The 121,006-nt window shown below is 38.3% G+C and overlaps 1 protein-coding gene across 1 annotated transcript; it reads left to right on the plus strand.

Moving 5' to 3' along the window:
* The first annotated feature begins 288 nt into the window (after positions 1–288).
* Positions 289–120,267, plus strand: cacna1ab (calcium channel, voltage-dependent, P/Q type, alpha 1A subunit, b). Its single transcript, XM_079598129.1, has 51 exons — positions 289–683; positions 3,578–3,967; positions 23,678–23,944; positions 49,771–49,876; positions 50,397–50,536; positions 65,474–65,565; positions 65,646–65,798; positions 65,886–66,061; positions 66,153–66,256; positions 66,608–66,723; positions 66,923–66,964; positions 67,075–67,161; positions 67,279–67,485; positions 67,681–67,793; positions 67,984–68,096; positions 69,128–69,259; positions 69,397–69,469; positions 69,657–69,774; positions 69,875–69,942; positions 70,087–70,193; positions 71,788–71,838; positions 72,342–72,474; positions 73,177–73,697; positions 73,908–74,209; positions 75,074–75,209; positions 75,286–75,415; positions 75,854–75,913; positions 76,001–76,107; positions 82,846–82,945; positions 83,072–83,232; positions 83,693–83,830; positions 83,911–84,112; positions 85,648–85,812; positions 85,897–86,007; positions 86,345–86,428; positions 89,953–90,069; positions 90,536–90,601; positions 90,793–90,890; positions 91,790–91,940; positions 92,716–92,843; positions 95,332–95,428; positions 100,380–100,494; positions 100,787–100,894; positions 102,683–102,783; positions 104,841–104,947; positions 105,828–105,972; positions 108,136–108,255; positions 110,366–110,401; positions 112,218–112,440; positions 113,230–113,462; positions 114,818–120,267. The coding sequence occupies exons 2-51, from the start codon at positions 3,582–3,584 to the stop codon at positions 115,472–115,474; spliced, it is 7,503 nt and encodes a 2,500-aa protein (XP_079454255.1). The 5' UTR covers positions 289–683; positions 3,578–3,581; the 3' UTR covers positions 115,475–120,267.
* Positions 120,268–121,006: the final 739 nt, after the last annotated feature.

Below are 121,006 nucleotides of genomic sequence, written 5' to 3' on the forward strand. Positions count from 1 at the left end.
CATCTGACAATTCAGACCACCTTTCTCACGTCTGAGCGAGTTTATTGGCTAATTCATAATCTATAAAATGTTAAATCAACCCAATAATGATCATTTATTATGAATTATCATATGACATTTTATTGTTTGTGGATATTTATTTTTACGTAGCCTAACGACTGCTTAGTGAAATTCGCATTTAGGCTATATTTCCCGTATGAATAATAACGTGTACGTCTCATAATAAACCTGCGGAAGGAATGAAAAATTACACAACCACGCCGTCTCTCACCCATCGCGCAGCAGCAGCAATCAAAACGCGTGGTTTTAGTCCGCGCGACACTCAGTGCCATTACAGTCACGTATTCGTTACGCGCACAGAGCGCGAGACTCCTCGTACAAGTGCATGCGGGTCTCGCGCCACGTAGAGTCGTTTCTCGAGAGCCTTCGAGAGCTGTCACTCCTGACAGGAATACCAATATTACACTGAGAGAAAATACAAATTATCTGTTTTGTCCAAGAAAAATACTTAAAGACAGAATGCTCCTCGCTTGAAGATGGAAATGACCTCCTGTTCTGAGAAAACGGACCTCGGACCATTCAGTTTGTGGAGTTTTATTGTTAGTTTTGTCAGTTATAAACTACAGGTGATCCGGACGGGTCCAGATTCCAGGATCTTCTCAGAAAAAACACAAACCTTTTTGGTAAGTGTCGTGGAAAGTGTTTTGTCTCTTCTTTGTTCAAAATCGCTTATTTTTCTGTATATAGCCTACATATTTATTATGCATAATATTCTTCTCATACAAATAATTAAAATGTACAGCCTATATTTTCTTTAAAAAATATAAAATTAATATAATGTAACATATACAAGTAGCCTATCTATCTATCTATCTATCTATCTATCTATCTATCTATCTATCTATCTATCTATCTATCTATCTATCTATCTATCTATCTATAGATCTATCTATCTATCTATCTATCTATCTATCTATCTATCTATCTATCTATCTATCTATCTATCTATCTAAACCATAAACCTTTACCTGGAATATCTGGGGCATCACAGAAGAATATTAAATCTTTCTTTGGTTGAAACGTACCATGAAATACCATGGTATTGGTCATTTGCCATGGTAATACTCTTTGAACTACCTTGGACTATGATTTTACTGCCTTATATATTCAGTATACCATGGTTTCACAGCAGTGATTTTTTGGACTTGTTTAACACAGGACTTTTGTATTTGTTAGATGTTCTGCTCCAGCCTTTTGCTGGTGTGTGATGGCTTTCAGCCAGTGTTCACTCAGCAGGTAGCATATTGTTTATGCTCTGAAGGGTACTAAATGCAGCAAATAATTTTATTGTATGTTCAAACATTTTCCTTTGTCCTTCTATTAAACAATACACATGTCAGCAGCATAATTGGCTGAGACTGAATTTCATCAACCATTTCTGATAACAGTTCAATTAATTTTTCATTTGCAGCCATGTAAATTGCCTAATATACTGGAAATCTAGTTCAATCCAGTACAAGTATTCCAGAGTTTGATACTTGACATCTTTGAGTAGGGATTCTCATGGCCATTGTTTTTATGGGTAAGTTTTCGTGGTTTTGGAGAACTTTGTAAATGTCACCCTAATTGCATGTATTCATACACACCCACACAACGGTGAGGCTGTCTGTGGGCTGGTGCAATGGAGAACCAACCCACACCAACAGCCACTTGCTGTAACACACAATGATGAAAATGAAATCATCCAAAATTGGATATTACCACCTTTTGTGAATATGTTTATGCTTTACCTCGCCATTACAGTGAGATTTATGGTGTTGTCGCTTTAGCAAACAAAGCAAAGAATGATTCTTTTGTCTTGTCCAGGAAGCAGCCAATGCATCACACCCTTTAAATGAGGAGGAGATGTGTTCCTAACTAAAAATACAAAAACATGAATGTCACAATGCTGTCAGCCTCCAGGAAGGGACCTTAAAATGCGTGAAGGCCTTTCAGAATGTCTTCTGGTTCTCCTTCACCTCACTGAATATGTTCCCTGTTGGAGCTGGCATGCTAATTGCAATGGCTTTGCTCTCCATTGGCCAAAAATAAAGAGGCAGATTTAGTTAGTTCCATCTTTAGTGTCTGATCATTGAGACAAGCTGTGTCCCTCCTAATCACAGCCTGACAGCAAATCCCGCCTGTCAACAAAGAGCACAGCCTCAATAAGGACTGTAGTGTGAATGTATTCCATTCACAGTTTGGACTGTGCTTATCTTTTCCCGTGCTTTACTCCATCTGTGCCTTTCTTTTTATCTATGTACTTTGGGGAAGGTCACTACAGCATTTGACACCTTTTCAATGCTTTGCTTTCGGAAACAGAAGTGTAGAGGTGTTATTGGCCCGTGTTGCTGCATCTCAAAGAGCCCCAGAAATCCCAAAAGCATAAACTCCCGTCTATAGCTCTGCAATTGTTTTCTTATGCATGTGTGTGTTATTGAAAGTGTTGAGTGTGTATGTGTCACTTTAAATTACTTTATTCCACCTCCCGTGTCACAGTGGACATATTCTTCAAGCACCGTCAGCACATCGTAGTACTGGAGTGCATCATTTATTTTCACCTGACGTTGGGCTATTCCAATTTTTTTCGAAACATCTGTGCATCCTTTTTTTAATTAAACCTCCCTTGGTGCTTTTTTCTCCCCTCTGCTTCCCTTTCTCTTTTGATAACATGTCACCTATTTTCCCCTTCACTGTCCTTCTTCGTTTTTTGGTTGCTGTCAATATTATTACTATTTTTAACAGCAACATGAACACCATCACAACATAAGTATTTTTCAAAAAAAAAAAAAAAATGTTTTATCCTCATTTACATTTATGAATAAGTAGTTCTCCCGCTATAATTAGAGAATGTATAAAATACAAAAATGTTAATTTTCAGTTATTCTCCAGTATTTATTTATTTGAAGCATTATGAACAACATCGCAACATACGTATTTTCCAATAAAAAATAGAAAAATGCAATTTTACTGATATAATCAGTAAAATGATAGAAACCCATATTTTAAATTCAACATTATACTCACCATAAAAGATAAAATATATTTTTCTTTGAATTTCACTTGAATTTTTTCCATATTCCTCAAAAAATGATTTTTTAATTAATTTCTTAATTAAATGATGCCAAAATAATTTCTGCCAATACAGCCTGCGTCCGAAACTGCATACTCTCTTGAGTAGTCATTATTTTGAATAAGTAATTACTTTACGACCGCTAAAAAAGTATGTTCTATATAGTATGAGTGTGTGTAGTATGAATGTAATCTGGATGTTCTACATTCGCCATGTTGTCATTATCATGTGACCAGCGCCAGTTATGTTTACGTCGCTTCACTGCCATTCATAAATCCTCTCCCGCGGCCTCATGGGATAGTAAAGCGTCCATCGTATGCACTTCAGAATCTCGCCGGATGTAGTAGGTCATCCGGGTACTTTTGCCTCCTCTTTTATGAGTACTGTGAATTCAGACATACTATTTTCTGCGAAGAATGCGATTTCGGATGCAACACATTCACCTCTCAACTTTTCCCCCCATAGAGCCATGCTGTCTCCCATGTATGCAGACAGCTCAGTCATCATGGAGAGAGCGCCGTCCTTGCGGAAGGGTGGGAGGGTGCAGCCACAGGGCCACAAACTGCGCTGTCATCCTCCTACCAGCGGGAGCAGTGTTTGTGCCAACCCCACCTACTATCATACTGTGTATGACATGAGTGATGAAGCATGCCAGGTTGACTCCTTTGAATATAGCAAAACGAATGGAGGGGAAACCGTGATGATGGATGGGACACTTTACTCTTTGATGCCCAGTGATTCTCTGGTTCCTCCTGTCAGAAGGAGAGGGGGCCTAGTGGACCACCGTGATGTCATCAAAGCCCACCAGTCCCATAAATTGCAGAGCACTCCACAAGCCCGACGAAAACAATGGGAGTGAGTATTAAATAATATGCTACTTTTTTTAAATGTCTCTTGGGTTTGATGACTTTGTTTGTTAGTTTAAAGTGTACTAGAAAAAAGTCCATCAAAAAGCACCAATCTTGTGTTTTGGCGTGTTTAGTCATCTGATGACATTTAAGTTTACTGTAATTGTGCACAAGTAGTTTAATGTCAATGCTAGTCCTATGAATTGAAATTAGCTACAGTATAACCTTGTTTCATATGAAATGTCGACAATGGTCCACATTTCGATGGCGAAACACACCCACACCATTCATCTTTATTATTATTATTATTATTATTATTTATAAACCAGAGTTGGAACGTTTTGGTTAGACCTAGTTTGTTTCCATGCCTCCTCTAAAGCTTTCAGGGAGCATTTCTTCTCAGACTGTCACTCAAGAAATTCATCTCCTATCATATCTCTGAGAATAAAAGGCAGGTCATGAAGGTGTGTGTGTGTGGAGAGGATGTTTATGTTAGAGCCACAGTGATGGACACATTGATGGACATAGTGATGGTCCCTACTTCATTTGGACCCTGTGTGTGGTTGTGCCTGACAGCAGTTAGTGGATGTGGAAACCTTCAGCTCTATGGGGAACAGAAATCTGCAATGGAAAGAGAACAAACTCAGACCAAGATGGAATCATTAATAAGGCAAGACAGGTGTGGTGAAGGTATGTTTGGCAAAGATGTTTTTGTAGTAGTGAAGTGAAAGCCTGTTTATATTCTTTTGTTGTGATTAGTAGAAACTTTCTTGTCACAAACTTGTCAGTCTTATAATTGCAGCCAGACAGCCCGTCAAGATGATGTATTTCTGTGGCACTAGCACCAAACAGAATAGCAAAAATCATATATATATTTCCAGCTCATGGTCAGTGAATCAATGAATTGCTATAAATGACATATTTATAGTTGTTGCTGGGAATAGGGGGAAGTAATTTTACCTAAATATAGCTCATGTTAGAAAGAACATTTTCTTTTCTACCTTGACGTTGTTAGCACAAAAACTTGTGTCATCGGCTGCAGGTCTCTGGTGTGTAGAAGAGTATGTCTTTGTTTCTGTGTTTTGCGTCACGGTGGGACTGCTTAAAAATGAACACGGAGTGGCAGTGAAATCCAGTCACGATTTCTGTTGCGCTTTAGGGGTGTGGAGGCTTCCACTCTCATTGCTCACCCACTCATTCTGGCAGCCGTAGCAGCGGGGAGACGTGAGATAACAGGTTACTGACAGAAAATGCAATCTCACCTCATTTCACTCATTTCCCCTCACTCTCTTCTCTCTCTCACTTTCCTTTTCTTGTCTCAGGCTGTAATTAAATATGGGCCCAGGGAGTCTGTCACACAGCAGAGTGGTAGAGAAATGCACAAACAAACACTCACATGTAGAGGATACACCACTAAACTCATTCCAGCTATGCAACACGTATGTTGCAGACATTGAGGGTGCTTTCACATCTGTAGTTTGGTTCATTTGGTCCGGACCAGGGGCGAAAAATTATGCTTTGTAGCATTTTTCAGGCGTTTTGGTTCCTTTTCACACCACACTGATTGTTCTGGTCCGAATCAGTTGACGAGTTGATGAAACGAACCAAAATGCAGTCACGTGACAACATCCACATCACTCGTTGGCCAGATGTGTCTCGAACGTATTTCCATAACTGCACTTCGATTGGTCAGAATTAACGTGCGGGAAAATTCCAACAAAATCCATGAAACCCCCCTTCCCTGAGCTGTTTGCTAAACAAAGCAAAGATTTCGCTGTTCTTGTGAGTTTGTGAAAGTTGGGACCTAATATGGTCATCAGACCACATTTCTATGAAGCTCCGTCCGCACCTCCTCACAACTCCAAGTTCGTTCGCGAGCTGCCATGCTAAAAGTGCAAACTGTCAACAAACATTAGTCCTCATCCCATAATGCACAGCGCTGCTGACTACGGCAGCTGGTTTAGTCCAAAAATGCGCAGCTCTTTAGCAGTTGTTTAGCGGACGCTTGTTTGGTCCGCTTTTGTTAAGCACCCGAGTGCGATTGCTGCATTCCCACCAGCCCAAACGAACTCTAGTGCGATTCAACCGAACTAAATGAGGCAGGTGTGAAAGCACCCTGAAAATCTTCATATTCAAGTCTATTTGTGATATTGGCCATGTGAACTCTTTTGTGGAGATGGTCAGATGTTTGATGTTCTTGTGTCCGTTGAGTCACAAGCTCTTTGGATCATTTTCAAATTGTGCTGGAGAACATTATATCAACCTGGAAACAATTTTAGTGGTATAAAAATACAAATTGTATTAATTATACAATTAGTACAATAATATAAAAAGCAAGATACCATAATAGGATAGTTTCATGAACTGCTCTGATACACTCTCACTGGGACAGAAGGTTATTCTTACTGATGAAACCTGAAATTAGAAGCCTTTTCCTCATATTCTCTCAAGGCATATACACTATATTTCTTTCTCTCTTTCCCACTCTTTCTCTTTAGCCACTGCCTTGTGCTCAGTGTTTTCCATAAACACGGGGTATGTCTCTCACACGCTCTCAATTAGAGCAGTGCTATATTAAAACAGCCTCTTAAATAGAATAAAAAAAACACTTAGCTGTCGCTTAGCTGTGTATTGCATCTCTTCTCCATACCTTCATCTGTGTCCCACATACCTCCCCCTTATCTGTGCTGTAGATTGCTTCACTTCATATTTTAGTGGTCTAGGTTTAGAATAAGAGGCTCTGTAAATCAAAACACATGAGCCTCAGGCTTTGGAGTATTTTACATATAGACTGTACACACACACACACACACACACACACACACACACACACACACACACACACACACACACACACACACACACACACACACACACACACACAGAGAGAGAGAGAGAGACACTTGGCAGCAAGTATGGACAGATCAGCGGGCAGTGTGACAAGGGGGCAGCTTTCGTGCGGACGCTTCCACAGTTTCTGTTGGCAAGACAGACCTAAGCCACATAAATAGGGTAGCTGTGCTATTTTTAGCACCCATAAAATTGCCTTTTTAGCATTTCCAAGGCCGCAATGAATTAAAGCGTTGATTTAAGACAGAGAGACTGGGATGATTTGTGGAATATGATGCTACAGTTGTGAGGGTGCTTGATGATTCAATGTCGACTCGTCTAGAATGATCTGGGCAGCTGCAGTCCTTTTCCCAAAGACTGAGAGGATGCCAACAGATGCAAATGTAGAGACTTCCTGATTAGCCTCTGCAAATAGTTTCCATGTTGTTGATTTATATCAGTGGCGAGGCAATACAATTCCAATCGAGTGGACCTTGGTAAAACGTTATTGATTTTATGATCATTCTTTTCCTTAGCCTATATGAGAACATTTTTGAGATGTTTTTTTTATGTAATACATTAAGGCTCAAACGTTTGGGGTTAGTAATATAAAAAAAGAAGCCTCATATGCTCACCAAGGCTGCAAAAAAGTTGATTAAATAGACAGTAAAGAAACAGTAATATTATGAAACAGTATTTCAATTTTAAATTGTTTCCTATGTTTATATACTTTAAAATGTAATTTATTCCTGTGCTTACAAAGCTGAATTTTCAGCATCATTTCTCCACTCATCAGTGTCACATGATTCCTTTAGAAATCATTCTCATATGCTGATTTGGTGCTCAAGAAACATGAAATTAGTTTGTGTTGCTTAATATGTTAGAGGAATTGTTTTCAGAATTCTTTGATGAATAGAAAGCTCAAAGAAACTATTTGTCAAATAATCAATGTCTTTACTCTCACTTTTGAATTGCATCCTTGGTGAATAGAATGATTAATTTATTTGAAAAAAATTACAATGAATAATTGTACTGACCCCATATTTTTGAATGGCTGTTTTTCTTGTGCGACATGTTAATGTGGTGAGAGACCCGTTCAAATGTTTGAATGTCATTGCATTAGATGACAAAATATCAAACCAAGTTGCATCTGCAAACTGATTTTTTTTTACCAATCAATGTGATTTTTAGTGGATGCATTGCATACGTAGATGCAGTTCCCTTAAAATTTTGCTTTTTTTTGCTTTTGCATAGCACTTGTAGATTTGAGCTCAATGTTGAGAAAGAACAGAATAAATACATTTAAATTAAAGTAAATAATAGGAGAAGTTATTGTACAAAGATAAGATGAGATTAACAGCTGGATACCGGTCATAAGATGAAACATCAGAGATTTTTTATGGTTTATTCATGAGAAAACACTTTAGTGCTTGGCTGGGCAAAAATAGTTTTTTAGTGAAGTCGCATTTGAAGAGCCTTATATCATCTAGCCTATATCACAAAAAGTTTTAATTCGCAGAGGCAGCATAAACCTGTGCATGAATCACAGTTGTGGGGGAAAAAAATTATTGAAAGTTGATTGTTGATTTTCAGGCACAGTTGACAGAAAAGACGATATGCAGAGGAAGATTTAAGGCTTGTGATAGTAATCACGATATTATGTCTTTTTTTTTTTAAACAACTAAATGCATTAGTTTTAAGACCAGCTAGTAAGGGCATAACAAATGTATGTACAAGGAAGAGGTAGTACATGGTTTCTGGAAGAGTTAGACAAAGAGTATAGCAAATATCATCATCTTTATATAAAAACAATAGAAGTCAATAAAAAGTTTCCACCTTGATAAACAGTATGAGAAAGAAACAAAGAAACATTGCAGCCTATATTTAGTCCATGTGAGAGGATGGATGGATCAATAGATGAACATCACCTAAGGAAATTATGAAATGGAAAGTAAAAGAATGAAATATGAAGTAATCAGGAGGAGGAGTGAACCGGGAGACAGATTGAGCATTAAGACCGATGAGAACAAACGGCAAGACAGCTGAGTGTCCTCTTAAACACTGAGCTATTGTTTGTTTTTCTTAGGTTATTTCCCATTTCCCTTCTCTTGCACTCTAACTAAACCTTCATCTTGCCCTCCATCCCTTCTTTCTTTTTCCTTTGGTCCCCCTTTCCAACTTTCTTCTCTTATCTTCTTTTCATCTTGCATCAATCTGGCTGATTGCCAAGCGTGGCAGACCTGTTCCAGACAGAGGCGTCCCTTAGGACCCAGTTTCTCCAATGCCTGTGTGCGTGCGTGTATATTGATCGCTTTCTTGGTGTGGTTGCGAAATCGTAATTCCTTACGGGTCTCTTGTTGTTATTGAACTTTCAAATAGACCTCAGCAGTTTTCATGCAACTATGTCTCTGCATTAAATTCATTACTCTACATAATTACTTGGCTGGATCCAAATAGTGCGCAAATGCATTACTTCAATTTAGGCATCTGTGTCGTAAACCAGCTCACTGTCTGGTTTTCAGGCGCAATTTATTGAGCCTGGGATCCTGTCAAACCACAGTGTTCTCCCAGCCTGAGACTGCACCTCCTGCATCTCAATTATGCATTTGTGCCATCCTGTCTTCCTTTATGAGATCTCAGAGGTGAGCTAGTTGTGTGTGCTTGTGAGAGAGAAAGCAGAACAGTTTGACAGTGTGATCCTAGGGTTGATTTGGTTTGTCTGAGTCTGCTTACATTGAACTGAATTGATCAAATGACCATCATATCAGAGGTTCAGTTGTAAAGGATATAGTCACCCAAAAATTTTAATTCTGTCATTGTCCCTCATGTTGTTCTTTCTTTCTTCTGCAGAACACACAAAAAGAGAATTTATTTTTATTTTTTGTCCATACAATTCGGCCCGTCACAATTATTTATTAATTGTTTAATTGTTGGTTTTCGATCTAATCCCAATTGTTGTAGATAATTGTGCGGTTTAAATTTCAATCACATTTTGCCATCTAAATAAGGGAAATTTTGGTGCTTAAAGAAATGTCTTTAAATCATTTTCCGGTATGGTAGGCAGAAACAGGAGAGTCATAATGTGGTAGGGAGTAAAGAATAACAATATAAAAAACTGTTATAAAGTTCACAAAAATAGTCAAACGTCTTCCTTCATACAAATCGAATGTTTTGCGAGCAAAGGCAAAGTTTCTCGGGGAGCTCAAAACTTTTGCGATCGAACGCAAAAACATTGAAGTATATTTTTTCCTCCCATATCATATTTTTTTCCATCAACATGTCATTTTAGGGGCTGCGTACAAACCAGTTCAGAAACATTCTTCAAAATATATTCTTGTGTAGTTTATCTTTTGTAGTTCATGAAAGTGGACTCAGTTGTGAAAACAGATCAAATTCTGCCTATGTTTGTGTGTCTTTCTGTGTATCTCTTGTTATTCATGTCTGTAGGGCAGAGCTCACTTTATTTTATCTCTCTGTCCTCTGTCGTTTCTCTGAGCCATTTAGATGCTAATGCAGCCAGTGAGCTCATTCCATCTGCTTCTAGCCCAAAGGTCACAGCAGGGTCAGCTAAAATCTGCTCTGGGGGGGGGCTGGACTGTCTGACCCTTGTTGATACCCATTCAGACTTCCTTTTTTCCCTGAATAACAAATATGACACAATACACACATGGTTATGTTTTATGGGCTCTGTGAATCAGGCTGCTGAAGGTAAATGTGAGTGTTATTTACAGTGCATGTAGATGTTTTTTTTCACACGAAACTAATACCCAGTGTACCTTTTATTTCAAAAGCTTCCACGTCACTCTGAACTGTATTGCTTATTTTAGTTCAGGTGTCAAATAAACTGCAGATAGCCGTTGTCATATATTTATGTTAGCAAATAATACTACAGTATGTGTAGTAAAGGATGTTAAAGCCAAAAAATCTGGCTATTGTACAGTTCTTACTAACAAAAAAGTGCACTTTCATTTAGCAAGTCAGACAAAGAGAGAAAAGAAGTGCTGGGAGACTAACACGCTCACAGCAATTTTCTCAATGAATATAATGCCATAAAACATTCTTTATGACAGTGCTTTACTTCCCTCTCATATTCAGAGATTGATCTATTGCTTTCCATTGCCCTCCGTTCATATTTTGCTGTCACAATTTGTCTAGATTCTTGCAGATTGCACATCTGCTTTAATTTGATTTTATGCTTTAACTTCAAAACCATAAGTAATTAAAATATAATTATTTGGATATATTACAGTATGGATACATTTGTTAGATATATTTACATCACACACAGTTTCAGGAACAAGCTGTCATGCCTTTCTGTAATGTTAGAGTTACTGCCCTCTCCTGGGCAAAATATTCAACTGCACTGTAAACGATAAGTGTGTGTGTGTAAACGATGTGTGTGTGTGTGTGTGTGTGTGTGTGTGTGTGTGTGTGTGTGTGTGTGTGTGTGTGTGTGTGTGTGTGTGTGTGTGTGTGTGTGTGGACTTCAACCTGAATGCACAGACTCACGGGGACTCACTCGTGTCATGAGGAAACAAGCTTTTTTTGAAAATGCAGAATGTTTTCTGTGATGTTAGGATTATAGGGGTAAGGTTAGTGTAAGGGGATAGAATATACAATTTATACAGTATAAAAACCATTATGTCTATGAGAGTTCCCACAAAGACAGCGAACCAGATATGTTTGTATATATATATATATTATCATTGTTTTTTTGTTTTTGTGGTAAGTTTTCATATTCACCTGAGGCATTTTGCCATCTTAAAAGTAAAATTAGATGGACATTAAAAAAGTAACCAGACAAAGATTTTATTAGAGAAAAAATATATATATATGAAAATACAGCTTTGCCATCACAGGAATAAATTTCATTTTAGAAATATATGAAAATAGAAAACAGTTATTTTAAATTGTAATGATATTTTACAATATTACTGTTTTTGTTTATTTTGATCGACCCCAAAGTTTTGAACGGTTGTATATATATATATATATATATATATATATATATATATATATATATATATATATATATATATATATATATATATATATATATATATATATATATATATATATGTTGTAGATGATATATAAAATGTGTAGTGTATAAGTAGTGTTTGAATTTAGTGACTAGTGTAATTATCAACATACACAATGCTTTTTTCATTTGCTGTTAAAATGTACAGCAATGATGTTGTGAATTTAACATCAGCCATCCTGTACTTTTACCCTCATTGTATTTGCCTCGATTAAGTTATACATTTAATTGGCATTGTTAATGGCTGTTGACGAGACAAAACAATGTTTGAGGCCAACCTCAAAGCATTAAGCTAGACATTTCCTGAGTAAATGATTCAAATCCACAAACTTTCCTCCCATGAGCTGTACAGTAGGGGGAGCTGTGAAACCTGGTTACATGTTTAGCCTGCTCTTCCATTATCAGACACATGGTGGCACTGCAGACAGTGCTGTTAGATTTCTGCAGCCCCACCTACTGTTTTGTCACCCTGTAATCACCCACAGCTGAGGGGATCTCCCATCTTGATTCACTCAAGCACTCGCTCCTCTTCGTCTCTCGCCCACTCTCTTGCTCTAAGCCTCGACACATACCATAGTGATGATCATTACAGCAGTAGTGTTACAACTCATTTTGACAAGCTCTGTCTATCAGTTTGATTGAATGGATTTAATCAGTATGATTGCCATGTGCTGTGCCTGAATTCTCTCTGATCACTGTGCAGTTGCAGTGAAAGCTGTAAAAGGCTGCGAAAACCTGATCCACCATTAGAAAGGACTTCACTAACATTTCATGTCGCTCATGCTGCGAATAAGCGGCTCACCCTCATCATTTTAAACCTGTATAACTCATTTCCTTCACACAAAAGGAGACGTTTAGCATGATATCTGAGCTGCTGTTTTCCATTGAATGAAAGTGGATGGTGACCAAATGCTGTCAAGCTCCAAAATGACCAAAAGAAAAGCATCATAAATGTAGTTTTTAAGATTTATATATATGTTTTTAAGACATGTGCACTATATTCAAAGTCCTCTTTAACCATATACTGTACTAACTTTGACTTAAAGTTATTTACGGAAAACCTTGCATGGCAGCTGTGGTCACCATTCACTTTCATTGTAAGAAAGCATTTCGGACATTCTGTTGTAAATGACTCCTTTTGTAGGTCATATAGGTTTCAAAAGACATCAGGATGAGCAAACTGACAGAATGTTCATTTTCTTCGGCAGAATACAAAAGATTTTGAAGTATGTTGGGACCAACATTGGACCCTATTGACTTTCATTTTTATTGGCACAAAATAAAACGCTTTGCTTTTCACAAAAGTAGTTTTGGAACAACATGACGGTGCATACATTTAGATTTTTTTGGGGGGGGGGGGGGGGGGGGGGGGGTGAACCACACCCCTTTAAGGGTTCTTGTGGAATACCACAGTTGTTTATATCTGTCATTTTTCAGAAGCACTATTTGGTCATTTTCGCCTTTTCCATTTCTCTTAATTTTAGACTATTATCTCATCAACTGAATTAAGTAATCAAAAAAAAACTGCAGCTCTTAGGTTTATGGTTGATGAAATGCATCAGTGTTTATATACAGTACGTGCTGTATTCCCAGCAGCCACCATGTCACCAGTGTTCAGTTCTAACTAGCGTCACCGTTAAGTGCTCCAGCTTGTCTGAGTAGCCATGCGTCCCATTGCTCACATGTCTTCTCAGGGTCACTCTCCCTGATTGGCTGGCTGCCAGTTTGAGCTCGGCTCTTTTCTCAATGAAACGTTCAGAGAGAGTGATTTACGCTGTCCTAACAGCATGAGTGGAAATGAGATTCAGCAGAGTGCGGATGGCAAATGCAAACACAAAAACGAAAAACGATATCAAAGCAATAGATACAAAGAAAATGTTAATAGAAAGGTTCACCCCAAATCTTTCATGCTTTCAAACCCATATGGTTTCCTTTCTTCAATGGGACACATAGAATAGGTGAGTCAGTAGTAGTGCAATTTATTATGAAAGGCATCAAATCTGATTTATGGGTGTGTGGTTAAAGAAACTTAACTAGTCGTTTCATCATCAGTCGAGTTTCGTAGTCTTCTGCACAAGACAAGCTCATGCTCATATAACAAGCAAACACACTCTATCCCTGGCACACACACCCTTTCTGTCCCCCCCCCCCCCCCCCCCCCCCCTCCCTCCCTCTGAAATAAAATGGTATGCAAACACAAGACTGTACTTAATACAGTGTCTTGCTAAACACATCCATCTGTGCTACGTACTTGCATATTTGCAGCAGACTGTAGTACAATGAGGGTGCTCTGTTATTTTATCCCCACCTTGCTTCATGTTCTTGCTTTCTCTGAACAAGGACACTGAAAATAGGTCGTATCTTATTATGAATCCTCTCCCTCTGTCACACTCATTTTATCTTTTGTGCTGTCTGTCTTTCTTTCTTTCTTTCTTTCTTTCTTTCTTTCTTTCTTTCTTTCTCTTAGATAGATCTATCTATCTATCTATCTATCTATCTATCTATCTATCTATCTATCTATCTATCTATCTATCTATCTATCTATCTATCTATCTTTCATCCATCCATCCATCCAAAATGAAGTTTACCTTTTCTGAATTTAGATTCATTTTAATTGACTCCCTTACATTAATTTTCCAATTTTATGTCCTGTTTGCTACTTTAATTCAATTTCAGTTTAATATTTGTTTTCTTGACATAATGTGCACTGGTGGAGAAAAAGAAATAGTTTTTTAAGGATTTTTTTGTGTGTGTGTTGGTTTTATGTTGAGATGAAGCACTCCAATTTATTTATGCCGGAAGGACACTGATGCAATGAACACACACACACACGAAAATATACTTCCTTCTCTCTCTTTTCCCCTCCCTTTCCATTTCCATCTTTCTCTAACTCAGATCTTTTGACTCCTCCCCCTCTCTCTCTCGCCAAGTGTTTTCACTTTAATTGAAAGGCCCTCAGTGATGAATCAGGGCTGATTTGCCATTTGCAGTAGCAGGAAAAAAACGACCGCTCAGCACACTGGCTAGATGCTTGGATGGATGGAGGGAGGAGGGTCGGAGAAATGGAAAGAGGGATCGATTGGCTGACGTGGTCGCAGCGCTCTTGGCCAGACTCATTCACCGTCTCTCCTGCTTACTCATAACTTCCCATCCACCTTTGATCACGCCTTCTGCTTTTAACATCATTTCCTGCCTGTGATATGCTCTTTTCATTTTCCCTCTCTCTGTCTATTAGTCTACTTCTTCATCTGTCCTTTTGTACCACATGAATTGTTAGCATTTATGTCATCTTGGTTATGATACATTGTTAAAAATTGCTAATCATCTACTACTCCATAATGAAATATTAAGGATATTTTGCTTGCAAAAATATATATTTCAAGAATACATGGCTAATTTTGAATGACTATCAAAGAAAAGATTCTTTTTTGGTCCAGATGGTGTAGTTGTGGCATCTGCTTGCAGTGCCTGATTAACCAGCCATATCTTGACCGATTAAGAATAAAAAGGGGTGACAGATTGAATGACTCAGCGTTCATGTTCACACCTCTGAAGTTTTTTTCTAATTCCATGTCACGGATTGTAGCGGTCAATTTTGGCAACATATCAACGTAAATCCAGTGCAAATACCATGCAAACAATAGTTGTGGTAACAATTTACAATGGGGGTACATTTGTTAACAACATGAAATGAAATGTCTTAATCTCAACATTTATTAATACATTATTAAAATCAAAAGTTGTACCTGTTCCTATTATTTAATGTAGCTAACACGAACTTACAATGAGCAGTTGCATTTTTATTAACTAATGTTAACAGCGATGAATAAATACTGTAACAAATGTATTGCTCATTGTATGTTAATGCATTATTGTACTAAAGGGACAGAAAGCTCTCAGATTTCATTAAAAAGATCTTCATTGTGTTCCGAAGATGAACGAAAGTCTAACGGGTTTGGAACGATATGAGGGTGAGTAATTAATGACAGAATTTCATTTTTGGGTGAACTATCCCTTAAATGGATTCAAATGAATTTAAGGGAATAAAGAAAAAGAAGTTCTAATCCTTTTAAACTATTTGCAAATAATATTTTATTTTAAAATATGCACACAATCTTATTCATATGTTTAATGTTGAAAGTATTTATTTTCTCATCACACTGAGTTATGATGAATTACACGAATCATGTAAATGATATTCAATTCAATTCAAATGCATATGAATTTAAATTCAAAACAGTGAAACTTGATAAAAAAGTTGAGTAGTTTGTCACTGGATATACTGTCAGTTGTTTAACGTAAAACCGTTTGTCAAATATTAAATGCTTAGCTTCTTACATTTTACCACACACTCTTTCACTGTTACATCTGAAGCGTTGCGTTGAAATTCGCACTCGTCTTCTGTGAACTGTAAGGCCTTTCTTTGATTTGATTAGCCACCTTTATGACATTCGAGCACTGTTAGACCGATGAAGCAGACAAGCCTAAAAATGTAGTTTTGAAAACTTTTTGTCATCCTAACAACAAACAGAGCAGTGCATAATAGTGAGCAGTAGAGCAGCATTAACAATATCAAATATTGGGGGGTGGCTATGGGGTGGGGGGGGGGGGGGGTGTTGGGGGGGGGGGGGGATTGACATATCCCCCTCAATGTCTATTGTGGTTATGGCTCTGAATCCATTATACTTGGATGTACATTACGGAATAAAAGATCCGTCGCTACTGAATACGATTTACATTTAATTAACCAAGACTATCCTGCCTCAATATAAGAGAAATGCAGTTATGTCGATATGTGGCTTTGCATTTGGAGAGGAGATTTTGGATCATGTCCTATCAGGACAATGAGTTCGTCTGTACTTCAGTGAGAGAATAAGGCCATTGGTCACTGCTCAGTCTGTCCCAGCGACTCAACGATCATTTCAAACAACCTGGATGTTGTCGGAGGGTCAGAAGGGCCATTATCTCAGCGGGGAGCGGGCCGCCCCAACTCCCTCTGATTCTCGCCTATGCAAATGAAGGTTAAATGCAAGTGTCTTTATATTGTAGATGTTTCTGTGCACATACAGTGTGTGCAAACACTCAGCGTGTGTGTGTATGTGTGTGTGTAAGTGCTGATCCTCCTCAGACTGCTTACTCCACAACAGTCTTAGGCCATTAGCTGAGGCCAGCAGTGCAGTCTCACCCCTCCATTCGCTCTCTCCACCTCTTGCTCTCTCCCTCCATCCCCCTCATCAATCAGTTCATTAATTAATACACACTCAGTCCCTCTGCAAACACACAGAACAGCCAAAAAAGACCAATCTCCTAATTACTGTGGCTCTTCTCCCATCCTCTCCCATTCCTCTCTCTGTCACCCCCCCCCCCCCACACTCATAAACTCTCCCTCTTCTGCTATCCTTCTCTCTCTCTCTGAAGAATCTATCCATTTAACCTCATTGGCCTCAGAACTGCATGAAAAAGATGCAGATAAAGACAATATATTTATATAACATAATAAATGTCAGATATCCATTTATTTTTGGAATATCAGCATCTGAAAGGCAGCAAAAACAATAGGGGCAAGGTTTTAGTTAAGCTTAAGTTTCTAGAGAAGAGATTGTTCTGATACGAGAGAATCATCACACAACGTGACTGATTCAAGAAGAAGACAAACCACAAGTAAATATACAATTCATATTTAATACTAATATTTAAATGAATCAAGTTTAGTATTAAAGGAAAGTTCAGCCAAAATGTACAAAAAACTTACATAAACCTAGACAACTCTATAAAAATACATATGTGTAAATGTCTGTATGTGTATAAAACTTTACAGTAAGAACTCACTTAACATTAATGCATTAACTAACAATGAGCAATACATTTGTTTTACATTTAGTAACCTTTATTAATGTTAGTTAATATAAATATATCTATTGTTAGTTCATGTTAGCTCAAGTCCATTAAATAATATTAACAGATAAAACTTTTTGATTATAATAATGTTTTAGTAAATATTGAAATTTGTGTGTAACAATAATATGTGTGTGTCTATAAGAGATTGTTCTGTCATTCTATATTCACACTTTTTATTCAATTTCATGTTATTTCAAACCTATAACACAAAGAAAAAAATACAAAAATATATATAAGAAGGTACTTTTTTTTAAGTTTCTTCTTTTATGTTCCATATAAGAAAGAAAGGCATACAGGTTTGGAAAAACATGAGTCAATTTTCATTTCTGGGTCAACAATCCCACAAATATATATTAATAGGGTTATCTATGTTTATCTATATAAAGCAAAAGTTGTTTTCTAGGTCAGAAAGATCATTTCTGATAATTTGGAAGTATATAGAGCAGAACCTTTCTTTGTACTGAAGCACCTTGGTACTTAATGTATTGCCTAATAAAATATTAACCAATTGAAGACAGGCCAGCATGCATCAGTGCATAGATATAATTCTGGGTAATGCATTGTCAGGTTGGTGATGATGTGTATGTGTGTGTACATTTTGCAATTTGAATTAAAGAAAGAAAAAAGAAGTGACAGAAAAGTGAGTTGGAGAGTGAAGACTAATGGAAGAGAAAAAATGACAAAAGAGATGGTCTCCCAGTCCCAAAGCTGTATTAGGAAAACACATCCACACACTCATACTTACACTTGGAGATGCTGCAGAGAGTTAAACAGATCAAAGTTTAATAATGAGAGCTAGGCTAATATGCATGGCTGCTATGAATTATTTAGGGTTATGAATCATTGAGTATAGAATCGTTTTCTGGACAGAACTCAAGACCGGCTCAGCCTTAAAACTCAAGTGCAGATTACTGGACACAGGTGTATGCAATTGTACACACAAATATATAATATAGCCATTTATTTATTTTAAAGACAGATAGTACAAACACTTCACAAAAGAAAGAAGAGTTGTATTTCATGACTTGGTTTGTTGGTGTTTGTACTGGAATCCAATTCATGCAGTTTTAAGTATCTAAATACATGTTTGGATCACTTTTTTTGTTGCATTGTCCCTTAAACCCAGATCTCCTGACTGAGCAGAGTGAAGTTTGAGTACGACTATTTCTCCGACTCTTCCTCCAAGACTTCATAAGAGCAACTTGTTCTTGGGATTATAATGACAGCATCTATTGCCACAAGTGTAGTCTTGTCACATCTGATTGCTTTGATTGACACCTCCAAGCTGGGGCATTTGTTCTTGCTGTGGGTGAGCGAGGTGCTTTCTAATGTGTTGCAGTCACCGAGCAGTAGAGTAAGCGAGTTCTCAAGCATATTCTAACCTCTTGAGACAGCCTGTAAAGAGGCTACACACACCTCCTGCTGCCATACACCGAGAAAAGCTGAGGATGAATCTATTGCACTCGCTAGCCTGGGTTAAATATAGTAGCCCCCCCTCCGTCTCCGCATACGCGCTCTTTATTGCTCAGAGACTCATGGGTTATTGGCATGTGGTGATTTTCTGTGCATCCTCATGCGCTCTACATGCTGTTTGACTTATTTCAGTCATTTTAAAATGAAAATGCACCTGAAAAGTGATATAAAACGACATCAACATGACTTCCAACTCTTTTGATTCATTTATCCATTACTTTTTTTGGTAGGAAGACAGGGCGAATGCAGAATGCTCCATCCCAACCTTATTGTTTTATAACAATTAATTGTCTGCTTTCCTATTAGATATGATGCACACTGCTTGCTTGTGTGTGGATGGATGTAAGGGTTATCATGCTTCACGCTATGTTCAGTCCAAACACCATCTGGTAACCCGGTATATTCCTGAAGGGCCAGAGCTTAGAGAGCAGGTGGTTAGAGAGTTATACGTCTTACCATTATAAACAAACGCACTCATATTTGCATTCCCGACTTCCTTTTCCCATGTGTTCTGATACATTCTCTCTGCTTCTTGCTGTACTTGAGGCTAGATGGGCGCAGTGAGGGAGGAAGTGGAAGGATGGAACGAATAAGGAGAGGAGCGGGCCGGGGAGAGAGAGAGAGAGAGCAAAAAGCAAGCCAGAGGGAGAGAGAGAGAATGCGGGGGAGCACTGGGTGCTTCCTGCAGGGTTTCCGTGTGAACGCGGTCTGAATGACAATGGTGCACATCAGGGCCCCAGCACGACTCAGTCTCACGGCTCAGCCAGAAACACAGGAACACATAGCATGCTGTTACATCTACACACACGCATGCTGCACAGAATGCACACAAGATATATAAACATTGATTTAATTGTCTGCCTTATTTATTGCATTTGAACTGGTTTTGATGCAAATGTCAAAAATCGGACTGTACAACAACAAAGAGCTCAGAAATTAATTATAAAATGTGTTGCTGAAGGCTAGCAGTGAATAGTCACCTATGTGCAGTGTGTGCTGCAATGGTGATTTCTCTTTCTGTCTCTCTCTCTCCCCTCTGTGCTGTGTGTTATAAAACCTTTTGTCAAATTGTCTCCCCAAGCGAATGCATTATGCCTTAATTAACCATGTCTCTCAACGCGGAGGCTCATCATCTTTGTTGCATTACACCAGGCGCTCCGGCAGATACGCTACAGACTGCGCATCCACGCCCCTTACCGACACTCGCGCTCGCCCACTACCAGGACAACCACTCCACCTCCTCAGCGGGAATCCTCCCCTTTTATTGCATTATTATGGGCAGCTTGACTCGAAAGCTCCCGGAACAAGTGCGCTGACTAATCATGCTGTACCTGCACTGCTTTATTTCTGATACAGAGTTTGTTCTTTGATTTCAGGACCACGGATAGCGCAGTTTCAGTGAAATCGGGTAGTGCAGCTTCAGCACCACGGACAGTTCTTATCTAGAGCGCCTGTCCTATCTAGATTGTGCACAGCAAATATTACGCATTCCTTCAAACAGAACATTTCCAAATTCAGTCCACAGCCCTTTAGTATGCCACCAGCTGTCTTCAGATGGAAATCGGACACGTTTTCTCAGCAAGTTTAGCTGGAGAGTAAACCCAGGGAATTAGCAACCAAAGGCATTTCAGAGGCTGGTGCCAGGTGGACAGATGGGCATGATATGAGCAGAGTGTTTTTAGGACACACACTCTCTCCTGAGTGTCTTTTCAGGCTAACAAACTGTCTGTTCAGAGAGAGAGCATCACATTGCAATGTTATGTAAAAACGTGTTATTGGTTAACTGTACTGTAAGTTTTCTACCATATACGCTAAAAATATCTAATTATCATATTAAACATATATATTTAAAGGACATTGCATTTCATTTGACTAATTTTACTATGTAAAAAACATCGGAACTTACCTCATAAAATTAGGTAAAATATTTAAATGTTTATAAGACACTATAGTTTTGCAGTAAAAGAAAATGTTTCATTTCATTCATTTCATTTTCATTTATTTCGGTTTGGTCATTTACAGATCATTCAATCATGTTAAACTTATATATTCAAAATAACTAAAAAGTAAATCGCTTTATAGGTTATGGGCAAGGGGACATTCCCAGAATTTGGTCACATTTGTCCATCACATTTGTTTAATTTTTATAATATTTTATTTTTATAAAATGTTATAATAATTTATTTATATTATTAGTTATATTCTGTGCATGGCCATTCAAACATTTGGGGTCGGTAATATTTTTTTGAAAGACATATCTTATGTTCACCAGGCCTGCATTTATTTAATTTAAAAAATCAGGAAAAACAGTGATATTGTGAAATATTATTGCAATTTAAAATAACTGTTTCTTTTCTTTGTTGAATATATTTTAAAAAGTAATTTATTCCTGTGACACCAAAGCTGAATTTTCAGCATCATTACTCCAGTCTTCAGTGTCACATGATCCCTCAGAAATCATTCTAATATGCTGATTTGCTGCTCAAGAGACATTTATTATCAATGTTGAAAACTGTTGTGCTGCTTAATATTTTTGTGGAAACTGTGATTCATTCATTTGTTGTTTTTTTATTTGATGAATAGAAAAGAACATACATTATTTGAAATATCTTTGGTAAAAATGCAAAAAACAAAAAACTCACTGACCCCAAACTTTTTTGATAACAGTGTCCATTGGAGTGTTTTATGTTGCATTCATATTGTTTAGTTAATGTTTATAACATTATTTTTGTGTAGTGTGTGCTTCCTGATTATGTTTTATGCTACTGTAACAAAATGTGGATTCCATTGTACCACCACCTCTATTATGTGTACATTTACATATTTTAATTGGTCCAAAACTTTTGTATATTAATATTATACACTTTAATGACCTACAGAAAATACAGTTACCAAAATGCTAATGTTTGAAATTTTCATCTAACCACTGTTTCATTTAACCGCACATTTTTCAGTGTAGGGATTAATTATAGTAACATTTAATGTGTAATAAGGACACTGTAAAGTCCCCACAAATCCATACTTGGTCAACAAGTACACACTCCCTCTTCCGGAAAAGTGTATGACTCAGACACAATACGTATTGAGAGATATGAATCCATCCATCGTCTTTGGATAATGTCTCGTCTCACACGGTTTGCGAGAAGAAGCAAAATGGCACGCACTGTTCGGTTGAGTCTTGTCTTGGCCATAAGGAGGAGTGAGCTGGAGGATAAGCGAATCGCTACGGGGACGCGCGTCATGTGCTGCAAGGCTTGAGCACGAGCGTTAAATTGATCAGATGCTCTAAACCCGCCAGCTGATCTGAAGAGGATTGCGCTCGAGACCCCGCGTCTCCGTTTAATTTTCTCCGCCAGAAATAAAACTTTTAAATCCGAAATAATCGGTCGTCGTCCTCTGAGGCGACAGAAAAACCCCGAGGCGGAGCATTTTAGGGGGGCTTCAGGCGATGGGTGCTTCTTGGTTCCTCTCGGTTACCACAGAAGATGCGAGCTCGAGCTTCAATCCACGCGCTCCGGCGCCTCTCCAAAACTGATTATGCTCATTTCAACGACCACCGTCAGATTTTTCGCGTCTTGGATTTGTCTACGAGTTCTGGAGTATAGATGATAATTGTTTTTAGTGAGGAATTGAGGGAGAAACCGCAAGAGATCATCATTATATCTTGACATGGTGTTTTTTGTTTTCCCAGCGCGCGCTCACGCCCACCATATAGGACCGATATGGCTCTAAAAAAGCAGATTAACTTAAATTACTAAAATCAACAAATGTGACCGAGGTGTGGATTTTTTTTGGGGAAGCCCCGTTGTCTGCATTTGCGAGTGAAATTCGAGAGTTTGGCGGAGGGGAGTCTGCATATTGCCATAGTATACCAAACATTGCGGATACCACAGAAATAAATTAATAATTAAAAGGTTTTCACCATTTTTCTATTCTATTTTCGTCTTGTGGATGTGGAAAAAAACGAATGCAACTCATCAGAAAGACGTATTAGACCTGATATAGTTTATGCTAATTTACATGTAATTTATTAACGCAATTATGCTAAAAGGATCTGTATGCACACCTTGCAAATGGCAAGACGACCCACACCGAGCTGAGACGGGAAATACTTCTTAAAATGTGGATCCCACCCTCCTGAGGAAGATAATTCGTCGACATTTTATCTCTTCATGTTTGACTATTTGTTTGACTATTTGTTGAGCTGATTGCACCATTGAAAGGACATACTCCATCTATCCATCCATCAATCTCGTTATCTGAGTCCCTTTTTGGCGCTGACACGCTCTCACACACATTTCCCCAACCACTGATCTTGTTTGGTGCTTTATGATGGACATTTCTTAACCATGAAGATCAGATCTGAATGTCTGTGTGCTCTGTGCTGAGGCGGATGGGGTGTAATGTGGTGTTGTCACCCTGAGACTTCACCCCCTTCTCGGCTGCTTCGTAACGATTGGCGTTTGGTGTCTACAGAATGGCTCGGTTCGGAGACGAAGTGCCGGCCAGGTACGGCGGCGGGGGCTCCGGTCAGGGGGGACCCGGCCGCGGCGGCAGCAGGCAGGGCGGCCCGCCAGGGGCCCAGAGGATGTACAAGCAATCGATGGCCCAGAGAGCCCGGACCATGGCTCTCTACAACCCGATCCCGGTCCGACAGAACTGCCTGACGGTCAACCGCTCTCTGTTTCTCTTCAGTGAAGACAACCTAATTCGAAAATACGCCAAAAAGATCACCGAATGGCCATATCCTTTACTAAACCCAGATACGAGGGCCCCTGGGAACAGGTACAGATTTGTATGTTATAGGTTAGTGATGGCTCCTTCACTGGCCCCTGCTTGATGCTGCCTCCATTCCTTCTAGACATCTCTATAATGTAAGTTAATTATTCATCCAAATCATTATAATTAAGCACAAAGGATGTAATGATTAATATTCAAACGCTACTTTTTATACATTTAGCTATTTATCATTGGTTGTAGAACATTTTGAGAAGCTGAGCAACAGTCCCAGCTCCCGGTTTCTCTAGTTTTTTTTTTTTTTAAGTACTTTAGTACCCTTTGGTTTGGATTTTAGGAGAAATACCATTTCTAATACCATGGTATTGTTTAATGTAGCATGTAAATGAGATAAATTCAGCATTGTGGTATATCAAAGCACCATGTTGTTACCATTTGAAACATTTGTGGGCTTAACTTCTTTTTGGATGAGCCGGCACTGTTCAGCAAAGCTAATGTAGACATTTTTCCCACTTAAAGTGGTTTATAAATATTCTTTAATATTATTCCTATAATATTAAGGAGATTGTACCCCACTCTTTTACATTTTCTATAGAACATTTTGGGAGTATTTTTAAACCATGAGTTTAAAGTACCATGGTACTACCACAGTACTGTACCCAATAAAGAGGGAGGTGGTTGCCAAGGGGGGCAAGGCTCGCATTGTTCCCCCTGTGGAGCCAGGCCTGATGTGCATGTGTTTTCATATCCATGTGTAAGCATGTGTTACGTGTGCAGGTCTGTGTTCAGAGGCCTGCGGCTGCGTGGGTGTGCGTGGTTTCCCGCTGGTTGGGATTGGCGGAGTGTGCAAGTGACTGTTTGAGTGCCTGTGTGAGTGTGGAGGGGGGCTGCTGATGTCAGCATATGAGCTTTAATGGAGCCTTGCAGTGTGGAGCGAAAAAAACAAGGAGAGAGATGAAGTTGCCTTTCGATACTGTGTGTGCACAGTTGAGTAAACCACATCAAGTGGTGGCTCAGCCAGAATTGAGCTGGTAGTCCAGATTCCATGAAAACAGAGAGTAGCGAATTGTGAAAAATTATAATGCGCATAAAAAAACATAAGTAGTTTGAAGTCAGTAAGATAACATATTTTCCTCTGGTTTCACAGACTAGGCTTAAGCCCAGTCCTGGACAAAAATGCATGTTTGAGCTGTTTTAACTGAACTACTTGCACTGACATATCTTAAAATATGTCATCGCCATTGTTTTCTCTCAAGATGCACTCCAGTAATGTTTTAATGTTTATAAAAGCTACTTGGATGTCTTAATAAACTAAGGCCTAATCCTGGTGTAATCTAAGCCCTGTCTGTGAAACCAGACCATTGATTTTGAAGACAAAAAGTGATAGTTCACATAAAAATAAAAATAAAATGTAAGTAGCCTGACCTTTTTTCTTCTGTGGAACACAAAAGATTGGACCCCACTGACTTTCATTGTGTGGACAAAAGACCTTGAGACTTCAAAATGTCCTTTTTTGTTTCACGGAAGAACTCATAAATCTGTGGAACAACATGAGGTTGATTAAATAATGACTGATTTATTTTAGTTTTTTGTGAACTGTCCATTAAAGATTTCATGTACCTTGTATTCTTTACTGCTGCTTGTCATTTACCAAATTTAGGTACTTGCAGAACACTTACAAGGTACAAGAAAAGTCTCCTTATATACTGAAGGATGCAATAGTTAAAGAGTATGATCCCTGAATCGGTAAAGTTCCCTTTCACATTGAACCTTCAACTTTTGGGACATCGACTAGGCCAACGCTATTCTTCTTCCCTGTACACTTATGTGGAAAGACATGGATCAAGGACATGCAATAGCAACTTTTAAGAGACTTTAATTGATCAGTTCTTCTATCATGATTGGCAGACTGCCATGAGTTAAGGCGTATGATAATTTCTCTAATATTAGCTTTACTGTTACAGAGAAGGGGTACTAATGCTAATGTATACTCCATCTCTTGAGAGAGTTGTCACAGAGTAGAGGTTATTCGAGACCTGGACAGGGCAGCTATTGTGATAACAGTCCTTCTCTGCCACCGTTTGGTTTTGGTCAGCAGCAAAACTTTCTTTTGGTCAGTTTCCTTAGCTCAGTATGTTGGCTGGCTGTGTATAACTTCTTTTTTCATCCGAGTGCTAATAGTTTGGTAAAACAGTGCGATGGTAGAGGTGTTAGACTGTTTTAAAAATACTCTGTCGGAATGATGAGTTTATAAGGTCTTTGCTTGTATGAGTGCCAGTAAAAAAAATTCCCTCATACTCGCATGCTCCTACGCCTCCCCTTTCCTTTTGCCATCTCTCTCTCTCTCTCTCTCTCTCTCTCTCTCTCTCTCTCTCTCTCTCTCTCTCTCTCTCTGATTCTCTCAGACCATCTGCTCATTCTCTCTGTTGTCTGTATGGTGGTGGTGCTTCCTGGGGTTCTGTTGGACTCACTGGGCATGAGCATGTGAGAGGAAACGGTAAAAGAATGGAAAAAGAGTGATCTGGGGAGGTACACTCATTTTTGCCCTTTTGGACGTGCATGTGTGATGCAAGTGAAACAGATTTGTAGCTATTATACCAAAGATAGCATCATAGAGACCAAGCACATGGTGCTAATTTTAAGAGCACGGCGGAAGTTTTTCTTTTAAATGACAGTTAAAGATCAGTCATAACTCACCCCAGAATTAAAATATATATATAAGAATGTTAAGAAAATGTAGCTGTTATGTTAGGATTTTTAAAGTATTTTTTTTGCATATTGACGTTTGAATGACAGTTAAGCACATTTCCTATCAAATTATCCTTTTCCTAAATGCAAATAAACATTATTCTTTATTCTTACTCTACTGTAATGCTGAAAAAATATTGATTTAATTTATAGAATTACGTACCGTAGATACACTTAATTTACTTATGGTTGTAGTTGTACTGTCTTTAAAATAAGATTAATGAAAAATATAATTTAACAAAAATTTTAAATGTAATACAATAAAGGGTAACATACACCCATTAAGGTTATTTATAGTAAAGTTTGCTCAATAAACCTCAAGCAAAACATGCATGTTAAGAACCATTTTGGAGGAAAAGGTGGTGGAAAAAAAATCTTAGTACAAAAATAATATTTTCTTCATACAAATTGTTCTTTCACATTTTCTTTCTATTTTAATAAAAAAAATATTTATTGATTTTGGAGTGAGCAGTGTTAGAATTAGATTTTATTTTCATGTTCATTTTGTTTCATTTTATAATTTTTATTATTTATTTTTCCAATATAATTTTTTATGTTTAATTTATTTTTGTTTCAGTTTTAGTTTTAGTTATATTTTTTAAGTGTCCTATAATGCTTTTATTTTAAATTCGTTTTACATTTTCAACTTTCTTTGAAGAAGGTCTGCAAATTTACAAATCACAAAGTTCACTCGACTCGAGTTATTCTCTATATCAGTAAAAGCACTGTTTCTGAACTCCCTGAAACGCCTTGATTGTAGTCTTGAGTTTTATTCCAGGAACATGTCACAATATCCCTCATTTGAATAATTCCCGCCCAAGTTATACACAAAAAAAGGGGCGATGCCTGGTTGAGTTGCATTAGTAGTGTACTAAAACTCGCAGTTATGGTAAGGGGCGTGACATTTCCGAAACACGCTCAAAGCAGTTAACCAATCACAACACACCAATCCAGCTGACCAATCAGAACACATTGCGCTTTTCAGAAGGTGGAGCTTCATAGAGACAGGAATTAAACAGGGGTTTCCCGAAACCAACTATAGTCACAAGTTCCTTTGTTATCAACACAATTCAACTGAACTTGCAACCATATTTGGCTAACGATGCTTTTGAGAAACTCACCCCAGACCGTTACTGACAGACTGGTAAGAGAGGTGCTGCAAAATAATGTGTTTTTTGAACACTCAAGCATTAAAAACAAAATAAAGACTTTGTAAAAGGGCATAATAGGTCCCCTTAAATAAATAAATAAATAACCCTGAATGTGCTTGCTTCAATTACCTTATGTCAGTAACACAATGGCATGCTCACATATAATAGTGATATAATAAAAATATAAAAGTCCTTGCATGATTGGATGCAGTGACGTGTAATAACAGAAGAACGGGTTTGTAAATGTTTCGGCTGGTTTCACACTTTGGCCTCGTGTCCAAGCTGAATGGAGATTGTGCAACAGCAGTAACACACAGTGTTAGGGATCATTGCTGGGTGAGTGGAGACTTGGTAGGGCGGCACAGCCTGTGGCATCAAACACACAAGCACACGAACATGAACTAAGGCAGCTAAAACAGTGACACCTGTTCTGTAGGATCAATCTCCTCAGGAGACCAAAGGAAAAAGGAACCGGGCCAGGGCTCAGCACCAGCCTATGGCATCACACACACACACACACACACACACCATGTGGGACATTCACGCTCCAGTGTGCAATCGTAGAGACACACAAGAAATGGATACATGCTCACACTCGCACACCCACACACACATACCAGATACCAGACACTAAATCCATTGCTTTTCTCTGGCTAGAGAACACAATCTGGCTCTCTGCTGCAGTGCAGGCTTGAAGGGATACAACATAGTTTGAGCAGAAGAAGCATCTAATGGTCTGTGTATGTGTATATGTGCATCTGAGTGTTACTCAAAGAGTAAGGAGAACGTCACAATGCACTTCACAATGACCATGTTTATTGTGTAACCCTCTTAGACACACACAGACACACTCTCCCACACATATTCATATTGAAATGCTCTTTTTTGCTTCCCAGTTGGACATTTCCTTCCTTATTGCCATAACCTTTAGGTACCCTCTGCTGGTAAAAGGTCTTTTTTTTATGAATACCAAATAATGTTTTTTTTATTAATATTATTAATTTTGTTGTCCTGCTGATGCATTTGCCCTTCTATTAGGAGGAAGTAAGTCTAAGAAAGCTTTGAGATCATAACCTTTTTTGCAGCTCCCATAATGCTTTGCTAAACCACATTTAGACGCTTGGCTGGACCCAGGTTGCAGTTGATTGGATCTCAGTAGATTTGAGACTGTGATTTGATATAAGAGTTTAATTGTTCTCTAGAGATGCTTGATATGCAAGTACCATATCGGACAATGTTAGAAAATTTGGGGTTTTAATTTTGCCCATTAAAGTGAATCTTTAAATGTAATTCAGTAATACTGTTAAATGTAATCTTTAGTGAATTACAAAATCAATATTCATTTTTATTCTTCACATTATTCCAATGGGCCTATTTTTGCGTTTTTACTGATCAGATAGCTATCCGTTTTGTTAAAATTGCTCCATTTACACTTGGCAACATAAATGTGTCTTCGCCAAACCAATATAAATCTAATCTTCAATTCCTGTGCTATATGCAAATTAAACGGATTTAAACAGTTATATTAAACTGTAACATTTCACAATATTTCTGTTTTTACTGTGTTTTTGATCAGCCTTTCTGAGCATAAGAGATTTCATTCAAAAACATAAACATCTTACCAACCCCAATCTTTTGAGCAAATGGTATTGCATAGAGGTTTCAACAGCAAATCTGCTTTTAAACTTCCCACACATACAGTAACTTCAATCGCATCGCTGTAAACAATTTTTGTTTGTTTCTTCTCAGTAATGGACAAAAAAAAAGTCTACATTTTTGTCTGTGGTAATTGACAGATTGTCATAGTTGATAAAGATTAAGTTGCTTTGAACATGGAACATTCCTTTCTTGTATGTGTGTGTGTGTGTGTGTGTGTTTCAGTGGGCACAGATCACCCTCATCGTTCAGAGAGAGAGAGAGATTCAAGAGTTCTTTCCATTGTCTGGCATGATGTGTTGGACGTGAGCCATTGGCTGTTATCCAAAGTAGCTGGATGGCCTTAGTGTCACTGCTGTCACTGTAAGGAAAGTCTCACCTTATGAGCTCCCATGTTCCCTCTTTAGTTTACTGTGTCTTATGGTTAAAGACACAGTTCGGATTTTATCGAAGGCTTTAAAGTGATATTTCACAAAAAACTGAAAGCGCTGTCATCATTTTCTCACCCTCACGTTGTTAGAAACCTTTATGCCATTCTTTCTTCTGTGGAAAAACAAAAATATGCTTTTTTTCATAACAGGAACCGAAGGTATTATGCTCCAAAAAGGGCAAAAAACAATCCCATACAAGTCATCTATACTGTATCACTGCTGTAATAGGATGATGTGCAATATTTGAATTGATGTGAACATTTACTTTAATTTACTTGCTCTAGTAATCTTTAACCTAAATAACTTCCCCTTCCTCTGATGATGTGTTTACCGGCAAGCGGGCAAGCAGCCTGTCACTCACATGAGATCACAGCAAAAGCAAACCACAACGAACCAATCAATTCCTAACGGACAAAATCAAGTCCCGTCCTACATTTTTTCTTGTTTGAGAAGCTGTTTTACTCGCATATACGTCACATTAGGCTATGTGTCCACCAAATTGCTTTTTCACACGGCTGCCGTATTTTTCCAATCGTTTTCAATGGGAGCGCCGCGTTTTTAAAACGGCAGGAGCGTAACGCCGCACTGAGTGCCTAATTCACGCTGAAGCACTGAGCAATCGCCGAGAGTTGAATTTTTTTTAACTTTGGGTAAAACGAAGCTCTCATCACTGTCAAATACCACACCAACCAAACGTCACATTCTGCTTTTACAACGTCAACAGATGACAACAAGCATAATAACGGAATAAAATAATTTAAAACAAGAGCCAGAGCAAATACTTTACGCTGTATCAACATTTTATATAGAAACAACAGAAACAATCTATCTGTGAAATGAGGTACTAGTAACACTTCAGCGGATATTCCGTATCATAGCAAGCAAAGTGTCTCAAATGAAATAAACGCTGGGCTGCCAAAACGCTCACAAAAAAAGTGCCCACAGCTTGGGCTTTTCAGCAGAGCGCCCCATGGTGGACAACCGGCCTTAGGTTTCGTTTCATGCCGACTTTAAGCAAATAACAACATGTATTCAGTCTGTTTGAATATTGGTTGGCAAAATTTTGCAGGTAAAATCCAGTCAGAATCCTCACAATTGACCGTTCGCAAAGACCCGCCTCCCTTAGTTACTGTCGCTATGCCCGACAAGCTACGCCGCTCTCACGCCACACCATGTTCTCACGCAGTGAAAAATACATCACGGAGCAGAGAGGAGACTGACAACACGCTGACAGTACAGGACAGACCAGGTTGCTTTTCGGTTACTTTTGATATTAAACGTATTAAACAAAGTCTTACCTTTCAAATTTGGTCATTTTTACAAAGAAATTTAAACAATAAATACCGTTTTGTGGCTCTTTAATGTGTCTGTCAGATCGCTGTGTCGCTCAGTTAATGCTGCTCGTGAACCGATCATCTCTTCCTTCTAGTTCATTTATAGCATCAAATAAACATGAATGAACATAAGAGGAATGTTGTTTTAATCGCGGAAAGGCGTCAGTACACTCGGTTTTTCAAGTTCAAATTCTCCCATGTTAATCTACTAACTCTCCTGACTGCTTTGTCCGACAAAATGGCGGATGGCGAAGTATGATTGGTCAGATCACCTGTCAATCAAGCTCCCTGCGAAGGGTCAATTAGGAATTTTGTGTGAGGTTGAAAAAGTTAGCCATGTAGATTGTGCTCATGTTCAAGTTAGTCTTACGAATTCACCACACTGACCAACAGAAAGCTGCTCGGTTTGAAAGTGCTTCATACAACTCTACGCAATGGACAAGGGAAAATGGACACTTGTTCAGCTAATGTGACCACACCTTTACTGACCCTAATCTTCTGAACAGTACTGTACGTTTTAAGAAAAAAGAATGTATTTTGAAGTTGAACCATCGTCAGGACTCAGACCCAATGTGATCTCAGTCCCTGCATCCCAATTTGCATACTATCCACCCTAAATAGTATTCAAGAATCTTGAATACAGTTTGGGGGCAGATATTATGCGAATTGGGATGCAAAGAGTGTAACATAAGATAAGTCTTCACAGCCTGATGACAAATAGCTAGTTCGTGTATTTTAGGTAGACAGGGAGGGATGTTGCGAGCCCAGTTGCTTGATAAGATCAGCAAAGTGAAAGACAGAGATATACAGAAGAAAGGAAAACAGGGAGCAGATGCTGCTGGTTTTTGTTGTTTTGTTTATTTAACAGCCTCTTCTGTGCTTTTCTGTTCTATCAACATGATATTTATTGGCCTTTCAACCAGGCACCATGTTTGCAGTTTGTACATGTTACAGGCGTATGTGTGTTTTGTGCCCATGCCCTTTTTCCATGTGACTTAAAAGTGCCTTTGCCTCAGGTATCCCACATTCTCTGTGGACTGTTTCTGGCCCTGGTTTTATATCGGTGGCGTTTCTCTGCCCACTGGGCATGAGCAGTCCTGTTAAATATCACAGTGTGTGCTGTGAAGCATTTCCTGATTCGTTGTCATGTACGCTTTTGGCTCCTCTCCTCTTCTTAATGTTCCTCTCATTATAAAACCATGCGACTGTAAGAACATCTCAGTACGTGGCAGAAAACAAACCCTCCGCCACCTCCGATGACTGAATGAGACTGGAGGTACTGCGATATTGCCCCCGTTCTTGGTCAGGAGCCATGTTTTCATCTGTGCCCTGAATCGATCAAATAGATATCCAGCCTAATTGTTATTTTGTGATTAAAACACTGCATTAATGAGAGGATACTAATAGGAGTGCTTATGCAAGGGAGGGTAATGATAATAATTATTCTGATGACAGTGTGATTTGGCATTACAGGGGCTGCTTAGGAGAAACTGAGAGAGCAGGGAAAAAGGGAGAGGCAAGGGTGAGGAGGGAAAGAAAAATGAGTAGAGGTGGAGGAAGAGACTGTGTGTATTCAAATCAGTTTGCATTAATATAGAGCCGATCATCCATTTATTCTATCCATTCTGTACTATCTATCATTCCATCTGTCATCATTTGTTATATCATTCATTCTATCATTTTATCACTGTATCATTCCATTCCAATGTTTTATCATGCTATTCATCATTCTATCTCTTGTTCCACTGTTCGTGTTGTCATTCTATTTATCTTTCTATCTATCGATCATGCTTGCATTTGTTGTACCATTCTATCTAACATTTTATCATCGTTCACTCTATAGTTTGTTCTATCCTCCTCACTATTTCTCTATTGTTCATTTTATTTATCTATCCATCTATCTATCTATCTATCTATCTATCTATCTATCTATCTATCTATCTATCTATCTATCTATCTATCGTTCTATCGTTCTATCATTCTATCTAACATTTTATCATCGTTCACTATAGTTTGTTCTATCCTCCTTACTATTTCTCTATTGTTCATTTTATCTATCTATCTATCTATCTATCTATCTATCTATCTATCTATCTATCTATCTATCTATCTATCTATCTATCTATCTATCTATCTATCTATCTATCTATCTATCTATCTATCTATCTATCTATCTACAGTTCCAATTCGTTGTTATATCTGTATATCATTATAACTGTCATTCTACCTATCATTTTATCTATTTGTTCTATTGATCATTCTTTCATTTTGTCTGTCTGTCTGTCTGTCTGTCTGTCTGTCTATATCTAATATGTTTATCTGTCATCCTTGCTCACATCTTTCTCCTCACATTCTCAGAGTATTCAATGTACAAATGTCGTATGTGTGTCAAACTTCGGCAAAAATGTAGTCAGAATCCTCACAATTAGGAATTTTGTGCGAGGGTGAAAAAGTTTGCCATGTAGATTGTGCTCATGTTCAAGTTAGTCTTGTGAATTCACCACACTGACCAACAGAAAGCTGCTCGGTTTGAAAGTGCTTCATACATCTTTACGCAATGGACAAGGGAAAATGGACACTTGTTCAGCTAATGTGGTCAAGCTAATGTGACCACACCTTTACTGACCCTAATCTTCTGAACAGTACTGTACGTTTTAAGAAAAAGTAATGTATTTTGAAGTTGAAACATTATCAGGACTTAAATTAAATTTGCTGCTCAAACAGAGCCAATTAATAAAGTCCCCCAAGTGTCTATCGTAGCTCAGGTATGGGTTATAACAGAAAAGTATCAGCTTTGTTTGAGATCATTTTCTTATAATTGCGTTAGAGAAATAAAGTTGGAAACACATGAGACCTATGTCTATAAAGTAAAAGTATGTTATAAAATGAATTACTTAGCTCAGAAAATGTTATCTTAGGAGTATTTGGTATGAAATGTTTGAGTTTTTGATTGTAGACTTCTAGACATCATAGCAGATCTTTGCATGGTTTGAGATACTATCAGAGAATTTCTTGTCAAACTAAAGGAGACTCTCAAGAAAAATCTGAGAAGCAGAAGACCTTGCTTTCCATTTTTATCTTGGTGTTCTCTAGGAGAGCGATTTTGAGATATTAAAGAGATCTCAGTTGTGATTTTCCTTTCCTGCAGATGCTGTAGTCAACCATTTATGCGGACAGTGTTGTGTGTGTTCATGCAGGTTTGAACAGGTTGGTGTGTTCTGACAGAGCTAACATGTGATTTGGTGCGACAGCGTCCTCATAAAAGTGTGCACTAGTGAGAAGTCACAGCTAAGTGTGTGCTAGTGAGAAGTCCTCTTGCCCTCATAAAAATACACACACATTATGCAATCTAAGTATTGAATGACAATGAATGAGAAACAGAGGAACTGTACAGATATGCAGTCATATTTTACAGTTTAACTATATCAAATATTGGTACAGATAAGTGTTAGTATATATAATATTTGATTATATTTGTATTACTGTAAGGGGTTAACAGTCTTTTTTATTATATATATATAGATACTGGTGTCACGGTTCGGTTAATTTTCGAAACAGGAAAAAAATGCCAGAGAAATTTCCTTGATTTCATTTTTTTTATTTTTTTATTATTAAAACTAACATCATAAAGTATGATCATTTTTTACTTTGAGCAATGATGGAGCTATACGTGACTCTTTTTAGGAGAATATAAAACAAAAACAGCTCCTTAAAAAATTAAATGTAATACTGTAGTAGTAGGAAACAAAGGTTTATTTTATTTTAGATTTACATTTGAGGGCAGCATTTTTATTCATAATGTCGAAATAAAACCGACGTAACGTTACTTGAAAGCATTGTAGCCTACTATTACTGCCAAACTTCCATGGTTAGTGTTACTACAGTAAATCCAATGGTGAATTTTGCTGATCTGTGGACACTGGATAGTTCATACAATGTTTCTCCTGTTTTCCACATCAGCATAAATGCAAATAACATTATGAGCGTGCTTGCCACGCGAGATTTTGGTTGGCAGGAAAAATACGAACCATTCGGTTTGTAATGCGTACCGAACCGAAAGCCTCGTACCGAACGGTTCAATATATATAATATATATATATATATAGCCTCTGTCCTCAACATGTTTATGTGGAAGAAGAGTAAATTATAATATTCATTCATTGTTGTATGATGCACGCTAGTAGTTTGTGACACACACACCGCAAGTCTGATGTAAAGATCACCATGGTCTGATGATTGCTATTGATTCTGACTTTATATAGCTGTTTTTGGTTACCATGGTAACTCGGTGGGTCTACCCCTGCAGTAGCACACGAAGCCAGCACATACACGCACAGACGAAGATGGAAGGAACTATCTAGGGGATGCAAGCACACTCAATGCAGTATACAATACCTTTTAAAGATGGGGGTGAAGAAGGGGAAGTGTGTTAGAGACAGAGAGAGAGAGAGAGAGAGAGAGGCATCAGCTTTCCATGTATCCTTCAGGGAGCAATGTGTATGATACACGCAAGTTGATTGCATGTACATGTGGTGTTTGACTGAGAGGTGAGAGGTCACAATCCACTGTCATCTTAACAATAAAGGGGATGGGTGGTGATAGCCAGTGTTTAAGATGGTAACAGAAAGATTGCAGGTTTAGTCCTCAGTAGGAGTGGCCCATGAACTGCACAGTTAGAGCAGCCGTCAGTGCTCTGCCTTTGTGTAGGGTGTTTGACCCCAGCGTAATGGAGGAGAAGTGACCCTGCAATTAGTGAACTACAAGTGGAGATGGTTTGGATAAAATCATCAGATAAATGCACGGCAGAAACTCATTTTCCTAATCAGTATTTGTCTGGTTTTCCATTTTAAATATCTAAGCATCCTTTACGTGAGATCAATATACTTGAAAAGGAAAATGTGAAGTTTGAGCAACTTGACAAGCCTAAATCTTATTAAATATTGTTAGATTAATGCTTAAAGAAGTAACTCAAAATGGCCAAATATTGACCTTTGAAACTGAATTCACTGTAGTTAGTCATTTAGCATGTGTTTTTACAGTACATTAATTACTTCCTGCAGTAACCTGGGATTAAGACTTGTGCTGGAGGGCACAGTGGTAATGAGGACAGTGATTTCGGTGAGTCTGCAGTTCATGGGTCACAGCGAGCTGGGATCAGGCTATTGAACTATATCTGTAACCATTATAATATCAAAGCCATAATCTGGTTTATTAGTGAAATATTTATAGTATTATATTTCTCAGCATAACTCATCCCACACTGTTTGTGCTATTGACATAATCTATTCTTCGAATTGTGTGGCTTGTGAGGAGAGGTGTGCGGTTACTTTTCTAAGTCATCAGACTTTTTCCATCTGGTGGAAAATCAAACATATTCTTGTAAAGAAGTCTCTTATGTTCACAGAGGCTGCATTTTTACCATTTAAAATAACGCTTTTATATTTGAATATTTACATGTATATACCGAATATATAATATATATAAAATTACAATTAAATGTATTCCTGTGATTGAAAAGCAGCCATTACTCCAGTCACATGATTCTACAGAAATCATTGTAATATGCTGATTAGGTGCTCAAGAAATGTTTCTTATTATTATCAATGTTGGAAACAGTTTTGATGCTTAATATTTTTGTAGAAACCGTGATTTAAAAAAATGTCAGGGGCACATGTGCTCCTAATTTGAAAAAGGAGTGCATAAAGAACGTTAGGGGTGCAATGAAAATTTATTCAATATTTATTTATAAAGGGATACGAGGAGACATTCACAGGCGAAATGGTTTAATTAGTTTGAATACAAAAACGACACTTTTAAAAAATATTTCTGCTTTAAAATGTATTTATTTAGCAATTATTAAAAATTATGTACAGTATATTCTAAACATTAAATCAACTGCCAGATAAAGTATATTTTGTAACAAAATACCAATAATAAACAGAAAATAAAATGTTCTGCATAATGCAGGACTTTTATTTATAAACAAGGCCCATACTGGGACTATAAAAAAAAAAAAAGTATTTACTTCTTCCATTCAAATAATTCAAATATGCATGCTTACATACATCTAAAACATATTACAATACAAAAGTTAAGTAAAGTAAATATTTTCAAAATTCATTAACCATAAATCATATGCACGGTATTAATTGATTGTGAACTGCTCTGAAACCACGAGCGTTTTGTCTTCGGACGCGCAGCACTCATATTTATTGAAGTAAATCATTGTCAAAAATCCCATTAGGCCGTATCACGATTCCCGTTTTCTGGCCTCTAATTTAAGACCTCTTAAAATGATAATTGAGAATTTTATTATATTATAAGTTACCCATAAGTTATGACCTTAAATTTGACACAACTGACTTTTTATTCACACTCGTGCTGTTAAATACATTTTACAGTTCACACAGATCTATTTTTAGTCGCGAATGCAATTAAAATGCTCGCGCTGTGGAGCCCTGTGCAAATCTTCTTGTCAAAACTGCTTTGTTTAAACAGACACAATACTTAATGTGAATAAAATATTCAAATGCACTAGAGCAGCTTAAAGATGATGTTGATCATCTCTGTGGCATTCTTTACAAACATATTGGTTGCACATGTTTGTGGACAACAGCTAATACTCTGATGGGAACAGTCACAGTCATCAATATGTGTCAAGTGTCTTTAGAGATCCCAGAGGTCAAACCTTCAATCCACTAATCCCTCCATGGATGTGTAGAGATTTAATAGGCTGAGATTGCATTCATACTAAACAAGTTGCGTATTCTAGAAATCTCAGCTGTGATTATCCGTTGCTTGCGTGACATTTTGCAGTATAAAATGTAGTTTAATTGGGTTTCAACTTCTTTGCAGACACTCTTCTCTCTGTCAGTCGTCAGTGGTTTTTTTTTTATTAATTAATTTTTCAGTCAGGCTCTATTTCTAGTAACTGGGACAAGCTTGTGGTCACCGTGCTTCAGGCATCCAGCGAATTATGGTAATAAAAAATAAAAAAATCTGCAAAGTTATAAAATGGATTCCTCTTAATTACTGCTATACTCCTGCATGAAGACACAAGCCCTGATTTAATTAACCGTTTGACAGTTGGGAAATCTCTTAGTCCTTTAATTACACTCATATCCTGTAGTATTTCCAAACTAATGATTTCTTGATTTTTCACATTCTGGTCATTTGAATTAAATTCAGCATTAGATTTTGACAGAGGTCTTATCAACGTATTGGCATCTTACCCCCCAGCGTTAAACTTCACGTAGAAATTTTTCTTATTTAGAAGTTGCTAGTAAATTTCACAATAAGTTACCATAAAACTGCAAGTAACACATTGAGTTAAATATGAAATATTGAAGTAGAAAAACTGAAACGGTATTTTATGTAAGCAATAAGGTACGAGAGGATGTGCTGTATCGTGAATAGTCAGAAAAAAACTCTGCTTCGCGTCGTGCCTAACAACGCCCTTCAGCCGTGACTTATTCACGATATAGCACTTGCCTCGAGTACCTTATTGCTTTTATAAAACGGTTACCACACAATACAACTATTAAAGCCGAAAAATATGTATCTATGCAACTTTCATGAAGTAAAATTACTAAAATTACTAAAAGCCTTCCTTCCGCTGGAAGAAATAGTCCCTGACCGTAAACAGCAACAGAAGTTACATACATTATTTCGCCAATAGATGGCGGCAAAGACTGTCTTTATGAGTGAGTCAGTCAGCAGAGAAGACTTTTATATTGAAAGGACTCAAACTTGTGGGAAAACCCCTTAAGTGTTAAAAGGACAAGATACAGCGGACATTCAAACGGATTTTTATTTTAGGACTGACCTGAAGGAAAATGCTATATCTAGCCTACTGTAAATGCAGGTAACGTTACACTCGCTTACTCGATCTCTCGATCTCTCACATACTCTACTTTAGCTTCAATGAACAATATCGATGTGATCAAACATGTGTTTAAGTTGCTAAGAGCGGTTGCTAGGGGTGTTGTGTAGTGATGCCATAGACTGTAAAAAGAATAGTGAGTGATGCATAGAACCGCTAGGTGAAGCGGTCATAGCCGTGTTTTATCGTGAATAAAACACAGCTATTGACCAATCAGAATCAAGGATTGGAACGAACCGTTTTATAAGACTTTACAGTGCAAAAGTTTTTAATTAATGCAAAGCTCCTTTGATTCAATGACATTTAGCAATCACATGCAAGTATCACAGTCTTTTCCTAAAGATGACAGAGAAGTAGAGTTTTTCCAGAGATGCAAATAGGCCACTGTGAGAAAAACAGGGTTTCATAGGGGAACGACCAAGTCCCCAAGATGATGATCTGGTTCCATATATAGTACAATGAGTGTAAATAGCTAATGTGGCTAATTCTGTCCATCATGATTCAAGGGTGACTCACTGCCTAGTCCACACGTGTGTGTGTGTGTGTGTGTGTGTGTGTGTGTGTGTGTGTGTGTGTGTGTGTGTGTGTGTGTGAGATTTGTTTAAGCACTGTTGATTATTTTTAGGAGATCTAGACTTTGCCTGATGTTGCATTGTAAGCTGTTTTTATTTGATTATATTAATGTAAGGACATTTCAACACTGTGTTCTATGTGGAGCTTTCATCTGAAAGCTGAATAAATAAGCATTGATGTATATGGTTTGTTAGGATAGGATCATATTTGGCCGAGTTACAACTATTTCTGTAATCTGAGGATGTAAAAGAATCTAAACATTGAGAAAATCGCCTTTAAAGTTGTCCATTTATACTTGTAATTGTGCTGCATTCACTCACAAAAATATTTTTTTATATATATTTACGGCAAGAAATTTACTAAATGTCTTCATGGAACATGATCTTTACTTAATATCGTAATGATTTTTGGCATAAAAGAAAAATGGATAATTTCGACCCATACAATGTATTGTTAGCTATTGCCACAAATATACCCTTGCGACTTATGACAGGGTCACATTATCACATATCGTCAAAACTATATGGGAAAGATGGCAAATATTTATTTTCAGGAGCAGAGCAGACTCTTTCAGTTTATAAGTGTTGCATCTGTTGTCAAACTGAACTAAATGGTTTTTATTTCTATAAAAAAAGCAAAAAGACAGGGGGTGGTGCCGCGGTGGCCATATGTAATCGGGCACTGTGAAACACCGGTAACACCGACTACCGCAACAAGCCTATTGTAAACAAGGAACACTGTTGTGGAGAGTTCGCAAAGAAACTTTTATTTAAAAAGCAAAGCAGCCAACTGATCTTACAGCAGCTGCATTACAAAACGTGAGTAAATGATTTCATAATGCTTTGTCTGTAAATGACCGTTTTATACGGATAGAATTTTCAAAACACTTGCGTGCAATAGGTAGTAGGTGTTGATACGTTTCCAATGCAATGATGTTAACCAATCATAACAGTAGCATTTACTGACAGACCTTAAAGGAGCCGCCCCTTAAAAACTGATCATTTTAGACAGAGGGTCAAGAGAAGAAATCGTTTTTCTGCATATATGTTTTTTTTTTTTTGTGTGCAAAAACATTACTAGCATTATAAGTGAAACTCAAGAAACATAATAAAATAATTTAAAAAATCATCATGACCCCTTTAATAGAAAATGGTTCTATAAAATCTTATCAAAATATGATACAAATAATTTTGTAATAAATTATCAAATATTATTTTAAAATTAAGTACTTTTTTTTTTTTATAAAATTAATGATTTTTTTTTTTAAATCGTTAATAGTTCAATCTGTAACAATTGCTGTTAAAATATTACTGTTATCAGATACGGATGTTGTTTTTTTGCTTCATAACTGGGGTTATTACGGGTCACAGTGAATTGTTCAGAACACGGATACACCTTATCAACAAACGCGCTGTAGTCTTAACTTATCAATACCCCTCATTGATCCGCGAGTCCTTTTCCCTCTGACCCAAGCATTTTTCTCACTCCTCTGAACGAGAAGGGGATTGGGGAGAGGTTGTTTTTTTTCCATACGGAGGGTGGGTTGTGCAAGCTCCGACTTTCCCCCCCGGGGTCCTAAATCTCCCATGGGACAATTTAGAAGTTGCAGTGCTGAGACTGCAAGCTTTTAGCCTCTCTTATCAGGGCCTGGCCTTGCTGACATGCGCGTCTTACACACATACACACGCATACGCAGGTGCGCCCCACCGGTTAGCAGTAGATCTCCCAGATTGCATTGGGCCATTGACATTCCATCAAATCCCATCAGCACTTGCTTCACTTGGCTGAAGCTCAGAGAGTTCAGTTCATCCTGGGAGCCAAAATGTTACGGTGTTCTCTGACGATCGCACAATGCAGGGGTATTGACATGGAGAAATATGTATTACAAATACTGGTCACATTCAGTTCTGTAGCTCCGAAGTACAATAAACATGCAATTACTGCACAAATGCTTCTTTAAAAGAAGAAAAGTGTTGATATGTGTAAGTCAAGTAATGCTGATGTAGCCTCACTGTGGCGGGTTGTGCTCGGTGGCATATTGTGCGTTTGCTGTAGCTCCGATCAATACAGAAGCTCTATAAAACAGAAGGAACTCTCAGTGCCTGGCCACAGTAATGTAATGCATGTAGTCCAATGTGGACAGTATTCATGCCGGAAATATATGGAGAGCTTATACAGTGTGGCTGCTCTAAAGGCCAAATGGTGATACAATCAAAAGTACACTATATGTTTCAGGCTTTTGATAATATCTAATATACATATTTCATTTTTCAGTTTCATGTATTGTCCCTAATTTATTTAGGGATGTACAAACTGTATATTCTGTCCCTAAACCTCTATCTCTAAACCTACCCATCACAGAAACATTTTGGCTTTTTTTCTTTTTATTTTCAAAAAATAAGTTTAGTATGTTTTTTTTTATATACCATGTTTAATATTATATTATTTAATATTATATTATATATATTCAAGACTTCCGTATGCATTTTTACGGAGTCCCGCACGTTACATGCAGGAAATAAATGGTAGGCTAAATCGTGTGGACAATTTACTATTTTGTTCCCTCAAAATAAAAATCGTGTGGACAATTTAGTATTTCGTTCGCTCGATTCATAAATAGTGCGCACGATTTACTATTTAGTTCCCTTGATTTGCTATATCGTGTGCATGATTTATAAATTGAGAGAACAAATGAGTAAATCGAGGGAACGAATGAGTAAATCGTGTGCGCGATTTATAAATCGATGGAATAGTAAATTGTGCGAACAATTTACTTTTTTTTTTCTTTGCATATCATGTGCAGGGCTCCATAAATATTTGACATAAATATACTCTTTGAATCCAAAGTTTTGAATTGACTAAAATTAAATTCACAGAAGTTAATACATTTTTGAAAGTTTAAATCCGAGGTGCTATTGAAACATCTTACGCTTGCAAATTGCGAGTCAGGATCCCCAGACAATTACCTTTTTTATTTTATTGTTTTTATTTATTTATTTATTTTTAATAGAAAAATAGATAGACCCAAAACTCGGTCTGGCCAGTGGGCCAACCTAATTTTTTTGTGTTTTTACAAATATGTGGTCTGAAAATGAGTATTTATTATGCATGTCTGTTGTATGATATGCGAACACATGATCGCACTTGTGGTTGAGTGTTTTTAAGCCATCTGATGATAATCTACTTCCTGAAGCCCACTCGCAGGACAAGCAGAAAAATTCTGCATCTCTTCTTCCCCCTCCACTCTCAGTTCCGACACCTCTCCGCATTTCCCGTTTTCTCATTCCCCCTCTTCTCTGTTTATACACCCATCTTTCTTTCTCACACTCTCCATTTCAGTTTCTCTCACTAGGGGCTCTCTCCGTCTGTTCTGCCACTGTTTATGTTCTTTCTTCCCTCTATCTTCTCGCTCTCTCTCTCTCTCTGCAGAAATGCTGAGGCGGCAGTAGCGCTCTGACTGAATTAAGATTGTATGATTGATGTGCAGCACTCTCAAACGAGAGCGAGAGAACGAAATGCAGGAGGGAAAGGAAGGCTGAAAGGGAAGGATAAAAGATAAGACGAGGAGGAGTGAAGAGAAAACAGGGTGGAATAGGCAACAAAAAGCTTTTCAATACTGGGCAGACCGAAAGAGAAACATGCAGATGTCAGGGTGTGAAAGGTGCCGGATTTGACGTTTAAAGACTGGGGAGAAAGAGGAAGTGGAAGAAATAGGAGTGTTTGGTGTTTACTGAGATTATGCAGAAAGACTGAAGGATGAATGGAGGAATGAGAGAGAAATTAAAGTGAAAAAGGAGGCATATCAAAATGACGGACAGACTGTAAATATGAAAAAAAAAACTTTTGACAGAAATATTAAATGTGAATGGCTGCTATATCTGAAACGTACTGTATACTTACACCCATGATTCTCCTGTCCACACACAAGTGTAGGTTAGAAGTTAATTTGGGAGAGTGGGGCTAGTTGTCACAAAAAAGTCTGTCCTCCACATAAACGTTCACATTTCTTGTAATTTTTTTTTTTGTCAAATTGTCATGCGTTTTATATACTTTCTTAAAATTTCGAAAATATAGGGTCAGTAAGATTTTTAGAAAATTAATAATTTTATTCAGCACTAAGAATATAATGACCCATTACATGGGTTGAAACAACCCAGCATTTTTTAGAGTGAAAGAATCCTGAAAAACATTCTCACAGTTTCCACAAAAATATTAAGCAGCACAACTGTAAGAAATTTGTCTTGTGCACCAAATCATCATATTAGAATGATTTCTGAAGGATCATGTGACACTGAAGTCTAGAGTAATGATGCTGAAAATTCAGCTTTACCATCACAAAAAAAAAAAAATTTTTTTTGAAATACATTAAAATAAAAAAATGGTCGACTTAAATTGTAATTATATTTCACAATTTTACTGTTTACCGTAAAAGCCTTAGCCTTAGTGAGCATAAGAGACTTATTTAAAAAACCTTTAACATTTTAGCTGATTCAATTTTGTTTTGTCATCAAAATTTTGCTGAAACCCAATGTGACGACAACTTACTCCATATAGTTCCCCATAAACTGTATCTTCATTCCTGGTCAATGATCTTTGACTTTTTTTGTAGTCAAAATGTAAGGTACTGTATGTGCTTTTAGAAAAATTGGGTTTAAAAATAAACCTTCCCTGAGAAATATTCCCTGGAGATAAAATTGTGACAACAAGAAACGGTCTCTGCTCTATTCATATCGAGTATGAATCATATTTTACATCCCTGCACATTAGAGCTGCAATCATCCTATTAACTAACCTTTAGCACAACTGCAAGAGATGCAGAACGAATCAGTGGGTGAGATGGTGTTTGTGCGATAAAGGACAGATTAAGAATATAAATGTTTCTACACAAATGTTTGTATTGAAAAAGTCGAAGAACAAGGCAGGAGAGAGATGGTAAGGGAAGTTCTCATTTACACTATTACACAATGTACATAATTTATTTTTATTTTTGGTCAATTTCCAGCAGGTTCTGGAAAGTAAGCAGGTCATTAAATTAATATGAATATTTCAGGCACACAGATTATAGCTGTAAAGAAGAACAGCTTGAAATTGTGGTTGAAACCTAAGAATGTTTTTCCATACAATCTATATCGATATCACAACACAACACAAACTCTCAGCCAGAATAGATCAATATGATCACTGGCAGCAAACACATATATGTTTCCAATCTCACAGGTGGATGGTGTGTGCTGCTGTTTCTATGTAAAGCAGAGACATGTTTGTTTAAATCGCCAGGTGTTTGGATTGCTCAGTGGAAACAGCGTTGGGCCAGTTTTCATAAAAGAATAAAATAAAACTGAGCTTGTTTTAGTCGCAGGGTGGCAATTAATCTAAAAATACACAATCTTTCATATATATATATATATATACACACACACACACACACACACACACACACATATACATACATAAAATTTGGGAACTTTGGGGAAATTAGTTTAGATTTTGAATTAGATTGTTTTCCAATATGATTTTATGATTTTTCATATTTGGACAGATTTACAGTAAATGGAAACTAATTAAGACATTTTACTGGCTAATGTCAGTGAGATATTGATACCATCTCTTTGTTCAATCTAGAGTGAAATCTAGAGCAGTTCGTAAAAGGATATTCACTGGTTTTGTTCATAAAATGAAAGTCAATGGGGTCCAACCCAATATTGGCTATTGGAGATTTTAAAAATATATATATTTTGTGCTCCATAGAAGAATGTCACACAGGTTTGGGATGACATGAGTGTGGGTAACTGATGACATAATTAAAATTTTTGTTGAACTATCCCTGTTTTAGGTGTATTAGAGCAGACTGTTTACATGAGTGTGTTGGTTTTGAATGTAATGTTACTCCAGCTGCCGAATCAGGATCTTTCTGCATATTGCATCAGTAAACCAGCCCTCATGAGCGTGCAGTTAGCATCCAGCAGTCAGCTCAGTGTCTAACACAGGCTTACCGCAATGAAAACCATTAAAGGAATCCATGATGGAGGAAGAAAGCTATAGAGAGTGCGTTAGAGTGAGAGAGAGGGGAAATGAGAGAAGAGGGCACTATGACAGTGGAGCAACGAACAAATCTCTGTGAATCAAGAGTCACTTAGACCTCTAAAGACCCGAACGCAGCAGGATGCAGTAGAATTTAACGTCACAAATAATAAAATACAGAAAAGGAGAGCGACAGAGTGAAAGAAATGGGTTTCAAGGAGGAGAGGAGCAGACTCTTTAATCTGTCATGTATCTATTTTTAGTGTAGCGTATATGGAACAGGAGGGGGAATTCATAACTGAAGGCTTTTTAGCATGATGGATCACACACACACTCGCTTCAGGTCCCTCTGCAGGAAAAACTGAGCAATCGAAGAGGAAAGGAAAATGCAAAGATTGAGACAGGAAGACCACGGTGTGCCAAAGACAATGGGAAAGCGTGTTGGCGAGAGCCCTTGCTGAGTCTTGTGGATTACTTCATTCAATTTGTAAGGTTGTTTGTTTTATTTCAGTTGAGTTGTGTTCATCTCATCAGCTCTGTTTCCCCCTAAAGCACACAGTCAGCTCAAATCTAAAGCGCAGAAACCCCTCAAAAATAAAAAAGATAGAAAAAACCTGGCCAACACGTATATGTCCATCAAACCCATGCAGTTACAAGATGTGTAATTCTTGTCATTAACTAACAAAGTGCTGTCAACTCAAAGGTCAAATTTACAATGAAGTTCTCACTGTTATTTCTCGCAGGAAGTGGCAGAAGTGTTCATTTGAGCTTGGTTTTTCAGATTAAACATTTGCACACACAAACTAAAGGTGCGTAACTAAAGGTCAGTCCTTTTCAGTATCAGTTGGCAATAAGGGTTGTTACAAATATGACAAAGTTGAGTTCCATAAAGGAATGCACAATGACGTAATGGGCGGTGCAGACAATGCAGGTCTTGTGACTCGTTGTCCTTTAAACGATGCCCATGAAAAGTTTCTAAAGCCTGGAGGTCTAACTGACCGCATTAGATGACTCTCCTCTCCTCTGGATCGCTTTCTGATAATGTAATATGGAGTTTTTAGTTGTGAGCAGTCGAGCGTTAATATGCTGATGCTTTATAATGCAGTGTGTGCATGGGAGGGAGTGTACAGTGTACAGTACAGTGTACAGTGTACATGTCAGTGTGTGTGAGGTGATGGGAAAGTAGGGACAAGAAGAGGTGGTCATGGGAAGGTTTCAAGGACACTTAAAAAAAAAAGTTATATTTAAAGGAAAAAATTGCCTTTTAGAAGTTAGCTGAATCTAACAAAGCCTCCCATTGGGGACATCCTTAATGGTAAAAATTAGATTCCTGCTTAAAGGAACACGCCGACTTTTTGGGACTTTAGCTTATTCACCGTATCCCACAGAGTTAGATAAGTCCATACAGTAGCAGTATGATAGCTGAAGCCATTTACCTCCAGTCTTTGTGCTAAGCTAGGCTAGTGGTGGGTGCGTCAGACAGTTACGGCACGCACGGAGATGAGAAGGGTATGTATGGACTTATCTAACTCTGGGGATAGGGTGAATAAGCTAAAGTCCCAAAAAGTCGGCGTGTTCCTTTAAAACAAGAATATATTGCAAATGTAATTTAAGATTAATTTTCTCCAAATATTAAAATTGATCAGCGTTTAAGGCTATTTAGATACTAAAACAAAGAAAAAAAAATCTATATATATTATTACGGTGTAGCTAACTAAGCGTGTATGTTTTAAAGAAGAGACAAATATGTATACCGTATATAGAAGGAAAACATTGTATATATTTGGCTTTTTGCAGACTTTTTAATTAAAGCCAAAGAGATTGAAAGAGGGACCTGGCACCATCACTACCTCTTATTAGTCTAATACACATTTAAACTGCTGATGGAGAGATGCAGTAGACTCTCTCAGATGCTGGCCAACTCTCCATTTCACAGCCCTTCTCTCTCTCTTTCTCTGTTGCCAGCTCTCCCTGCCTTTCCTTTTCTTTTCCTCCTCATTTAAATACATCTACATTCTCACTGTTGTCCTTCTGTCTTATTTTTTCTCTCCTTCTCTCTCTCAATTACCCTTGTACAGAAACAGAACCAGAGAGAAGAGTGTTGAAATGAGAAAGGAAGATCTCAGTTGTTTAGTAGTTTAGTGTGCAGCACTATGCAGCATCTCTGTCTGTGGTTTCTGCCGTGAAGGGTTTGCACAAATGCTCGCATTTCATTTCTCAGAACAACCGCTCTGCTCATGCTCACTTCAGCGCTCGAGTGGTTGCCATGGATACCACTTTAAGTCTCCCAGCATGCATTGTACTGCTAGCCGCGTTAGCCCTGAGCTAACTGTCTGTTGGTGATTTCAATGAGCTCTGAATAAGCATGAGTGTGTGTTTGTGTGTAAGGACTTAGTCATGATGTGAGCTTGTGTCCCTAAGAGGTCTTTGTTTGCTCTTTTTGCGCCACAAAATAACTGATGTACTTTGAACAGTTTACATGCAGTATACAGACAGATTGATGTGAATTCTTGTGGCATGTTCATATGCATGGCTCCAGACTGCGGCCAAATGGATGCATTTTGCAAACTTTTTCCTGCTGATGTGACTAAATTTTGTTCAAGGTCATCAGCCCAACTGACAGAACTGCCATTTATGTTGCATATGAGAAACATTAAATAGAAAACGAACCCCTTATACGTGTTCTTGCGCTGCTCGGACAGATTATTAGCTCGGACCAATGGCACTGTTACTACACTGCACTGGGAGATCCAGTGAGAAAGCGGTGTAGCTAACTACCGTTTGAATTCGCCACAGAATTAATAACATCGCTACAAGATCTAGTGAGAAGCGTTCAAATTTGGTGCAGAATTCTCAGCTAGAAGGGTTTCCAGTCCACAAATCACCAACATTCACCATGGATTTAATGTAGTAGTACTAACTGTAACCATGGTATTGTGGCAGAAGTAGTATAATGTTTTTACATTATTCATTTCAGGGTTCGTATAGCCTTTCGAGAGTGAAAATCAAGCACGTTTTAAGAACTTTCAAGTGCTTCACACAACTTTTCCCAGCAGTTCAAAACTGTTAGTTTTATATTAAACATAAAATAACCTTATCTTGATTGATCAAGGTATTGATCTGTTCTGACTTGTCCAATTTTCAGCATAAATTTTTCATGTTGCATCAAAATTCTGTCTATTCATCCATTTGAAGTTGGGTTTTAATGTACCCAAGTGTACCTAAAATAAAAAGAGTTTAATATACAGGTTTGTGGCTCTTAATTTTTTTTTTTTAGTTAACCACTTGTAAACTTATTTTCACCGTTCTTTTTTTATAAATATAGGATTTGTATTAAATGTATTTTCATTGAGTCGAATCCGTAATCGAAATCGAATTTAGAATCGAAATCGAATCGAATTTAGAGCTTGCGAATCGAAATCGAACATTTGAATCGATACCCAGCCCTACTGCATGTGTTTTTGTATGTGTGCTTATCTGTATGTCACATGCATGACATAAGCAGTTATGGCAAGTGCGGAGAGTGTGTGTGGTATCAGTGCCTGTGGCAGCTGGTAAAGAGACACACAGTAACTGGATAATGAGTGCTCTATTACAGCCAGGCTGAATCTGTCCACACTCATCTGTTTTATACAGCCCTGCAGGTGTGTGTGCGAGTGTGTGTGTGCGAGTGTGAGTGTGCGCGTGTGTGCGTGTGTGCGCGTGTGTGTGAGCCCGCACGTGTGTGTGTGAGCCCAGGCCTACAGCTCCGTATCACTTACTAGAGCACACTTATCACCAAACTCTGCAAGCGGACAACATTATGTGCATGATTTGTTGTTGTTGTTGTAATATTAATTCCTTAATACCATTTGTACTAATATTATAGTATAATCTATAATGAAATTAATATTTTGACATTATATTTGGTTATTTTTATAACATTGTAAAGCTCATACATTTTGATTATTGCATTTTGCAAGGTGATTTTAATATTATGGTAAAAAAATACTTTGAAATAAATATGTTTGATGTGAGCCTTAACTTTGCCTCTTACTCCGTTTGAGTGGATGATTTTAACCACCATCATTGCCAACTGCATCGTACTGGCTCTTGAACAACACTTACCAGATGGAGACAAAACTCCACTGTCAGAACGACTGGTAAAGTGCAACACACACACACACACACACACACACACACACACATGCATACATACATACATACATACATTTACTTAGCTATTTAAATGGGGACATTGCATAGATTTCTTTCGGATTTTTACATTATTTACAACTTTATTTATTTACTTTATTTTTATACTGTTTCTACAAATGCACTTCACAGTATGTGCACTTCACAGTATGTGCACTTCACAAAAACACTTAATTTAGTATGATATATAACCTGTTTTTCTCATGGGGACACAAAAAAGTCCCCTTAAGGTCAACATTTACTGGTATCCTTATGGGATGAACCATCCATTTGGTCCCCAAAATGTACGGAATATCACACACACACACATGCACGCACACACGCACGCACACACACACATATAGTAATGGTTTAATACTGCCATATAAACATTATTTCATCTGCTCTTTTCTGTTCAAGTATGTACAGGACAATTTGAGAGTCACTTGTTAATAAATACAGGCATTGTGTGTTTTCTTTCTCTCACAGGATGACACAGAGCCCTATTTCATTGCTATTTTCTGTTTTGAATCGGGCATTAAGATTCTTGCGCTGGGATTTGCCTTCCACAAGGGCTCCTACCTGAGAAATGGCTGGAACGTGATGGACTTTGTAGTGGTGCTCACGGGGTGAGTTAAACAAACACACTCACTGCATAGTGTCTGATGTCATTGCTCTTGTATACAAACTGCAGAGACCAAATTAAATATAATTTGAGCTGCTCGATTTATGAGTCAATATAAACAATTGTCAGATGACTCTCTGGAATACTTGATTCTGTTGGTCGATGGTGGAGTTCTGATGTCAAATATTTTTGTGTAATAATTTGTATGTTCAGTGAAGGACTGAACATTAAAATTGGAGTGGCTCTTTTTGACAGATGAATTAAGAGTCATTCGTTCATGATACAGACTACACTATTCATTATTTTTACTTTTACATGCAGTTAGAAATGACAAAACAGACTTTTTGTCTGTTTTATTAAGCATTTCATGGCCTAACTTGGATATAAAATAGATGATTTATCTGTAGATTGCCTTATGACTGGTTGACCGCACATTATTCGTAACATGTATGCTTAAAGATATGCTTTTCGCATGGCCTAAATTAGCCTAGAGAAAAACACGCCCCCTCTGGAACTCTCTGTGTGAAACAACACTAGATACACAGCAGAGGTCTGGTTGGACGCTGGCTCCCTCATGCCTTAATGAGCACACACACACACACACACACACACACACACACACACACACACACACACACACACACACACACACACACACACACACACACACACACACACACGGATTCTCAAACACAGGGCAGATCACAGCAGCACCTTAGGGAGCAACCATCAGGGCACGTCTGAAATGTCACCTCACAGGGAAGCAGAGAGAGAGAGACAGACGGGTGTGTTGTAGTATTGCAGTTCTAAAGAAGGGCAGGGTCATGTGACTCCATTACTCCATTCCCCTGGGCTTTGAAATATTGGAAAATTAGGAGAGAGAGAGAGAGAGAGAGAGAGAGATAGAGAGATAGAGAGAGAGAGAGAGAGAGAGAGAGAGAGCTCGGTGTTGGTTGATGTGGAAAGATATATGGACTGGAGGAGGAGGAGATGAGAGGCTGAAGAATCCACGATGGAGTGAAAATCCTGAAAAGCTAATTTATGCTGGTAAGTGCTGGTTTGGTTGGCAAAATGCTGGTCAACTAGCATCATCGTTATGATTGATTAAGGGAGCCTTGTTGGTTAAGCTAAAGGACTAGTTCACCCAAAATGAAATCTCTGTCATCAAAAGTCTCTTTTCCATAAGTGAATGGTAACAAATTTGTCCCCATTACCACTGACTTTGTATAAAACAGCTACATGGACATTCCAGTAAATATATATATTTTTATACACACTATCATTCAAAAGGGGTCAGCAAGGACACATTACTCAGCAAGGACACATCAAATAGGTAACAGCAAATGCTTTTATAATGTCAAAAAAAAATCTATTTCAATTAAATGCTGTTTTTTTTAACTTTTTATTCATCAAAGAATTCTAAAAAATGTATTACGGTTTCTTCAAAAATATTATGCAGCACAGCTGTTTTCAACATTGATCATAATAATATGAGCAGCAAATATGAGAATGATTTCTGAAGGATCTTGTGACACTGAATACTGGAGTTATGATGCAGAAAATTCAACTTTGCATCTCAGGACTAAATTATATTTAAATTATAATTATATATTAAAATACAAAACATTTATTTAAAATTATAATAATATATATTACAATATTACTGTTTTTACTGTTTTTGGTCAAATAAATACAGTCTTTTTGAACATAAGAGACTTCCTTCAGAAATATTTTAAAAATCTTACCGACCTCAAACTTTTGAAGGGTAGTGTAAATATATTAGTGTAAGAAGTCATGCAGGTTGAGAACGACATGAAGGTGAGTATATGATAAAGGAATTACTTTTGAGTGAACTGTCCCTTTAAAAAGATTGGAAAGATCACCAACACACCAGCATCCAAATCACACCATGCACTGTTGACCAGCAGCGCTTGTCTTTTCAACAGAAACTAGTGAAAGTAGAAATGATGGGAAGAAGGAGAGAAAAAAAACTAGAACATGGAGGATAGAGGTGGAGGGGGAAGGGAAGAGAATGAGAACGAGGGAAACGTAATGGAGCAGGGCGAGCGGGTGTGTGTGTTTTCGTTAGCTGCTGCAGTAACCTGCTTTTCACTACTGCAGATGATCAATCAACTAGCCCCGCTTTTAGACACAGCCAGATCTTCACACACACACAAGCAGCTGTGAAACTGAACATGGATAATCATTAACTACATCCTCAATACACACATTTTTTTACTCACCGTCGACTGCTGTGTGTGCATATTGGATACATTTGTAAGCATCAGCTGACATTCACAGCAGTGTGTGTGTATGTGTGTGTTAGAGAGAAAGAGCTACACTTTGATGATACAATGCATTCTCCTCCATGGTGCTTCCTGTAGCTTTGATTTCTATTTACAGACAGACTCGTACATACATTTACTTACTGTAACAAACATGCACACATACTTTCATGTTGGACTGTCATGTTGCCTCGCTTTTGGAAGAAAGTGATTGTGTGTTTTTTCTCTTTCTGTCCTAGAAAACATATTTTATTTTTATTTTCTATTCTATTTTATTAAAATAGCTTGTTAATTATATATTTTAACTTTTTATTTTATTAAAATAAGATCTTTTAAATATTTTATATAATAAATATATAGTCATATATATATATATATATATATATAAAGATTTTTCTTCTAGAATGATCATTTTTATCAAGCTTGTATGTTTATGTTCAGTTATTTCACTTTAATGGCAATGAAAATGACCTATTAAATGTCATTAAAGTGAAATTACTGAACCTAAATATACGAGCTTGATAAAAATGCTCATTTTAGAAGAAAATTTCAAACGGCACTTAAAGGCTTTTGCATCTGTCTTTATATATTTATAATTAACATTATTTATGTTTTACCAGCACATACCTTTACATTTAGACCATTTACATTTAGACCATGACCCGGCAGCATAGGAACGATCTGAAAAACATTTCCACTTTGATTTTAATATAAATATTGTGATCCTGATTTGATGACAGTCAGGTAATGGGCGCTAGCCATAGCAGGATTACTGCTCACTGCTTGCACAGTTGTTCAGTCCATTGCCAACAGTACCAGCTGGCAGAAGCTTTTTCTTGGTCTTAGAGTTGTTTCACAGACCCATTTTTTTTCCTCATTCTCATTTTGCAGCATGCAAAACACAACTCTTTAAATATGATTAGCTATTTCTAAAAATGTGAGGACATGTCAGTCATAATGCCCTGAAAAGGACAAAATAATGAATAGTTAATTCATGAAAGCTGATTGGTCACAAGCTGATCCTGCAGCCAATACGATTGCTATATCAACATTTGAATAGTCTGGTCCATTGTTTGCTGTAAGCTAGTCCTTCCTCTGAAACCCTCCACCTCCCCCAGCTCCACCTGCCTAGATCTGCTACGGGATTTATGTCTATTTATGCAGCAGCAGCAGCATATCTTACATGAGCACAGCAGCGTGTCTATGTAACTATTCCATACTTTCTCTGCAGTAGCAGTAGCTTAGCAAATCTAGTCCTACGAAGAGCAAATACATTAACATCTCCATGTTCAATAACATGTTAAAAGTATTCAGAGAGTTGTCATGATTGAACTATGTCTATAATGTAATGAAACCTACATTAGTTTGAGGTTGTTTCAGCCTTTCGACTGGCACAGAAATCAGAATTATAGAACTTCGGTTATTATTAACAGAATATTGGACACTGATGTCGTTACATTTCATTGTTTCCTCTCACGTGTTTAAACGTTTAGCCGCGGTCGTCCGTTTTTAGTGTCTGAAATGCTCTTTAGTGTCAGTTGAAAGAGGATGTTACTTCTGACAAGGGCTGTGGTTGCAGTACTCCCTCGAGTGCCTCTCCATCAGCTCGAAAACTCTAGTTCTACATTTTAGTTTCACCTCGTGGATTTTACATCAAGACGTCAATGAAGCTTGACAGCGGAGTGACAGACTCTCATGACCTCTGAGCAGAGTTTGCTGCTGGTCACTGAGCGGTCACTGGTCACAGCGGACAGTCTGAAAGAGCTCATGTTGAATCTGCATTTGAGTAGTTGACAAATAACGACACGAACTTGCTTTTTTCAGGACCTTTTTAAAAGTCAGTAAATGTGTGTTTGTACATTATGAAAAGACTTGAATATAAAATTGACGCATATGTAATTTACAATATAAATATGATATATTATATGCATATATAATGTAAAAAAATTAATGTTGAACTATAATTGTTTTTTATTGTAGTTCTTAAGTAATTCTCCATTTAGTAGGGCTGGGGGTATATTGAGTTTGTATGATATATTTCATTTAAACAATATGGAATGAGGCAATACCGTTTATATCGATATACTATACTGTAGTTTGATACGAGCGCATCTGAAAAATAGCGGAGGATGCAGAGTGTGCTGCTGCGGGGAAGGTGCATAATCCACTTTGTCCTAAACATGAGCCATGCTTTATATCAAGGGCTTCATAATAACTCACAAGATATAGTTAACACGGATAGTTTAAAGCGGCTTGCCCCTTTAGATCCGCTGTTTAATGCGTTTGATTTGTGGTGTTTTCCTCAGTGCATTACTTAAGTTTCACAGGTATATTCTCACAGTCACTCTGTAAATGTTAGAAAGTCATGCAAATATTTCCATTTTGTTGTCAGGAGAGGACAAGCCTTATGCAAGTGTCAGACTTCGGTGAACGAGCGCCACAGTATAATAATTCTGACTAAAATATTTGTAGTTGGACAATAAATATGCTATATTTTAAAACTACAAGTAAGTGAGTTTTTATGATAGCAGTAACTGTAAAGTGACTATTGTAATTGGTTAATCAAGGCTAATATAATTTGTCTGTGCTTTTGTTATTTATTTTCATTTTTAGTCTTTTTTGCACATAATAGTCTAAATAGCATAGCCTGCTTGGTTACATTCACTATATTTGTTTCCATAGCCTTCAATATGAACATTGTTTGTTGGACAACATTGGGCAGGATGTGAAATATACATATTTTAAAATAAATACAACAATTTTTATCCGTGTAGAAAACGTATAAAATACGGAGATATGTCGACATTCAACCAAAAAATACAGAGATATGATTTTTTGGCCATATCGCCCAGCCTCAGTACTACTAAGTAGTACTTCCATTTTGAACCAGTACCGTTATCAGTTCCCTATCACATTCTGCATTACCACTGCCATTGCTTGTGCTCGTGTTGCCAATGTACAGCTCTTACTTGGCAGATTCCTGAGTCGTGACTGCGCTGGCTATTGGCTGCCTCCTCTGTGCCAATCTGTGACTTCACTACTGGCACACACAGCGAAGAGAGACAGAAAGGAAAAGAGCAAGAGAGTGAGCGAGACCAAGAGAATAACACCATGGTTTAGCCTGTAGAAGATTTCTCAGTTTCTGGACACACCTTAGCACTGCTGTTTCCATAGCAATGTTATGTAATAAGAGAGAACCGTGGAAGGCCAGAGAAGACACCACTCTCTCTGCTTTTCTCACTTTATCGTTCTCTCTCACACTCTTTGGTTTGCCGTCTCCCTGTGTCCACACTCGCATACAGTCGCTTATTTTAAAATAATGGTGGAGAGGAACATTTAAACATTAATATGGACCAAGATGAGCGGTTAAATTGGGTTGAACAACATGGAACAGCATTCTGGCACATTTGATAAAATAAGACAACATTTATTGGCATTTTGTGTGCAATTAGTCCAGTTTCTATTTGATCCAGTACACACTGTCACCATTTGGTGAGTGTACTCACTCAAAGACCCATCAAAGTGTGTTACATTAAGCATTATGCTTAATTGTGCATGTTATTTCAAAGATAAAATGTTTCCCTCCATAATATTAAATCATAAAGTAATAACTTGCTCTGCCTCTGAAATTACCTTCTCCTTAACTTTTTCCCCATGAAAATTCCAATCAATTCCCCTTAATTGGGGGGGTTTGTCAGTTTGTGGAAGTAAAATATTTTTAAACATATATATATATATATATAGAAAGTAGTATTTTTCTTGTAATACATACAACAAACAATAGTCTGTTTTATTGACATGATTTTGTATCTGCCTGGCCTCTTAACCTAACCCTGATTCTTCCGCTTCTCTGCATCATTTTCTGTCTTATCGCTAATTGCACAATTTTTTTTCCAAAAAGATAGTGTGAACTTGTGCGCTTGTGTCTACATGATCTTTTTTGAGAACATGTCCAGGAAGTTATGTCTGTGGTAACGGTACCGTTGCGCCGACCGGACACCAGGTTAAAAGCGTGTTTCAGGAATAGATGCACTTTGAGTGGAGTGTGTTTGTGCGTGAGTGTGTGTTGATGTTAGAATAAGTGTGTTTCAGGGCGAGTGTGTGGTTAAGCCCTATATGGAGGTGAAGGGAAGGATGTCTTTCTCTCAATGACTGCAGAGCAATAATGATAATGGAAATGATGGCAGTGGTACAATATCCACACAGGTAGAAAACCTCCCTCTATCTCTCTTTCTCTCTCTCTCTCTCTCTCTCTCTCTCTCTCTCTCTCTCTCTCTCTCTCCTCTCTCTCCTCTCTCTCTCTCTCTCCTCTCTCTCTCTCTCTCTCTCTCTCTCTCTCTCTCTCTCTCTCTCTCTCTCTCTCTCTCTCTCTCTCTCTCTCTCTCTCTCTCTCTCTCTCACCACACACACGTCATGTTGCACACATTAACATACACCTTCTGCCTGTGTGTGCTGGTGAAGTTGCTCTTTCTCTTGTCCTTGAGACGGCCACACACATGCTGGTTGCCACATAAGGACAGGTGGGAAGGACAACAACAGAAAGCCAGAGAGAGAAAGTAAGGCTCTCAGTAATAGACGGAGTGTGTGTGTGTGTGTGCTCTTGTTTATGTGATTTATGAGGACACAAATTTGTATAATGACATGTGTATTACACTGGTATTACAACTTAAACATGGTTTATGAGGACATTTCATGAGTCCTTGTAATTCAAATAGCTTAAAAAAAACCTAAAAAACAACGTTTTATTAAAAATGTAAAAATGCAGAATGTCTCCTGTGATAGGTAGGGATAGGGGCAATGTAAGGTGATAGAATATACAGTTTGTACAGTATAAAAAACCGTTACGCCTATGGAGAGTCCTCATAATGTAGTTGCACCAACGTGTGTGTGTGTGTGTGTGTGTGTGTGTGTGTGTGTGTGTGTGTGTGTGTGTGTGTGTGTGTGTGTGTGTGTGTGTGTGTGTGTGTGTGTGTGTGTGTGTGTGTGTGTGTGTGTGTGTGTGTGTGTGTGTGCGTGTGCGTGTGTGTGTGTAATAGAGAGAGACTGCATCAGTGTGTTATGTAGTTGTAAAGGGTGAAAGAGGTTTTCCATGTTTCTCTTACCCTCATTTTTCTTTCATCACAAATGTAACAGTGCAAGAGGGGGACTAATAGGGAAAAAAGCATTTGTGGAAAAGGGAGGGAGGTAAGGGAGAGGTAGGGGGAACGTGAGAATGCAGAGAAAACGCGGGTGCTTGGTAACAAGGAGCGGAGAGGATGAGAGGAGGGGGAGGGAGTGACCATCAGCTGTGTTGAGATCAGGAGCAAAAATATATGTATATATGTATGTTCTAATCCTTAGATTTTACTTGGTCGTCCCTTCAGCATAGGTCTAATGGATATTTAAGGGTATATTGTCTGCCAGGTGAAAATCTGAATCTTAAACATTTTGATGTAGGATTTTTTCTCAGAGATTGCTAGTGAGGTTCACAAATAATTACAAAGAAATGCCAAGTAACACTGAAATTGTATTGTAATTGAAAGTATTTTCTTGTAAACCTCCAGTAATATTGGAAACTTTGGAAAATATTTTTTTACAATGTATGAATGCCTAAAGTAACAACCAGTGCCAGAATCTAACAAAAATTAAAGCATTAATTTGCCCCTAAGATTCAGATATTTACTCTCTAAGTATGTAATAACGCATAACATATTTTCCCATTAATCTCAAGTGCTTCAATTGAATCAGTCCATCAAAATCATTTTTATTTCTAAATATAGAATATTATGCTTAAAATATTATAATATTTGTGCATGTAATATAAAATACACAAAGTTTGGGGTCTGTATTATTTTATTTATGTTTTTTATGTTTTGAGTAAGTCTCTTATTGTCACCAAGGCTGCATTATTTAATCAAAAATACAGTAAAAACTGTAATATGAAACTATTAATACAATTTAAATGATCTGTTTTAATACATTTTAAAATGTTATTTTTTTCCTGTGATAGAATAAATGGATGAAATCAGCATCAATACTCCGGTCTTCAGTGTCATATGATCCTTCAGAAATCATCCTAATATGCTGATTGGTAGCTCAAGTATTATTTGTTATTATTATTATCAATGTTGAAAACAGTTACATTTTTGTGGAAACTAGGGCTGTCACTAACGTTTATTTTGGTAATCGAGTAATCGTTGATTATTCTGACAATTAATCATATAACTTTTTTGTGGTAATAAAAATAGACCTAAGCAAAGACCTAAGCCTTTAAAATGACTTTTTATATATACACATTTAATTCAAATGTTTACTTAATCTTTAATATTTGGCAACTTCTTTACGATAGAAATGCTACAGCCACTGTAACTTCTTGAACAAGAACATGTAGACAGCAAAACATGCAAACTCAGAGCGAGGGTTTAAACTTTTATTTTAAACATATTGATATTCTCCTGTGCTGGCGTAGGTTTATAAATGATTTACCTTACAAATCTGATGAAATAGTGCACGTTGCGTTCCCAGATGAACGTCATAAGCAAACCAAGCTCACAGCATATTCAGAGATGGAGTTTGAGACGCGCTTTTTATATCAGCGCATATAAATATTAACAGTTGCAACAGGGCTTGAATTTAATCGAGGAATCTTGACACCCATAGTGGAAACCATCTTTCAGGATTCTTTAAATAAAAGGTTTAAAGGAGCAGAATTTATTTTAAATAGAAATAATTATAATAGATTACTATTTCAATCCATACATATTTACTGTCACTTTTTATAAGTTGAATCCATCCTTGCGCAATAGAAGTTTTAATTTCCTAAAAAAAACATTTGCCTTCCCATTTTAAATTTCTGGGGCATTTTTGTAACTTTGCCCAAAAGCTTGGTTCATTTCTGACACTGGTAACAACATGGTTTAACTCAGTAAGCAACATGATTGTGGCTATCATTCAAGTCTGTAGCACAAATAGTGCAGGTCAAGTTACGCACCCAGGTGTAATGCTGAGAGTTAAGGGCTAATCTAAATCCATAACCTTAAGTGTGAGCAATACTAACTGGGATATCAGCATTATCAATGACTAAGAGACTATACTGTAAGAAAGAAAGTTAAGTCAAGGAGGAGGAGAAGAATACCATTTAGGAACGGTTGGTAATTTTTAAAGAATTAAGTTATATCATCTTCCCAGTGGTGAAAATGGACTCTTCCAGCAGTCTGTCGCCATGCTGATCAGATCACACTCTCACACAGAAGCCCGATATGAGAAGTTAACAAAGAAGAAACCTATTCCACCACTAACAAGAGGCCTATTTTACCAACTTTGGTACAAGAAAATAGATTGTGATACCAGATCCTTGTCGCACTCCACAAACAAACACCCTCACATACCGCACAAATGCACTGTATTCCCAGATGCCCCGGCCTGAGTGTACAGCATTGAATAATGTAGAGTTCGGCTGCATATCAGGATGACCTACATTCAGCACGAACGAAAAGCTGGAGGATTCCTGCGCCGTTTTGTTGCAGGAACCAGCTGTTTTCTGGTGCCGGCAACATGTAGAGGACGTGCTAATGAGGTGGACTTTATGTAGTCAATGGTTAAACTGCGGATAAGTATGACACTGTGGTCAGTCAGTGAATTCTCACCATATAAAAGGGGGAGGGAAGGGAGATCAATCGAAAGGGGACACTTTATCTCTCACTCCTGGCCTGGTTGCCGCGGCAATACCGAGATTCCATCAATGACAGAGGGCCCGTTGCCGTGGCAACGGTTATGAATGAGAGAAGGCTGGTAACCGTGGAGACTCCGTAAAAGAGGAATCGCCGGTTGCTATGGTGATGCCGTGAATGGGGAGAGACCTGGTGGCGTGATGTTGGAGAGAGACTTCCACGATCGTCATCCACATCTTAATTTTTTTTTTTTTTTTTAAGTAAATGAGCAAGACAACACAGAATCTATTCTTAGAAACATTCTTAAAGCATACACATATTAACGTAATATGTATTATCATACACAAATAAACTGTAAACAATATTTGCCATTTCACTAACTTCTACCAGACATAGCCACGCCCTTTCTCCAAATCAGAAAATCCTTCCTGTCAATAATTTTTTACATGTGGGTTGTGATATGTCTTTCAAGGGGTGCTAATTTTCTGATTATTATGTGTAAGTTACGTTTCAAACACAACACCTACAGTGCAATAGAGGAGAGAAGGAGTGATAAACTGGTGTTGGGAGAAAAAGTAAAAAAGAGAAAGTCTTTTCTTCAATGTGTGTGCTCTGATTGATTGTCAGGTTTTCCCCAGCAGACGGAGGCCTTGACGCTCCTGTGAATCCCTCACTCCCTTCCTCCATCTCACCTTGTCATCGTCCTCTCCCTGGGGCCGGGAGGCTTTCTCTTTCTCTTTACCTCTCTCTCTGTTGCTCTGTCATTCTCAGGGCTAACTGTGTGTCTTTCAATCTTTTCTCACCAGTGTGTCCCAAATCACACTTTATTCCCTTCACAGGACTCTCCCACTGGTGTTGAGAGAGGGGGCAGTGACTACCTCATGAAACACTGTGAGAAATACAGAGACTTATTTGGCAGTTCACCGTTGGCAAAGTGGGCTTTCAATAAAACTTGGCTGCCTATATAGTAGAAAGCCGAAGAAAATGTTGAAATCGGTGCTACCAAACTAGAAAAAACAGGCTATTGTCTTCCCTTTTGCCAAATCAGTTGGGAAACCTCAACACCCATAATGCACTGGGCATTTTGCCCTTACAGCCACTCCCACCAGTCTGATATGGATAAGCTTGAGCAGAGTCAAATACCACATTGCTTTAGTAGCAAGTACTTCTTAGCAAACTTTTAGTCATAATGGTGTTGACTTGTATTGTTCCTGGGTGCAAGAATTCAAAGAGTAAACGTTTAGCGGGAGTGAGTTGCTTCCGGGTTGAAGGATCCAGAGCACTAAAAACTACAGCCAGTAGAAGGAGATGTTCCGTATGTTTTCGACCCGCAGAATGTACAAACAGTGTCAGCCATCTTTTATTTGGAAGCTAAGCTAACAGGTTCTTATTCTGTGGAGAAAGCTGAATAGTAGGGGTTACCATACATCCTCTTTATCCCGGACATGTCCGGCCATCGAGATCGTCCAAAATGTCCGGGATTCAGCTTTTGCTTTCTGCAGTCGCCATTCATCTGGTGAATCTGAATGTAGTGTTTACATGAACGCTAAACAAGTGATCGTTGATACCATTTTGGTTTACCATTGCTAAATTCCCACTACTCCGTGAGAGATACGAGACCGGTGCGTCTCACAGGTGCCGCTCATCAGTAATCACGCCACCGGCCTCGCGTCGTTCTCCCGCGGCCCTCAGCCTTGTCCTGCTCGCCGCAGTAAACATCATGAATGGCGACTGTAGAATGCAAAAGCTGGATCCTGGACATTTTGGGTGATCTCAAAAACCCGGGCAGACTCGTCACGGAGACTCACTAGTAGCCTAGCCTTGTTGTTTAAGGTTTAACTGCACTCTCTTACCGGTAGGCGTGGCTTGGGAGTGGCCTCCTAGGGCAGCGAAGCAAGTGCATTCTGGGAGTTATTGTCTTTCCTCCCCATAAGCCAAAAATACATTTTCTGGCTTTTCTCAGTCTAGAAGGCTCCAAATTCAGAAATAATTTCAAATTTCTACTACATAAATGACCCATTTTAAATACACATTCATCTTTCCAGAGGTGAAGTATCCCTTTAATGATACTAAAATAACACTGAAGTGAACTCGAATGCTAGTTTGTTGCATTCTTAGTGCTGCCACTACGGATGCTACAGTATAACTAGTTATTCAGAGCAACAGTTTAAAGGTAATCTTGCTGAGTAAGTTACTTTAAGTTAGTTAAACTGACATTTACTGCTAGCTGCCTTGTCACTGGAGATGGGTTGCCATTGGCATTTTTGACTGGGCCAATAAGCATCCACCTAGCAACCAAATAGCAATGTGCTAAAAAACACTATTAGCAATCACACCCACAATAACCTAGAATCATGTTTTGCCATGGCCAATCACTATACTCATGTTCTTCAGAAAGAAAGAAAAAAGTAACATTTTTATTTATCAATCATAAATTGTCCCTATTTCAGTATTGGCCTGTTAGTGTTGTGTTCAAAATAACATGATAACAAAATAACATCCTATGAAAGGCACTTTCTTTGACAGCACACAACAGAGAGTTCTTATCAGCCAAATAGATTTGGACAGGCCCGCTCTTCTACTCTAACCCGAGCGCAGGGGCTACAGCCTTTCTTTTCAAACTTTTGCACATATACACACTCTTTTCCCCTCTCCATCTGTCTCAGATGTGCACACACTCCTCCCTCTAACACACACACACACATACACGTCAGTCCACTCTTCCATCAAAAATACCGCAGGCCTTTTAGTGTGTAGTAGGATATGAGCGCTGTCAGCGGTGCTCTGTTATCCTGACTGCACTTACTGTACATAAAGTGTTCTTCACCGCCTGACCTGGAGGCAGTTTATTCCTTCCCGCATCTAAGTATTCACTGTTCCACAAAAATAAAGTGTAAACTGATCTTATATCAGCAGCCGAAGCACTTTAGTCCTGATCTCAGATCCGTTCTTTAAGTGTTGAATGTAGATTTGCATCTGTCTCAGGCTTATTGAATCACACGAGATGGGTCATAAATAGGTGTTATTTGTTACGTGAGACAGCAGATATATGTAAATGAATTACTGACCGTTTCATCCAAATATCTCAGTTGGGTTTGCTTAAAGAGGGCACAGCCTGCTGATCTGTGATCAGGTTTTCAATTTAGGTTTGTCTGCGAATATTCGAGACAGATCCTATACGCTTATTATATAGGGTTGGCGCCATCTCATCCTCATTCTCAAAACATTATTGCACCATGTGACATCACAAAATAACTAATATGATTCAGATCGTTGATTGAATTAGTCACAATGTTCTTGCCAATGGAATGGCTTAACAGGAAGAGCTGAAAAAGCAGAAGACATTAGAGAATGAGTCAGGAGACAAGTTTGCTGCATTCTGTCCAGTCTTGCTTAATTCCATCCATCCAACCATTCTCTCTCTTTTCTTTTAGCTTACGTAGGTGTTTGCTGCATGTGATGGCAGAGCAGTAAAAGGCCTATTGACTGAGCCAGTGGCTGGCGCTCTAGATCATAACCACTAATGAATGAGCTCTTAGCAACATTGGCATCGCTGCATATACAGGCAACAGAAGGGAGTGAAAAGGTGTTGGAAAAAGAGCAAGAAATGAGGGCTTTTGACTACAGATGTCATTTTTCTATCATTTTCAACCCATTTGGATGCATTTCTCAATACTGAGAACACTTTTTCAACTAAGTTTTCAATCATAATTACAATTCTTAAATAAAAACAATATTAAAATGGATTCCGAAAAATTGTTTCCCGTCCAACATGCCAATAGTGTCTAGGACAAGGCAGAAAGTCATACTAAACCACCCACAAATGAAGAATCACTGCCCCCCACTGTGCACACACACACACAATACACACACACACATTTAAAATCACCAAGAAATCAAAATTTAAGTTTTTGGGCTTTTAGTATGAATATGCTAGCCTTGCGGTTAGCACAAGCTAGTGTGCTCCAAACCAATAACAAAATTCGCATTTAGAAGATATAAACATTTAAACCGTATAGTCTCTCACTTCCACCAATATGGATCAATGATTTTGATGACATCACTCTGCACTTCAGCATCGGATTTTCTGTCCAATCAAATGTTCTCTAGAATCTAAAGCGTCCCGCCCCCTACATTATAAATAGATGCTGAAGCTGTGGCGAAAATCAGTCAATTGTTCACACATTTACTATTTTCTGAATGGTGAATGGCACATAGTGCACTATATAGGGGATATGGAACTATTCAGACAGTGTAAATAAATATGCTTTTCATTGGGGCAAATTAAGTATGGTTTCACGTTAGGGTTAATCGAATCGCCGCAGTGCGCACACAGTCTGCTCCGGTCCAGAGACACTATAGCACAGAGCGGATCATATGCGCGAGTCAAAATCAGACCCATTTGAATTCTGCACAAAATGCTATATTTTAAAGAGGTATGGGGGAGATTAGGAGGAGAAACAGTTAGAGATTAGGAGGAAACTCCGGCTTTACCGAGCTCAACGGCTCTGGACGATCTGTGATATAAACTAAACGCTATTGGCTATTTTAAAAAGGGGAGGAGCTGTTTGATATGTCCTGGCCTGTCATGCTGTTTCACTGGAAATTACATCAACACATTGAATAATACTGCGCATTTCAAGGCACTTCAGTGGCCCTTTAAAGATCAGATGATCAGACCAGTGTGTGATGTGAGAACAGAGTAGTGTGTGATCAATTATTTACCTGCTATTGACCTCTTCTCAAGTTAGTGTGTATGCATGTGACTGTACTATTGTTTGGGTCCAAATTTCTCCCCATAAATGAGATATGACAAAACTTCCCTTTGAAAGAGATGTGAAGAAGTCATAATAAAAAATGAATTAAAATAAAAAACATCCTGATAAACAGATGACTGAATATGAATGGGAAGAGCAGAAAGTAGATTAAAATTAGGTTTAATGAACAGACATTAACTCTTTTTTTTTTTGTCTCGTTTCTCTCTGTGTTTTTTCTTCTGTCCTCCAGTATCCTGTCCTCCGTGGGGTCAGAATTAGACCTGCGGACATTGCGAGCAGTCAGAGTGTTGCGGCCACTAAAATTGGTGTCAGGAATTCCAAGTGAGTGTTCTTTCTGTCTGCATTGATCAATGTCTGACAAAGCTCTTTGTGCAACATGCAATGATGTTATTACTCTCCAGGCCTGCAGGTGGTGCTGAAGTCCATCATGAAGGCCATGATTCCACTTTTGCAAATTGGCGTGCTCTTATTTGTGGCCATCCTTATGTTTGCCATTATTGGCCTGGAGTTCTACATGGGCAAATTCCACGAAACATGCTACGACAATGTCACATGTGAGCTTTTCTCAAAGACAAAAAGAAAATCAGTTGACCTTTGAATTGTATGCCTTTTACCAAAACCTGTGCATTTACTTTATTCAGTTGAGCTTTTTGACGAACAGCCCTGTGGTGCTCGAAAATGTCCGGAGTATTCGGATTGTATGGGATACTGGATCGGGCCAAACTATGGCATCACACAGTTCGACAATGTCCTTTTTGCCGTGCTCACTGTTTTCCAGTGCATCACCATGGAGGGTTGGACGGACATGCTTTATTATGTAAGAGTAAAAGCCAATGATTTAACACTGATTCCATTTTTTTTAAATACGATCTATATGACAATATTTGATAAATATGTGTGTATTACAGAGCAATGATGCCTTAGGGAGTTCATGGAACTGGATGTACTATGTTCCCCTCATCATCATAGGATCCTTCTTTATGCTTAATCTGGTGTTGGGTGTCCTTTCAGGGTAATGTCTATCTATCTATCTATCTATCTATCTATCTATCTATCTATCTATCTATCTATCTATCTATCTATCTATCTATCTATCTGTCGTCTTTTGTGTCATCTATTGATTGTTCTTTTATTCATCTATGTCTATTTATATCTATGTCTATCTGTCTTTCTATCTGTGTATTGTTCTATTGTTCTATCAATCATACTACCTATTTATTGTTCTATCGTGTCTGTTGTATAAAAAATGTTGTATAAATTTGTATAAAATGTTCCTATGTTTGTTTTTGATTAATAAGTTGCTAACTATATAGGTATCTTTCTGTCTGTCTCCTTTTTTTTTTTTTTTTTGGTTTCTCCCCAGCGAGTTTGCCAAAGAAAGAGAGCGTGTGGAGAACAGGAGCGAGTTCCTCAAGCTCAAACGTCAGCAGCAGATAGAGAGAGAACTCAATGGATATCTGGAATGGATCTGCAAAGCAGGTCTGTGCATAAAACACATAAACAAATGTATAGATATAAATGAATGTCCTGAATTCTCTGCGGAATGTAACCATTAGTTTATCCTAGTTTGGACCTGTTGGTGTTTTCGCATAAAGAAAATGCATGTAAAAATACTGGAAACTTACAATTTTTTATGCATCAGGCATTTTTCAATACTCTCTCTGTCTCTTTTTTTCAGAGGAGGTCATACTCGCTGAGGATGACAATGGCCCCATTGACAGTATGAATGTTCCTGTTTTGTGCATGCTAAACAAAGTCACAGAATTTAAACATGCTATAATGTCTAAAATGCAGTAATAATCCACCCTCCCTGAATGTGTTTTTGCACAGGATCTCGTCGCAGGCCCACATTAAAGAAAAACAAAGCTGACCTCTTAAATCCAGAAGAAGGAGAAGACCACATGGGAGATGCAGTTGGTAAGAATCATTCAGATCATATAGGAAAGCAACTATGATTATTTAATGTTTCTTTAATTTGTAACACAGAGGAAGTGATCTGAATGTTGTCGCAATGTTATGTGCGTGCGTTCTCAGGGTCGCCTTTTGCTCGTGCGAGCATAAAGAGCGGGAAGGGTGACGGAACTCCGTTTAACAAGAAAGAGCGCCGTCTTCGCTTCTTCATTCGAAAGATTGTAAAGACTCAGACGTTCTACTGGACCGTCCTCAGCCTGGTGGGACTCAACACACTGTGCGTGGCCGCCGTACACTACGATCAGCCCGACCTACTGTCAGACTTCCTCTGTGAGTTGTTTGTTTGTACATTTGTTATAGTGGCAGACCTATTTTTGAATCTGGCCAGCATTATGTCCCATTGTCCATTTCACTCCTCAAATAGTTTTCAGTATCCTTCTACTTTTGCTGTCAATAATTTCCTTACTCGCCTCTGTTTCCTTTTATCCCACTTTCTGTCTTATCTATCTTTCTCTTTTTCTCCAGATTATGCTGAGTTCATTTTCCTAGGCCTCTTTATGTCAGAGATGCTGATTAAGATGTACGGACTGGGGACGCGCCCTTATTTCCACTCCTCATTCAACTGTTTCGACTGTATCGTGAGTGCCCTTCTCTCTTGGCCCACTTAAAGTCTCACTTTCTCTCCCCTTCGCTTTTTTTAATATCTCTGCCTCTGTTTTTAACCTCCACAAGCCGCTGACCTACATTAGATGCAGACTTAAGTCCTTGTTAGCCAGTCCTTAGAGTGTTCCTTATTTGTTTTGGGATTTGACTGTGTACGTTTTTCAGGTCATCGTTGGCAGCATATTTGAGGTGTTCTGGGCCATGATAAAGCCAGGGACGTCCTTTGGAATCAGCGTGTTACGAGCTCTCCGACTGCTTAGGATCTTCAAAGTCACCAAGTGCGTTCTGTTGCTTTCTTTCAATCTCTGAGTCACCCATCATTTTGTTGGTTTTTGTGTTGTCCCCCTCTTGAGATTTGAACCAAGAACAAGATTACACTGCTGATTTTTCATGTCTTCAGTTGGGGTTTGTTTAGGTTAAAGGAATAGTTCAAGCTAAAATTGTTTTCTCATCCTCACGTCTCCAAACTTCTTTTAACATGGAATATAAAAAGAGATCATGCTATTTTCCATACAATGAAAGTCATTGGAAACTGGGGCTTTCAAGCACCAACACACTAGTCCAAATGCTATATTCCACATCTTCTAAAGCCATATGATGGATTTGTCCGAAGAAAATACTGGAATTTAAAGCTGCAGTCGGCAAGATTTTTTTTTATCATATTCACTGAAACCGACACTATGCTCCGACAGAACAACATAAATCAGCCGGTTTTAGAAAAAAACCTGCGCTTCTTCCTCCACCTAGAGCCTGTTATTTGTTTTGCAAAAATCCACCGCTACCGGTTCTTCTGGTCCAATCAGCGCAGGGCTGTGTGAGATCTGACTGTCACAGTTCGTGCACACGCCACAGATCCCCGATCCCCCCTCCCCCCTCGCGCACGTTACAATATCACATGCACATGCCTTAAGTTCGCCGGTGTGTTGGATTGTACGAAGCGCGATGGCGGAGAGAAAATCTACTAACAAGCTTCCATTTCCTCGGTTAACAATCAGAGCTAGGAGGTCCAAAACAACCAAGGAAAAGAAAAGGTGTTGATCGATGCTGAAGAGATGGGCGCGTTCCCAGAAAATCTGGTGCACAGGCACTGACGAGCACGAACTCGGTGGGAGGGTGCTCTGTGGTAGTGGGGGAGGGGCATGAAAGTTGTAAACATTCAACATTTTGGCTAAGTCCCCTCAATCTGCCAAACTTGCCGACTGCAGCTTTAAGCCATTTGTCAATCTTGAGTTTGAAGCAACATCAGGGGAATAAATGATGTTAGAATTTTAGTGTTTATTATTTTTTCCTCTGTCTCTGTCTTTTTCAGATACTGGGCGTCTTTGCGTAATCTGGTAGTGTCTCTTCTGAACTCCATGAAGTCCATTATCAGTTTACTTTTCCTTCTCTTCCTCTTCATCGTGGTCTTTGCTCTTCTCGGCATGCAGCTGTTCGGTGGACAGTCAGTATAGATCTTCATTTCGCTGCCAACTCTCTTAATCAGTTTCTCAGTTAGATACAGACAACCAATTATTATGCATAGCATGTTATCATTGTAAAAGTCCATTTGATGTTTTTTCTTCTTCTATTTTTTGCCAGGTTTAACTTTGAGCAAGGCACTCCTCCCACAAACTTTGATACTTTCCCTGCTGCCATTATGACAGTGTTTCAGGTAGGTTATGTTAGCTTGATATCAGCTTCCAAAACCTTGCAATCTGTCTACATATACAGCATTCTAAGGCACGTACAGATATAGAAAATAGCTAATTATTCTTAAAAGAACTTACATTTTATGTGATAAAATAGACCACGTTTGTGTTTCAAGAACACCTGTTTATATAGTATATATGTTTACATAGATTCTAACAGGAGAGGATTGGAACGTGGTGATGTATGATGGCATTAAATCTCAGGGAGGGGTGGACAAAGGAATGATCTTCTCCGTATTCTTCATTGTCCTCACACTCTTTGGCAACTGTATCCTTCTTAATCACATACAAACACACACGCATTTTCGTTACTACGTAACGGGTTGGTAACAAGTCCTGTCTGTTGTTTCTTAACCCTGTCCTCTCAGACACACTACTGAATGTATTCTTGGCTATCGCTGTGGACAACCTGGCCAATGCTCAGGAACTAACTAAGGTTAAACACAATTTCTCTGTCTCAGATTCACCACTCACGTACATTTCTCCCCAGAACCATTTAGCTAATTTTGATATGCCATGCATGAAGTGGTTAGCGGCTGTCACTACTGAACTTTTTGTATTTATTTATTTATTTTTCTAGGATGAACAACAAGAAGAAGAGGCCACATCACAAAAGCTTGCTCTCCAGAAAGCAAAAGAAGTGGCAGAAGTGAGCCCACTGTCTGCTGCCAACCTCTCTATTTCTGCGTGAGTTACTCTACACACTAAAAATCCACACCTTTACAAATACGGATACACACACATTTACCTAGCTGTCTATATGGGTATGTTTCTTTTGACCACTACTTTTCTTAAAGGTGAATTGCAAAAATAATGACTGCCGTGGATCGAACAATCAGAATTCAGAATGTTGTGCCCAAAAGTAATAGCTTGATCAGAGATACACACACACACACACACCATAGCAATAAAGCTAAACCCAGTTTTTCATAAATATTCATGATCAAAAGGTGAAATTCTTACAAGACACCTCTGACACTCAATGACACATAAATACCATGAATATGTATATATATGCAAACGAGTCCTAATACACTTGCACATTAATGTCACAAACTGACATAATATAGTACACTTTAACTTTATTACGGTAAGAGGCCTTGCCTTATGTCACAGGAATTTGATCTGGTACTGTAAGCTAGTTTAAATGCTTAAAGCTTAGCTTAGCTGAGCTTAGCTTAGCCTGTCAGCTTAACTTTATCATCTTGTTTGAGTAAATCCACTCTAATTCACTTTCCAGCAGACTTGCTTAAACCTGCTTGATCATATAGTATGAAACCCCCTTAGGACCATTTCTGTTTTTGTTGTTAAGGAATAGTTCCCCCAAAAATGGAAATATTTGGCATTTACTCAACTTTACGTTGATCTAAATCCATATGATTTTGTTTTATTGCAAACAACACACAAATTATTGCTGCCAAACCCCCAAAATAGACAAAAATAATACCAAGAAAGAAAAATACCATGAAAATGCATATGACTATATAAGTCTTTTGAAGGCATGCCTCAGAACACATATTATGAGTTAAATTTGTTGTTGAACTACAGTTGTATGTGTGGTATCTGTTTGTGACGTGGGTTTTTCTATAAGGTGTTTGGTTCCTCATTAAATTTTTAATTCAGTTACTAAAAATGGTCAATAATGTTTAATTTTTTTTGTGTGTGCGTGTATGTGTGTTATAATCAACTAACACTTACACTATGACCTAACCAGGCATGATGCGACAAGTTTTCAGTGATTAAATTTGTCTTTCCACACTGAAAGTAAAAATGCTGAACATCGTGAAACAATCAAGCAGAACATATTTGATGATTAACACCGTTACATGGAGATTTAAGACCAATGAGATTTTACAGTCGTCACTTCATTGTGTCTGATTAGGACATGGTTACACATTTATAGTGAAAATATGCATTTAGTCTATTTATTTTTGTTTAGTAAATAAATATGTTAATAACTTGACTGTGGTTAGTCAGATAAGTTTAAGGATAACTTGACACAAACCTGGAATTTGGAATAGTTCGTCTGCCAGCGAGCAGGTTTGAGAAGTTTTTTTATTTGTTGTTTTAATAAGTTGCTTAATAATAAGTTATTTTCCTTGTTTTAAAAAGCGCAAAATTCCTGGTTTATGCCAAGTCATCCCTAAACATGTTTGACTAACCAAACAAGTTACCTTCAGTGAACGGGACCCTGTGAGGCCTGTTCGCTTTGTCAGCTGTTTTCTGTGATAGTTGTGGCAGCGTTGTTTTTATGTTCCTTGTTTCACCCCCCTCTCCTCAGAGTTACAGTAAAATCTGAACGTATCGATGCCACAGACAGTTTACTGGACTGGTATTTATTTATTTACTTACTCATTTTTTTGTTCTGTATCCCTTTTTCTTTTGCTTTCCGCCTTCCTCATGTTTTGTATGGGTGTTTTTTTGTGTTACCTGCTGCTGTAGCTGCAGTCTTGTGTTGTAACACAGAGGCTGAGATATCATTGGCTGTGATGACACACACTGTCTCCTCCACAGCAGCACTGCAAGCACAGGGTTGCTTGTATCGCTGTTTTGGTCTCGATCCATCTCTGCCTTCCTCTCTCAGTCTGTCTGTCTGAACATGTCTCAGTGCTCAATGCTATTCTTCAGTATGCCCCCCCCCCCCTCCCCCTCCCCTTCACAGAATTCATGAGCCACATCCATGTTCTCTTGCTGGGGACTAAGGGACACTATCATTTCCTTCCACCCTGGGTCATTGCTCATAGGTGCTTTAAGGGAGGAAAACTTAGGCTTTTCTTCCTCCCTTGGTTAAAATCTTTCTCTGTTTCTGTCTGTCTCTATTTCTTCACTCTGTAGTAAAGAGCAGCAGAAGAACTCGAAAGGTTCTAAGTCAGTGTGGGAGCAGCGCACAAGCGAGATTCGCAGACAGAACCTGATGACCAGCAGAGAGGCACTTTACAATGAACTTGATGCAGAAGATCACTGGAAGGTCAGAGACAACTCATAGATCCCGAACGAAGATTGACGATGTTGTGATGATTCAATTATTACATTTTTATTCAGCAAGGATGCATTCATTTGATTGAAATGACAGTAAAGACTTAAACATTGTTACTATTCATCAAAGAATCCTGAAAAAAAGTTGTACGGCTTCCACAACAGAAACAACAAAAAAAGCAGCACAACTGTTTTCAACAAGTCAGCATGTTGAATGATTTCGGAAGGATCATGTGACAGTGAAGACTGGAGTAATGACTGCTAAAAATATATATTAAAATAGAAAACAGTCATTTTAAATCGTAATAAAACAATTTCTTGCCAACCCATAACTGTTGAACAGTAACACTAATTAAAACACAGTTTAATCTTTTGAAAATCTCAGAATATTCATTTATCATGCTGTACATTATAATATTGTGATCCCTAAATTAATTAGCAGCATTTAAAATGATTAACTTTGAAGTAATTTAAAATACAATTTAAAATAGCTTATTTCGACAAAATAATATAGAATTTTAACATTATATGTAAATAATTATTTAATATTGACTATTATTCTAATATCGGTGCTTTCCCAGTTCACAACAAAACTGGTTTTGTAACATGGTCAATTTTCATTGAATGTTTACCACTCTTTTTCCTAGGAAAGTTACATTTTTTAATTGATCAAATCTACTTTTTGTATCTCTAGATGAACTACCGCAACCGTCCTGACATGAAGACCCACTTGGACCGCCCACTAGTTGTTAATCCTCAGGAGAACCGCAACAACAATACCAACAAGCCCCGACCGGGTGAACCAAACCCCCAGGAGCCGAACCAGCAGAGGGGTGAAGAATACTTGCAGCACCAGCCCCGATACCACCATCATCACAGTCATCATCATCACCACCACCACCACCCCTACTCTAGCCGCCAGTCCCTACACCACCCAGAGCTGGGGGAGGCAGGGTGCGAATCTGCCCAGAGAGGAGGCGAGGACGTGGAGGGCGCAGGCGAGCACAGGCGACCCCGACACCACCAGCACAGGAGGAGGGATGAAGATGGAGCAGAAAGAGGGAGGAGACACAGAGAACACCACAGCAGAGGAGAGACAGGAGGAGAAGGGGAGGAGGGCCAAGAGAAGAGGCAGAGGAGGCATCGCCATGGAAACCATGGGGATGGAGATGGAAGGAGGGATAGGGAACGGAGTCGACAGCATCAAGCTAGAAAGTGAGTGTGCTAAATTTGCGTATCTGTGTTCGTTTGAAACTGCACAGGAACTTGATGAATTTAATTGAATCAGTGAATCATTCACAAGAATCATCTAAATGAATCGACTGAAATAAATCTTTGAACATTAATATAACTAAAATAGAAATAAAACGTTATATACGCTGTTAACCTGCCTTCCCCTGTTTTTATTTATCTATTTATTTTAAGAGAGGCTAGTTTATCGTTGGCTCGTCCAATTCAGCCAGGTCTATCTCACACGGAGAGCCAGTACAGTGAGGATCTGGACAACCTGCGAAACAGCAGCAAGATGGCTATCCATGACCCTGATCCTGACCTTTATGACCCCTACTGTGACCCAGAGCAGGCTAATAATCTGCTGAACCTGCGTGGACCAGATCTCCATGACAGCAGTCTCATTCTGACAGACTCCACCAAAAACTCCAGCAAACTCGACCACACTGCCATAGACATGCCCCCGATTTACCCCTCACTCAACGCCAAGTTACAAGGTGAGGTGCATGTGTGATTACAGAACTTTTGGAGGATTATCTTTTAACAGGATGGTTTACCCAAAAATGAAAATACTGTCATCATGTACTCGCCCTCATATCTTTCAAAGCCTATATGCCTTTTTTTCTTCTTCTGTAAAACACAAAAGAAGATATTTTGATAAATAATAATATTTTGATACGTTTTTAATATTCATACAATACAAATCAATAGTCCAGTGTTGGTTTTGACCCCATTGACTTTTACTGTATGCGCAAAAACAGTTTGTAACAGTTTTATAACAACATGAGGGTGAATAAAACATTTTTTGTAATTGTGTGATGCATACTTTTTATTGCATTCATTTTACAAAGAAAAACTGTATTTAAATGTGGTCAAATGTTAAATGTAGCTTGAGATTGGTTACTGAAATATACTAAATTGAAAAAAAAAAAAAATATATATATATTTTTAAATATAGAATTGCAATTATAAAAAAAATTGCAGTTCAATCATGACAACTCTCGAAATAGTAACCAAATCGAAACCAGACCAAAATTTGTAAATGTTAAGCAAGCAATCTCATTGGCTGCAGGATTGCCAGAGGCCAAATATATTATTGCTTGCAGGCTGCAGGTAAAGGACCAATCAGTCTGTGCCTTCTAAAGTTTTATTACTGAACTAGATATTTATTATAAGGAAAATTATTTGTATTTTTTTTGCAGAATTCGAAGGGCACAGATTCTGTGCAAGCCCTTCTATAAGTGACATTATGCATTTATGGTCAGCCAATTATTAATGTTTGAAAGCTGACTGTTTTATACTTGATTATGTTTGTGGATTTCTGATCATTTCTTTCTTCCCACGTTCCCTTCATTGTGCAGTAAACAAAAATGCTAACACAGAGCCGGCTAAAGAAGGAGAGAAGAAAGAAGAGGAAGAAGACAATGGTGGCGACGAAGACGGACCCAAACCCATTCCCCCATTCAGTTCCTGTTTTATTCTATCCACAACCAACCCGTAAGTGTGTGTTCAAGTGTGTAAGTGCATGTGTGCAAAGTAAATTTTACTTATCATAACCAATGTGGGTTTTCAGGTTTCGAAGATGCTGTCACTACATACTGACGCTACGTTATTTCGAGATGTGTATTCTGTCAGTCATCGCTATGAGCAGTATTGCATTAGCGGCTGAAGATCCCGTATCGCCAGAATCACCTCGAAACAACGTAAGACTAATTTTCTGAATTTTTTTTGTGTTGAAACTTTCTAACCTTTCTAGAAGTAATGTTCTGCCTAGTTGAAAATACCACCAACCAAACCAATTTTAGATGTTTAACATACAGCTATGTGGTGCAGTATTTTGGACCAATGAGATTTAGACCAATACGTTTTAGAAGAGATCTTAACATTGTCTCAAGCTGTGCTTTCAAATAAATCTTCTTTCACGAATAAATATTTTTAATAGAGATTTTTATGAAGTAATTTGTTGCCCATATTGAAACTACAACCAACAATCAGAAATATTTTAGATGTTTGACATCTGCAGTGTTTTGGACAAACTCAGATTTTAATGGATTTGATGTGATTTGTTTTGGTTGTTTTGTTCTCGTATAGACTGTATTTGATGGCAAACATTTTCAATGCATTTGCTTTCTTTTTTCCAGGTTTTGCGTTACTTTGACTATGTATTCACGGGTGTGTTCACCTTTGAGATGCTCATCAAGGTAAAGTGTGCACGAGATGATTTGTGCGGTGGCTTTTTAGTGTGTCATTTTTATCTATTTGCTTTAATCCTGTGCTCTGTGTTTCAGATGGTTGTGTTAGGCTTGGTTTTGCATGAAGGCTCATATTTTCGTGACCTCTGGAACTTTCTGGACTTTGTAGTGGTTAGTGGTGCCCTGGTAGCCTTTGCCTTCACGTAAGTGCCCCTTGCTCCACCGTTTCCTGCCCCACAGTGCTGCCTGCTGCCCCTTATCTTCTCTTCTGCCACCCTGTTGCCACACTGCCACCTTGGAGTCTCTTTAATACTTTCTGCCACTTTCTCTCTTGGTCTCTTCCTCTGTTCTTCTCCTGTCAGCACTGCATGCTCTTCTTCTCAGCTCTCTATTTCTATTTTTTTTTTGGTCACTTTGCATTCTGTCTCACTCAATCAGACACGAAGATGAAGGTCTTTCTTTCTTTACACACACTCATGCTCACACAAACACTCACTTTCTGTCAGGACTGGCCTGTCTGTCTCTATATTTTCTCTTTGACCATTGAGCTCCCCCAGCTTTCTTCTTGGCCTCAGCCCTATTTCTTTCCCATTCAACTCCTGCCATTAGTTCTATGTGATGCACACAAACTTTTTCCCTCCATTATACTGTGTGTCCGTCACTTCTGTTTGCCCGTCTGTCTATCGTCCCTCACCATTCATCTTGTATCTCATCTCACACTCCTCCTGGTGCTAAAACAACTTTTCTTTGTTTCCTCCTTTAACCGTGACTTTCAATCAATCCATAAACTCTAGATTCTCTGAAACAACTCCAGTCAAAACCAACAAATGCACAAATGGGATCTCAGTGATCCAAATTGAGCAAATGGAGAATTCTGCTCAAATCTCAGACATGCATCTCAAAAAAAATTCTCAATTTTTTTATCTAATAAAGTTTATTGATTGATTGATTTTATTTTATTCTTTTAGAAACTCTGCCATGACCCATTGTAAAATTAAAACAAGATATTATGTTTAAAAAAAAATCTAATAAAATAAATGAATAAATCTAATCAACTTTTACTAGTAGATTCATTTATTTATTTATTTGGTGAGTTAGTTATTAGATATTTTTTTTTAGAAACTCTACCATGAAATGTAATTTACAGAATTGGTTAAACATAAGCAAAATGTTTGTTTTGTTGGAGTATCAGGGCTCTTTTCCATCGTCATTACTCCACCAACCAAGTATTCACCATAACCTTGTCCCCTCACACTTTCCCCCTGCTGAGAAGGGTAGTTTTGTGCCCTTTGGGGCCCTGTGGGGGTGAGGGGTCTCCAGGCACCTGTAGCCCTTTAGTGCCCAGGCGGTTTCCATGTTTGGATCAGCGAGAGCCCGTCCTGCCACAGGTACTCTGGTTTCTTTCCTATGCACGGCCTGGGGATATAAAGAGAGTGGTTGAAGAATAAAACTGAACCCCAGAGTGGGAAGATCAGCTAGTCACTAAGAAAGGAGAGCAAGTGAACACTGCTGATGGGGCTTTGAGCGTGGAATGATTTTTACTCTTGTTTAGCCCTTTTTGGTTATGTCTGTTGTGCATGTATGATCTAGTATGTGTACATCCTCCTCAGCCCCATAGGCCAGATATGTGTATACAAGAAACTAGTTTTTCATGTTTGTAAGATTATGTGGTGGATTGCTGGGTGTCATACAGTAAATGGCATAATACAGTTTTTTGTGGCATTAAATGTGTCTGCACACTTTTAAACGGCTTTGGAATAATAATAGCAAAATAAAATAGGTAAGTTAATAAATATCTCATGCATAGTTTCAGATCTTTTTTGATATGTATAGGCATCTATCTGTTTATTATGTGTGATTGCACGTGTTTACATTATTGCATGTGCATTCAGTTTTTTTTTTCAGCTGCGCATTTAGCCAACATCATAACATGTGACCTTAAAATAAATAATCACCTTCCAATCACATGCTACTAGTGATTCTGAAAAATCCATTCTAAATAGCAACTTGCTAGCTAACCAAGAGCCTTTTGAAATAGTTTTAAGTTGTCATTTGCTTCACCGTTTGTCAAATTGTTTTGTCATTGTTGCACACTTTGCTATCCAAACGTCTTTACAATCAACATTGGCCCCGAAAAGCAATACAAATTAGGGACTGAGGAAGGTGGACATGATTATTTACATCAGTCAAACTATCAGCATACATGCACTGGCCTCAAATTGAATATGCAGATTTGAGATTTAAGCTAATTATTGTATTTATTAAATATATATACACTACCGTTCAAAAATGTCTTTATATTTTATATTTTATTTATGAAAACATCCTGAAAAAAATATTAAGCAGCGCAATAATTGATAATAATAAGACATTTCTTGAGCAGCAAATCAGCATATTTGAACGATTTCTAAAGGATTATCTGATACTGAAGAAGACTAAGGTAATTGAGTAACTGGAGTAATTATAGCTAAAAAAAATTCTCCTGTTTTTACTGAAATATTTGCCAAGAGAATTCACATGCTATGCTGATATGAATGACTGTTAGCTGAATGCCTGTAGTGAAACCTATCAGGCCGTACAGTATGTTCGAATACACATGGCCTGATATGTTTAAATCCTGCTTTGAGTTAAAAATCACTCCACACATAACGCCCGGTTTTCATTCCCCTCCCCTGACCCTCATATAAATGAACCCTCTCCACCCTCTCAACCCTGTTTCTGTCCTGTGTCTTTTCCTGTTCTCATTCCTCAAAACAATTCTTCCCCATCCAATTTCCTTTCCTTTCCTCTCCTCTCCTCCTCTCCATCAGCACTAAGCTGCCTTGGACCGACTCCAGCTGTCAAGCTGTTTATCATTTGGGCCTCCATTTGTTGAGTCTGACAAAGTGAGTGAAAAAGAGAGACCACAAGAGATGTGGAGAGATATAGAGAACAAGAGATATAGAAGGATATGATAAAGGAACACAAGAAAAGAAGACTCCAGGTTGACAGTTGCTTCTCATTAATTGGTGTTTTTGACGTTTGTTCATCGTCTGTCCTTCATCTCATTCTCTCTCTCGCACTCACGCACATATGAAATGAAAGGTTATACCGTTTCATTATAACCTGTGATTATTTACTCACTGTCATGCTGTTTCAAACCTGTATGTTGTTTTTTCAATATGCCTCATTTTGTGTTCCATGGTTGAAAAAAAACATCTTGCAGGTTTGATACAACATAAGGGTGAATAAATAATGGCAAAATGTTATTTTTGAGTAAACTATTGCTTTAAAGTCTTGTTCTCTCCACTGCTTAACGCTTTATAAATGGATGCATTCTGGGTATAGGCATGGTCATATGACACACAAGCATCTCTGATTACCCAGAATACCTTGGTTTGGTGGAGGAAAGGCTTGCCCATTTGTTATAGTCTCACAATAAGAACAAAACGACTCAACAAATGATTATGCTTTTGGCACCTTCATTCTTAGAACAAAGAATGAAGTTATTACAAATACCTGCGAAGCATGTAAACAAATAGGTGCTGGAAGTTTGGATTGTTAAATTAGGTATGTGTGGGGTTGTGGACTGTATGTGCTGCTTGAAAGTTACTCAAATAAATACCGTCGAACACTGCCACCTTGAGGCGACGGCAGGGTGGCGGCCATTTTGGCTCCATTGCAGTCAGTTACGGATTCCACCTCCATTCTGGCTCAAGTGTGTGATACCGTGTGCTGATTCAGGGCTAAGGTGGCGAGAATCTCCCCCTGCTCTCAGAGTTGGCATGGCAGGGGGAGGATTCTCTCCTACTGCAGTGGGTTGTCCTAATCTATAAGTGTGACAAGTTTGAATCCTTAGTTATTGATTGGGGACAGGCCCAGAGTAAAGACCTGCCAAATACCTAGCAGGGGTTAGTGCATGAGAATGATTCAGTCAGAGTCAATACAGCAAAGAGCAGCAGACTCATGCTCGCAATTGCCACACACACACACACACACACACACACACACACACACACACACACACACACACATCGTGTGGCAATTGCGAGCATGTTAATCACTAATAAAACAGCTAAATTTGATCAGCAGATCAGTACACATTCATTTTATTATACTATTTGTATAATATTTTATCATAATATATGTATGTGTATATATATATATATACATTACATAATAAAATATGATCATATATGTATTATTATGATTCTGAAAATTGTTTGTTTTATTATTGATATATATATACTGTATATATATATATATATATATATATATATATATATATAATCTTTTATCAGATAATGAGCTTGTTTGTGCTCTTATCTTAGAGCTGTACACTTATGTTTATCAGATCTCTCAACAGCTTTCTAAAGTTTTAAGGATTTCGTCTGGACTTTAAGACTGATTGACCCTTAGCTTATCCCTGCCTCCAACATTACTGGCAAAACCCACCTTAGCAACTGTTGCTGACTAATATACGCCTATGGAGGAATTGTTTTGTTTGATAGTTTTACCCCAACATTTTACAGATGAAAATCTCCAATTCACTCCTGTGGGACTCTCTGTAAAGCTTGTGTGAGCTAATAAAAGTAACCAAGTAGGCAGCGCTTGGCAAAGGGTCAGTTATATGTGACTATAGAATTGTTTTGGAATACATTACTTAAAGACGCACTAAGCAAAGTTTCAATACTGACCACTGTTGGAGAGGATGTTGTATCACACGAAAGCAGTTGCTTTTAAATTACCAATTCAGGTGAATTTGTCAGTCGTGATCAATTTTGCAATAATTTGATTTAACGTGTACAAAAGTCCTATTATATGTGTAAAACATTGCTTGGTGCATCTTTAATTTTGTTTGACTTGACTTGATCTGTAGTTTTAAATACCTGAACACAGGGGCTTTCAACTCTTTTAATCATTCGCTGGAGTTTTTTGTTTGGTCCTTTTTCTCTGTTTGTCTGTCTCTCATATTGATGTTGTTCCTCTGCAAACCACTCCCAGTATCTTGTTTCTTTTTCTGTCTCTCTTTCTCTTTTTCTGTGTGTGTGTATTCCTCTCTTTTCTGTCTCTTTCTTTCTTCCACTGTCTGTCTCTGACCTCTCTTATGTCTACGCCTTGGTGATCAACAGGAGCCTCTCTCGGTAAAGTCTCCCCTCCTTATTGTCGCACGGCTACCGTCCAGCTCACGCGATGGCTTCTCTCTCTTTCTTTCTTTTTCCCTTCCCGACAATCCCTCCCTTCCTCTTTGCTCATCCACTCTGGTTCTCTCCATTCCACTGCTTGTTTTATTCTGCCGTGACTTACATTGGTTATAACGGGTCCATCTGTGGACCTAAACGTCTGAACACAAAGTTACAGAAGCGATTGCACTTTTGTACACTGCTTACAGTACTGCACACCTTTCTCTGAGCACAGTCCAGGAGCGAGTAATTGATTATTGGTAACCTGGACCTTTTCCAATGCTCCGACTCAATCAATCTGTCATGAGCTGGCTGGTCTTCAGCTGGGACTTGCCTGGAAGTTCATAGTTAAAGACAGCTGTCTTGGCCGCTTGAATGAAGAGTTCACTTCTGTTTGTGTTTGGGACCTGTGTAAATACTTTAAAAAAAAATACCTCTGCCACATTCATAAGACTGAGCTTGGCTCAATAAGGATTCATGCTTGATGGCTAACACTGTCTACACTGGGTGCAAGATCACTAACATTATCATTTAATAGACACTCTAGAAACGCCAGTACTTTTTCACCATCTGTCTAAAATAAAATATCTTTATTCACAAATGTTAAATGTCATTTTTTTTACTATGAATATTATTAGTCACATATAGTGCTGTCAAAACGATTAATCGTGATTATTTGTGTGTTTATATAATATGTGTGTGTACATACATGGATGCAGCAGCATATATATGCGCTATATATATATATATATATACAGACACACACACACAAATATAAAATGATATATACACACATATATTATATAAACGCAAACTTTTACGTTAGATGCGATTAATAATTTATTTTCATGTCATATGTTATATATACTGCATATAACCCGAGCAAAGTCCATTTAATTCCCCCTGATTTCTGTTAGCAATTAAGCAATTCTTTTTTTTAATCTTGATCTTAGAGCTGATTGGTCCGTGTTCATGAATATTTTAGGATAATCAATTTTGACGCTTTCCAGTGTAGACAGACTATGGCACTATACATCAAGTTTCCTGGTCAAAAATTCTTCAAAAAGGCAAGCATTTCTTGACGATATTCTTGTAAGAATCCAAATGGCAGGAAATGTATTGACAGTTTTTCCTTTTGTTTCCCTTATCGGTTTGAATGCAATGAAATGTCCTTGTAACTTGTCTTTGTCTCCTGGTTTGAGCTTCCTCAAGTTCTTCTAGGGACAAGATACAGTTGGACTCAAGTCCGCTAGCCTTTTGCATCTCAGTGAACCCTCAGTCTTGTCATGTTACCTACAATTAACACAAACAGCCTCCATATCCCAGACCTCCATTCCCTTGTCTCCTCTAACACAGCTAAAAAAAACAAAAACAAAAGAAAGAAAGAGGTTTGGCTGGGCATTGCACCAGAAAATGCCTGACAGTTTTGATACTTACTTGAATGTGTTATGCTTTTTGAATGTCCAGAGAAGAAAACAAGTAAACCAAAAACCATCGATGGTTGAGAATCTGAAGGCCTGTGGAACCTTGCTTGAAGAAAAAAAAAGATTTTTGATAAGAAGCATTCCACAACATAATATATATATATAATAGTATTAACTGTTGCATGGTGATATTGAAACTATCTTCTACATTAAGAGTAAAATGGAAGCTCAAAGAATGATCTAGAAGTGAAATGTGATGGAAATAGATGGAGACGGTCTTTCAAAATGTCCTTATGACACTTTCGGTCTCATTGTACAGCATGTTAATGTCCTGTTGTTTGCCTCCACTCCTCAGGGGGAGCAGTAAGGGGAAAGACATCAGTGTCATCAAGTCTCTGAGGGTCCTAAGGGTGCTACGTCCACTCAAGACCATCAAACGTCTTCCTAAACTAAAAGTACAGTCAAAGACGCACACATACACCTACACAGCTGTGATACATATTATGGCATCATCCTGATTTCCCGTGTTTTGTTTGCTAAATTAGTGCACTATATTAATTTCATTCGTCTCTTTCTCCCAGGCGGTGTTTGACTGTGTAGTAAACTCTCTGAAGAACGTGTTGAACATCCTCATTGTCTACATGCTGTTCATGTTCATCTTCGCTGTGGTGGCTGTGCAGCTCTTTAAGGGACGATTCTTCTACTGTACCGACGAGTCCAAGGAGTTCGCCCGTGACTGCAGGTAAGGAGAGATGACCTGCAATTAAAGATGATTTTAGTCAAAAATCACAATTTTGCATGCAACGGTTATCCAAAAGTTTTCATTTAATACACTTAAGGTCCGTTCAAACCAATGATACATTTATCGATAACCATATTAGCATCCACAACAATGCATGATAACAGTCTGTTTATTATAAGCATGTGCTGTCATTTGCCACTTTAAATGTTTGAACTTTTTAAAGTCGGGTGGATTCTGATTGGCGTCAATGTTTTTATCATTCTTTAGCTGGAAAAAATAATTCTAAAAAGTTGTTCCAACAATATTGTTCCTCTCTGCCGTTTCCGTTGTATAACCGTTATAGAATTACAACAATAACTAAAACTTTATAGTTATCGTCCTTGGTGTGAACTGCCCTTTACTCACCCATCATTATGAAAAAGACAGTTTGTTGAGTTTTTCATGTGTATTTGTGTTTCAGGGGCGAATATTTGGTGTATGAGCGTAACGAGGTCAAATCGCAGAAGCGGGAGTGGAAGAAGTACGATTTCCACTACGACAACGTGCTCTGGGCCCTGCTTACTCTCTTTACTGTGTCCACTGGAGAGGGATGGCCGCAGTGAGTTGGCATTCACTCACAAATAAGCGCTTGTGTATCATCTCTGGTGTCATCGCCTCTTCCTTTCTTTTCTCTTTCAGGGTGTTGAAGCACTCTGTGGACTCCACTTATGAGAACCAGGGCCCGAGCCCGGGGTACCGGATGGAAATGTCCATCTTTTACGTGGTGTACTTCGTTGTCTTCCCCTTCTTCTTCGTAAACATCTTTGTAGCTCTCATCATCATCACTTTCCAGGAGCAAGGAGACAAGATGATGGAGGACTACAGCCTCGAAAAGAATGAGGTAATTGCTATTTTATTCACATGAGTAAACCAAACTAACATACCTAATTTTGACCAAAATTTCAGGCAACATCCTATAAATCCTTCAATTGTATTGTGTTTATAAAATTATATCCGAGATTGTGGACAGAGTTTAGTTGTATCCATTGCTAAAAAGTTGTTCAATGGTAAATCATTTCATATAATTAAAAATGTGGTATTTTGAGTCATAAGTTGCAATAGCCATTTGTGTACAAATGTGATTATAAACTTAAATATTGACCGTTTTGTTTTTTGAAAATCTCCTCTGTGAAATTGTAAATTTTATTGCAAACTCTAGAAAGGAGCAGATTGCTAAAAAATATATAAATATATTCTATTATTGTTATTATTATTATTATTTAAAGTGTTAGTTCACGCAAAAATGTAAATTATGTCATCAATTACTCACCTTCATGTCGTTCCAAAACAGTAAGACTTTTGTTCAACTTCGAAACGCAAATGAAGATATTTTTAATAAAATCTGAGAGATATCTGTCCCTCCATTGACAGTCAGAGTCTATGCAACTACCACTTTCACGCTTTAAAAAGTTCATAAAGACAGTGAAAACTAATCCATATGAATTGAACGGTTTAGTACAATTTTAGGATAAAGAGTCGACTGACTTATGCCGCTGTGGCTTTATACATCAAGTTTCCTGGTCAAAAATGTACGGTTTGCAAAGACCCGTCCCCTTTATTTTCTGTTGCTATGTCCGACAAGCTACGCCGCTCTCACGCCCCACTATGTTCTCATGCAGTGAAAAATACATTGCGGAGAAGTGAGCACACTGACAACACACCGACAGACAGGACAGAACAGGTTATTTTTGATATCAAGCAAAGTCTCAACTTTCAAATTTGGTAATTTTTTTAAGAAATCTAAACAATAAATACAGTTTTGTTGCTCTTTGATGTGTCTGACAGATCGCTGTAGAGCCTCAGTTAAAGCTGCTCGTGAACCGATCATCTCTTCCTTCTAGTTCATTTATAGCATCAAATAAACATGAATGAACATAATAAGGAGCGTTGTTTTAACCGTGGAAAGATGTCAGTACACTCCGTTTTTCAAGTTCAAATCCTCCAATGTTAATCTACTAACTCTCCTGACTGCTTTGTCGGACAAAAATGGCGGATTCGGCGGATGACGTATTATGATTGGTCAGATCGCCTGTCAATCAAACTCCCTGCAAAGGGTCAATTCCGTATGAAAAGGGACCCGAGTGGAGCCAAAGGAAAGAAAATAACTAAACCTTAAGGCTATTCGCGTATAATCCACTAATCTAACTAACAAAAACAGAAGTAAGGAAATCAAAAGTCTTCAGCCTTTACACACCCTAACTCAACTTTTTTATATTTAACCACATGCTAATGTAGAAAAAAAAAATCAGCTATGAGCATTAGTCGGTTTTACTGCTGCACAGTTTTACTTTTCACTTGTCTTTCCATTGCAACAAACATGCAACGTGATATGTCAGATGCTCTTTTCACTGTTTTCTCTTGTTCTGTGTCTTCTAGAGAGCCTGTATTGATTTTGCTATAAATGCCAAACCTCTAACGCGCCACATGCCTCAGAACAAGCAAAGCTTTCAGTACCGAATGTGGCAGTTTGTGGTGTCGCCTCCGTTTGAGTACAGTATCATGGCTCTCATTGCGCTCAACACAGTCGTCCTTATGATGAAGGTACGAGCTTCTTCTTCCTCCCCTAGCATCAGTCATGTCTGTACATCCATCAGGGTCTACATTTTCATTACTCTATGTTTCCAGTACGACGGGGCCTCAGATGCGTATGATAAAGTCCTGAAGAACCTGAATATCGTGTTCACGACACTCTTCTTCATGGAGTGTATTCTGAAAATCATTGCCTTTGGCATCAAAGTAAGTCGCACTGATCGCATTCATACATCCTGCTCTTCCTAGCATTACTCATCGCACAATCTAAAGATATCACCCATTATTAATTCATACATCCTGTTACTTTTTTAGACCTGAGATATTTATGAAACGTTTCTTTCCCTAACCCCTTTCGAAAAATGTGTTTGGGGAAAAAAACATCTAATGCACTTGTCTGCCTGTCTCCATGGTGACAGGCTTTTGATTGGCTATACTTCTTTAATAGTCTTGTCATTGCAGGATTGGGTAAAATATGGGTCCTCGCTCCCCGAGAACTCTGACATGATTGGTTAACTCACGCTCTCCTTTTGTTTCTCTGCAGAATTATTTCCGAGACGCTTGGAATATTTTTGATTTTGTGTCCGTTGTCGGCAGCATCACAGATATTTTAGTCACAGAGTTCGGGGTAAGTGTACTTTTAGACAAGTTTAGAAAGCAAATACATCTGGATTCATGTTGGAATTGAATGGACAAATATGAATTTTTCCACTTGTACATAAATACTAATTTTACTCCCTGTAAATGCATCTCTTACAATTACTTTCCTTTTTTGTGACTGTAAAAAGTTGCATTCCCACACACATGAATGTTTAAGTACTGAATATATGGCATGTTTAATACATCAACCTATTATTACACACTTTTTCATATTTTACATGTTTAATGAGGAAGGTTTAAATGCAACACTTCAAACTTTATTTTGTAAAATTGCTTGTCAGCAAAATGTTAAAACTTTTGTCTACTTGAATATTTACCCGTTCAGTCTTCCACGTCAAGTGTTCATGCTATTGCTAAGTGTTGTGTGTATTTGTACTGGGTTTTGTGTGTCAATGTCAGTGTTTGAGTGTGTATTTGTGTATTTGTGTTGTTTCCTCTCTGTGCTTTTCGGGTTCTCTGTCTATAAAAACTAGACAGACACTTAAACTTTACTCTGATGTGTTACACTAAAGTTTGTGGGCTCTCCCAGTGGCCACACATTACACAATGTGGACAACTTTCCCCTGAGCAGCATTATTTTTTTTATACTATTACAGGATTTATACATATTTTGAATTCAATTTAATTTTTTCTTCAGTTTTCATTTTAATTTTAGTTTAACATTTAGTAATTTTTGCTTTAATTTTCATATTTTAGTATTTCTATTTAGCTGTATTTTTTATTTCAGTTTTAGTAATGTAATTTAGTAATGTTAGTACTTTAACTGAAACATATTTCAGTTAGTTGCCAAGATAACATTTATAATTTTAACTTTTTCATCTAAAATTGTATAATTTAATAAAACATTTGATTTAATTTTATCTTCATTTCAATCACCAAAGACTTTTTAATAAAATTATTTTAATTTTAATTAACAAAAACAACACAGCGCCAACACAACACAGGTATTAAGCATTGTATTTGTAACATGGTTTAAAAAAAATGCTTTTTAGGTCATAATCCTCATATTTTACTGTCTGGTGAAATCAGTAAAATATGGTTCGGCCACTGGAACAGCCCCGATAGTGAATCAATGCCCACCGTACCTGTGTTTGATTAATCAGCCTGTTGACTGTATCCATAACGACTTATTCCTGTTTTATCTTTTTACATGCTTTCTTTGTTCCTCTGATTTGTTGGCGATAAACCCATCCAATCCAAAACAAACAAAAAAATGCACTATGAAATTCTCATATCTTCCATCTCATATATACCCATCCAAACCCCTCACACACTCACTGTACATGTATGCATCCATCTACTGCAACAACACATAGAATCCGGTTGGTTTGTAATTTATTCTCAGCTTCTATTGCATCCATTACCCAAAATTCCTCGCTCTTCCTTCCCTTCCTTCCTTAAAGCATGTGCTTCCAGTATAATGACCCCCAACCCCAAAGATGCTTGACAGTTGGACAGCTGCTCACATTAATGCTCATACAATATTAGCAATAAAAAAAAGCTCAAACAAAATAGGACGGGGTGGTACGATGGTTAAAATGTGTCAGTGTTTATATCGTGATACATTTATCCACACAGCTCTTGTTTTTGCAGAACGGGATAACTAAGTAACTTTTTTTGTGATTTATTACCATAATGATGTAAAATTACTCATAAAAGTGTTTGGTCATACTGTAATAAACCCCCTAATAAAAAATACATATATGTATATTTAACCATATATGGATGGGCAAATACCTAGTAAATTAAAGCAACTTTACTGACAAGTTGATTTGCCTAAATGTGATTATAAGAGGTTAAACACAGTTCATTAGATGCTCTTATAGACTTGTAGCTCTAATCTACCCGTTTACCCAGTAACTAACAAAAGCACTAGTTTTTGTTTTTACATAAAAATGCATTTACACATACAAATACCTTTAGACTTGCTCAGTTAGTCACAGTCGTTGCCATATCATCGCTGAATGCCATGCACTTTAGCAAAAGCTGCATGATGACTTTTCTTTCATTACCTTATTTCTTCCCTCCTTTTCTCGACTCATCCGCCTGTTCTGCTCTAGTTCCTCCTCTGCATCACACTCATTGAAATATGTGTATGCTGGAATGGGGGATTGATCCTCAATCACCTGTCCACACAGTTGAGACTTACTATTTATTGTACCAAGTCTAAATGCAACATTTTGCTGACTGATTATATAACATGTACTTAACTCTTTCCCTGCCACCTTTTTTTAAGTTGCCAGCCACCGCCAGCGTTTTTGATATTTTCACAAAAATTTCATGGCCCCCAGAATATTTGTTTGTATGAATATCTGAACATGCAGTATATCAAAAGAATGAACTGACCCTTTGTTTAAAAAAAAAAAACTTTTAGCCTAGCTTTTTATCAACACTTGAATGTGGGTAAGTGTCAATAAAAAAAAGCAACATTTTGAGCAAAAAGCTGAGAAAATCATGTTTTTGTCAAAGACTACAGATCTGATTCAGAACGATAATCAAAACATAGCTGGAGTAGATCGAGTCCATCAACACCCCTAATTCTTGCACATTCCTATAGCTCGTCCTGGGTCAATATTTCATTCAGTAACATTAGGCAGTTTTGATTTATATGCGGTTTAATTTTGGTGATCGCATTATTTTACATATATGCATATGATTACATATGAGATTGCTTGTTTCTGCATCTCCTTCAAGTGTGTTTTGATCAGGAGATTCAGTACTCTTTCAAAAGAGGTGTAATAGCACCCCCTACCGTATAACAGTGAAAACACGGAAAGCCTGTCAATTTTGGGGAAGCTTTTTCTCACAAATTACGTAAATTTCCGTCAGTGGCGGGGAAAGTGTTAAGTACTTCTAAAATGCCATGGAAAGACAGTTGGCATGACCTTTGTGTGTGGATTGGACCATTGAGAATTACATGACCAACGCAGCTAATCCCCATTGGCTAATGCTGTTGGTATTCTATTCCTTATGCCTGAACTTGCTAAGGCCTCAATAATACGGTGCATCGGGCTGCTTCCATACTGTGACTTGCCTGTCTCAACAGATCAGTGCATTTGATTAAAAAAAGTTTATGCTTTAATATATGATTGGATGATGACTGTTACAGTTTAGTGATTGTTTTTTTAGCCCCTACTGAATTCATTTGATAATTTTTTAGAGATCCTTTTTTGTTTCGTTTTTTTTTTTTTTTGTCAATCCCATTTTAAGTTTTTTTTATGCATTACTTTATGTATATTTATATGCAAAATATTTGTATAACTTCTTGATTACTTTAACCCACTCTTTCCTTCTAAATTATTATTATTATTATTATTTTTTACTAAAAAACTGACTTGTTATCATTAAGTAAACTGATTGTGATTTTCTTCTTCACTTTACCTCACATCTCTCTACTATATCTTCTGTCTGTCTCTTTTACATTCTCCATTTTCTTCTGGAACATTCTCCTCTGTCTCCGTTTCTACATTTGTCTCAATCTAATCTCCCCAGAATAACTTCATAAACCTGAGTTTTCTGAGACTCTTCCGAGCAGCACGTCTCATTAAGCTCTTGAGGCAGGGCGAGACCATTCGCATTCTGCTTTGGACCTTCGTTCAGTCATTTAAGGTACGAAAACATCCACACCAATTCTCATGCCAAAACCAAATCCAATGTGACTTAGGAACAAGATTTAAGATATATGCAAACATTTTTCACACCAAAACCTTTACACCGCTTATGATGCCGAATTCCATGCACTCTGAAGTCCCACCTTTCAGTTAAAAGAAAGAGAGACTATTTTATCTATACATAAAAAAGCATAACCAACTGACCTTCCTTAAAGGGATTTAAAGAGTGAATTAATTCTTTGAAATTATTTTGAATATTGTAATTTATTGTTTGGCATCTGAACATTTTACAAATTGAGTTTATTTATTGAAGCATTTCGTAGAGATAAATTGTATTGATTGTAGAGATGTAATATGTCTTTATAAATTCTTGTGGTCTAAATAAAAGCATAGTGACAAATGCACTCAACTCAAAATTCGGTCTAATTTCTTCTTCCTTTCATGCTGTTTTTGTCTTTTTACAGGCTCTGCCATATGTGTGCCTGCTCATTGCAATTCTGTTCTTCATCTATGCCATCATTGGCATGCAGGTAACTGCTCTTCTGTTTCAAATGAGCTCTAACATCACTGAGTTTTTAAAGAACTGAATCAAGACTAAATAAAACTTACAGTAAATATGCCATCTATCAACACATTTAAATGGCTTATGGTTGCTGGGATATCACATCTGTCAATGTCATGATGTGTGCATAAGTTTTATATCTGCTCTGTGATGCTTTAGTTGTTTGGGAACTTGGATATTGAAGAAGACGAAGACAGTGCGATCAACGAACACAACAACTTCAGAACCTTCATCATGGCCCTAATGCTCCTCTTCAGGTCCATCCTGTGTCTTTACCAGTGTTATTTATTTATATTTTGAATTAGCTAGTTGTTTTATTATTATTATTATTATCTATAGTGTTTTTGTCAGGTGCTTTTGTCATTTCTATTTCTATTTAATTTATTTTAGTAATTTTAGTACTTAAAGGAGAACTCCGTTCAATTTTAACATTGAGCTCATTTTTTTGTAAATTTGGAGTGCTGTCAATACAGAGTAGTCGATTGTCGAGTTCACGCGCATAGGTTTAGTTACCTATGATCACGCGCGTGAACTCGACAATCGACTACTTTGGACTTCGACCGAAAACAGGAACTAAATACAGGTATGTGCGCTGGCTGATATAACATCATTTTTATTAATATCTTTCACATCTACTGCAGTCAGATTCACTCGTGTTCACTCTGAAGGAATCACTCAACATGGCTGGGCACTTGTATGACACCACAAGGATGATAAGAGAAATAAAAGCAGGTTTAAAATTAGACCCCATTCAAGTCAATAGGGTGCAAATTTTAAAAAGAGGATAAAGTAGGCAACACCGATTTTTGTTGTTGTTCTCTGTATTGACAGCACTCCAAATTTACAAAAAATTGAGCTCAATGTTAAAATTTACCGGAGTTCACCTTTAAACCTTTCTATTTTATCTTTTATCCCCCCCCCCAAAAAAAAATGTAAATAAAACAAACCTTCACTTTTAGCTTAAGTTTTAGTAATTTTGTCTGCTTTCTTAATATTTCTGTTTAGCTTTCATTTGTTTTTATTTCAGTGTTTTTATTTGAAAGTTGTTTAACGTTTTCTAAGTATACTTTTTTTCTACTAATAGTATATTTAATATATTTTTTGTCAGTTAACAAAAACTTTTTTAATATCATGTATGTGTGTGTTTTGGTAACAGGAGTGCCACTGGCGAGGCATGGCATGAGATCATGCTGGCATGTCTCGGAGGAAAGAAGTGTGATGTTAAATCTGGGAATGAAGCGCCAGAGTGCGGCAGCAACTTTGCCTATGCATACTTTGTTTCTTTCATCTTCCTCTGTTCTTTCCTGGTGAGAACAACCTTCCACTTGTTTCTTTACTCCTTCCTTTACCTTAAAGGGTCATGAACTGAAAATTCTAATTTTCCTTGATCTTTTGACAGTTATGAGGTCGTTTTACTATAGAAATATCCTGTAAGTTTAAAAACGTCCTTGTTATTCCAAAAGCAGCTTATTGAAACAAAGGCCAGAAAAAGACAAGATCTGAAAAGTGTGGAATTATGACGTCATAGTGCCGTGAAAGACCGCCTTTGCCGTAGAAGATCCACACCTTTATTTTAAAGTTACCTTTTTAGCCCCGCCCACCGAATCGCGTATGCAATGTAGTAGGTAAATAACAGAGAGACGCTAACACTAGGTTACTAGAGCATACAGACACACAGATTTTCACATTGGTGGGCACTCAGCTGTCCTTTCAAACTTTGGGACCTAATTGGTTTAATCTATTTTACATATGCAACACTATTACCCAATGGGCGGTTACTTCCAAGTCTTCCATGCGGCACACCCAGGGTTTCAGGATCGAGGCTCAAAAACAGGGTAGAAAATAGCCTATTACTTACTAATTATGATGTGTGTTTTTTTAGGTAAAAACCTTTCTAATGCTATTAGTGGACCACAGAGAACAGTACAAAATAAAAAATAAAAAGGCAGTTCATGACCCCTTTAATCACGTTTTTTAACATTTGGCTTTTTCTCTCAGAGATGCATCTGTTTTTTATTTTTCGCTTCAAAGCAGTAAATAGTTAAATCAGTATGTTTTTGGGCGGTCTGTTTATGTGTTTAGATGCTGAATCTCTTCGTTGCTGTCATCATGGATAACTTTGAGTACTTGACCAGGGACTCCTCCATCCTGGGTCCACATCATTTGGATGAGTATGTCAGGATATGGGCAGAGTACGACCCAGCAGCCTGGTGAGTTGCACGCACAAATCTTTATCTCACACACACTTTTCTAACAAAAAACAAATTTTAAAGATGCACATATACCGTTTACACCTGGTCACTTCATGCGTTTTTACTGATCGGATAGCTATCTGATTTAATAAAACGATTCCATTTACACTTGGTCACATAAATGGGTTTTCGCAAAACGGATATAAATCCGATCTCCAATTCCCGCGCTATAAGCAGATTTAATGGAGTTCACGTCACCGAATGCAACAGTTATGAGCTGCATTTTATTGATCATCAGCTATTGATCAAAGACCGCAATAGGAGAGAGAGCGACATCAGCCCTGGTAAGATCATTTAATTTCTTTACTTTTAATGAAGATGATTGTGTGTTGAGCGTCTGCCACTTACTTTCAGTTTTATTTGCGGTAGTTTTTCGCGTTGGCTTAATAAAGAGATACTCCGCTCATCTGCGGCGGTACGTGTTGCTGTAGCGGCGTCATATCTGGCTATAACATGTCATATAGCCAACAACACGCTCTCACACGTTTAATTTTAGCACTGTTTGGAGGAGTACAATTTACATATGTGCTTTCAACAACCAGATGCATTTACATTTGTCCAGTTTCATCTGGAATGCAGCCTTGACCACCTCCTGATGTGGTTTGAGCGATCGGATTTAAATCCGTCTCGAATGCATTTCGGAGGGCATTTACACCTGGTCTTTTCGCAATCGGATAGTTATCCGATCACAGAAAACGCATGAAGTGACCAGGTGTAAACAGGACTATAGACACACATGCAAACATTGATTTTTTTCCTTTAAATTGTATAATGTAAATTCTAAATCAATTGCAACACCTAATAACTAAAACATGCTTAACGCAAGCTAACAAACACTGTAACATTCTAAAGTTTATTTTATCGCAGATATGTGCTCACAAACTAACTTAAAAACTAACCATTCTTCTCCATAGCTCTTATGTCTTTTGTTACTGAAAACATCCCCAAAATGTCCCAAAACACTGTCCATGGTCACTCAGGATAAAGCCCTGTCACAAATAGTGGATCTCAAACTCTCAAAATGCCCCAATGTTTGTCTTTAAATCCCTCCTATCCCATCTTAGGGCTGATGTGACCACTGCAGTCTGATTTCTTGTCACATATCTAGATGAGCCCGATTGTACCAACTGCACAAACTCTGTCTGCCCAGTCAGTAGTGTCTCCCACTTCCCCCCCGTCCCAGTGCTTGCCTCATTCTCAAGTGCTGTTCTGTAGGAGCGCATGGAGATGGTCTGAAGAAGCTTAAGAAGAAAAATTTAAATATGTGTATAAGAACCACAGCAAGAATCAGAGGAAGTAATTTAAAAGAATATAAGCTGAACGTAAGACCCTGTGCATGGCAGATTCTGACTTCACAATGACTTAATTCTCCCATCTTTATGGCTCAGGTGTGCATGGCAGACATCTTCACAGACAAGCTGTCGCAGCTTATTTCTGTACTTGCCACTGCATACAAACGTTAACAAAATACACCTCATGTATTTTGCCTGTAAAGCCCACGTAGCTGTCACTGTATGCAGTTCAATTAAGTCATTGGACTCGTAAAGATGAGAGAGCCTCTCATGTGCACGGTCATATCGGTGGATTCGTTTACTCCGCACCGTGATAGGGGGAGGATTCAGAACAGCACTAAAGATCATTCAAGGACAGCTGTGCCAATTTTTTGTTGCTGTTGTTTTTTCTCTGGTGATTTCACTCACATGCATATAGCTGGGGTTTATTGCACTGGATTTTGACATGCATTGAAATCTCGGCTACAGTAACCCTCACATGCATGTTTAAATTTGTCCAAGACAATGGCCCCTTTTCACATTTCCAGGTTTTTATTACAGAAGTAAACTATAGCATGAGAACTGTCTTAAGAGGTAAATGGGCATTTATGTATAATGGCTGTAGCATGCTTCTATGCATTTATTTATTTAGTTTATAATATTTTTAATATTTGGTTTGCATTATTTGCACCCTTGGTAAATATGTTCAAAGAAGGCTGTGATAATAAATCTACATTGTTTATCCTTTTGGTCTTAAAACAATCACACAAATCGAACCTTTCTAATTTTGCTAATATTGCTAACACATCTATTATTGCTCGTTTTTAATTAGTGTGGAAATTCATCATCACAGTCTTGTGAAAAGTGTCCATTCCAGGAAGATTTCAGTCTTTCGTATGACCTGAACATGTTTGTTATAGCTTAAAATCGGTTGGGCTGTCCTTGGAATGATCTGGTTTTCTCTTGGTTTGAGGCAGTGGAACAACTTCACTGGGTTTGGTCTGTGATTTGTCAATGGATATGTGTGCTTTTATTCTCTTGTTCTTTGTGCTCCTCTTCTTGTTTCACTATTTTTTCTTCTTCCTCTCCATCTCCTCTTTGGCTCTCTGGCTCTCTTTTTTTCTCTCTTTTCCTGTGTTTGCCCCCTCTCTAACCTCCCTGTATTCTTCTTGCAGCGGGCGCATTCATTATAAGGATATGTACAGTTTATTGCGGGTTATCGACCCCCCGCTGGGCTTAGGCAAGAAATGTCCTCATAGGGTGGCCTGCAAGGTTTGGATCCTACTAAACAAAAAACTTAAGCACCTGCTCGCATTGAAGACTGGAATGAATGTTGCTTTTCTTTTCTTTTTTTACGTTTTCTTTTTTCAGTTTCTTTTTTTTTTTACTCTTCTCCACAGTTTTTCTTCTTTTACTTGAAATTCATTTTTGTTATTTTATTTGCCATCTCTGTATGCATTCTGATATGACAAATGAGAATGTGCAGGACAATGCAGACACCTTTTTAGAAGCATGACATGCACTGCCATCGACAGCCAAGTCTGTACGAACCTCTCTGTGGAATAAATCACTCTTAAAAAAACAACAAAAAAAAAACATAATCGAACGAATCAGTCATTTTGTTATTTTTTTTCTTTCTGCTTGCTGTTGAACCATGCCTTGGCAAACTGGGTGTAACAGTGTGCATTGTTCTTGTATGGGGACGAAGTGAGGGTTGGGGATCAGAGGACTGCATTGACGTGACTGCCATAGTTCACCACCAAGCAGCGGAGCTTTTCTTTGCCTGTTTGAAGCCCCACTGCAGTTCTATGGGACCGTCCTACGATCGCATAGAACAGTGTTTTTACTAGGACTAAAAACCAGCTTCCCCTCCTCCTGTTTAACCTCCAGCCAATCAAGAGCTCTCACGCTCTCAAAACCCCGCCCCTCGCCCAGACCAAAACAATAACCTATGTGTCTTTGTTTTTCCTTCTTGCCGTTCTTATTTCCTCCTCCTTTCTCCTTTTTTGGTTTAAATCCCACCATCCTCCGGTTTGTCCCCCCCCCATTGGTTCTCTTCTTGTCCATTGTTTTATTCGTCCTTCGTTGTCCTCCTATTTTTCCCCCCCGTTCTCCTCGTTTCATTTTTGGGGGTCTCACCCCACCCCTCCCACCCCACTCCCCCTTACAGCGGCAGGATCAGTTACACTGATATGTATGAGATGCTCAGGCACATGTGTCCTCCGCTAGGCCTGGGAAAGAGGTGCCCAGCTCGGGTCGCCTACAAGGTTAGCGGCAGCAGCCCGCCGTGGGTGCGCCACAGCCAATCAAAGCTGTCCGTTTTTTTTTCTGTTAGTGTTGGTGTTGGTGAGCTGCTGTATCTTTCTTTTTACATTGTGGGGTACCGCTGAAAGTGTTAGCCAGCTGACACACACACACACGTACGCACACATCCACTGGAGAGCGGGAACAGAGGGTACCTTGCCAGCCCTTCTGCACCGTACTCAAATACTCACTCACATGCAGATGCAAATGATTTTGTTGCAAAACAGCAACTGTTAACTTTTTTTTTAGCAGTCTTATTGTTAGAGATGATCCGTTTATTAATTTAGACATTTGTTAAAATCAACATGAAATCAGATAGACCCTATTTAGTTTCTTAATGCACTTACCAGGTCTTATTCATTGTTGCAGTATTATTCCGAACCCCAAACATTTTTTCTTCATTATCTTTCATCAAAAGTTCATTAGTAGTTCCTCCTCTGCAACAGCTCAAATGAATTCCTAGTGAATAAAGTTGCCTACAACTTTTATTCTCTTTGAATATCCAGTTTCGCTCATGAATATCACATTGCAGAAGTAAAATGGGTTTTGAATGCCGTTTCATGTTGACTTTAACTTGAAAACAAGGAATATTGTATTATTTTCGCATTATGTTTTCCATGTTCATTCCAGAAATAGAGCCTGTGTTAAACTTTAAACACAAATATGAAGCATATAGACAGAAATATACATGTTTCACTGTGTGCGTGTACAGAAGGACTGGGAAGGATTGTGTGCCTTTGGTCCTCTGCGTCTCTCCCTCCAGTGGATGATCCTTAAGTCTACAGATGTCCAGTATATTTTCCATGAGTTCGGCAGATGACACTTCCGTAGGTTCAGCTAGTGCGATCACACAGCTTTTAGGAGTCTTTAGACCCACTTTATCCTTTTGATTTTTTTTTCCCAGCAAATCCACTAGAATCACAGATAAGCTTTCCCACCTGTCCTTCGTTTGATTCTGTCAATGCAGTTCTGACCTGTTTCCGTTCCCCTCTCTCTTTCTGTCTTACTGTCTCTCACTCTATCTTTTCTTTCCCCCCCACATTACTCCAATTTGCATTTTCAGCCACTACATCTCTGCATCCTTCTCTCTCTCTCTCTCTCTCTCTCTCTCTCTCTCTCTCTCTCTCTCTCTTTTACATCCTGTCTCCTTCTCCCTCTCTCTCATTTCTTCACTTTAGTCAGCATGCTTCTTAATTATGCAAATAGTAATAGTCTGAATGCATCCTTATGTGACAGTTACATCCAGCCATTTTACATGTCATTACATGTTCATTATAGGCCATGGACCTTAGTCAGATTAGATGATAGTGTGTTTAGTTTGAGGTGAATGAAACCAGAGCCATGTTGTTAGTTTTTTTTTTTTTTTTTTTTTTTTTCATACAAAATATTATTTGTCTCTGTCGTTTTGCAGGTGGAGACTGTAATTAATGTCCCATGATGTATATCTGTGTAGTCTCTTTTCAATATAATTCATACTGTGTACAAAACAATGATTTGTTCTTACGCCATTCACTATTTTCCGCATAGTGAATGTCATGTACACTACTGTTCAAAAGTTTGAGGTTGGTCAGATTTTCTCTTATATGCACCAAGCCTGCATTTATTTGATCGAAAATATAATAAGAATAGTAATATTGTGAGGTTTTGTTACGATTTAAAATAGCTGTTTTTATTTTGATATTTTAAAATATGATTTTCCAGTCTTCAGTGTCACATGATCCTTCAGAAATCATTCTAATTTGCTGATTTGGTCTTCAAGAGATATTGGTTATTATTATCAATGCTGAAAACAGTTGTGCTGCTTAATATTTTTGTTGGGATTTGTTTTATACTGTATACAGTATATTATACATTTTTAAATAAAAATGATTAATTTCTTAAGAATTTTTTTTTACTTTTGAACAGTGGGTTTTTTGAGGACAGAGTGAGCAAAAATTTGTGTATTTTAAAAAATATGACAGAAAATGCACACATTTCTGAGGTAAAAACTACTTGATTTCTCATGTGACCATTCAGTCGGAGATTGGAAACATCATATTTCATGCGTTTTCTTGGTGTTCACACTACAAATATTTTTGCAAGTAATAGTTTTCTGGAGTTTTTTTTTTTTTTTTCACTGCATGTTTCATCAGCTGTACACAGCGATACGGTTGTACTTGGACAGACAATACTTCCACTTTTATAATTTACATTTAATTACAAGTGGCGTCTACACTGACTAAGATCCACTGAACGGACTTCCTCTATGCCAGCATGGACAGTTTTAATGTAGTAGACATTTTGTGAAGTGCAATTTAATTACAAGCTCTCAAAGCTTTACTGAGACTCCCTTCACTCTTTCCTCTTCCTCTCACTTTCCTCACTCTCTGATTTCCCCTCATCTCAAACAAACAACATTCTTCTTTTTTGCTCTCTTTCTCCTCTCAGACTTTCTCTCTATCCATTGCCAAGCACACCACTCCCCCCCTTCTCATTATTTTTATATGTGGTGCATATCTCATAGCTTTCCAGTCTGAAGTGAACTAACCTCTATACCTGTTGCCCCTAATCCAGTCCTACACCTCTCGGTGTACAACACAGCCATTTTTCCTCTTTAACTCAGTAGGGAATGCCACCCCTTATCTGACCTTCAAAACAAAAAAACAAAAAAAACTGCACCCGTTTTGCATCGAGAGATCAGAAAAAAAAGCAAAATATCACTTAACCCTATGAGAAATCACCCAATGAAAGATGCTAAACTAACCCAAAAATACAAGTGGTCAATAAAAGATGAAATGATACTCTCTCTGCGCGGCTGCACTGCTCTTGTTCTGTGAGGGATGGGGAGGGAGGAGGGGGGTGCATGCACTGCATGCTGCATGAAGTAAGGGTTGATGTTCGGGTGGGCCGGGACCGTTGGGGAGGGCGGGTCGCCACTAAACTCCTATTTGGGGTCCTGCTGCATTGCATGCGCTTCTGCATGACCACCACTGGAACCCGGCTCGTGCTCGTTGGTATTTACACTTCCAAGGAACGACGGACTGGTCTGAAATGGGCACACGCGTATACACAGGCATCACACATGCTAACTTTCTCACACTAATGCCATGTGGTGTGCTTGTGTGTTCCAATTCCATGAAGGTACATCCAATGCATGGAAATAGGCATCTAAAAACTGCTGTTTTTAGGTGCCCTTTCATTCATTGGTTTGTCCAAAATATACAACCTCCAACAGGTAGGGGGAGCTCTTTAGCAGTAGTCTTTTGAAATAAATGTCAAATTTAGCTGATATTTGTTTCCTCAGCCTTTGCCAGCTGATTCAGAGTCAGTAACTTACTGTTAATTGCACTAAAAAGTACTTTAAAATGTATACAATTGCATTAGATACAGTATATCAAACCAAGTGGCATTCGCAAACAAGAGATGCTTATGTGAGTGATATTTATGCCTGGTCTGAGATCAGTTTTCACTGGCAGAGGAACACTGAGGAACTACATCCTGTGTGATACTGCTCCTGTTATCTGTGAGGGCTCCAATTAAGTTACTTAATTGATGTGTATGTATTGTATATGTTCTATAAGATGTGTGAATGGTTCATTCACACATTACAAGGTTGCAGGATGTGTATTGGTCAATCATTTGTCAGTCTAAGAAAACTGCTCTCACAGATGTCAACGAAATCTCCCTTTTTTGTGTGGTTGTATGAGCATCACCTGAAAAATTAATTGCATGATGCATGGTTTGTACACAACCACTGCATCAAAATCAATCAAATGATCTGTTTAACAGCTTAATCTACTGAAATTTGTGTGGCTAGAAGTTTATTTTTTGGCTACAGACTGCTGAGCTCCCCAAGCCTTTTATTAGTCCACCAAAGCATCTGACTGGAGGTTTAACTTACACAGCCCCGCCCTCATCCCCTCTGATTGGCTCTCCACAGAGACTGCTACGTATGGACCTCCCTGTTGCTGATGATAACACGGTGCATTTCAACTCGACTCTGATGGCTTTGATACGCACAGCTCTGGACATCAAAATCGCCAAGGGTACAGAACGACATCCCTCTTTCTTGTACACTGTACCTTTTTATTCTATTTTTACAAAAATGTAAACCGATTTGAGTCCGATATGCACTTTCTTTTTTTCTTTCTTTTGAAAAACATTCCAAGTATGACTAATATTAACCAAAACAACATTTCCTGTGTGTTTGTGTGTGTATCTTCTGAATGAATGTGATTTATAATGATGTTTTTTGTGATGTTTGTGTATTTGCATATTTTGTTCATCTATACGTATGTGTTTTGCTAACGTGTGTATGGACACTGCCCTGACATCACACACTTTCAGGAGGCGCAGACAAACACCAGATGGACGCGGAGCTCCGTAAGGAAATGATGGCGATTTGGCCAAATCTCTCCCAGAAGAACCTGGATCTGCTGGTAACGCCACACAAGTGTAAGTTGCAGATGGGTTTGTAAAGAAAAACAACTAACAAAAGATCACTAATTCATCAGAGGACAGCTTCTCTCAGCCCACACCGCTCAGCACCCTCTGATCAGGCAACAATCTCTCAATCTTTCTCCCATCCCCACATGACAAACCAATATCTTACACTGTTCCATATATCTTAATCTTTCCCATATTATTTCTATTTAAAACCACCCTGCTTCCTAGCTAGATTTAATGTGATATTCACATTAAATATTCAATGTGACTCGAGTAGTTTGTTTAGAATAGTCTACATCCATTTTGCTATCCACATTTAGGCCTTCTACATAGTCATCCCACTTCTACATAACATATCCTCTCCTTCCCCAACCTCTTTCTTTTTCTCCCTTTCTCCTCTTAATTGCTTGTTATCAGGGGGTGCCTCGCTATAGACGGATCCTCTATAGAAGTCTTTTCACTCCAGCACGTGTAAAGCACAAAGCTGGGCTAAACCTCCAAATCACAGAGCCTCATAAACTAGCCCGAGATAGTGCCTCATATCTGATGGTGTTAACAGATGTTAGATACTTTAGAGTTTGATATGATGACCAGAATATATGCAAATCTGTTTGTATAATCTATGGAAAGTAGCTAATAAACAAGCAGCCTGGAAATGCTTTTGAATGCTTTCTTTTGGCATGTTTTTTTCTTTGAAAATTTTAGCATGTTTAAAAGTTATTTCTATTTTTTATTGTCAATCCTTTGGGTGTTTCATGACATTTTACTATGAAATTGTCCTAACAAGAAATTGTTTGACGTGAAGGGGTTGCTTTTTTTTGTCATTTGTGGCTGCTCAAATTTTTTCGAATTAATATGTTACGTGTCTCATTCAAACTCCGGATGCCGCTGCTGAGTTTTGATGAAAAATTTGAGCTCCTTGCAAAATATTGTGCTCTTAAGGTACTGTTACTTTTGCCTCATTCATGGCATCTATTCATAGTAAAATGGCTCTTGAGTCCCTGTAGGAACATAATACAGCCTAGAAATGTGAAGCAGTAAAAGGTCCTTGAGTAAAATAAGAGGTTCTTTAATTAATGAGGATCTGACTGTGAAAAGACTATCAGCTCAGTGGCGTTTTGTATTTGTCAGTGTACTTTGTATAGTGTATATTGTGTATAATGTAAATTGTGTATATATATATATATATATATATATATATATATATATATATATATACACACAGTATATATAAATTACAGTATATACAGTAGCCCCAAAAAGTATTTATACTATTAAGCCACACTAAACATATAAGAAATTCATTGCATTTGATAACAAAACACCAGGTGGCATTTATTTTGAAGAAAGATAGCGCAAAGCATGGTTTTTGAACAAAATATTTCACAAAAAAGTATACAAAAATTGGTTTGGAAATTGAAAATGAGTTCTGGGAAAATCTCTATCATCATTTGTTTGCAAATGCCACTTGGTTTGATATTTTGTTGCCAATGCAGTAATATTCATACATGTTTAACTGTGACTCTAGTGCTTTTTTGGGGCCACTATATTTGTGCAAGTTTTGTTGTATACCTGTTGTCCAGATTCTCAGACCCAGATTGAGACTCACTCTGGACTCTGAAGAGCTTCTATTGGTTCATTTTCGTTGAGGTCGTGGATGAGTTTTGTCTGGGTCTGAGAGACCAGACCTCAGTGTTCGTGGCATGCCTTGTCTCCAACTCCCATTCCCCTCTCGGCTCAGGGTCCCATTCCACCCCGGTCTAATTGTGCAGGTTAACTTTTTCATCCTCTCAGCAGCGACAGACCTGACAGTGGGCAAGATCTACGCCGCCATGATGATAATGGAGTACTACCGGCAGAGCAAGGCCAAAAAGCTGCAGGCGCTTCGTGAGGAGCAGGTACCGCCTCAGACAAACAAACAAATGCCAAGTCTGCTCTGCTTTCTCAAGCAAATCAATCATGTAGTGTATTAAGCCAAGTTTGCAGTTGATTAGCTTCACTAATTAACATTGCAGAGGAAACTTCCTCGCTTTGCTAATCAACATTGGTAACAGCACCTCTTTTTTTTATTCCTGCCTGTCCACACAACTATCTTAAATTTGGCTACCTTCTTACTTATTATCTATATATGATTTTTTAACTTATAAGTTCTAATTTTTAGAAGTGAGCAATGCAGTTTTTATGCTCATTTTGGAAACTTTATTTGCATCTTGGTGCTTCCATGCAGCATTTTTTATGTGATCTCTAAATATGCATCAAAATACATGGTTGAAAACTGTTTACATTTAGGCAGCTGCCTGCAGTTTCAGACACAGACAATGCATCCTTCACACATTTTAAGCTGAAATTAGACATTTTTAGATGTACAAATGGGCTGGTAAGATTTTAAAAAAAAAAATATTATTAAAAAGAATATGCTCTTATGCTCAACAAGGTCAATGTATTTGTCCAACACTATAGTAAAAACAGTAATATTGTGAAATGCTATTACAATTTAAAATAACTGGTTTTAATTTAAAATGTAATTTATTCCTGTGATTGCAAAGCTTACAGCAACATTTTTCTGGTCTTCAGTGTCACATGATCCTTCAGAAAGGATCATTTTGCTTATAATTATACATTTTTAATACAGTTGTGCTGCTTAAACTTTTTGTGATACATTTTTTCAGGATTCTTGAATCAATAGAAAGTTCAAAAGAACAGTTGTTATTTGAAATAAAATCATAAATGCTTTATATAAAAATATTAATTTCTTTAAAAATCTTGCCGACCCAGTATACACAGTATCTTATTTCACTTCCCACATGGAGCACTAAGATTTTCATGCAAACTCCCCTAATATTTCAGTGCTTTTATGGCATGAAAACAGTAAAACTGGTTATACAGTAGATCTGTATGATCATTTCACATTTTATTTACGGAGTTAGAGCATGCTTAAAAACACATGCAGTAATTTTGCAATGAATATGCAATGATGAATGATACAACATGGCCTTTTGTCAGTGTCACTCCTGCCCCCTTTCCCGGAAATGTTACCATCCCGAACAGGCACAGTGTCCATTGTTTCTGCCTATCATTGTCCATATAAAAATGTAATTAGTAATACTTGGAGCATGGACACTCTGCTAGCATCAGGGAATGGTCTAGATATATGTCTGTATCCTGCCTCTCCTGAATCCCTGTCTGTCTCTTTACCTGTCTGCACTTGTACCTCAGCACCGCCCTCTCAACATCAGCAGCGCGTTTGTGGCTGTCTCACTTTCTATATCCATCCTTGATGTCTCTATATGCCTGTCTGTAAACTTGTTTGTATTTTTTCTGTGTCTTCCTTCTAATTCTTTTCAATTCAAAAATTCCTTTTTGGTTCCATACTTTTGGACATTTTGGATCCACTGTCAGTCTCTTGTTCTTTTTTATTGTGTGTAATCTTCTGTTGTGTCTTGTTTTCCTCCATCCGTTGATCGGTGAGGTTGATTTATCAGTCACTAACATGGAATCTTTTCTCCCTCCGTGTGGACACGTTTGTTCAGCCGATATGTTCATTAATGGATGTTGAGGGGAGGTTCTTGGTGTAACCTTTGGGCTACCACGGTCTCTGAGATTTCTAGTGTTCATAGTTTATGTATCATCCACCCAGAACCTGTAGTTCTGTAAGTATGAACCTTAGATCTTCACTGTAGCACGCCCAAACTGTTACTACCAGCCATATCTTTTGGTGGGTTGGATGGAAATGCATTGAGCCATCGGCACCTACCTAGACAGCACGGACCCAATGGGCTACTCCATTCAGGTTGACGAGGGCACAGGAGGAATCCATTTCCCATGGTTCCCTCTGGGTGACCTCTGCTGTCTGGTACCCCACCACCTGTGTAATGCACGGTGGCTTGTGTGTGTTACCCCATATCCCATAAGTGTGTCTGATCCCAGCTGCAGGCCATGTTCGTATCTCACACAGAACCGAACGCCATTAATGTTTCAGCGATTGGAGCCATCCCCGAACCAGGAAGGGGAACCGGGGGTGAACGGTCTCCCGGAGTTGCCGCAGGAACCTGTCAATAGCCTGTGAGTAGCATGTTTTTTAATTAGCTTTTAGCTTAATCCGTATAAGTGTCTCATGAAATCATATCCAGGTCATATTTCATTCAAAAGCTAAATACATTTTATAAAGATTATTTATTGATTATTATTTAAGCCTTCTTTATGTGCTATTTGATTGTGCCATAATTTTATGAGAATAAAGATATTTATTTTATTTTGCATATTTATGCAAAATACGTTTTTAAAATATTTGTTCTATTAATTTGTTGTGTAAAGCTTGATGTAATATTTGTAATATTTTTATCTTTTATTTTACATTACTTTTGTATAGACCAAATCTGAAATCACTTAATATCTGTTTATTTCCTTAAAAATAGTTCATATTAAAATATTTGTAAAATTAATTTATTATATAAACCAGAACAACAACTATATATAAATATATTAAATTGAAATGTATTAAAAATATTTTTTAATTAAATTAAATGTTAAATAGTCATGAAAATAATGTCAAAGGTCTAAAATTATGAATTGTACAACAATAGACGTTGATTTCTGTATTCAAAATATATGTTTCGACGGGTGCTCTTTGTCTTTTTCTTCACTGCTTAGCTTTGCTTTAATTGTTGTCTTTCTTCTTCTCCTTATAGGCTACACTTCTGCTCTTTCTTTGTTTTACCTTCTCTCTTACCTTCTACCGTCTTTGTTCACATTATGTTTCAATTCTATGATATACGTCTATCTGCTTTTATGTTAATTCTGCTGTAAATACATATACATTTGTAATAGTGTTTCTTTACTATTTTTGTCTGCAAAAGGCATTTTGTATGTACAAAATTGCTTTTATGTAAGTGTGTGAGAGTGAGTGAGAGAATTAGCCAACCAACACCTTTCTCTGGTCCAGGCCTCCAGAGGGTGGAATGAGTGAGAGCCAATCTTGGGTGACGTCCCGTGCCAAGGAAATGTTCCAGAAGTCTGTTCCGGAAAACTGGAACCCTGACAGACCATCGTATCCTGATGACCATCACAACAGCCGCCATAATCCACAGGTAATACCGGAGATCCTCCAATCAGAAAGGTGATTTTGACTGGTTTAGACCTGAATCTGAACTTTTAGCAGGAGTTTATCTGGCCGATTGAAACCCGACAAAGAGGCCAGCAGCCATATCACCCTGTAGCCCACTGAAGCTAAGCAGGGCTGAGCTTGGTTAGTACCTGGATGGGAGACCTCCTGAGAAAACCAGGTTGCTGCTGGAAGAGGTGTTAGTGAGGCCAGCAGGAGGTGCTCACCCTGTGGTCTGTGTGGGTCCTAACGCCCCGGTGTAGTGACGGGGACACTATACTGTTAAAGAGCACCGTCCTTCGGATGAGACGTAAAACCGAGGTCCTGACTTTCTGTGGTCATTAAATATCCCATGGCACTTCTCGTAAAGAGTAGGGGTGTAACCCTGGTGCCCTATTCCCTCCTATGGCCCTTGCCAATCATGGCCTCCTAATAATCCCCATCCACTGAATTGGCTCTATCACTCTCTCTCTCCTCTCTCCATCTGTATCTGGTGTGTGGTGAGCGCACTGGCACCGTTGTACTGTGGCTGCCGTCTCATCATCCAAGTGGATGCTGCACACTGGTGGTGGTTGAGGAGAGACCCCGATATGATTGTAAAGCGCTTTGGGTGTACAGTATGAAAAGCGCTATATAAATGCCTCATTCGTTCATTCATTCATTCAAAGTGTATCAGCAGAATCTGTTTCTGGCCTTTTCTCAGGCTTCGGTATTCCAAGAACCGTGTGCTTCGGCCAATCACTGTCTTCCCAGCCATTGTCTTTTTCGGTGCCTTTGGGCACACTTTTCATTCATATTATCACTCTTTCTACCTCTTCTGTCTCTGTCAGTCTCTAGCTCACATCTTTTTCTATCTGATAAATATTTCTGCTGAACTTTACTGACCATCGTAGACGTTTGTGTAGAGCCTCCCACCTCTGCCAGACTGCGGGGGTGATTCACTGCTTGCTGCTTCTCCACTGTCTGCTGGATCGTACCAATCCCCCTCCAGACTCTCATCTCTCCTTCAGTGTGACTCTTCTCTGTAGCTCAGCAGTCATCCGACCCTGATGTTTCCCTGCACTAGTCACTCATCCTAGTACTATGAAGCAAAGGAGATTCTGAAGAAACAGCTGTAGGCTTTTAAAAGCTCTTAAACCAGTAGTGGGCAATCAGACAGGGTCTGCTAGTCTCAGCCTACATGAAGTCTATAACCGAGAGCTGTGACCTTTTTACTGTGAAATTTTAAGACCAAAAATTAAATCTATTTATTTTTATCACTTTGGCTATATACGCAAAACAGGTTCAAATTTATGTAATGTTAATTTGTTTTTCCATTAATTAAAACCCAAAATCTAAAGTTGTTCTTTTTTATTTACATTTTTTTTATTTAAATATATATATACCAATCCTGACAACACAATCTCTTTTTATTTTCTCTCATTGTTTTCCATATGTATGCAAAATAAGTGATGTTAAAATATTTGTTAAGCTTGTAAAGCTTGATGTTATATTTGTCATATTATTTTTTTTCTTTTACTTTTTTTTTTAAAGACCAAATTTGAAATCATTCAATCTCTTTCTCTTTCCTCAAAAATAGGTTATATTAAAATATTTGTAAAATTAATTTGTTATATAAACCAGAACAAACGCCTTTTATTTTATTTTATTTTATTTTTACAAACATATAAATATATATATATATATATATATATATATATATATATATTTTTTTTTTTTTTTTTTTTTTTTTACATGCTTAGTAGTAAGTAAATGTGATATATTTGTGCTTTACTCTCATGCTTTTATCTTATTTTTGATTTACCTGTCCTTGAACATTATATTCAATAAGCAAACTTTGGTTTGTCACTTTATATATCAGTCAGACTCCCTTCCTGCCTAAATAGGCCGGAATAAGTTGTAATATGGGCTGATAATCAGAGACTAGTGTGCACCTGTTCCTTTATTTCACTCTGTTAGTGATATGCCTCATTTGGTAATGGCTTCATGACTACATCAAGTGTGCTAATCTTCAGTTCAGAGCACTTTTGCACATAACATCGCCCTCTACTGGTTTAATCGCTCATGGGTCCAGTATCACACCCCATAGAGCTGTAGGCCGGTGAAGCAGGCATCAGCCCGGCCCACATGCTGTTGCTCTGTTTTGCAGACGGTAGAAATGACAGCGATTGGCCCTGTTGGGGACGGTTACTCGGACACTGAGCCCTATCACCCAATGGAAGGGCATGGGCGGACCATCTCCATGCCACGCCTCTCAGCAGACAACCAAGTGAGCACTTTCATCCATCCATCCATTCACCCATTTCATCCTTCCACCTTTTATCTGTTATCATCCATTCCCGACATCCGTCATTAGTCAGTTATCCAGCTTATAGCCTTTGACCGCTTTGGTGGGGGGAACCAAACTTCAAATAGTTTGGTGTGCTGCCATGCTAACATGTCAATAAATGCTAGCATGTCTTTGTCAAGAGTCAAAGGGCACATGGATAAGTGGCTCACAAACTTACCTTCACTTACCTGCATGGCTGTGTGAATGCGTGTGAGAGAGAGAGTGAGATCGAGTGTGTGTTCTCAGCATCATCATACCACCCTAGCTCACTTTCAGGAAAACCTTGGTGTGTCTGGTGGTGTGTCCTGCTGCCAGAGCTCGATTTGAGGTAGTGACACGTCAGACAGAAATAGGTCAACTTTTTTTTTTTTTTTTTTTTTTGGTGGAAACCGTGGTACTTTTTTTCAGAATACTTTGATAATTGGATAGTTCCAAAGAACAGTATTTATCTGAAACTGAAATCTCTTTTAATATCATAGAAGTCTTTACTGTCACCTTTGATCAATTTAATTCAATATTGCTATTCTTTTTAAATGTTTCAATATTTAAAACTGTTGATTTAATTCATGTTTAAAATGTTAGACAAATGCAACTTTTGCTAACTTTTTAACTTACTTTTTTTAATCAGTTTTTCAATTGAGTTAAAATATGCCATAGGACAGTTCACATATGGAGGCAACCAATTGACTGAATTTAATAGATACCCCTTTTATGCAAAAAGGTGCAAAAATGTGATATGCAACATATGCACTGCATTGCATATCTCCTGTGACCTTCTGACCTGACAGATATATTTAACCTGATCCTTTTGAAACACTAGCACAAATCAACCTCTGGAGGCAGTAACACACTCACAACATATGATTCCCCAAACATACACCCAAAACACATCACATAGAAGCAATTACACTATTATTATGATAAAATGCATAAATATACACAGCATTTCTCACCCTTACATACACCCCATGATCTCTTGGTTGACTATCTTCTGGAGATGTGTCTGGGTTGAGCATTTTGTCCAAGTGTGTATCCGATAAGTGTGAGGGAGCCGTGTGTCCCCGCATGTGTTCCAAAATGTGTGTGTGAAGGTGAGCTAAGCGTAGAAACCTCACCAACTAGTAACAATCTATATATGTTCACTTGTGTGTTGGAAGTGTGGTGCATACAGTGCACACCAGGAAGTGTGAGGATCCAAAGTGTGTGTTTGTGCGTTCCGTGTAAAGCTGTAACGTAGATGTGGTTCTTGTTCTTGTGACTCACTCTTGTCTAACACTGCTCTGCCCCACAGAGTGTGCATTCTGCTGCGGTAAGTGTGTTAGTGTGCTTCCTATCTTCCTCTACACTCGCTCAATTTTTGTCTTTTTTCTCTTTCCTTTTCCTCCTCTCCTCCCTCCCCCTCCCCCCAACCCATTCCTGTCAATGCCTGTGTTCTTTTGCTCTAAATTAAAATGGGGATCACGATTTCTCTCTCTTACTCTGCTCTCTTCTCCACTTTGCTTTTAATCTCTTCAATCCTTGTTTTTTTCTGTCTCCTTTTTGTACCCATAATGCCTCTTGGTTTCCTATTTCCCTTTTCCTTGCTTCCATTTTCAACCATTTCCTCTTATATTTCCTGTTCTTTTTATTGGTTTTACATACTCTTGTTCTCTCTTTATTTCCCTGTTTGGTTTTTATTACTTCCATTGTTTTGGTCTCACTCCTTTTTTCATGGACTTCCTGTGGCACACTCGTCTTTTTAATTTCTTACCAACTCCAACGACCCCTTTCCTTTTGTTTTGACAATGTCTCACTCCTGGGATCTTTCTCGTCTCTTCTGTCATGTTGCACATTGAATTTGTCTCCATTTTTACCCATAACCCCATGGTTTCCTCCTGCCCACTTCCTTCCTTCCTTCCTTCCTTGTTCCATTTCCTCTTTTCTTCCTTTACCTTCCCCTCTCTCTCTCTTTTTTTCCTCACACACTTTCTCTGCTGTGCTCTGTGTGTATCGTCCCTGTGGTCTCATGCGTGTGTCCTGTTCTGCGCATCGTCTGTGTGCTATTCAACAGCGACGGAGACACAGGCCGCGAGGAAGTAACCTCAGTGTATGTACCGTCTCTGGCTTTCTGCCTCTCTCTCTCTATCTCTATCTTCTCCATGCTTTCCCTTGTTCCCTCTCTCATTTTGTCTGTTTAAGGAGTCTGCGTCTCTCTTTACGTCTTGATGTCACACTGAACTCTTTATTTCAAGCCATCCTGTTTTCCCTCTGTATATTCTACCCGTTGCTGTACCTTTCTCTCTCTATACCTTTTTCGTGTCCACTTATGCAGCCCTGTATCCCTTTGTGTGTGTGTGTGTGTGCGTGCGTGCGTGCGTGCGCGAGCGTGTGCGCAAGTGTTTGTGTGTCTGTCTGTATCTTATCTCTGTATTTCTGGTCCCGTGGACATGGGGAGCTTTTTCTGTCTCGTAGTTCTTGACGCATGGATTTCAAACAGGAAAACCTGCTGCTAATAACGGTCATGTTGTTAGCATGTTTCAATAAGGCGCATGGCATCAAGCATTACGTGTGTGAGTGAAGAGAAGAGCGTGAAGCGTTATTTCAGTTTTCAGATCATGTTTAGACGCATATGAGCATAATGTGGCCAAGTATGACTGTGCGTCCACACGTGCTACCGACTGTCATGTTGACCATCATGCCTTAGGGTGTGTGCATTGGTGAATGTGCTGAACTTTATTTGGCTGGATTGGGTTCTTCTGTGTGCTCAGCTATTGCAGAGAAAGACATTGTATTAGAAAGGCTGCAGTGCATGTAAGGCATGATCTATCTATCTATCTATCTATCTATTTATCTATCTATCTATCTGTTTACGGTATCTATCTATCTATCTATCTGTCTACGGTATCTATCTATCTATCTATCTATCTGTCTATGGTATCTATCTATCTATCTATCTGTCTATGGTATCTATCTATCTATCTGTCTGTCTGTCTTTTTATCTATCTATCTATCTGTCGTCTGTCTTTTTATCTATCTATCTATCTATCTGTCTGTCTGTCTTTTTATCTATCTATCTATCTATCTATCTATCTATCTATCTATCTATCTATCTATCTATCTATCTATCTATCTATCTATCTATCTGTCTGTCTGTCTTTTTATCTATCTATCTATCTATCTATCTATCTATCTATCTATCTATCTATCTATCTATCTATCTATCTGTCTGTCTGTCTGTCTTTTTATCTATCTATCTATCTATCTATCTATCTATCTGTCTGTCTGTCTGTCTGTCTGTCTGTCTGTCTGTCTGTCTGTCTGTCTGTCTGTCTGTCTGTCTGTCTATCTATCTATCTATCTATCTATCTATCTATCTGTCTGTCTGTCTGTCTGTCTGTCTGTCTGTCTGTCTATCTATCTATCTATCTATCTATCTATCTATCTATCTATCTATCTATCTATCTATCTATCTATCTATCTATCTATCTATCTATCTATCTATCTATCTATCTATCTATCTATCTATCTATCTATCTATCTATCTGTCTATCTATCTGTCTGTCTGTCTGTCTGTCTGTCTGTCTTTTTATCTATCTGTCTGCTTATTTATCTTTCTATTTTACTCTGTCAATCACAGAATATCCATTTATCTCTGTATTTCTATCTAGATCTCCTTCGCTTTTCCTGTTGATCTCTATTTCTCTTTCTGTCTTTGTTGAGCATGACAGATATACCTGTGCTTTGTTTTTTTCTGTGGGTGTGGAATGTACTGAGTGTTAATCTGGTTACATTCAGATGTTTCCACTCACGCACACTGCATTTAATTAAGTTTTTCAACAAAAACCCATATCAATGTAAACTTCTGTCCTTTCCCATTTTTTCTTCCTTTTCTCTGTCTATCTTTTTTTTTTCTTTCTCTGTAGACCATCACCGACACAAGTCCAATGCGCCGTTCTACATCCTCACTGGTCCACGGACGTTCTGGTCGAGGCGTACGATTGGACGATTATTCTTTGGAGAGGGTGGTGTCAGAAGAGGGTCACCGACACGGTCCGCGAAGGAGAGAGCGTGATCGAGACCGGGAGAGAGACCGCAGTCACCGCACTTCAGAGAGATCCCTCGCTCGCTATACAGACGCAGACACAGGTCACGCACAACTCATTGCAAATGTGTCATTTTATTTGTTTTGTTTTTTTGATACCCAAGTTCTGTAGGTGCTATGATAAACTTATTATCTAAACAAGTTAGCAGTGCTTCTCAATTTTTGTCAAACTATAAAAATGTTTTATTCACTACGTAATCTAAAAATCTCTCTTTATTGACAAGATTTACATTATTTAAATGTTTTCTTTAGCCGATTCTTTTGTCCAAAGTGACTTAAAAATTTGAATAAATAAGCAATTAAACAAAGTCACTGCCATTTTTTTTAGTTTATTTAGTTCTGTGAAAAACAAGAACTGGCTTTTTCTACTTTCCTAAAGGGACATGGTGATGGAAAAAATATGAGATGGGAGTAACAAATATATTTCAATGCTTTTGCGTTCGCTTGCAAAAGTTTTGCGTTCCCCCTAGAAACATTGCGTTTTCTCACAAATACTTTTGAGATCTTTTGTGAATGCAAAGTTTCTCGTGGGAACACAAAACATTTGCGAGAGAACACAAAAGCATTGACATTTAATTTTTCCGCCCATCTCATATTTATTTCCAATCACCATGTCCCTTTAGGGTCTCTGTACTTTTCTGATGAATAATGAACAGATTTTTATTTATTTACTCATAATCATAAATAATAATTTACAAAAATAAATAATCATTTAAATAAATTATCAGTTACTACAAACCACCTTATATTCCCTAATAATTGAAAGCGACTCATTTAGAGAGGGTTTGTGTTCTTCCACATCTCGTCTCATTTCTCTGTGTTGTCTTTTGCAGGACTGGGCACAGATCTTAGCACCACTACACAGTCAGGTGAACTTCCACCTAAAGAGAGAGAACGAGAACGGGGTCGAGCAAAAGACCGTCGCCACCACCACCATCATCATCACCACCACAGCTCGGTGGATAAAGAGCGTTACGTTCATGAGCGTGACTACCACCGTCATCCTCAAGACAGATCTGATCGCCAATGGTCCCGCTCACCGAGTGAGGGGAGAGGGCACAGACAGGTGGGGCACACACACTCGCTGAAATACTACTCGTATATTTACACACAAATTCAACTTGATATTTTCAACTTATTTCACTATTCTACTTAAAGGGGCCATGTCATGTTGAGTCTTTATCTTTATAAATGAAGCAATGGCTCTTATGAGTTGCAGATTTGCTGTCAGGTCCAATATAGTTTGCACCATTCTGTTGTTCAACAGCCACTTTGCACATTCCAGCAGTTTCACAAAACAATCTGTGCTGAAATGTGCCACCTAAACAGTTAAACTAAAATAAAAAACTCTGTTACCTTATATTGGGATCCTTAAGAAGAGCTACACACAGCCATGTACTAATGCATTTAGAAGTTGCTGCAGTTTATTTTCGGTACATAGTTTTTTTTGGACTGGGAAGGTTTTGCACTCTGAGAGCTAAAGTATGTTTATATAACATGTCAAACTATTTTTGTTTTTGTTTTAGGAGTGAGAAAAATAAGGCTGTTGAATGCAAACTTTAAATAAGAGGCATCAGTCTCATTATTGATTTCAATAACAGTACTTTACAGTACTTAGTAAAAAGATGCCATTAAACAAATGTTTTAAATATTGAACATTTTAAAATAAGGGACATATTTAAAACTGTCTTTGTTATTCCACCATTAATTTGGAAATGCAATGTGAAAATATATTTACAATTGTTACACATTTTAATTGTAGGTGCAGTTTAATCGTGATTAATTTCTGAAACCCATGCGATTACCGGTAATTAGTTTTCTTAATCGATCGACATCCTTGTTATTTTTATAAAAAGGTAAAGGAAAATTAGATATTTGATGATGTGACCCCTTTAAAGTCATACCCATGAGTAGTCATTTTGAACATTCATGTGTATATGTTCGTGGTTTAGATTTTTACAGTAATCTGCCATGAGAAGCCAGAGGAATGAAACTTAGAGTATCTAGGATACACAGGTGTGGGTCCATGTGGACAGTAACCAGACCGCATATGCTCACCTGTGACCTTATCATGACTGCTTACTGAAATCAGTTTCTCTTTCTTGTGTTATTCTTTTGTTTATCTTCTTTTATCACTGTGGTTTATGTCCATTTTTCTCGATGTGACTCGTGGCTTCTCTGTGTCTGCTGTTTTGCCTCATTGCCGGTTTGTTTCTTTCTGATTTTATTGATGTTGTTGTTGTTTCCACACACCTTTCTCTCTCTCTTTCTCTCGCTTCCTCTTCCTTGTCTCTTTCTCTTTTTCTCCTCCTCCTCTTCCTCCTCCTCCTCCTCCACCTCTTGCCGGTGTGTGCTCCTCTCTTTTGTTTGACGTTAATTTTGTGGTGTTTTTTTATTTGCCTTGTTTTAATTTTCATGTAGGGCAGTAGTTCTGTGAGCGGAAGCCCCGTTCCCTCGACGTCGGGGACCAGCACCCCCCGGCGTGGCCGTCGGCAGTTGCCCCAGACCCCATCCACACCTCGTCCTCATGTCACCTACTCCCCAGCCGTCCGCAAGCCTCCATACGGCTCCCCGGGCCAGGGTCGACTCCGCTCCCCTTCCCCGCGACACTTCTCTCCACCAGATCACGAACCGCCCTACCACCGTCCAACCTCCCGCCATGCCTCGCCCCATCACGACTCGCCCCGGCACGCCTCCCCGCGCTCCCCCAGGCATGCGTCACCCAGGTCCCCACGCCAGGGCCGCTGGGGCCCGCCGCCGGAAAGCCTGGAGGGCGATGGACCATTCTATGATCGGGACTATGAGTACGAGCGGCACCACGAGCCACCTGCCTACGAGCAGAGTCTATCGCAGGGCAACCCCCACCCTCATTCTCACCCGCACCCCCGGTCCCCAAGGACTGCTCGTCAAGGGCCTCCCTCACACCCGCGCCGTGTGCCGAACGGCTACCGTTCCTCCTCGCCCTCCCCGCACCGGCGCGACCCCCACCCAGGCCCACACCGGCCGCCAAATGGCCGTGGGCCCCGGAAGGGGTTGCACGAACAATATAGCGAGACGGACGAGGATGATTGGTGTTAGTGCGCAGGGTGAACAGGAGGGGGCGCCGCTCAACTCAAACCGAGATGTTTATGCACCGCAGCAGGGAGAGAGGGGACGGAAGAGGAAAAGCAAGTGGTGCTTTTGCGCCATCGTGAGACTCTAAACCTTGGAGTGGCACATCGAGCTTCCCTACTCCCTCTCTCTCTCTATTGCTTTCTCCTGCTCTCTAGACTATGTTGCCCATGCTGCTCAGCAAGCAAGGGAATGGGAGCATACGAGAGATAAATGGGGTGGTTGCGTTTAGATGGACTGAACTTTAAAGATCAGAGTCGTTGTGTTTGAACGCTCCACTCCAGACTGAGCAAGACCGATTGCTTCTTGCACGATGGAAAAAATGAGCAACATCATCTGTCAATCAAAAAAAAGAAAAGAAAAAATGAAGTTTGAAAATCAAGCCAGAACCCCCTTTTTCCCCCTCACATCTATGCCTCTTGAAAAGACCCAAAAAATTAAAAAGGGAAGAAAAAAAATAGACATTGTTGAAGAAAAAGCAAGTTTTCTTGTGAACAAGAGCTCTACCTACTGCAAAACCAGCCCCATGTGCTGGCCAATATCGATGAGTTTTATCATCTACGTTTACTGTTACCAACTCAAGACGCTGAGTGACCTCATCACCTGGGGGAGGGGTTAACTGTCGAAGAGGCGTGGCATATGAAAGGACTCAGTGCAGGCGGGAGGAGGCGGGTTGGCGTGGCACACCGAAACCCCGCCCACAAACTGCCACTCTATGATAAAGGAAAAGACAGCGGGAAAAGAATGAAACGGCAGATGAGGGAGGGACGGAAAGACTATTTCCTCTTCAGAATGTCTTCAATTGATTACTTCTTCTTTTTGAACATTTGGAGCTTGGTTATTCTGTTGCATTTGCTCAGCTTTCTTTGATATTTTTGGACTAAAATCTGATGGAAACTTGCATGAATGATTTAAAAAATATATATATATATCAGACAGAAGATTTACTGTGGGAAGGGGGGGTGATAGCTCTCTTTTTTCCATTCAGTTTAAGGAAGTTCTTTCTCTCGTTTTCTCCCTGTTGCTCTTGCCATGTCTACAGACCTTTATGTGCAGATGGAGTTTATAGATAGACGTTAAAGCAGACCTTTCTAGATAGCGAGACAGATCTGAAGGTGTTTTCTATGTTATTTCCATCTGAGGATCCCAGATGATGTTCTGCACTGTTTATAATTACTTTGGATTGCACTAAAAACTATCCTGAATGGTGAAACCTCCCTCATTACAGCTCTGTCAGCCATGGTTGTGAACAGAGAGAAACGGGGTGAGAGATGTTCTCTTTTCTAAAGGCTTCATTTGCTATTGTCAATAACAGTAGTCTTATAATGATGAAAACTATCTTAATGCAATTGATGTAGATGACGGTGATGCTGATGAAGATAGAGGTGGTCATGTGACTTTGTTGTCTTGTTTTCAGGAGTTTTGTCTGATGTGGCCATCTTGTTTCGAACTCTTTGTGTTTGTTTTTGGTTCTGTTCACCACAGATTGAAGTCTATAAGGGTGCGCTCCTGATAGCATCCTGAAGTTTACGTACTTGTGACCTCAGCTGAGTAGAATATTCCTATCAGTAGTGGATAGTTTTGGTCAGAGCTCATGAATGTTTTAAAAGAGAGAGTCAGGCCATTCAGGATACCCTCGGACAGTTTTCGTGTCAGAGTTTTTCAGACAAATTCAGGGTCCATTTCATACTTATTTTTTGACAGAAAAAGATGGTCACACAACAGTGTGATCAGGAGAACTTGTTTTATAGAAGGTCAGATTTTAACCCCTTAAATTGTTTCGCAGCTAATGTAGAGTAAGTGCAAGTTAATATTTTGGGCGATGAATGTTGTTGTTTACTTTTTGTCCATGTTGTGGTGCTGTTACACAGCTTTAGCCAGGCTAGACTATGGACAAACGATCCCTTATGAAAATACAGTCGCCAGAGGGCGCCATTACATTTGCAAAACTGTTCCCAGACAGTAGGTGACGTAGCAGGTCTGTCGAAGTTCACCTTCGACAGTCGTTTTTTGAGAATTTTGACCTGGATAGTCTTTGATCAAGTAACTGGAAACGATTCTTCCACCCTGCCTTCCTGTTCCCTGCCATGGGCAGTTTGTCATGTCTTTGGCTGCCTGCTCAATCTGAGACCCTCCCCCTTCTGCTCAGGATACAACGATACAGCCAAACGTATATCTCACAGGGGTGTAGAGGTGCGGCCTTTTCAGCCTCCCCTACTGTCATTGAACCTGTCCAGCTGACCCACACCCATCCAACCATCTAAAAATATCAGAAAAGACCAAATGTTTATTAAATATCCCATTACAACAGGGTTTTTTTCCCCTGCAGATAAGGATTTAATTGTGCATTGGCTACTCTTTTATAGCTCAGGAGCCGTGTATTTCTCAGTTTCGTTTAAATATCAACTTTGTCTCAGATGTTTCTCCAAAAATCTAGAAAAAAATCACAAATGAGACAATTGTTGCCGTGCTGTATGAATATAGAGCTATAAAATAAATGTGGGTAGCATCATCTGAAATCGTTTTTCTGATACTCTAGAGGAGACGCGTGTGAGATCTTTTTCTCAGGAGAAAAAACTCCAAAAGTCTCAATTTGATCTCATTGCTGTCTATGAGAAATTATTAAAGAGATTCTTTATGGAATGTTTAAGATCAGAAACCCTGACTGTAATTTTGCTTAAAAAGATGCAGAGGTTTCTCTGAAAGTAGTCAGCATGTGAAACCGTAAGGATTCAGTGGGTCTCATAATCTCACTTTATTCAGATAAAAATATCAAAGCGTCTCAGAATATTTCATTCATCTAATCTTGAAGTCAGTTGGGCGGTTCTGTATTGTCTCATTTTCTGTCCCAGAATCATATGAAATCCACAGTACAAGGGACTTGTTCTTTTCTTTTAAAAAGTTTTAAAACATGAAAAGTGTCTTTTTGTTTAATCCCTTCTCCTTGCCAACCCATATCCAAGACTTTTAGGGAGGAAACCACTGTTTTCTGGGTGTTTGTTGATGTTCGGCCCACATTTACCCACAGCTGGCCCCCAATTAGCCACAGGTTTGATGCCCATGGGTCCAGATGAACCTGCAGAGCCACAGTGCCTTCTGTTCTAGTGTCGCACACTAACCCTTCCCCTGCCTCTCTTCCCTCTCCCCTCTATCTCTCTCTTAATGTGATGGACTCAGTCACACTACGCCTTAACAAGTTCCCATGTCTGCGCTGTCTGCTGGGCTTTTTAAAGACAGGGAGGCACGGTTATATGATGGGGGAAGATCCCAGTTACTCTGAGAGTAATGAAGGGAAATGACAACCGAGTTCTGTCAGGGTGTCCATCTCGGCTCTCTGTCTCTCTTAGCAATGCTTCCTCAAGTGGATGGCAACCATTTTTTAATTTTGTCTCACCCTGCTCGTTTAGAGAGTTGCATCGAACATCGGAGGGATTGTTCTACTTCTCAGGTCTTTAGCAAAAGGACAGGAAGGCTTATTTTTGTCAGGCATGAATGTTAGTTAGACCTTTTGCATGGTTAATATAAAGCCCATTTAGAATTTCTCTTGGTCTTGAATTCTTTTGCTGAAAACACTTGAAATGCAGCTCCATTTTAGCTCAAGATGTGGATCGACAGTTTATTAATAGGATTTGATTTGTATTGATTAAAAAGAGATAGCAGAAGGTTGTGGTTTTTAAAAGAGCAGTTCGCTCAAAAAAGAAACTTCTGACATGATTTACTCTCCATCATCTCATTCTTTACTATTATGACCTTCTTTCTTCTGTAGAACAGAAAAGGGGAAATGTTAAATAATTATTCTGGTTGCTCTATTCTATGCAGTTCAAATAAATGAGGAGTGAGGCTTTTAAGCTTCTAAAAGGACACACAAGCACCATAAAATATCAAATTGGGACAGTGTTCTCATTTTTATAAGCCATACATTAGGTTTGTGTAATAAACAGAAGTCATTATATTCGCTAAATATCTTAAAATCCACCTTAATGATTTAGAACGTTTCAATGAATCACTTGATGCAGTTCACAAACCTGTCAGAATGGTTTATTCACAAATTTGACTGATCCAGTTACCTGAAGGGCTTAAAGACTTTACAGCTGGCATGTAGAAATTGCAGACATCATCTTTTCTATTTTGATGTATATCCAGTGAAACAGCTTCTGTTTGGTGACTTTAAATATAGTGCATCCTTTTTGTAGCTTGACATTTTTCTCCTGCTGTGTTTTACAGAAGAAATAAAGTCATATTGGTTTAGATAAATGAGAGTGAATAAACGATGTCGGAAATTTCATTTTTGGGTGAGCTGTCCCTTTAAAGGTTTATGCATGTAACTAAGACGGGTGCATCATTCTTTGGCTCTGCTTGTTCATCAGTTTGGTTCTGACCCTCTTTTGCTCTCAGTGTCAATGCCTTTATTGCTTTATGTTTTTGACTCGCATCTTCATTTTCTGTCCCAACAGAAAGCCATTTTCAGTTTGCAACACACACAAGTGATCCATCGTAGATACACAACACACTTGCATTTGAGCATGTGTTGTTTGTTTTGTATCGTCCTAGTGGAACAAAGCTGTATTTTCTTTCTGTTTCATACGAAATAAGGGCTTTCCTTCAATGGTTGAGTGCTGCCAAAACAAGTCACCCTCTATGTAGCTACACCACTTCCTGTGGTCTCCCTTTGTACAGAACAGAATTACATGTGTGTGCATGCTAATGTGTGGGGGAACCGGAGAAAAGGGAGGGGGGTGATGGGTAACGTAGTTTTTTTTTTTTTTCTCTGTATGTGTGAGAGTGAGAACTTGAGGCACAGCTGTGGCCAGCACAGGCATTGTGCATGCCAAAAAAAAAAAAAAAAAAAAAACTTATCAGAAAGGGATACTAATGATATTGTGCACCTTGGGTAATTTAGTGCTGGGTTTGCCAATCCATTTCTGCTCAGCATTTACCATGGCATACTTCATTATCATCCTCATCTGATCCCAATCCGAGATTGGGTACGGATCCATTGCCACTTTTTCCAGAAGATCGGAAGGGTTGGGTTCACCCATGTGACAGTGGGACGGTCGACTGCGAGTGTGTGCGCGTTTGTCCGTGAGCTGATTTGAAGGCAAGTCGTTTTTTAGTGCCTTACAATGAACAGTTTCCCATCGCCGTTACATGACCGTAGAAACAAAGCCATGGCGAAAGCGAAGAGAGTCATCATGTTTGTACCTCGTCTGTCCATGTCTATCTAACTTATTTTGTTGGGCCTATCTATCTCTTTCTCTTCTGTAACTCTTGTATATCTCATTCATAAACTTCCTGCAACAGTCTGTGTTCATCCTCTTTCTTCAGCATTTCCATGTTCCTTATGTTTCATTTCCTCTCGTTTTCTATGCATGTCATGCTTTCTTCATTCAAACACATTGCTGATTTGATATTATATTGATAATATGTAAGACATATTTTTTACATATAAATGTATTATTAGTAATGCTCATGGTTACATTAATTAAAACATACATCATA

The sequence above is a fragment of the Phoxinus phoxinus genome (genome assembly GCF_949152265.1).
Source record: "Phoxinus phoxinus genome assembly, chromosome: 22".
NCBI lineage: Eukaryota > Metazoa > Chordata > Actinopteri > Cypriniformes > Leuciscidae > Phoxinus > Phoxinus phoxinus.

What these genes read in the sequence shown, in the direction of transcription:
- cacna1ab (XM_079598129.1), top strand. Translation starts at nt 3,582, where the DNA reads ATGCTGTCTCCCATGTATGCAGACAGCTCAGTCATCATGGAGAGAGCG. An exon ending in CCTTCGTTCAGTCATTTAAG is followed by an intron (nt 90,070 to 90,535) that starts GTACGAAAACAT and finishes GTCTTTTTACAG; the next exon opens with GCTCTGCCATATGTGTGCCT. An exon ending in AGGCGCTTCGTGAGGAGCAG is followed by an intron (nt 102,784 to 104,840) that starts GTACCGCCTCAG and finishes TATCTCACACAG; the next exon opens with AACCGAACGCCATTAATGTT.